The 140,006-nt window shown below is 43.2% G+C and overlaps 4 protein-coding genes, 1 long non-coding RNA gene and 3 other non-coding genes across 18 annotated transcripts; 7 read left to right on the top strand and 1 right to left on the bottom strand.

Annotated features, from left to right (window-relative positions):
* Positions 1–6,563: 6,563 nt before the first annotated feature.
* On the top strand, positions 6,564–63,373 carry LOC121532221 (casein kinase I). 8 transcript variants are annotated; one of them, XM_041838025.1, is made up of 14 exons: positions 6,564–6,725; positions 18,239–18,584; positions 25,805–25,845; positions 27,305–27,374; positions 47,192–47,343; positions 47,486–47,720; positions 50,392–50,477; positions 50,831–50,915; positions 51,981–52,129; positions 52,456–52,563; positions 55,152–55,265; positions 57,258–57,364; positions 62,147–62,170; positions 62,809–63,373. In XM_041838025.1, exons 2-14 carry the CDS (start codon positions 18,407–18,409, stop codon positions 62,861–62,863), a joined length of 1,404 nt encoding a protein of 467 aa, XP_041693959.1. In that variant the 5' UTR covers positions 6,564–6,725; positions 18,239–18,406; the 3' UTR covers positions 62,864–63,373. The 8 variants fall into 8 exon arrangements, with proteins under 8 accessions (XP_041693959.1, XP_041693960.1, XP_041693961.1 ...); XM_041838026.1 differs by having other exon boundaries at positions 51,984–52,129; XM_041838027.1 differs by lacking the exon at positions 62,147–62,170.
* Positions 63,374–77,446: 14,073 nt separating this feature from the next.
* LOC121532222 (40S ribosomal protein S17) lies at positions 77,447–87,824 on the top strand. Its single transcript, XM_041838034.2, has 5 exons — positions 77,447–77,535; positions 78,589–78,740; positions 79,999–80,104; positions 80,908–80,973; positions 87,697–87,824. Exons 1-5 carry the CDS (start codon positions 77,533–77,535, stop codon positions 87,772–87,774), a joined length of 405 nt encoding a protein of 134 aa, XP_041693968.1. The 5' UTR covers positions 77,447–77,532; the 3' UTR covers positions 87,775–87,824.
* On the top strand, positions 78,372–78,502 carry LOC121532376. The gene has a single exon (XR_005994281.1). It is a non-coding gene; the product is annotated as a small nucleolar RNA SNORA71 (small nucleolar RNA).
* On the top strand, positions 80,608–80,736 carry LOC121532374. The gene has a single exon (XR_005994279.1). It is a non-coding gene; the product is annotated as a small nucleolar RNA SNORA71 (small nucleolar RNA).
* LOC121532375 lies at positions 87,413–87,541 on the top strand. The gene has a single exon (XR_005994280.1). It is a non-coding gene; the product is annotated as a small nucleolar RNA SNORA71 (small nucleolar RNA).
* A 2,913-nt stretch (positions 87,825–90,737) lies between the features above and the next one.
* On the bottom strand, positions 90,738–92,016 carry cart2 (cocaine- and amphetamine-regulated transcript 2). Its single transcript, XM_041836665.2, has 3 exons — positions 91,723–92,016; positions 91,350–91,433; positions 90,738–91,086 (listed from the first exon to the last, which is right to left on the bottom strand). Exons 1-3 carry the CDS (start codon positions 91,885–91,887, stop codon positions 90,979–90,981), a joined length of 357 nt encoding a protein of 118 aa, XP_041692599.1. The 5' UTR covers positions 91,888–92,016; the 3' UTR covers positions 90,738–90,978.
* A 13,568-nt stretch (positions 92,017–105,584) lies between these two features.
* Positions 105,585–107,851, top strand: LOC121531423. Of its 4 annotated transcripts, XR_005994152.1 has the most exons (5): positions 105,585–106,125; positions 106,308–106,582; positions 106,895–106,962; positions 107,167–107,240; positions 107,439–107,851. It is a non-coding gene; the product is annotated as an uncharacterized LOC121531423 (long non-coding RNA). The 4 variants fall into 4 exon arrangements; XR_005994149.1 differs by having other exon boundaries at positions 106,308–106,962; XR_005994151.1 differs by lacking the exon at positions 106,895–106,962 and having other exon boundaries at positions 107,033–107,240.
* Positions 107,852–114,620: 6,769 nt separating this feature from the next.
* On the top strand, positions 114,621–123,177 carry LOC121531424. Its single transcript, XM_041836666.1, has 5 exons — positions 114,621–114,861; positions 115,750–115,879; positions 115,988–116,161; positions 117,889–118,059; positions 122,384–123,177. The coding sequence occupies exons 1-5, from the start codon at positions 114,709–114,711 to the stop codon at positions 122,932–122,934; spliced, it is 1,179 nt and encodes a 392-aa protein (XP_041692600.1). The 5' UTR covers positions 114,621–114,708; the 3' UTR covers positions 122,935–123,177.
* Positions 123,178–140,006: the final 16,829 nt, after the last annotated feature.

Here is a 140,006-nt window from a genome sequence, read left to right on the forward strand (position 1 = left end):
TCGACATGTAAGACAGCGTGTTCCAGTTCCCGCCAATATCCAGCAACTTCACTCAGCTTTTGAAGAGGAGTGGGACAACATTCCACAGGCCACAATCAATCAATCAATCAAATTGTATTTATAAAGCCCTTTTTACATCAGCAGATGTCACAAAGTGCTATACAGAAACCCAGCCTAAAACCCCAAACAGCAAGCAATGTAGATGTAGAAGCATGGTGGCTAGGAAAAACTCCCTAGAAAGGCAGAAACCTAGAGAGGAACCAGGCTCTGAGGGGTGGCCAGTCCCCTTCTGGCTGTGCCGGGTGGAGATTATAACAGCACATGGCCATTATGGCCAGATTGTTCTCCAAGATGTTCAAACGTTCATAGATGACCAGCAGGGTCAAATAATAATCACAGTGGTTGTAGAGGTTGCAACCGGTCAGTACATCAGGAGTAAACGTCACTTGGCTTTTCATAGCCGGGCATTTAGAGGTTGAATTAACAGGTGCGTTAGAGAGAGAGAGTTTAAAACAGCAGGTCTGGGACAAGGTAGCACGTCCGGTGAACAGGTCAGGGTACCACAGCAGCAAGAGTGGAAACTGGAGCAGCAGCACGACCAGGTGGTCTGGGGACAGCAAGGCGTCATCAGGTAAGGTAGTCCCGAGGCATGGTCCTAGGGCTCAGGTCCTCTGGGATAGGAGGGAGAGAGGGAGAGAGAGAGAATTAGAGGGAGCATACTTAAATTCACACAGGACACCGGATAAGACAGGAGAATAACACCAGATATAACAGACTGACCCTAGCCCCCCGGCACATAGGCTATTGCATATTATATTATTATATTTATATTATATTAGATACTTGAGGCTGAGACAGCGGGGGTCGGGAGACACTGTGGCCCCGTCAGACGATACCCCCAGACAGGACCAACCAGGCAGGATATAACCCCACCCACTTTGCCAAAGCACAGCCCCCACACCACCAGAGGGATATCAACAGACCACCAACCTACTACCCTGAGACAAGGCTGAGTATAGCCCACGAAGATCTCCTCCACTGCACGAGCCCGAGGGGGCGACAAACTGGAGGAAGATCACGTCAGTGACTCAACCCACTCAAGTGATGCACCCCTCCTAGGGACGGCATGGAAAGCACCAGTAAGCCAGTGACTCATCCCCCGTAATAGGGTCAGAGGCAGAGAATCCCAAAGGAGAGATAGGAACTGGCCAGGCAGAGACAGCAAGGGCGGTTTGTCGCTCCACCTTCGCAACCCTGGGCCAGACTACACTCAATCATAGGACCTACTGAAGAGATGAGTCTTCAGTAAAGACTTAAAGGTCGAGACCGAGTCTGCGTCTCTCACATGGATAGGCAGACCATTCCATAAAAATAGAGCTCTATAGGAGAAAGCCATGCCTCCAGCTGTTGCTTAGAAATTCTAGGGACAATAAGGAGGCCTGCGTCTTGTGACCGTAGCGTACGTGTAGGTATGTACGGCAGGACCAAATCGGAGAGATAGGTAGGAGCAAGCCCATGTAATGCTTTGTAGGTTAGCAGTAAAACCTTGAAATCAGCCCTAGCCTTAACAGGAAGTCAGAGGCTAGCACTGGAGTAATATGATACATTTATTTGGTTCTAGTCAAGATTCTAGTAGTCATGTTTAGCACTAACTGAAGTTTATTTAGTGCTTTATCCGGGTAGCCGGAGAGTAGAGCATTGCAGTAGTCTAATCTAGAAGTGACAAAAGCATGGACTAGCTTTTCTGCATCATTTTTGGACAAAATGTTTCAGATTTTTGCAATGTTACGAATTTGGAAAAAAGCTGTCCTTGAAATATTCTTGATAAGATCGTCAAAAGAGAGATCAGGGTCCTGAGTAATGCCGAGGTCCTTCACAGTTTTTTTTTTGACGACTGTACAACCATCAAGATTAATTGTCAGATCCAACAGAAGATCTCTTTGTTTCTTGGGACCTAGAACTAGCATCTCTGTTTTGACCGAGTTTAAAAGTAAAAAATGTGCCGCCATCCACTTCCTTATGTCTGAAACACATGCTTCCAGGGTAGGCAATTTTGGGGCTTCACCATGTTTCATCGAAATGTAGAGCTGTGTGTCGTCCGCATAGCAATGAAAGTTAACATTGTGTTTCCGAATGACACCACCAAGAGATAATATATATAGTGAAAACAATAGTGGTCCTAAAACGGAACCTTGAGGAACACCGAAACTTACAATTGATTTGTCAGAGGACAAACCATCCACAGAGACAAATTGATATCTTTCCGACAGATAAGATCTAAACCAGGCAAGAACTTGTCCGTGTAGACCAATTAAGGTTTCCAATCTCTCCAAAAGAATGTGGTGATCGATGGTGTCAAAAGCAGCACTAAGGTCTAGGAGCACGAGGACAGATGCAGAGCCTTGGTCTGATGCCATTAAAAGGTAATTTACCATCTTCACGAGTGCTATGATTGGGTCTAAAACCAGACTGAAGCGTTTTGTATACATTTTTTGTCTTCAGGAAGGCAGTGAGTTGCTGCACAACAACTTTTTCTAAAAATGTTGAGAGGAATGGGAGGCTTTATTACTGCCACTTTTAGTGAGTTTGTTACACATCCAGTGGATAGGGAGCCATTTATTATGTTCAACATAGGAGGACCAAGCACAGAAAGTAGCTCTTTCAGTAGTTTAGTTGGAATAGGGTCCAGTATGCAGCTTGAAGGTTTAGAGGCCATGACTATTTTCATGAATGTGTGAAGAGATATAGGATTAAAAAACTTGAGTGTCTCCATTGATCCTAGGTCCTGGCAGTTTTCCGCAGACTCAGTACAGCCTGATCAACTCTATGAGAAGGAGATGTGTTGCGCTGCATGAGGCAAATGGTAGTCACACCAGATCCACGCCACTACTGTTTTTTAATGGTATCTGTGACCAACAGATGCGTATCTGTATTCCCAGTCATGTGAAATCCATAGATTAGGGCCTAACCATTTATTTAAATTCACTGATTTCCTTATATGAACCGTAACTCAGTAAAATCTTGGAAATTGTTGCATGTTGCGTTTAGATTTTTGTTCAGTATAAAAAGACAAGCTTTGGAGCAGCTGAGGCATAATCAAACAGAGGTGGACAGCAAATGGTGCTGAAAGTAATTAATTTCAACAATTGTCTTCATTTTTTTTCGACTTCACTAACATCAAGGTAGGCCTACTTGTTTGACAGACGCAATTATGCTATCCATAGATTTGTCTGGTAAGCCAAATAGTCCAAAACTGTCACCATGCACTCCTTAATTACCTCCATGCCTGGGAAGGGCTTGGTGTGTTTGGTTAAAACCAGGGCTCAAATTGAGTGAGTGTATGCCATACCTTTTGTTAAAGAAAAGGGCAAAAAGGATACCTGTTGTTAGCTTTATATTTTGAAATAAATGAAAAGTATCCAGATAATATAAAGCGTTATAACAATGCTTAACTCTGTGATTCATTATGCTAGAAACAAGCTTTAAAATTCCCACAAAAGACGTGACTCATGCATATGATTCCTCACTATGACATTCTGAAGCTGAGCTGCAGCCTTCAATATTGGAGGAGACAAAAAAATTGACTTTGCTATCCCTATTAATTTAGCTTTTCACTTTCTGAAAAGAGAAGATGTTTAAATCCAGACAGTTTATAGGGAAGCACTTCTGTTGTTGGATTAAACAACGGACGAGTAGCCAGCAGTTGAAGCTTAAATTGTTCTGCCTCAGTCGAACCTCTGACTGGGTGTAAATGTAACTTTTGAAAGTGCCATGCTAAGATTTATAAGGATGTCTAATATTTAATTATTTGCAAACAGCAACCATTTGGTTGCAAACAAGACACTGGTTTGACATTGGAGAAATATGGTAAGAATGCCTATTTCTCTGTCCATTCTTTCCTGAAACTTTTATTTTCATTATCCACCTTTCTTTTGAGACTTTTTCAGAGGGCATTTTCTCTTGATTGCAAGCTGTTTTTCCCCAATCAATGCACAAAGAAATATAAAACTAATTTAATAGAGACATTGGTGATTTTACCAGTGTAATCAATTCGAAAATATTAGGATATGTTATTGACATTGACCTGATTATATAGCCTACTAACCAGATGTGTAAAAAAAGTGTTTAATTTGCCTATGAATTGGGCCACTATTACAGTGGGGAGAACAAGTATTTGATACACTGCAGATTTTGCAGGTTTTCCTACTTACAAAGCATGTAGAGGTCTGTAATTTTTATCATAGGTACACTTCAACTGTGAGAGACGGAATCTAAAACAAAAATCCAGAAAATCACATTGTATGATTTTTAAGTAATTCATTTGCATTTTATTGCATGACATAAGTATTTGATACATCAGAAAAGCAGAACTTAATATTTGGTACAGAAACCATTGTTTGCCATTACAGAGATCATACGTTTCCTGTAGGTCTTGACCAGGTTTGCACACACTGCAGCAGAGATTTTGGCCCACTTCTCCATACAGACCTTCTCCAGATCCTTCAGGTTTCGGGGCTGTCGCTGGGCAATACGGACTTTCAGCTCCCTCCAAAGATTTTCTATTGGGTTCAGGTCTGGAGACTGGCTAGGCCACTCCAGGACCTTGAGATGCTTATTATGGAGCCACTCCTTAGTTGCCCTGGCTGTGTGTTTTGGGTCGTTGTCATGCTGGATACCCAGCCACGACACATCTTCAATGCTTTTACTGAGGGAAGGAGGTTGTTGGCCAAGATCTCGCGATACATGGCCCCATCCATCCTCCCCTCAATACGGTGCAGTCGTCCTGTCCCCTTTGCAGAAAAGCATCCCCAAAGAATGATGTTTCCACCTCCATGCTTCACGGTTGGGATGGTGTTCTTGGGGTTGTACTCATCCTTCTTCTTCCTCCAAACACGGCGAGTGGAGTTTAGACCAAAAAGCTATATTTTTGTCTCATCAGACCACATGACTTTCTCCCATTCCTACTCTGGATCATCCAGATGGTCATTGGCAAACTTCAGACGGGCCTGGACATGCGCTGGCTTGAGCAGGGGGACCTTGCGTGCGCTGCAGGATTTTAATCCATGACGGCGTAGTGTGTTACTAATGGTTTTCTTTAAGACTGTGGTCCCAGCTCTCTTCAGGTCATTGACCAGGTCCTGCCGTGTAGTTCTGGGCTGATCCCTCACCTTCCTCATGATCATTGATGCCCCACGAGGCGAGATCTTGCATGGAGCCCCAGACCGAGGGTGATTGACCGTCATCTTGAACTTCTTTCATTTTCTAATAATTGCGCCAACAGTTGTTGCCTTCTCACCAAGCTGCTTGCCTATTGTCCTGTAGCCCATCCCAGCCTTGTGCACGTCTACAATTTTATCCCTGATGTCCTTACACAGCTCTCTGGTCTTGGCCATTGTGGAGAGGTTGGAGTCTGTTTTTGATTGAGTGTGTGGACAGGTGTCTTTTATACAGGTAATGAGTTCAAACAGGTGCAGTTAATACAGGTAATGAGTGGAGAACAGGAGGGCTTCTTAAAGAAAAACTAACAGGTCTGTGAGAGCCGGAATTCTTACTGGTTTGTAGGTGATCAAATACTTATGTCATGCAATAAAATGCAAATGAATTACTTAAAAATCATACAATGTGATTTTCTGGATTTTTGTTTTAGATTCCGTCTCTCACAGTTGAAGTGTACCTATGATAAAAATTACAGACCTCTACATGCTTTGTAAGTAGGAAAACCTGCGAAATCGGCAGTGTATCAAATACTTGTTCTCCCCACTGTATATTCTGTTCTGCCGACTATTAGCTGAGAAAAAAATTGGCCCAAAGCCAAACCTATAGGGGACCGCTGCTGTACACTAGCCTATTCTTTTTTAGCGAGGGTAGGAGGGGGTGGCCATTTTTTGCCTCGCCTATGAGGCGGCAGAACGTCCAGGGCACATACATTTTTTGGTGCACTTGCGTGGGAGGTCGCATACGGGGAAGAAATTAAATCTACTTCACCCCTGGTTACAACTGGGTTTGAAGCGAAAACCTTCAGGAGGGTAGCTGTCCAGGAACAGGATTGGAGAGCCCTGGGACATTATGAGATTATTATGGATAAAATCATATTTTGTATTTGTCAAATGGCAGTCAAGCATCGATCATCATATCACCAGAATAAGACCTTCGGCATTTATTGGAAAGGAGCATCAAGCTCATACGTGCACTTTCACCACCCTGTGAAGTTCATCCAAATTTACTTAGTCTGTAGCCTAATAAACTACATGGTTTCCCTAATCGTAGTAGGCGGACCACACAACATGTCATCGTGTGACAGACTCCCAAGTTTACTTCGATATGATTGTTATTATAGGCTATCAATAATTGCGCATAAAGGCGTTTCCACCGCCATTTCTCGCATAATTAATTTGACCGATGCAAAAAGATCCCACCATGTCGAACCAACAAATGATTGGTTAGCATTTATAAAATTGTACCAAACCGCCATACAAAAAATCCGCATTTCGGGGGTTTCTTTTCGTAGACAGATTATGGGCGGAGTAAAATCTCTCGCTTCGACTGTTACTCAATGGTTTGGATCAACACTTCCGGAACATTTTCATATCAGTGGAGGCGAACTGAACAGGGTTCTGGGAGGCATAGCTTGACATAACCTTAGCCAAATTGACATCGCGTCCTAGTTTCTGGCGTAATTGTCACTACACAAACGGAAAATAAATGCATCCAGGATCACATTGAAAGTAAGTTTTTATTTCCACAAACCTCGCAAGCTAACATTGACTAATAGCTAATGCTAATCCATTAACGTAAGCTAACCGCTGCATTTTCTGAACGCCGCCGGCTAGGCTAGGTTTAGCTTGGTAGCAGCTAGCTAGCTAACAACTTGCTGGCCTGAACTGAACTGAAGACACTGTCTGGAGAATTAGCTACCTTTAGCCAGCTAGCTAACGAACTACCTAGACAAGAACATTTTGACCACACAAGGAATGCATCTTGGTTTCACTGTTTTGTTTATGTGTGGTGCAGACAGTGCATGGAATTGGGAGTGGTTAGTGTTTGTTGCCAGTCAAGTGCGAGTTTCCGTCATTAGTTAGCTAGCTATCTAGTTTATGGGCTAATAGCTAACATTAGTGATTCGTTTTATTTGATCTAATAAGTAAAACGGGGAGTCGCTAGTTTATCATAAGTAACGTTAGTTAATGTAAGCTAGCTACAGTAACTAGTTAGATCCAGTATCTGGCTCTTTACTCAAAACCTTGTCAGAATCCAAACTAGCCAGGTGTCTGAGTTGAGCATTTCAGCTAAGCAATATTCGTCTTTCCAGCTAACGAATCCAACCCTTCCTGATGTAGCTTGCAACCTACGTTAGCTAACTGGCTATTCTATCTAGATCATATTAACGTTATGGTCATTGATCCTGTCCAGGAAGTTAGGGGTCCAAGCAGTTGAGGCTCGTCATAAAATGTACAATAACTTTTCAATGGCTTGTCCAGGTGGCCTAACCACATCCTCCTCCAAGATGGCAAACTTACCATAGGGGCTTGTCCAGGTGTCCTAGCCATAGTATCCTTCAATATGGAACGTTTATAATAGAGGCTGTCTCGGGAAATAACTTTTCAAGTCAGAATGTTGTAAAAATAATAATCCTAGTTTAATCTGCTCTGCTGGTTCGTTGAGGTGTGGATCCTGTTCGGGTTGGAATTCAAGACAATGTTCACAGGAAAATATTAGGCTATAAAGAGTTGATGATCTATGGAACACAGGACTCCCTTGAAAACAGTGGCTGAATTGTTACTGAGTGGGCTATCCTGGCTAAATAAAATGAAATTATGAAATGAGCCGAAAAAAGTAAGTCCCATCGCCTGCAGTACCTGCGGTGTTTTACAGGGACCACCTGCCAGCAGTCTTTCCCATTTCAACATGTAGAATTGTGGACGGCCGTCGTCAATAGTGTCACACCCTTCAGCGTGCCAATCCAAAAACGAAACTAAAGCTTGGGCAATATGTTCCAATGAGTCTAAAATATGCAGACAATCCAGTCCTACCCGATCAGATCGAATCTCCAGCAGCATAGCTAACTAGCTTGCACTGGAGGTCGATCCGATGGTCCATTCAAAGCATGGAACTTTTTATTTTCTAACAACCTTTAATTGACGATTCTCGACTTGGAAGGCACTGGTGTCTTATAAATGCCTATTTCCAGTTGCAGGTGGATACAAAAAGTGGATTTAATATTTTTCGGAATATTCTCTGGTTATCAGAGTTCCACCAACAACTGGAAACAGACATTTATAAGACACCGGTTGCCTTCCAAATCGAGAATGTAGAAAGTATCGGCAAGTAGGCTAAAGGTTGGTTGAAAATAAATGTACCATGCTTTGAATGTACCATCTAATCTACCTTCAGTACACCGCACGCTAATTAACTATGCTGCTGGAGGTTCGAACTGATCGGCTAATCAGAGACCATCGGTGGCAGTCCTGTATCTTTCTGTAGCTTTGAAGAGATTATTTAACATTGGCAGTTTTTTTACTATTAGCCTAGGCCTGTGGCCAGGTTGTTATATCCAGACAAAATGACTGCTGCCTATATTTAAATTAACTCTTGTGGATTTCCCATAAACTTTCTGCCTGTGTGTTTCCAGGGCATTAAACTCAGCGAGCAGGTGTTCATTTTTTGTTTTTCTTCACTGCATGTTCTTGACTCCATGATAACACAGTGCTGTCCATGTTACATCGGTGTGTAGAGGGGTTTATTGTAGCTGAAATGTTGTTCGAAACGCTCTTTGTAAGCCATAATGCTCTTTAGGCCTAACCTATATTCCAGAGCATACAGTAAGGTTTAAAATGACACCAAAACTTGCACTACAGTGAGGGAAAAAAGTATTTGATCCCATGCTGATTTTTTACATTTACATTTTACATTTACGCTCTTATCCAGAGCGACTTACAAATTGGTGCATTCACCTTATAGCCAGTGGGATAACCACTTTACAATGTTTTTTTTTGGGGGTGTAGAAGGATTACTTTATCCTATCCCAGGTATTCCTTCCGTTTGCCCACTGACGAAGACATGATCAGTCTATAATTCTAATGGTAGGTTTATTTGAACAGTGAGAAACAGAATAACAACAAAAAAATCCAGAAAAATGCATGTCAAAAATGTTATGAATTGATTTTCATTTTAATGAGGGAAATAAGTATTTGACCCCTCTGTAAGACATGATTTAGTACTTGGTGGCAAAACCCTTGTTGGCAATCAGAGGTCAGACGTTTCTTGTAGTTGGCCACCAGGTTTGCACACATCTCAGGAGGGATTTTGTCCCACTCCTCTTTGCAGATCTTCTCCAAGTCATTAAGGTTTCGAGGCTGAAGTTTGGCAACTCGAACCTTCAGCTCCCTCCACAGATTTTCTATGGGATTAAGGTGTGGAGACTGGCTAAGCCACTCCAGGACCTTAATGTGCTTCTTCTTGAGCCACTCCTTTATTGCCTTGGCCGTGTGTTTTGGGTCATTGTCATGCTGGAATACCCATCCACGACCCATTTTCAATGCCCTGGCTGAGGGAAGGAGGTTCTCACCCAAGATTTGACGGTACATGGCCCCGTCCATCGTCCCTTTGATGCAGTGAAGTTGTCCTGTCCCCGTAGCAGAAAAACACCCCCAAAGCATAATGTTTCCACCTCCATGTTTGACGGTGGGGATGGTGTTCTTGGGGTCATAGGCAGCATTCCTCCTCCTCCAAACACGGCGAGTTAAGTTGATGGCAAAGAGCTCGATTTTGGTCTCATCTGACCACAACACTTCATCACCCAGTTCTCCTCTGAATCATTCAGATGTTCATTTGCAAACATCAGACGGGCCTGTATATGGGCTTTCTTGAGCAGGGGGACCTTGCGGGCGCTGCAGGATTTCAGTCCTTCACGGTGTAGTGTGTTACCAATTGTTTTCTTGGTGACTATGGTCCCAGCTGCCTTGAGATCATTGACAAGATCCTCCCGTGTAGTTCTGGGCTGATTCCTCACCATTCTCATGATCATTGCAACTCCACGAGGTGAGATCTTGCATGGAGCCCCAGGCCGAGGGAGATTGACAGTTATTTTGTGTTTCTTCCACTTCCAACTGTTGTCACCTTCTCACCAAGCTGCTTGGCGATGGTCTTGTAGCCCATTCCAGCCTTGTGTAGGTCTACAATCTTGTCCCTGACATCCTTGGAGAGCTCTTTGGCCTTGGCCATGGTGTAGAGTTTGGAATCTGATTGATTGATTGCTTCTGTGGACAGGTGTCTTTTATACAGGTAACAAGATGAGATTCGGAGCACTCCCTTTAAGAGTGTGCTCCTAATCTCAGCTCGTTACCTGTATAAAAGACACCTGGGAGCTAGAAATCTTTCTGATTGAGAGGGGTCAAATACTTATTTCCCTCATTTAAAATGCAAATCAATTTATAACGTTGCGTTTTTCTGGATTTTTTTGTCATTCTGTCTCTCACTGTTCAAATAAACCTACCATTAAAATTATAGACTGATCATGTCTTTGTCAGTGGGCAAACGTACAAAATCAGCAGGGGATCAAATACTTTTTTCCCTCACTGTATACCATCAGATACTGTGTAAAATGAGGCCCGTGAAGGCCCAAATTGAACAGGACATTTCCATCTGTTAAAGGTATGAATTACCTGTTTTTATTTTGTATTTATTCATTTGTCATAGTTTGAGCTGTCCGTTGTGTAACATGTTTGGCAACATAAGAACTTCACTCCATGACTGTGTGACATTGTTTCATTTGATTAAACACCGCTAATGGGAAAGAGAATACACAGTTCGCTATACAAAATAAAGTTATTAGCTATTCAGGCAGAGAGATAATGCATTTCAAACACACACCAAACAATGACCAGTGTTCTAAGCAGTGTAGTGGCTGTGTCACCCCTGTCATTCCACACACTATAGAGTACCACAGTATGATTCAAAATACCCATAAAACCTAGCAGTCAAACAGGGAAATGATTCCAATCGTTTTTCCACCATTCATGTTTCCCATAGGGGATTTTGGAAACACTTAAAATAAGGGCTGTGTTTTGTGTAGGCTTACCCTGGCATGATGTTTTGATAACTGTGTAAATCTATCTTGGACAAGGTGACTTCTATCAATATATTTGCCTGTATTTACCCGCAAAAATATGAAACGCTAATTAGCTGCTAATCTGGCTATCATAAAGGACTACAAATGCCATGATGATCTGGACGAGACTGCCGAATCGAGGCAAAGGTAAGAATTTCTGGATTAACTATCTAATATTAGCTAAATTAAGTAATGAATAAATTGGCTACATCTCATGAAATTGACAATTCTGTAAACTGTCTTGTGCAAGTTTTAAATTGACAATACCTTTTCGCAAAGGTGTCTGCTAGAGATGACGTGCAGGATCTTGCAGGGATTTGTAGTCTTGCATGATGTCTACGTTAATGCCAATGATAATTTTTGAATCTGAGAGTAAATAAGTTGAATACATTGATAAAAGTCACCATGTCCGAGAGAGATTAACATGGTTATGAAAATGTCACGCCAGGGTAAGCCTACACAAAACACAGCCCTTATTTTAAGTGTTTGTAAAATCCCATATGGGAAAAATAAATGTTGATTGGAACCATTTCCCTGTTTGACCTCTAAGTTTTATGGGTATTATGACACCTACACTGTGGGGCTCTATAGTAGGCTTAGCCATGAAGTGGGCGAGGTGCACAGAGCTGGACTTTGCATAACAGGAGCTCTGCAGAGCCGCTACAAAAATGAAGAGAGGAGGAGGGAGCGTTCCACGAGTTCTGAAGTGGGAATATGTGAGGGTGGTGTGACTGAGTCACCACAGGCGAGAGACACACACACATTCTCTATTGAAACACCAGCCTTTATTGTCCAAGGCATGTAAAAGACCTGCCCCTGTACCTTTTTGATTAGTCCTGCCTTGAGAAATCATTGGGCTGTAACTGGATTGAAGTGTATAATCCCCCCCATCCCCAATCCACAGCCTTGTCACTCCAAAGAACTAGTAAGGCATCAGTGAACCTGAAAAATAGCAATGAAATCCTAGAATGTCTAGAATTAGTGCACACGGAACATGACCACTCTGAAAACAATGCTTAAAGAAATAGGCCAGTCGAACATGCTATAGGTCTACATTTTTTATTCCTGATAATTTCCTCTAGTATTAGACTGTGTTTCTGGCACTGCCTTTTTGCTAAAGTTTTCCTCCACATTACCGGCATTTCTTGTAGTGTAAATGGCCTGAATGGTCTTAAGTGTAGTAAACTGGAAGGAGAGGAGATATAATTGCATCTTGTTCATCTCATGTGTTTAACGGTATGAATCCGCCACCCCTCCCCCAGTTGACTGGTCAATCCCAACTCAAACTTTTACAGGTTTCAATTATTGATGAATTCCCTCTATGCCGAGTGCCTTTGTGTCTGATATTACGTCCATTCTCTGTGACCCCAGGTCTGATTGGATGCTGCAAGTCAAGGGTTATTTGCACTGGTTTGATCGATGTGCCTGGCTAACTCGTTTCCATCAATACTCTTCATGGACAATGGAGGGAAAATGCTTTGCTGGGCGGTCACTGTCAGATGCAATCCGAGCACGCGGATTGGTTTAGCTTGAGAAGGGTCTCTAAGCCAGCCTTGTAACAAACTATGGCCCTAGTGAAACAGTCAAAGGTTTGTAGGTCTTGCATCTAGGGTGCAGGAAGCACAGAAAACTATCTGTCTTTTGATAGCCATCTCACAGCGTCTGCTTTTTTCCTCTCGATCACTTCTCCTCTGCGAATAGAAACTCTTTGATTCAAGCGCAGGATATCTCTCATAGGAAGCCGGCCTAATTTGTGACATCCCATGCCACTCAGCTGAATAACAAAACCATATTGTGGAGTACATTGACAGATCCCTATACTCCAGCACCAAGGCCCTCTCCTGCCATTGTCAGAGGGAAATGGAGCAGACAATTGTGGGAAATGAAGGGGGATCTGAAGACATTGACTTTCTTCCATTACTTTCTTTCATGAATTATTAACCAAGTGCTTAATGTTTTCTGCAGGTTGGTGAGACCTGTCCTGCTATGTTTCATTTGGGTCTAGTTGTGGCAAACAACATATACAGTGGGGGAAAAAAGTATTTAGTCAGCCACCAATTGTGCAAGTTCTCCCACTTAAAAAGATGAGAGAGGCCTGTAATTTTCATCATAGGTACACGTCAACTATGACAGACAAATGAAAATGAGAAAAAAAAATCCAGAAAATCACATTGTAGGATTTTTAATGAATTTATTTGCAAATTATGGTGGAAAATAAGTATTTGGTCAATAACAAACGTTTCTCAATACTTTGTTATATACCCTTTGTTGGCAATGACACAGGTCAAACGTTTTCTGTAAGTCTTCACACTCTGTTGCTGGTATTTTGGCCCATTCCTCCATGCAGATCTCCTCTAGAGCAGTGATGTTTTGGGGCTGTCGCTGGGCAACACAGACTTTCAACTCCCTCCAAAGACTTTCTATGGGGTTGAGATCTGGAGACTGGCTAGGCCACTCCAGGACCTTGAAATGCTTCTTACGAAGCCACTCCTTCGTTGCCTGGGTGGTGTGTTTGGGATCATTGTCATGCTGAAAGACCCAGCCACGTTTCATCTTCAATGCCCTTGCTGATGGAAGGAGGTTTTCACTCAAAATCTCACGATACATGGCCCCATTCATTCTTTCCTTTACACGGATCAGTCGTCCTGGTCCCTTTGCAGAAAAACAGCCCCAAAGCATGATGTTTCCACCCCCATGCTTCACAGTAGGTATGTGTTCTTTGGATGCAACTCAGCATTCTTTGTCCTCCAAACACGACGAGTTGAGTTTTTACCAAAAAGTTATATTTTGGTTTCATCTGACCATATGACATTCTCCCCAATCCTCTTCTGGATCATCCAAATGCACTCTAGCAAACTTCAGACGGGCCTGGACATGTACTGGCTTAAGCAGGGGGACACGTCTGGCACTGCAGGATTTGAGTCCCTGGCGGCGTAGTGTGTTACTGATGGTAGGCTTTGTTACTTTGGTCCCAGCTCTCTGCAGGTAATTCACTAGGTCCCCCCGTGTGGTTCTGGGATTTTTGCTCACCGTTCTTGTGATCATTTTGACCCCACGGGGTGAGATCTTGCGTGGAGCCCCAGATGGAGGGAGATTATCAGTGGTCTTGTATGTCTTCCATTTCCTAATAATTGCTCCCACAGTTGATTTCTTCAAACCAAGCTGCTTACCTATTGCAGATTCAGTCTTCCCAGCCTGGTGCAGGTCTACAATTTTGTTTCTGGTGTCCTTTGACAGCTCTTTGGTCTTGGCCATAGTGGAGTTTGGAGTGTGACTGTTTGAGGTTGTGGACAGGTGTCTTTTATACTGATAACAAGTTCAAACAGGTGCCATTAATACAGGTAACGAGTGGAGGACAGAGGAGCCTCTTAAAGAAGAAGTTACAGGTCTGTGAGAGCCAGAAATCTTGCTTGTTTGTAGGTGACCAAATACTTATTTTCCACCATAATTTGCAAATAAATTCATTAAAAATCCTACAATGTGATTTTCTGGAATTCAATTTGTCTGTCATAGTTGACGTGTACCTATGATGAAAATTACAGGCCTCTCTCATCTTTTTAAGTGGGAGAACTTGCACAATTGGTGGCTGACTAAATACTTTTTTCCCCCACTGTACCATCATGATTACTGAGGCTAGGTCAATTCCCCAAAATGTGTGATGTAGGCTAATTCATTAATGTATGGGAAATAATTTATTAACCTAGTATGTAGGCCTATCCACTATAATGGCTGTAGACAATAACCTAAACTCTCACTGTAGGTAGTACAGTATATAGGTAGCCTACATAGGCCTATTAGTTACAAATATGCTTTATTTTCTAAAAGGTCACATTTGAATAATGTTTCAGTGACTATCTTCATGGCAGTAATACCCTCCACATTAGTGCCAAGGTCCTGTAAGTTTGCCTCCACAGACCAAAAAAACACAGGGTCTGTGTCACTTTGACAAGGTCACTAGTGGATATATTTAGAACACAGTTCCTGGTTTGTAGTTGTAGCTTGTGTTGTCAAGGTGCACGATCTACAGTTGAATGTTAAGGCTAATGTTGACAGCATAATTAATAGGATTCCTTTAATATGTGCAGTTTGAAACTTTGCACTTATCTCTGGACAAACAAGACTTAAATGGAAAACGAATAGGAACAGGAAACACAAAAATGTCAAGGCCCTGATTCGTAACAAATGTGAGGTTTTCAGCTTAAAAATATTTACACTCTTCAGATGTGCACCTTTTGGCTGTGTTGTAATTGGCAATGACCACTGTTCTTAATCGTGTTGCTGTTGCACAGTACCTCACCTCCCTGTCACTTATGGCCAGTGTGTTACTGACATACCAATTTCACTGCTGCTAAATCAGTTTAGGTTTAATCATTGAATTTCTAAGGGAGAATCCCCAGGGACAGGTAGCTATTCATAAGGCCTGCTCTGCTGCGTTTGTGGTTCCCTGTGTTGCCATACACCAACAGAGTCCCAAGCCACAGCCTTTGCATTGAATAGGGAGGTTAAGGGGACTGGCGACTAATGCTGCCACATCTCTCTCATTCCTCTTCGTGACCTTGGCAGGTGGACTTTGAAAATTCTCTCGCCTATCTGCACTGCCTCTGTACTTCTGAGGTGGAATAAGATCAATTAAGCAAATACTAGCTTGGAGGTTGTTCCCGTAATAGCCACTACCAGCAATCTCCTGGGGGGGGGGCTGATAAAGTAGCCCCTGCTTGTAATCTGAGATTTATGGGACGTCATATCGCGTCTTTTCTGCAGAGACTGTTTGTGTTTGGGTGGCCTGATTTTGAATTTGGTGATATTTGTCTTGCGAATTACACCATTCATCTTGAGATGGCAGTCAAACCTGTTGTGAAGACAGTTGAGACTGGGAGTCATGAAATATTTATGGAGCAACTGCTTGAAATGAGGAAAAATGACATTTTAAAATATTATATCACAGATTTGCTAAATAAAGTGTTCGACTTTTGTGTGTGCAGAAAACATAGGATAATAATATGCAAACGTAGCCCTAGGATGGGGCTAAGTGTTAGGCCTATGTGAATAACTTGTGAATAGTGCAGAATGGCACACACATCTGAACTGTCCAGCAGGTTTGTCAAACTGGGGATTATCATGGGGTTCTGGGAATTTTTTTTCTGAAAGTATAAATGAAGGACTCCCCGGTAAATATAAATAATATAGTCGAAGTGGTCAGAATATACACTACTGGTCAAAAGTTTTAGAACACCTACTCGTTCAAAGGTTTTTCTTAATTTTTTACTATTTTCTACATTGTAGAATAGAATAATAGTGAAGACATCAAAACTATGAAAAACACATGGAATCATGTAGTAACCAAAAAAGTGTTAAACAAATCAGAATATATTTTATATTTGAGATTCTTCAAAGTAGCCACCCTTTGCCTTGATGACAGCTTTGCACACGCTTGGCATTCTCTCAACTAGCTTCATGAGGTAGTCACCTGGAATGCATTTCAATTAACAGGTGTGCCTTGTTAAAAGTTCATTTGTGGAATTTCTTTCCTTCTTAATGCGTTTGAGCCAATCAGTTGTGTTGTGACAAGGTAGGGGTGGTATACAGAAGATAGCCCTATGTGGTAAAAGACCAAGTCCATATTATGGCAAGAACAGCTCAAATAAGCAAAAAGAAACAACAGTCCATCATTACTTTAAGACATGAAGGTCAGTCAATATGGAACATTTCAAGAACTTGTCTTCAAGTGCAGTCGCAAAAACCATGAAGCGCTATGATGGAACTGGCTCTCATGAAGACCCAGAGTTACCTCTGCTGCAGAGGATACGTTCATTAGAGTTACCAGCCTCAGAAATTGCAGCCCAAATAAATGCTTCACAGAGTTCAAGTAACACACACATCTCAACATCAATTGTTCAGAGGAGACTGTGTGAATCAGGCCTTCATGGTCAAATTGCTACAAAGAAACCATTACTAAAGGACTCCAATAAGAAGAAGAGACTTGCTTGGGCCAAGAGACACGAGCAATGGACATTTGACCGGTGGAAATTTGTCCTTTGGTCTGGAGTCCAAATTGGCGATTTTTGGTTCCAACCGCCGTGTCTTTGTGAGACGCGGTGTGGGTGAACGGATGATCTCCGCATGTGTATTTCCCACCGTAAAGCATTGAGGAGGTGGTGTTATGGTGTGGGGGTGCTTCGCTGGTGACACTGTCTGTGATTTTATTTAGAATTCAATGCACACTTAACCAGCATGGCTACCACAGCATTCTGCAGCAATACGCCATCCCATCTGGTTTGGGCTTAGTTGGACTATCATTTGTTTTTCAACAGGACAATTACCCAACACACCTCCAGGCTGTGTAAGGGCTATTTGACCAAGAAGGAGCGTGATGGAGTGCTGCATCAGATGACCTGGCCTCCACAATCCCCCGACCTCAACCAAATTGAGATGGTTTGGAATGAGTCAGACCGCAGAGTGAAGGAAAAGCAGCCAACAAGTGCTCCGCGTATGTGGGAACTCCTTCAAGACTGTTGGAAAAGCATTCCAGGTGACGCTGGTTGAGAGAATGCCAAGAGTGTGCAAAACTGTCATAAAGGGTGGCTATTTGAAGAATCTCAAATATTACATTACATTACATTTTGATTTGTTTAACTCTTTTTTTTTTTTGGTTACTACATGATTCCATATGTGTTATTTCATAGTTTTGATGTCTTCACTATTATTCTACAATGTAGAAAATAGTTAAAATAAAGAAAAACCCTTGAATGAGTAGGTGTTCTAAAACTTTTGACCGGTTGTGTGTGTGTGTGTGTGTGTGTGTGTGTGTGTGTGTGTGTGTGTGTGTGTGTGTGTGTGTGTGTGTGTGTGTGTGTGTGTGTGTGTGTGTGTGTGTGTGTGTGTGTGTGTGTGTGTGTGTGTGTGTGTGTGTGTGTGTGTGTGTGTGTGTGTGTGTGTGTGTGTGTGTGTGTGTGTGTGTGTGTGTGTGTGTGTGTGTGTGTGTGTGTGTATATATATTATATTTTTTTGTAGAGTTATTTTATCCTGCAGTGGGGTTGTCATGGGTTCTCAATACCTAGTCACTGCATGGCTCATCTCAGCAGGACACTTAAATTAGACTATTTCTGACATTTCCTTTCCCCTCGTTTCCAGGATACCTGTGAAAGCTCTCGCTTCCCACCCCAATGTCAAGGTCACAGTGACAGGGGCGGGCAGAGGCAGAGCCCGGTGCCCCGGCTCCTTTGCCCAGCTGCAAAGCAGCCCCTGTCAGGTAGCACACCCTCCCATTCCCTCTCCGGTCCTCTGGGGGCACCTTGAGCCATGGAGCACCCAGGGGAGAAAGAGGGTGAGCGACCGGCGCGCAGCAGCAAGGCGGGTCAGGGGCGCAGCGGGCACTCGCGCCCCTCGGGATCAGGCTCCTCCGGAGTGCTCATGGTGGGGCCCAACTTCCGTGTGGGCAAGAAGATCGGCTGTGGTAACTTTGGAGAGCTGAAGCTAGGTAAGAACAGCCTCACCCTGTAAATAATACGCTTGTTTTTTTGTTGTTGGGTGTTTGGAAATGACGATACAGTATATACTGTATGTATGAACATTAGTTTAAAACTGAAAATATTGGGCCTCAACTATGTTCTACTCCTCTTGGAAATATAAAACCTTGTTCATTGATATATTCCTAATGACAGTGCCCTCTTTTCACCCTCACTATCAAATTGTACATGGGGCTTAACTGTGTACACTTTGTTAAACACACTGTTAATCTTGTCATATCTCAACTTGATGAATAAAGTTGGATGCAATGACTGCATCATAAAGAGTTCAGACCCCAGCTACTCTGCAAAGGCTGTAGACACCTGAATTGACACCCAGATTACATTGGCGGCAAATATGTATTTCATTTTCATTATGGATAATAACTTTGAGAGCTGAATGTCTATCCCCCTGCACCTCCTTCTAAGATATCTGGATTGTCTAATGACTATCTACTCCAGGCAGGATAGTGAGGCGCATGAAGCCATATGAAATGACTGAGCTATAGCCAGAAAGCTAATGCTTTACTGTTTGTACTGAAATGGCTCAGTTCTGAAACTGGTTGAGAGACTAAGATTCTCCTCCCCTCTGCTCTGCTGCCGCCCACGTGGAAAATAGTCCGGGAGGGGGTGGGTGAGAGAATGGATTTTCTTTGGTATGCTCCATGCATGCACTGCTGAAGTTCTCTGAGGCCTATTGTTTGCCTTTGGCATTGTCACTCAGCATGAGTGTGGCTGGGTTCCATAGGCTCATCTACTAACTTATGAGGGATTTAAGAATGTCCTTAATTGTCCTGACATTTTAAAAGCTGGACTGCTAGTGATAGAAGTTGAGAGGAGGTAAGCCTACAGGGTGCAAGACATCTTAACATCTTATGTGAATACTGAATGACTTAGGAGGGTTGTTATTCAGTCCTGTGTTCTCTTCTGACTAGATTGAATCAAATGTTACTTTGTTATAGAGCTGGGTGATATAGACATATATCCATATCGTGCTAAATTGCCTGAATTGATGTGATAACGTTAAATAGAACGGTACGTTTTATAACATTAATGTGCACCAGTTATTATTTGTTATGATCCTTTAAACTACTACTAAACTCAGCAAAAAAAAGAAACTTCCCTTTTTCAGGACACTGTCTTTCAAAGATAATTAGTAAAAATCCAAATAACTTCACAGATCTTAATTGTAAAGGGTTTAAACACTGTTTCCCATGCTTGTTCAATGAACCATAAACAATTAATGAACATGCACCTGTGGAGCGGTCGTTAAAACACTAACAGCTTACAGGCGGTAGGCAATTAAGGTCACAGTTATGAAAACTTAGGACACTAAAGAGGCCTTTCTACTGACTCTGAAAAACACCAAAAGAAAGATGCCCAGGGTCCCTGCTCATCTGCGTGAACGTGCCTTACGCATGCTGCAAGGAGGCATGAGGACTGCAGATGTGGCCAGGGCAATACATTGCAATGTCCGTACTGTGAGACGCCTAAGACAGCGCTACAGGGAGACAGGACGGACAGCTGATCGTCCTCGCAGTGGCAGACCACGTGTAACAACACCTGCACAGGATCGGTATATCCGAACATCACACCTGCGGGACAGGTACAGGATGGCAACAACAACTGCCCGAGTTACACCAGGAACGCACAATCCCTCCTTCAGTGCTCAGACTGTCCGCAATAGGCTGAGAGAGGCTGGACTGAGGGCTTGTAGGCCTGTTGTAAGGCAGGTCCTCACCAGACATCACCGGCAACAACGTCGCCAATGGGCACAAACCCACCGTCGCTGGACCAGACAGGACTGGCAAAAAGTGCTCTTCACTGACGAGTCACGGTTTTGTCTCACCAGGGGTAATGGTCGGATTCGCGTTTAACGTAGAAGGAATGAGCGTTACACCGAGGCCTGTACTCTGGAGTGGGATCAATTTTGGAGGTGGAGGGTCCGTCATGGTCTGGGGCGGTGTGTCACAGTATCATCGGACTGAGCTTGTTGTCATTGCAGGCAATCTCAACGCTGTGCGTTACAGGGAAGACATCCTCCTCCCTCATGTGGTACCCTTCCTGCAGGCTCATCCTGACAAGACCCTCCAGCATAACAATGCCACCAGCCATACTGCTCGTTCTGTGCTGCCATGGCCAGCGACAAGCCCGGATCTCAATCCCATTGAGCACGTCTGGGACCTGTTGGATCGGAGGGTGAGGGCTAGGGCCATTCCCCCCAGAAATGTCTGGGATCTTGCAGGTGCCTTGGTGGGAGAGTGGGGTAACATCTCACAGCAAGAACTGGCAAATCTGGTTCAGTCCATGAGGAGGAGATGCACTGCAGTACTTAATGCAGCTGTTAGCCACACCAGATACTGACTGTTACTTTAGATTTTGACCCCCCCCTTTGTTCAGGGACACATTATTCAATTTCTGTTAGTCACATGTCTGTGGAACTTGTTCAGTTTATGTCTCAGTTGTTGAATCTTGTTATGTTCATACAAATATTTACACATGTTAAGATTGCTGAAAATAAACGCAGTTGACAGTGAGAGGACGTTTCTTTTTTTGCTGAGTTTAGTAGTTTGATGGTTGTAGCAATCAATTGTCCCATTTAACAATCACCCTTATTAGAAAACTCATTTCAAACTTTGCATTTCTCTAGTATAGGCTACTTATGAACGATATCAGCAAAATTCCTGCGATAAGTGATCAGTATGGTCGGTGTCGATATACATTTTTGGTTTATCGTCCTAACTTTGTTTTGTTAATCAAGGGACCTCATGACAAATCGTTGTAATTTCAACATTGCACAATCTCAATGGTCAAACGTAGAGGATTGTATTTGTTATAAATAGAACATGTCAGAAGGTGTCTTCATTGAGTCTGTGCTAACCAGAAAATAAGCCTCCATGATGTTGACACTAAACCTTGTGCCCACTTTGACATTTTAAGTCTGGAATCTCAAGACATTGATGGTCCATTTCAAAAGGCATAATCGTTTCACTCTATGTAGTATTTTAAGTACAGTACTTGAATTCTACAATGAACCATATTCTCCCACTGCCCTACGTATTCCCCCACACTTATACAAACAACATTGCACTGCTCTGCGCAGGATCATTGCATCAAAACACCAGCCTTGTTCTCACTTTCCTACCTATTGTCACACTGTTGGCGTCAGCACTTTCATTCTCAGCTTGCCCCGCAAAGGTGCTGAATTTCACATGCCTGCTAGGGGATTTATGCCGCACTTCACTTCTCTCAGATGACACCTTTTGTATTGCGATATCACTTATAGCAGGGGTCGGCAACAGGCGGCCCGGGGGATTTTTTCGGGGGTCCACCCCAAAGTAAAAATTATAATTTAATAATAGGAGGGATTTTTTTGTTTTTACTCAAAATACAAAAATCACCAGGAATTTATCTAAAAATGAGTTTCATTTAGGAAATCTGTTCACCAAGTATTCCCACAAATAAAAGAGACATACAGTGCCTTCAGAAAGTATGCACCCGTTGACTTTTTCTACATTTTGTTGTTACAGCCTGAATTAAAAATGGATTACATTGAGATGTTTTGTCACTGGCCTACACACAATACCCCATAATGTCAGTGGAATTATGTTTTATTTTTATTAACAATGAAGACCTTAAATGTCTTGTCAAGTATTCAACCCCTTTGTTATGGCAAGCCTAAATAAGTTCAGGAGTAAACATTTGCTTAACAATTCACATAAATTGCATGGACTCACTCTGTTTGCAACAATAGGGTTGAACATGGTTTTCATCTCTGTACCCCACACATACAATTATCTGTAAGGTCCCTCAGTCGAGCAGTACATTTCAAACACAGATTCAACTACAAAGACCAGGGAGGTTTTCCAGTGCCTCGCAAAGAAGGGCACCTATTGGTAGATGGGTAAAAAAAAAAAAGCAGACTTTGAAAATATCCCTTTAAGCATGGTGAAGTTATTAATTACACTTTGGATGGTGAATCAATACACCCAGTCACTACAAATATACAGGCGTCCTTCCTAACTCAGTTGCTGGAGAGGAAGGAAACCGCTCAGGGATTTTCCAATGAGGCCAATGGTGACTTTTAAACAGAGTTTAATGGCTGTGATGGGAGAACTGAGGATGGCTCAACAACATTGTAGTTACTCCACAATACTAACCTAATTGACAGTGAAAAGAAAGAAGCCTGTACAGAATAACTATTATAAAACATGCATCCTGTTTGCAATAAGGCAGTCAAGTAAAACTGCAAAGAAATGTGCCAAAGAAATGAACTTGAATACAAAGTGTCTTGAATAAAAAGTGTTATCTTTGGGGCAAATCCAATACAACACATTACGGAGTACCACACCCCATATTTTCAAGCATAGTGGTGGCTGCATCATGTTATGGGAATGCTTGTAATCATTAAGGACTGGGGAGTTTTTCAGGATAAAAAAGAAATGGAATGGAGTTAAGCACAGGCAAAATCCTAGAAGAACCTGGTTCAGTCTGCTTTCCACCAGACACTGGGAGATGAATTCACCTTTCGGCAGGACTGAAGCTGAAGAATTTTGAAAAGAATAATGGGCAAATGTTGCACAGTCCAGGTGTCCAAAGCTCTTAGAGACTAACCCAGAAAGACTTACAGCTGTATTCGCTGCCAAAGGTGCTTCTACAATTATTGACTCGGGTGTGAATACTTATGTAAATTTACATTTACATTTACATTTACGTCATTTAGCAGACGCTCTTATCCAGAGCGACTTACAAATTGGTGCATTCACCCTATAGCTAGTGGGATAACCACTTTACAAATTTTTTATAATTTTTATTTTATTTATTTATTTATTATTATTTTTTTTGGGGGGGGTAGAAGGATTACTTTATCCTATCCCAGGTATTCCTTAAAGAGGTGGGGTTTCAAATGTCTCCGGAAGGTGGTGAGTGACTCCGCTGTCCTGGCGTCGTGAGGGAGCTTGTTCCACCATTGGGGTGCCAGAGCAGCGAACAGTTTTGACTGGGCTGAGCGGGAACTATGCTTCCGCAGAGGAAGGGGAGCCAGCAGGCCAGAGGTGGATGAACGCAATGCCCTCGTCTGGGTGTAGGGACTGATCAGAGCCTGAAGGTACGGAGGTGCCGTTCCCCTCACTGCTCCATAGGCAAGCACCATGGTCTTGTAACGGATGCGAGCTTCAACTGGAAGCCAGTGGAGTGTGCGGAGGAGCGGGGTGACGTGAGAGAACTTGGGAAGGTTGAACACCAGACGGGCTGCGGCATTCTGGATGAGTTGTAGGGGTTTAATGGCACAGGCAGGGAGCCCAGCCAACAGCGAGTTGCAGTAATCCAGACGGGAGATGACAAGTGCCTGGATTAGGACCTGTGCCGCTTCCTGTGTAAGGCAGGGTCGTACTCTCCGAATGTTGTAGAGTATGAACCTGCAGGATCGTGTCACCGCCTTGATGTTAGCTGAGAACGACAGGGTGTTGTCCAGGGTCACGCCAAGGCTCTTCGCACTCTGGGAGGAGGACACAACGGAGTTGTCAACCGTGATGGCGAGATCATGGAATGGGCAGTCCTTCCCCGGGAGGAAGAGCAGCTCCGTCTTGCCAAGGTTCAGCTTGAGGTGGTGATCCGTTATCCATACTGATATGTCTGCCAGACATGCAGAGATGCGATTCGCCACCTGGTTATCAGAAGGGGGAAAGGAGAAGATTAGTTGTGTATCGTCAGTGTAGCAATGATAGGAGAGGCCATGTGAGGATATGACAGAGCCAAGTGACTTGGTGTATAGCGAGAATAGGAGAGGGCCTAGAACTGAGCCCTGGGGGACACCAGTGGTGAGAGCACGTGGTGCGGAGACAGCTTCTCGCCACGCCACTTGGTAGGAGCGACCGGTCAGGTAGGACGCAATCCAAGAGTGAGCCGCGCCGGAGATGCCCAGCTCGGAGAGGGTGGAGAGGAGGATCTGATGGTTCACAGTATCAAAGGCAGCAGACAGGTCTAGAAGGACAAGAGCAGAGGAGAGAGAGTTAGCTTTAGCAGTGCGGAGAGCCTCCGTGACACAGAGAAGAGCAGTCTCAGTTGAATGACCAGTCCTGAAACCTGACTGGTTTGGATCAAGAAGGTCATTCTGAGAGAGATAGCAAGAGAGTTGGCTAAAGACGGCACGCTCAATAGTTTTGGAAAGAAAAGAAAGAAGGGATACTGGTCTGTAGTTGTTGACATCAGAGGGATCGAGTGTTGGTTTTTTGAGAAGGGGTGCAACTCTCGCTCTCTTGAAGACGGAAGGGACATAGCCAGCGGTCAAGGATGAGTTGATCAGCGAGGTGAGGTAGGGGAGAAGGTCACCGGAGATGGTCTGGAGAAGAGAGAAGGGGATGGGGTCAAGCGAGCAGGTTGTTGGGATCTGTATTTCATTTTCAGTAAATGTGAAAACATTTCTAAAAACAGGTTTTCACTTTGTCATTATGGGGTATTGTGTGTAGATGGGTGAGATTTAAAAAATATATATAATCCATTTTGAATCCAGGCTATAACACCACAATGTGGAATAAGTATGAATACTTTCTGAAGGCACTGTATGTGATCGTGTCTCAAGGTATAAAATGATTATTTTGAAATGCAATCTCTTTTTGGGCTTAGTTGTCGTCAATTTGCAGTGTGTAAATTATTATAATTATGTTCCGGCCCCCATGACCATCCCCTCCGACAAAAATCGGCCCGCGGCTGAGTCTAGTTGCCTTCCCCTGACTTAGAGTGATCGAGGCATACATTCTCTCCTATTACAATCAAAGACAGATCATTCGAGGAAAATGGAGGACAAAATTACTTTTGCTTTGTTCATTCATTTGAAATTGGTAGTTTTATGCAGGACATGCACCCAGTGATGGGGTTCACAGAAAACTGCAATACATGGCATTGCACAATAGCCATATGCAGATGCGTAATGGTGCATTAGAGGCCCCTGGTTATTGTCCTCCTCACCTCAAAACTGTCCAATGCGAACCTTACACACCACTGACTTTCCAGATGCTTTGTTCAGTCATCACTGTTATTTGTGAAGCATGTGTCTTCGAGACCTATGGGAGTTTAAATGGTTCCTTAAGACTCCTAAAATATTCCTTGGTGGCTGCACTGGATGTGCCATCTCATCTGTTAGAAATAAGTTGTTTACCCAACCTTCTAATAACCTTTTTTTTATGTTATCCAGGGAAAAACCTCTACACCAACGAGTATGTTGCAATAAAATTGGTAAGTATGGAGCCTTATTAGGGTTGGGCACTATTTTCATATCGTCATACTGTCCTTCTCTCACAATGGGATGTACGGTATTACCGGCTTAGTACACAAGGGGTGCCATAAACATAAAAAAGCCTATTGGGCGTCTCTTACTAGAATGCTAACAAAATAAGCACAAGTAAGAGCGAATTTCCATGGGGGCTGCTAGCTACATATGCTAACGAGCGCAACCAAAAATAAACGAATTGCAAAGACAGGCAATCCAGCTCATAAAGTTATACATGTATAGGTAGTAGCTACCGAATGTCGTTTTTGGTGACTGGACATTTGCAAGCCGATTTGAACGAGAGACATTGCAAATGGACAAAGTTTTGCTCGTCTGAAGGAAGAACAGTACTGCCTCTGGAGCAGCATGTCTACACGCTGTGTCTGTGTGGAGTCTAGGGCAATGGGTCTGCCTGCTCTGCTCGGAAAAGAGGGGGCAGGAGCAGACGGACCGAGAATGGACAGGAGAAAAAACTCAAGGAAATCAAGATAACAGTGGCAGCTGTACAAATAACTTATCCAAAGGGCTTTGACTTCTTAAACACGGCAGAAAGCTAACACAATATGATGCCCCGTCACCTTATTAATTCAGCCACTTACTTTAGATAACATTCTTGCTAACGCAGAATTCTATGTTTTTCGTGCAGGAAAAAAATATAAAACGCATAAGAAATATCTTGCTGCGTTTTCTAAACGCAGATCTAAAATGCTTCTTATTGTAATTTCTGCTCGGCATCAGACTAATTTTGTGCTTCAGTTGCACTTCTAAACTCGGATGAGAATTCAGGAAAAGGGCATTCTATCAGCAGACAACGCTCTGACTGGTGTGTAGCTACTTTTCTCCTGTACCTTTCTCGTTTTTTTCTCAGGTAAAATGCAAGATTAACTAATTTAAGAACTGATTAATTAAGCAAAACATTGGGCAATGTAGCTGACTACATTTTTTCTATGGGGGGCCTAAAAATTAGAAATAGTGCATTCGGAAAGTATTCAGACCCCTTCACTTTTTCCACATTTTGTTACGTTATAGCCTTATTCTAAAATGGATTAAATAAATAAATAATCCTCATCAATCTACACACAATACCACATAATGACAAAGGTTCTAATTTTTTGGACAAATGTATTTAAAACAAAAAACAGACCTTATTTACATAAGTATTCAGACCCATTGATCATCCTTGAGATGTTTCTACAACTTGATTGGAGTCCACCTGTGGTAAATTCAATTGATTTGACATGATTTGGAATGGCACACACAAAAAACAAGTTTTAAATAGTCAATTACATGCTAATTATAGAATTTCTTAACCTTTAATTTGAAAGTTGTTTGTTTGAATGATAATTCATTTCAATTTTCATATTTAGTGTAGGTGTAATTCTTATTGTTGAAGTGTAGTGAATTCCTTTTGTATTATTCTTCCAGGAACCAATAAAGTCAAGGGCACCACAGCTGCATTTGGAGTACCGGTTTTACAAAACATTAGGCAGCACAGGTAAGACCCTCCACTCTTCTACCCACACATTTATCTCCATCCTCTCTCTTCCTCTTTTCTGTCTCACTGATCACTCCTACTGACTTGAGGTCACCTCAGAATGGTGAGGTTCAGTTTGAAGAAAGACTGGGCCCGTTCTTAAAGGGTAGGTAGCATAAACGTAACCACGTGTAACATATCGATTTGCATTAGTATACGCATCAGAAGTCCCAATGCAAAGTTACACCTCACTTTTCTATTTTTCAAGTTATTACATAAAATCGATCAGAATGCTTGAGTCATCCCGGAAAATATTTTTGCGGGGTGTGATGCAATATGGAGGACCCGGCAAGCCAGCCTATTCCCTATATATTGTAAACTCCAATAGAAGTAACTTCAAATGTATAATTTCAAATTAAACCAAATCATTTGCACTCATGACTACTGGTTTCAATTGAATTTTCAGCCAACTTACAAGCAAATACTTTACGAATGTATTGTTACAAATCAGCTTGTTAGGTTGCTAGCCAACTAGCCTGCTAACATTAGCCCTACTAGCCTGCGATCGGAGGAAGACACCAGGCAGATGGAAATGATCACAACAGCACAGTCAGTCAGCTGCTGTAGCCTGCTAGTACTAAGCCAAGGTTGAAAAACTCTGGTAGCCTACTTCACGGAGATCATGTGGCCCACACTTGTGGGGAATCTGATTGGTTGTTTAGATCACAACTCTTCGTGATTGGTGGATTGTAGCACACCACTGCCAACACTGTCTGCATGGCTAGTGGCTAACGTTAATCAGCTCGAGCTAGCTAACACAGAGTAGATTCTCCATATGACGTTGTGAAATATTGCATTGTGGTTATTTTAGAAGATATTCGGAAATAAGTTAAATATTGTGATGTCACGAGAGGCTACACAGCTTTCAGCGGGATTGCTCAAGTAGTGCAAGGAGACCAGGTTCAACCAAAACAAGGATTTTATTAAAGGTCTTGGGAAACTAACGAAAGTATAACACAATTCTGTACTCTGGTGGCTCTTTCAGGGTTAACAGTTCAGGGATGTCTCTTCCACATCCAAAATCATAACTCTCCCTCGCTCAAATAACTTTTCCCCAGTCTTACTATATTCCACGTTGCAGCTAGTGGCCAACCCAGCAAAACGTCCTTCCAAATGTCCCACACGTATTTCCACAGGTGCATATATCCAAAGGTGAGTATTTCCCAAAGGTAAGTATCTCCACATCCTTATATTCCTCATGGAAGTGGACGTGCAGCACTCTTGTCCTCCAGAGAGCCCCGGTTGGAGACTGTGTGTCTTCCCTTCCCAAACCTTCAGCTCATCAGCTCCTGATTGGTTTCAGCTGCGTGGGAAGATTGGCCATAGAGGGTTGGAGTTCCCGACCATACCAGCAGATGGAGCCATAGCTGTCTGGGTTTGCAGCCATCTCAGGGGGATGTAACGTCCCTCCAGGACACAGCCTCTCGTGACATCACACATCCCCCTCCTCGGGACCGACGTCCTCGTCGGGGTAAAGGCAGCGAAGAAGGCATCACGCCGGGAGAGGGCGTCCGCATTGCCGTGGTGCTTGCCAGCCTGAACGCATCAGCCTTGGTTTTAGCAGAGTTTAGCTTCTGTTGAGCAGCTTTCAGTTCCTTCTCTCTCTCTGCCTCCGCATTCTTCATCTTGTTCTCCAACACCTTGTACTTCTCCTCTGCCTTCTTCTGGACCTCCTTACTACTGCGCAGGGTCTCCTCACACTCCTCGATGGTCCTGCGCAGCCTCTCCAGCTCCTCCTGTTGCTTAGGGAAGGAGCTCTGTTGGAGTTTAGCCTGGAGGATATCTAACTCTTCTGTCTTCATGTCTAACTGTTGCTTTAACAAACGATACCTCTCAGCGGTCCCCTTCAGACCAGACAGTTCTTTGTCCAGATTCTGTAGCTCCGTCTCTGTGTCGGTCTGGGCACCTGCCATCCCTATCAGAGCCCGGGCGGGAGTGAGTAATTCGGAGGATTGCACCGGAGCCTTCCCAGGATGAGTTTTGCCTCTCCGTTTCCGAGGTACTCGGGTTATCCTCTCCTGAGACTCTCTCCAGAGTGGGTAAAAGGCTGGGCAGTCTCGTCCAATTAGGACAGGGACGGGGAGGGAATCAACCACCCCCGCCGTCGTGTGTATGGTTCCCCGTGTGCTGGTCATTGTAAGTTCAGTAATGGGGTATTCTCTGGTGTCCCCATGGACACAGGAAACTGGGAGGACTTTCCCCGGGGTCAGACACGTTGGGCCCACCAAATCCTTACGCACCAGGGTGGCCCGGCTACCAGAATCCAGTAAGGCCTCCACATCATGGTGATTCACAGTTACCGGGCAGGTGGGGGGGTCGATCTGGGCCGCCATCTACGACTCCCAAGAGCGAGGCAAAACGGTGTGTGGGTGCTGAGCTGGAGGACTCCGCAGTGGGCCTAGGTTCATCGGCTGGTTTCCCACACTGCCAGGAGATATGTCCCATCTCCCCACACCGGTAACACTGTCGAAGTTTCCCCCCTCCTGGTGTACTCTTCTTGGACCCGCCTGGTTTCTGGCTCCCCCTGGAGCCGGGATAAGTCCTGACGTGGCTGGGTTCGAGACCTTGGGGTCCTTTGGACGGGTTCTTCCCATTTGTGGTGGGGCCGCCCTCCTGGGGTCTTTTTCGGGAAGCATTCAGCATCTCCGCTGTGGCCTGGTACTTTTCCACAGCTTCCACGGTCAGATCAGCCGTGGTCAAGGCCTGTTGACTGATGAACCGTTTTGCCTCATAAGGCAGGGCGCGTGAGGTAACGATCCACCACAACGGCCTCCACCACCGCCGCTGCTGTATTCCTCTGCGGATCCAGCCATTTCCTTGCGATTCGGACAAGTTCATGCATCTGCGCCCGAGGAGGTTGGTCTGGTTGGAAGGTCCAACTGTGAAAGCGCTGGGCCATACCAAATTTTGTGAGTCCATATCTGCTGAGGATCTCAGACTTCAGGGCATCATAGTCAGTAACCTGGTCAGGGCCCAGGTCCCGGACAGCATTCAGCGCTTCCCCGGTTAGAAAGGGGGCTAACAGACCAACCCACTGTTGCTTGGGCCAGGCTTCCCTAGTGGCCGTGGCCTCAAATGCATGCAGGTATGCCTCAATGTCATCGGTAGCTCCCATCTTAGATATAAAGTCACTTGCCTTTATTGGGCGGGTATTTTGGACCACCCTCTGTCTCTGCAACTGCAATTCCTCTGCCTTCAGAAGGTTGGCTTTCTTTTGCTCCTCCAAGAGAGCCACGTTTGCTTGCATCTGGGCGTGCTGGCCAGCAACAAGGGCTTTCAATAGGTCCTCCATTTCAGTCGGCGGGGAGCCTACGGCCAACTTGGAAAACTGGGTGATCAAACCTTCGGTATCCTCCTCTGCCATGCACTATTAACGCTTGAGCGTGCCCGTATTCTCCACCATCTGTGATGTCACGAGAGGCTACACAGCTTTCAGCGGGATTGCTCAAGTAGTGCAAGGAGACCAGGTTCAACCAAAACAAGGATTTTATTAAAGGTCTTGGGAAACTAACGAAAGTATAACACAATTCTGTACTCTGGTGGCTCTTTCAGGGTTAACAGTTCAGGGATGTCTCTTCCACATCCAAAATCATAACTCTCCCTCGCTCAAATAACTTTTCCCCAGTCTTACTATATTCCACGTTGCAGCTAGTGGCCAACCCAGCAAAACGTCCTTCCAAATGTCCCACACGTATTTCCACAGGTGCATATATCCAAAGGTGAGTATTTCCCAAAGGTAAGTATCTCCACATCCTTATATTCCTCATGGAAGTGGACGTGCAGCACTCTTGTCCTCCAGAGAGCCCCGGTTGGAGACTGTGTGTCTTCCCTTCCCAAACCTTCAGCTCATCAGCTCCTGATTGGTTTCAGCTGCGTGGGAAGATTGGCCATAGAGGGTTGGAGTTCCCGACCATACCAGCAGATGGAGCCATAGCTGTCTGGGTTTGCAGCCATCTCAGGGGGATGTAACGTCCCTCCAGGACACAGCCTCTCGTGACATCACAATATGTAAAACCCCCAAAACATAACTGTTTGTAGTTATAGGTAACCAGATCGTGACTACAACTAAGATACTAAGTATATGACTACACTGTGTTACTTTGGTTAGTAAAAACTCATGATTCCTGCCCTTTAACTGTCGCAAGAAAGAATTACAAAGCTCTGCTGTTATAGCAATTTCACAGTGCCTCCAGTGACTGACAGGTTGAAAGCCCTCAATATTAATCAATGGCACTGCCTGTGTGTTAGGGCTGCACAATTAATCAAATTCAAATCGAAATCGCAATATTGTCGCAAGTGTATTATGGGGGCCCCGAAAAATCATGAGCAAAGGCTCCAAAAACACCCAAATATGTCCTTTTAGTAATAGTGATGCAGGTCTTTAGATGTTGTACACATGAAATTGTCATTCCGAACTTTATCCGCAACGGTATAGTCCATTTTGCTGCAACTCGAGCTATACATCTCCTTCCATTCTACAGGTAACTGCCAAAATAAAGGAAAGTAAATGAGGGATACAAAGTATATTGAAAGCATGGGGTGCTTCCACACAGGAAGTTCCAGACACTTGTAGAATCTATACCAAGGCGCATTGAAACTGTTCTGGCGGCTCGTGGTGGCCCAACGCGCTATTAAGACACTTTATGTTGGTGTTTCCTTTATTTTGGCAGTTACCTGTAGCAGCAGGCTACATGGAGAATGAAAAAGCTGGATAGGGAAAACTGCTGAAGTCGCGCAAAAGGGAATATAACATTGTAGATCAAGTTTGGAATTACACAATTTCATGTTTCTTTGGGGGCCCCATACTACACAACAAGGATGAGGAAGTGATTTGCTGTTTGGGGTAAGTTTCTCAAATGTGAAATCACAAAAAAGGTGTCTGGACCCTTCAATAACATGCTATTTACATTAAAAACAGAGATTTGGTTGTAAAAAAAAAATAGGACTTCTTTATGTTTGCATGCTGTACTGTTAGGTCAAATCCTGTCAGCAGATTGTTCTAAACAACAATGATTTCTATATAAAAAAATAAAGAAAGAATCGCAATTAGATTTTTTGGCCCATATAGTGCAGCCCTAGGGTGTGTGCGTGCATGTGGTCCTCTTTCAGGTTGCTCACGCAGAATACCTGAATCTCAGGCATTATATTGCTCCACAATATTTAGGCTTGCAAGGACATGGTAATGTTTTGCAGGTGTAAAATATTTGTGTGGTTTAATGGTTGGAACGGTATCTTGGGAATGAGCTTGAGATCTCTCTCTCTCTCATACACACACATACATTAGTCTCTCCCTCACACAGATACCTCAGTCAGTGAATTTGCTACACACTTGTGTCGCTCGCCTCGTCTTTGAGTCTCAGGCTCAGATGCAGAAAGTAGCACTGGTCCTGTGGTGTTGATCAGACACCTGCAGTCTCCCTGATTACACTGCTGAGACTGTGCTGTTGTTTCCCTTTAACAGTAAATGCTATCATCAAATTGATCAGAAATACAGTGTAGACACTTAATGTTGTAAATGGCTATTGTAGCTGGAAACGGCAGATTTTTTATAAAATATCTACATAGGCGTACAGAGACCCATTATCAGCAACCATCAGTCCTGTGTTCCAATGGCACTTTGTGTTTGCTAATCCAAGTTTATCATTTTAAAAGGCTAATTGATCATTAGAAAACCCTTTTGCAATTACGAAACAAATAACTTTCTTCTGAAAATCGTCAGTCTATTCTTGTTCTGAGAAATGAAGGCTATTCCATGTGAGAAATTGCCAAGAAACGGAAGATCTCGTACAACGCTGTGTACTACTCCCTTCACAGAACAGCGCAAACTGGCTCTAACCAGAATAGAAAGAGGAATGGGAGGCCCGGTGCACAACTGAGCAAGAGGACAAATACATTAGTGTCTAGTTTGAGAAACAGACGCCTCACAGGTCCTCAACTGGCAGCTTCATTAAATAGTACCCGCAAAACACCAGTCTCAACGTCAACAGTGAAGAGGCGACTCCGGGATGCTGACCTTCTAGGCAGAGTTGCAAAGAAAAAGCCATATCTCAGACTGGCCAATAAAAAGAAAAGATTAAGATGGGCAAAAGAACACTGGACAGAGGAAGATTGGAAAAAAGTGTTATGGACAGACGAATCGAAGTTTGAGGTGTTCGGATCACAAAGAAGAACATTTGTGAGACGCAGACCAAATGAAAAGATGCTGGAGGAGTGCTTGATGCCATCTGTCAAGCATGGTGGAGGCAATGTGATGGTCTGGGGGTGCTTTGGTGGTGGTAAAGTGGGAGATTTGTACAGGGTAAAAGGGATCTTGAAGAAGGAAGGCTATCACTCTATTTTGCAATGCAATGCCATACCCTGTGGACGGCGCTTGATTGGAGCCAATTTCCTCATACAACAGGATAATGACCCAAAGCACAGCTCCAAACTACGCAATAACTATTTAGGGAAGAAGCAGTCAGCTGGTATTCTGTCTAATGGAGTGGCCAGCACAGTCACCGGATCTCAACCCTATTGAGCTGTTGTGGGAGCAGCTTGACCGTATGGTACGTAAGAAGTGCCCATCAAGCCAATCCAACTTGTGGGAGGTGCTTCAGGAAGCATGGGGTGAAATCTCTTCAGATTCAGATTACCTCAACAAATTGACAACTGGAATGCCTGCAAGGCTGTAATTGCTGAAAATTGAGGATTCTTTGACGAAAAGCAAAGTTAAGGACACAATTATTATTTCTATTAAAAATCATTATTTCTAACCTTGTCAATGACTACATGTCCTATGCATTTTGCTATATTTCCTATTCAAACTAATTTAATGTATGTTTTCATGGAAAACAAGGACATTTCTAAGTGACCCCAAACTTTTGAACGGTAGTGTATGTATTTGATATTATCTTTTTATAAGTCTGTGGTGATCACTTTACTATTTTTCTGAATATTAGTCCAGTTCTATATGGGATGACTGCTTTCTGTTTGACACCCCCCACCCTACCCCATTCGGTGAAAACAGTTACAGGAAGGCAGGTTGACGTTTATGGTCATGAATCTTGCCCTGGAGGCAGAACTGAGTGATTTCCGCTAGATGGGCCAGCTGCAAAGTCTAAATTGGCTATATTTTACAAATTCATTGAAACAAAAATGTGCTTTAAGGTTAGGGGTTAGGCATTCGGGTTAGCCGTGTGGTTAGGTTTAAAATCAGATTGTATGACTTTGTGGCTGTGCCAGCTAGTGCTCTGCAGAGCTGCCTTCAGAACAAGATTCATGACGAAAAATGCTAACCTGCTACAGGAAGTGCAGTCCGACTGACACTTGCACAGCTGGTGTGACACAGCTTCCCGTGTTACCTTTGCATGCAAGCCGTTGACAGAACCAGTGTTTACACATAGTGTTACTGTCAGCGCTGGGGGAAGGTAGATTTAGATCTCGAAGATAAGGTCTTTCACAGGTGGGTTGGGGTAATTTCCTCTTGGGTAGTGTTGGCTAAGCAAGTGTCATCAATCAATGAACTGATAAATCCATCAATGGGTACATCATCAGAGTTGTATCAGTCACATTTCTAATACAGAGTCAGCTAAGCAGTCGGGGAGAATTGAAAATTCCTAGGCGCAATATGTAAAATTCTATCATGTTTGCCTAATTTCAGTTTGTGGCCAAACAAGCAGTGTAGAGAATCATTGTACAATCTAAAACGCTGTAAAATATCTTCGCAGCTGTTTGAAGCTGGTGTACAAAACCTAAACTTAATGACGGGAAGCATAGGACGGCTCTACCTCTTATAAGACTTGCTTTCGATGAGTGTCAGATCTATAACTCAAATTTGTATGTGCATTTGGTCGGGTCGCACACAAAGCTTACTGAACCTTTTAATGATATTTAATAAACAATGATTATCTGGCCTTTTGAATCAAATCTGAAACCAGCCCCCTTGACAAATGAGTTGCACCCCTTTAGTAGAGTAATGATTAGTTCCTTGGCATTGTCAAGCACCTCACTTTTGAGGAGAGCGAAAATGGCTGCCTCTGCTAGTTTAATAACTTGTGTTTTGAGGATTGCTCTTGAATTAATTACTTTCATATTCTTAGTGCCTCTCATTCCAGCCTCAACAGAGCACGGTAATTCAAGCTACTTGTTATATTATTATCGACATTTGTTCATAAGCTATCTTCCTTTCACTAGGTTTCTTGCCATTTTAGGTGGTCCATGTAACGAAACAATTCAGAAAATATACCCGTCAATACAGACCGTCACAATCGTGTTGGTGTGTGTCACCTGATGCCCTGCACTCAGCTCCAAGGCCTTTCTGTATGAGATGAATGAGTAGCCTAGTCAGTGGAAAGGTTCCATGGTGTGCCAACCACCATGCTATCTGGGTATGAGCATGGCTGGTTGACACTAGTGATGGGGGGAAAAAATTGATAGTTACATATCTCAATATTATTTTGGATGATATTATATTGATACTTTGACTCCAAGTATCAATTATTTGTTTTTTGGGGGGGGGCTAGGTAGCGTTAGCTAGCGCTAGTTGGCTGTACCGGCGCCAAAACGCTGGTACTTTTATTTCAAAACGTGTTTTCTCATCGCTCTCTGTTGTCACTCTGCAGCAGACATGGTGAGCAATAAGTTTGGAACATTGAATCGCAATACATAGAGATTCGCAATACATATCATATCGGCACCTAAGTATCGTGATAATATCATATCGTGAGGTCCCTGGCAATTGCCAGCCCTAGTTGGCACTGTGTTTTATTAGTGCCTACTACTGCCTACAATAGCATACACTGCAAACACAGCGCCTACATACAGATAACACTGCCTCTACTTTCTTTACTCAATGGTAAAGGTTTTGTGTGTGAGCCTGTGCGGGTATTGTGTCGCTGTAAAAGATGTCAAACTCTTTATTGGTCTGCAGCCCATTCATCCACATAACGTAATTTTTTTTTGCCACAAACTCCATTGATTTCCCTGCCGTATCCCACTGCATGTGAAGTGAAAGTTGCATAACATGTCACTTGTGACTCATCTCCCATCTTAGATCAGTAGCTTCGCCCGGGAGACCCTTACAGTTCCAGTGGAAGTTTTCACAAGTGTTGTTTTCCTCTCTACTGTGCAGCATTATAAATCACAGATTTCCCCAACAAGGCTGGTATTTTTTTACTTGACTTCCTGAATTTAACCATTAGTGTTAAAATTGGTTGAAAACTTTTAGAAGTCCTTCACACTGATGTGCTATTAGTGTGGTGATATCTCTGATAGTCCTACATGTTCTGCTAACAAACTGTAGTTACCAATGGGAAAGTTATTGCTAGCCTAAATCACAGTAAAGCCTCCGCTTTTGAAAGCAATTTTGGAGTGACTAGTACGTGCTTGAGATATTGGTAGAAAGCTTGAGTAGTAGCCTAAAAGTCCCGCTGGGTGTTTTATATGGCTGATACGATACCAGTATTGCAACAACAACAAAAATTATGGCAAAAATGGAAACACGAAGCAGGCCAAACTCTTTGGTCTTTTAAAAATCTGCTGTATGTTAAATATTGTGTGCTATAGTATGGAGCGATTTCAGTGCCAACATAAATTGTATTTGAATTTGTATTAGGATATTACATTTGAATTTAATATTTTTGAATATTTAATGCACAATTGAATAATTGAATTAATAAATTGAACTTGTATTTCATGATTTGAATATGAATTGAATGACTATTGCATTCAGTTTTCAAAGACAATTTATGTAATTTAATATTCAAATTAAATATTTATATATTCAGTTTCAATATGGTAGATATTGTATTCATTGTCTGTTTATCAAGTTTACAAACCATCATTTCAAGGTAATCAAAGTTTCATATATTAAACTTCTCAGATGCATTCCGGTTCAGTTTTCAAATTCTGTTTCTAAATTCAGATTTAAAACCAGAGACAACATCCTGGTGCTTTGTCCCCAGGAAAGGTAGAGGAGAAATGATAGAATCAAATGCTCACTGTGGTAAACTTCTGGCGGTATAATGAGGGGAAAAAATCTATACAGTTACATATCGGGATATTATTTTTCACAATATATCGTATCGTTTTTAAAATATCGCAATATTATTTTTGCGCTAGTTTGCTGTACCTGCACCAAAACGCCAGTATTTTTCCTTCATAGCTTGTTCTCCATCATCTTTTTAAATAGTGAGCCAATTTGTTTCCCGAACTTTTATTTTCATGACTGACCAAAACTCACGGCGCTCTCTTGTCCCTCTGCAGCAGACATATGGTGAGCAATTGTTTGGAACATCGGATCGCAATAAAATCACAGTATCGAATCGCAATACATACAGAATTGTGAAAATCGCAATACATATCGTATCGGCACCTAAGTATTGTGATAATATTGTATCGGGAGGTCCCTGGCAATTCCCAGCCCTAGTGTTTTATGGGTATGGAATAGGATAGAATGTAGGGCTGCACGATATGGGCAAAAAAATCGAATTGCGATTTCTTTGCCAAATATTGTGATTTGACTTGCGATATACACTGAACAAAAATATAAACGCAATTTGTAAAGTGTTGGTCCCATGTTTCATGAGCTGAAATTAAAGATCCCAGATATTTTACATGCATACATAAAGCATATTTTTTTACATCCCTGTCAGTGAGCATTTCTCCTTTGCCAAGATAATCCACCTGACAGGTGTGGCATATTAAACAGCATGATCATTACACAGGTGCACCTTGTGCTGGAGACAATTAAAGGCCACTTTAAAATGTGCAGTGTTGTCACACAACACAATGCCACAGATGGTCCACCAGAGCTGTTGCCAGATAATTGAATATTCATTTCTCTACCATAAGCTGCCTCCAATGTCATTTTAGAGAATTTGGCTGTACGTCCAACTGGCCTCACAACCGCAGACCACGTGAAACCACGCCAGCCCAGGACCTCCCCATCTGGCTTCTTCACCTGCGGGACCGTCTGAGACCAGCCACCCAGACAGCTGTTGAAACTGTCGGTTTGCACAACCGAAGAATTTCTGCACAAGCTGTCAGAAACTGTCTCAGGGAAGCTGACCTGATTGCAGTTTGGCGTCGTAATCGACTTCAGTGGGCAAATGCTGACCTTCGATGGCCACTGGCACGCTGGGGAAGTGTGCTCTTCATGGATGAATCCCGGTTTCAACTGGCAGATGGCAGACAGCGTTTATGGCGTTGTATGGGCGAGCAGTTTGCTGATGTCAACGTTGTGACGCCCAATGGTGGTGATGGTGTTATTATATGGGTAGGCATAAGCTATGGACAGAAAACACAATTGCATTTTATCAATGGCAATTTCAATGTACAGAGATACCGTGACGAGATCCTGAGGCCCATTGTTGTGCCAATCATCCGCCGCCATCATCTCATGTTTCAGCATAATGCACAGCCCCGTGTTGCAAGGATCTATACACTATTCCTGGAATCTGAAAATGTCCCTGTTCTTCCATGGCCTGCATACTCACCAGACATGTCACCCATTGAGTATGTTTGGGATGCTCTGGATTGACGTGTACAACAGCGTGTTCCAGTTCCCACCAATATCCAGCAACTTCGCACAGCCATTGAAGAGGAGTGGGACAACATTCCACAGGCCACAATCAACAGTAATCAACTTCATGCGAAGGAGATGTGTCGTGCTGCATGAGGCAAATGGTGGTCATATCAGATACTGACTGGTTTTCTGATCCACGCCCCTACCTTTTTAAGGTATCAGTGACCAACAGATGCATATCTGTATTCCCAGTCATGTGAAATCCATAGATTAGGGCCTAATGAATGTATTTCAATTGACTTATTTCCTAATAGGAACTCTAACACAGTAAAATCTTTAATTGTTGGATGTTGTAGTTTATATTTTTGTTCAGTGTAGATCAAAACACTTACGTGTGTATGTAAGAGAAGGCGATCTGTCATTCCCAAGCAACCATTTCCAACCATTAAACCACAACACAGAGAACCACAAAAATACTTTACACCTGCAAATCATGACCATGTAATCACACGCTAGGGCTACAAGATATTGGCAAAAAATCTAACAGATTTTTATTTATTTTAAATTTTTAAGATGATCTAATAAAAAAGCAGTGGAAAGCCGCATCGTTCTTGTTTGGAACAATCTCTTGACTGCATTTGGCCTAACAGAACAGCATAAAAACATATATTGAATTTAACAGCAAGGAGGAGGAACTGTGCTACTTGATTGACAGGGGCGGGGCTTGGTGTGTGTGGGAAGCAGCTGCAAGAGGGGAAAAAATGGAGTAAACTATAAAATGGATGTTACGCAGCTGAGTGACGTTAAAAAAATATTGCATATGATATGTTTATGAATCTCTTGCACATCTGTGAATTTGATTAATTGTGCAGCCCTAATCCACCAAATTTTTTTCCTCATCAATCTACAGACAATACCCCATAATGACAAAGCGAAAACAGGTTTTTAGAAATGTTTACAAATGTATTAAAAATAAAAAACAAATACCTTATTTACATAAGTATTCAGACCCTTTATGAGACTCGAAATTGACCTTAGGTGCATCCTGTTTCCATTGATCATCCTTGATGTTTCTACAACTTGGAGTCCACCTGTGTTAAATTCAATTGATTTGACATGGTTTGGAAAGGCACACACCTGCTGATTTTGTACGTTTGCCCACTGACAAAGAAATGATCAGTCTATAATTTTAATGGTAGGTTTATTTGAACAGTGTAACAACAACAAAATCCAGAAAAACGCATGTCAAAAATGTTATAAATTGATTTGCATTTTAATGAGGGAAATAAGTATTTGACCCCCTCTCAATCAGAAAGATTTCTGGCTCCCAGGTGTCTTTTATACAGGTAACGAGCTGAGATTAGGAGCACACTCTTAAAGGGAGTGCTAATCTCAGCTTGTTACCTGTATAAAAGACACCTGTCCACAGAAGCAATCAATCAATCAGATTCCAAACTCTCCACCATGGCCAAGACCAAAGAGCTCTCCAAGGATGTCAGGGACAAGATTGTAGACCTACACAAGGCTGGAATGGGCTACAAGACCATCGCCAAGCAGCTTGGTGAGAAGGTGACAACAGTTGGTGCGATTATTCGCAAATGGAAGAAACACAAAATAACTGTCAATCTCCCTCGGCCTGGGGCTCCATGCAAGATCTCACCTCGTGGAGTTGCAATGATCATGAGAACGGTGAGGAATCAGCCCAGAACTACACGGGAGGAACTTGTCAATGATCTCAAGGCAGCTGGGACCATAGTCACCAAGAAAACAATTGGTAACACACTACGCCGTGAAGGACTGAAACCCTGCAGCGCCCGCAAGGTCCCCCTGCTCAAGAAAGCACATATACAGGGCCGTCTGAAGTTTGCCAATGAACATCTGAATGATTCAGAGGAGAACTGGGTGAAAGTGTTGTGGTCAGATGAGACCAAAATGGAGCTCTTTGGCATCAACTCAACTCGCCGTGTTTGGAGGAGGAGGAATGCTGCCTATGACCCCAAGAACACCATCCCCACCGTCAAACATGGAGGTGGAAACATTATGCTTTGGGGGTGTTTTTCTGCTAAGAGGACAGGACAACTTCACCGCATGAAAGGGACGATGGACGGGGCCATGTACCGTCAAATCTTAAGTGAGAACCTCCTTCCCTCAGCCAGGGCATTGAAAATGGGTCATGGATGGTGTATTCCAGCATGACAATGACCCAAAACACACGGCCAAGGCAACAAAGGAGGGGCTCAAGAAGAAGCACATTAAGGTCCTGGAGTGGCCTAGCCTGTCTCCAGACCTTAATCCCATAGAAAATCTGTGGAGGGAGCTGAAGGTTCGAGTTGCCAAACGTCAGCCTCGAAACCTTAATGACTTGGAGAAGATCTGCAAAGAGTGGAACAACATCCCTCCTGAGATGTGTGCAAACCTGGTGGCCAACTACAAGAAACGTCTGACCTCTGTGATTGCCAAGAAGGGTTTTGCCACCAAGTATTAAGTCATGTTTTGCAGAGGGGTCAAATACTTATTTCCCTCATTAAAATGCAAATCAATTTATAACATTTTTGACATGCGTTTTTCTGGATTTTGTTGTTGTTATTCTGTCTCACTGTTCAAATAAACCTACCATTAAAATTATAGACTGATCATGTCTTTGTCAGTGGGCAAACGTACAAAATCAGCAGGGGATCAAATACTTTTTCGCTCACTCATAAGGTCCCACAGTTGACAGTGCATGTCAGAGCAAAAACCAAGCCATGAGGTCGAAGGAATTTTCCGTAGAGCTCCGAGACAGGATTGTGTCGAGGCACAGATCTGGGGAAGGGTACTAAAACATTTCTGCAGCATTGAAGACCTTGAAGAACACAGTGGCCTCCATCATTCTTAAATTGAAGAAGTTTGGAACCACCAAGACTCTTCCTAGAGCAGGCCGCCCCAGCCAAACTGAGCAATCGGGGGAGAAGGGCCTTGGTCAGAGAGGTGACCATGAACCCGATACGAGGTACTAGTCCCCTGTAGCTCAGTTGGTAGAGCATGGCGCTTGCAACGCCAGGGTTGTGGGTTCGTTTCCCACGGGGGGCCAGTATGAAAAATGTATGCACTCACTAACTGTAAGTCGCTCTGGATAAGAGCGTCTGCTAAATGACTAAAATGTAAAATGTATATAATTTTTTGTTAGGCCTACATGTACATTGAAGTATTATTTGCAGTTGTCACTGTGACAAAGAACACCCGGAAAGCACTGAATGGTCTGAACCAGTATCTGTGCGTTAGAGACCTCATGAATCGTCTTGTGTTACCACCTTATTAGTATGTAGCTGTGCAGTAGGATGCGTTGATCAGTTGATTGACAGGTGTAGACCTGTAAAACGATCAACTTTCCTCTAGTGTGGATACTCACCAACGTTTTATAGTTATGTAGCCTATAGTTTATAATGACAGTTATCGTTGTAGTTATTGGCTTGGTGGATAGACAGGGCTTTAACTTTGACACAACACTAACGTTATCAACAGAACTATCCTACTAGTAAGTCTAGCAAACGTTAGCAAACTTGAATGAAATAAATATAGAATTACACTTATACTTGTGTTCTTGACTTTTATACTGTATAAATTGACTCGTTTGCCACCTGCGCGCTGCAGTACGGAAGTAAAGCAGACATCGAATTCATCACTTCCGTTGTTTGGCTGTGCCCATAACAACTTTCGAAAATGAGGTGGATAGAATGCCAACAATTGTGTGTGAAATCTGTTTTTATTTGTCATGTGGGTGAAACCGAAATGCAATGGTTACCTTGAATAGTCCATTTGAAATATGAACATGCTCTCTAGCCACGAGAGGTTCTATATCTCTGACATGCATTGAGCCATGGCGTGTTGTCGTTGGTAACAGTGTATTTTCTGTGTGGGTGTTGAGGATGTTATATGTACAAACCTTTGCTTGAGAGCTAAATTGAGTTTTTATTCAGACATGAGATGCATATAGACAGACCTACCATTATTGATGACAAGCTAGGTGACTGAAGCCTGTCCTTTTTAGTGTGGGGGTGGATTCATGGTTTGAGTGGTTGCGTGTCTCTGGGGAAGCCAACATTTGCTCCTGTGTGACTGAATTTATTTAACCCGAACATTTCAAAAGATGAAGAACTCATGGCATTAACAGATTTTTATCCGGCCTCTGCTTAAAGTTAATGGACTCCGAGTCCTGTTGCCGTTTTCACCATTTCAACTTGGTGAAAACATGGTTCAAATACGAATTGGTTTAGGGATAGGAAGGTGTAAGGTAAAATCACACTTGTGTTAATAGTGTGTAGAGTGGAACTGCCTTTAGCCTATGCTTTGACATGTAGAAGACAGGAGAACATGTGGCCATTTGCTAGGTGAAAAATCTGTCGACGTGCCCTTGAGCAAGGCACTTAACCCTAATTTCTCCTGTAAGTCGCTCTGGATAAGAGCATCTGCTAAATGACAAAAATGTAAACGTTAAAAATGCAGTACTTTTTCTCTTGCACACTCACCCCATTAAAGTAATTGATGCACCCGGCACTGTATCATTCCCCGAACCCCAATGTCTAGGATAGTGTTGCACTACTGTAGTCAGTCCAGAATAACATAGTTGTGCTGTACAGATGGGAGTTCGCTATCCTCCTGAGACCCAGCAATTAATTTTGTCCTCTCTTGAACATCAGTTCTTGGTCCGTATCTCTGAGGCCATACAAGCCACTGTATTATGTCCTGTTGTCACTTTGAGAGGACATTCTGGGCTTTTCAATTATATCATGTGTGGGGGTGTGACCTTGACAATTTTATCTTCCTGGTTCTTTAAAGAATTGCTGCCTTAAAAATTTGCACATTTTATGGACATTTGAAAAAGGGTTTGTGTAATTATTAGTTATAATTTTTGTGAGTTTGATATTCAAATTATTACTAGTAAATTAATATCTCAGGAATAGTTAAGTGAGTTGTCACCTGCTGTACCCATTGGTTGTAATGTATTGTTTTTTCATTTATGGCCTGATGACCACTATGTAGAACCATTTTGCACTTACAATAAAATATAAATTACTATTTTACATTTTTACATTTTAGTCATTTAGCAGACACTCTTATCCAGAGCGACTTAATAATATAATAATAATAATAATATGCCATTTAGCAGACGCTTTTATCCAAAGCGATTTACAGTCATGTGTGCATACATTTTTACATATGGGTGGTCCCGGCGATCGAACCCACTACCCTGGCGTTAAGCGCCATGCACTACCAATTGAGCTACAGAGGACCACACAGTTAGTGAGTGCATACATTTTCATACTGGCCCCCCGTTGGAAATGAACCCACAACCCTGGCGTTGCAAGCGCCATGCTCTACCAACTGAGCTACATTGGACTATATCTTGGTACTGTATATATACATATAGTACCTTTTATTTTTTACTATTTTCTACATTGTAGAATAATAGTGAAGACATCAAAACTATGAAATAACACATATGGAATCATGTAGTAACCAAAAAAGTGTTAAACAAATCAAAATATTTTATATTTGAGATTCTTCAAATAGCCACCCTTTGCCTTGATGACAGCTTTGCACACTCTTGTCATTCACTCAACCAGCTTCATGAGGTAGTCACCTGGAATGCATTTCAATTAACAGGTGTGCCTTCTTAAAAGTTCATTTGTGGAATTAAAAGACCAAGTCCATATTATGGCAAGAACAGCTCAAATAAGCAAAGAGAAATGACAGTCCATCATTACTTTAAGACATGAAGATCAGTCAATATGGAAAATTTCAAAAACGTTTATTCAAGTGCAGTCACAAAAAACATCAAGCGCTATGATGAAACTGGCTCTCATGAGGACCGCCACAGGAATGGAAGACCCAGAGTTACCTCTGCTGCAGAGGATAAGTTCATTAGTTACCAGCCTCAGAAATTGCAGCCCAAATAAATGCTTCACAGAGTTCAAGTAGCAGACACATCTCAATATCAACTGTTCAGAGGGGACTGTGTGAATCAGGCCTTCATGGTCGAATTGCTGCAAAGAAACCACTACTAAAGGACACCAATAAGAAGAAGAGACCTGATTGGACCAAGAAACACGAGCAATGGACATTAGACCGGTGGAAATGTGTCCTTTGGTCTGGAGTCCAAATTTGAGATTTTTGGTTCCATCCGCCGTGTCTTTGTGAGACACGGTGTAGGTGAACGGATGATCTCTGCATGTATGGTTCCCACCGTGAAGCATGGAGGAGGAGGTGTGATGGTGCTTTGCTGGTAACACTGTCTGTGATTTATATATAATTCAAGGCAAACTTAACCAGCATGGCTACCACAGCATTCTTTAGCGATATGTCATCCCATCTGGTTTGGGCTTAGTGGGACTATCATTTGTTTTTCAACAGGACAATGACCCAACACACCTCCAGGCTGTGTAAGGGTTGTTTTACCAAGAAGGAGAGTGATGGAGTGCCGCATCAGATGACCTGGCCTCCACAATCACCCGACCTCTAACCAATTGAGATGGTTTGGGATGAGTTGGACCGCAGAGTGAAGGAATACAGCCAACAAGTGCTCAGCATATGTGGGAACTCCTTCAAGACTGTTGGAAAAGCATTCCAGGTGAAGCTGGTTGAGAGAATGCCAAGAGTGTGCAAAGCTGTCAAGGCAAAGGGTGGATATTTGAAGAATCTCAAATATAAAATATATTTTGATTTGTTTAACACTTTTTTGGTTACTACATGATTCCATATGTGTTATTTCATAGTTTTGATGTCTTCACTATTATTCTACAATGTAGAAAATAGTAAAAAAATAAAGAAAAACCCTTGAATGAGTAGGTGTTCTAAAACTTTTGACTGGTAGTGTATATATTTGTTATTTTATACTTGGTAACATGTTTTATTTTTTCACCAAATTGTTTTGGGTCTCAGGAGGCTATGGGGTCTTTTTGGTGCTCTCATGCTATTTATTTAGTTAGCTAGCCTCTATTGTCCCAAAACACTTTCCAATCTTCTTTTCAACCAGGATGCAAAATAGGCTAACAATGGCGGTCATTTAGTTTGCTCGATCAACCTAAGCCCAGTGTCAACAGAGCTGGCATGTTTTTTTTCCAAATGGGTGACCTCACCTTGAAGTGTATCATAATTCACAACCCAATGAGGCATCATTCATTTTCCTGGCGTTTGAAGCATTTCAGTGATCTTCTCTAAAGCACGCTTTTAAGTAACATTTAAGTATGGAGCAGGTTGTAATCCCAACGGATTTATCCACTCTAGAATTCCCAAATTGTATCCCTCCACCCCACGCATTTATCAGCTTGCCGCAAGCTTCTCTGTTATTAATTGGTTTAATTAATCCCTGTTAGTGAGCATTTTTCCTTTGCAAAGATAATCCATCCACCTGACAGGTGTGGCATATCAAGAAGCTGATTAAACAGCATCATCATTACACAGGTGCACCTTGTGCTGGGGGACAATAAAAGGCCACATGTGCAGTTTTGTCACATAACACAATGCCACAGATGTCTCAAATTTTGAGAGCGCGTGCAATTGGCATGCTGACTGCAGGTATGTCCACCAGAGCTGTTGCTAGAGAATGTAACGTTCATTTATCTACCATTATCCGCCTCCAATGTCATTTTAGAGGATTTGTCAGTACATCCAACCGGCCTCACAACCGCAGACCATGTGTATGGCTTCGTGTGGGCAAGCGGTTTGCTGATGTCAACATTGTGAACAGAGTGCCCCATGGTGGCAGTGGGGTTGTGGTATGGGCAGGCATAAGCTACGAACAACGAACACAATTGCATTTTATCTATGGCAATTTGAATGCGCAAAAATACCATGACGAGATCCTGAGTCACATTGTGAGGCTCTTTTTTTTTTTTATGGTATCTTTCACCAACAGATGCATATCTGTATTCCCAGTCATGTGAAAACCATAGATTAGGGCCTAATGAATTTATTTCATTTGACGGATTTCCTCATATGAACTGTAACTCAGTAAAATCTTTGAAATTGTTGCATGTTACGTTTTATATTTTTGTTCCGTATAGTTCCAAAAAGCCTAATGAGGAAACAATACCCATCCGTGCGGTCTTGCAGGTAGAGCGTCAAATGGACATGTGAAGTGCACTGCCACGCCCTCACGCATATAAAAAAAAAATGGAACACCCTGCATAATCCAAACTCAAAATTATGCTTATCATATGATTGTATCAACTGATGTGGTTTCAGTTTAAATGGACTTTTCCCTCTCTCTCTCCATTCCTCTATCTTTCTCTCTCAGAGGAGGGTCTTCCTCAGGTCTTCTACTTTGGGCCCTGTGGGAAATACAATGCCATGGTGTTGGAGCTGCTGGGTCCCAGTCTAGAAGACCTCTTTGACCTCTGTGACAGGACCTTCTCTCTCAAGACCGTTTTGATGATGGCTATTCAGCTGGTAAGTTCAGTTAGCATCCAAATGACAAAGAATCTTGTTTTCATGAATTATGCCTGTGAGTCTGTTCTGATTTCTATTTGCCAGTGTGTCCACTTGTGCATCCGTTTGACCGTCACACACTTCCCCACTCTCCGCTCCTCAGCTCTCCCGGATGGAGTACGTCCACTCCAAGAACCTCATCTACCGAGACGTGAAGCCAGAGAACTTCCTCATCGGGCGGCAGGGGCACAAGCATGAGCACATCATCCACATAATCGACTTTGGCCTGGCCAAAGAGTACATCGACCCCGAGACCAAAAAACACATCCCCTACAGGGAACACAAGAGCCTCACAGGGACCGCCCGCTACATGTCTATCAACACCCACTTAGGAAAAGGTAGGGCTACAGTACTGCTCCCCTCTACTACACAACTTAACTTGTCTCCTCAAATTCCCTGAGTGGTAATTACATGGGAACAGTATAGGCAGCTCTCTCATATTTGATTGGCTGAACTCTACAATTTGAAGGGCATTGCCTTGGCGATATTTTTTTAATCTGTGTACATACAATGCATTCGGAAAGTATTCAGACCCCTTGACTTTTCCCACATTTTGTTATAAAAATTGATTAAATACTTTTTTTCTCTCATCAGTCTACATACCATAGCCCATAATGACGAAGCGAAAGTAGGTTTTTAGAAATGTGTGCAAATTTATTACAAATAAACAGAAATACATTTACATAAGTATTCAGACCCTTTGCTATGAGACTCGAAATTAAGCTCAGGTGCATCCTGTTTCCATTGATCATCCTTGATGTTTCTATAACTTGATTGGAGTCCACTTGTGGTAAATTCCATTGATAACATGATTTGGAAAGGCACACACCTGTCTAAATAAGGTCCCACAGTTGACAGTGCATGTCAGAGCAAAAACCAAGCCATGAGGTTGAAGGAATTGTCCGTAGAACTCCGAGACAGGATTGGGTCGAGGCACAGTTCTGGGGAAGGGTACCAAAACATTTCTGCAGCATTGAAGGTCCCCAAGAACACAGTGGCCTCGGTCATTCCTAAATGGAAGAAGTTTGGAACCACCAAGACTCTTCCTAGACCTAGCCGCCCGGCCAAACTGAGCAATCAGGGGAGAAGGCCCTTGGTCAGGGAGGTGGGGAGAACAAGTATTTGATACACTGCCAATTTTGCAGGTTTTCCTACTTACAAAGCATGTAGAGGTCTGTCATTTTTATCATAGGTACACTTCAACTGTGAGAGACGGAATCTAAAACAAAAATCCGGAAAATCACATTGTATGATTTTTAAGTAATTAATTTGCATTTTATTGCGAGTGGCGCAGTGGTCTAAGGCACTGCATCACAGTGCTAGCTGTGCCACTAGAGATCCTGGTTCGAATCCAGGCTCTGTCGTAGCCGGCCGCAACCGGGAGACCCATGGGGCGGCGCACAATTGGCCCAGCGTCGTCCAGGGTAAGGGAGGGAATGGCCGGCAGGGATGTAGCTCAGTTGGTAGAGCATGGTGTTTGCAACGCCAGGGTTGTGGGTTCGATTCCCACGGGGGGCCAGTATGAAAAATAAAAATAACATTATAATGTAAGAGCGTCTGCTAAATGACTAAAATGTAAATGTAAATAAGTATTTGATACATCAGAAAAGCAGAACTTAATATTTGGTACATAAACCTTTGTTTGCAATTACAGAGATCATACGTTTCCTGTAGGTCTTGACCAGGTTTGCACACACTGCAGCAGGGATTTTGGCCCACTCGGGTTCAGGTCTGGAGACTGGCTAGGCCACTCCAGGACCTTGAGATGCTTCTTACGGAGCCACTCCTTAGTTGCCCTGGCTGTGCGTTTCGGGTCGTTGTCATGCTGGAAGACCCAGCCACGACCCATCTTCAATGCTCTTACTGAGGGAAGGAGGTTGTTGGCCAAGATCTCACGATACATGGCCTCATCCATCCTCCCCTCAATACGGTGCAGTCGTCCTGTCCCCTTTGCAGAAAAGCATCCCCAAAGAATGATGTTTCCACCTCCATGCTTCACGGTTGGGATGGTGTTCTTGGGGTTGTACTCATCCTTCTTCTTCCTCCAAACACGGCGAGTGGAGTTTAGACCAAAAAGCTCTATTTTTGTCTCATCAGACCACATGACCTTCTCCCATTCCTCCTCTGGATCATCCAGATGGTCATTGGCAAACTTCAGACAGGCCTGGACATGCGCTGGCTTGAGCAGGGGGACCTTGCGTGCGCTGCAGGATTTTAATCCATGACGGCGTAGTGTGTTACTAATGGTTTTCTTTGAGACTGTGGTCCCAGCTCTCTTCAGGTCATTGACCAGGTCCTGCCGTGTAGTTCTGGGCTGATCCCTCACCTTCCTCATGATCATTGATGCCCCACGAGGTGAGATCTTGCATGGAGCCCCAGACCGAGGGTGATTGACCGTCATCTTGAACTTCTTTCATTTTCTAATAATTGCGCCAACAGTTGTTGCCTTCTCACCAGGCTGCTTGCCTATTGTCCTGTAGCCCATCCCAACCTTGTGCAGATCTATAATTTTATCCCTGATGTCCTTACACAGCTCTCTGGTCTTGTCCATTGTGGAGAGGTTGGAGTCTGTTTGATTGAGTGTGTGGACAGGTGTCTTTTTATACAGGTAACGAGTTCAAACAGGTGCAGTTAATACAGGTAATGAGTGGAGAACAGGAGGGCTTCTTAAAGAAAAACTAACAGGTCTGTGAGAGCCGGAATTCTTACTGGTTGGTAGGTGATCAAATACTTATGTCATGCAATAAAATGCAAATTAATTACTTAAAAATCATACAATGTGATTTTCTGGATTTTTGTTTTAGATTCCGTCTCTCACAGTTGAAGTGTACCTATGATAAAAATGACAGACCTCTACATGCTTTGTAAGTAGGAAAACCTGCAAAATCGGCAGTGTATCAAATACTTGTTCTCCCCACTGTGTGTATATAAGCCCCCAACACTCGAGTATGGTAGGTAGGCTATACATCGGTCACAGCTGAAAACAGACACCCCTCTCTTTTGTTTCAGAGCAAAGTCGACGGGATGACCTGGAAGCCCTGGGCCACATGTTCATGTATTTCTTACGAGGGAGTCTGCCGTGGCAAGGACTCAAGGTAGGGGGGAGCTAGGCATGATATCTGCTGGGTCATGTTTAGTAGGCACAAAATGGGGAGGTACTCTCTGAACTTGTTTTTGTTTTCCTTTGCAAAACATTTAGCTATGATGTGCCCTTATAATGAACATGACCCAGATGTTAGTTGAGTGTGATGCACAACTAGTCGTGATTCAAAGAGGGAGAGCGAAGGAATGGTCACCTAAAGGAAGCAGAGGAGCGAAAAAGAGCGTGATTGAAAGACGGGCGTGGAGGAGGGAAGGTGAAATGTAACATTTAGGGTGAAGGGAAGGAAAGTAGGGAGAAAATATGGCAAAAGTGTGTTTGGACTCAATTTCTGCCTTCTACCTACAGGCTGACACCCTGAAAGAGCGATACCAGAAGATTGGCGACACCAAGCGCAACACTCCCATCGAGGTCCTCTGTGAAAGCTTTCCAGGTACTGTGCCAATTTTCCACCCTGACACTAGTGCATGGCTTTGTGAAATGGTTACATTTCCTAGAACACACGCTCTGCACTGCATATTAAAATGGCAGTTAATAATCGCAATAGAATGATCAAGAGCGAGCTGTACTTAAAAATGGGCATAAGTGAGCAGAAGATGCTTCTTGAAGGACAGGCGCGTCGGAGAGTGAATGAAAGGGCATGTATTTGCAAGACACTAACCACGTTTCCATCCAACCATTTCATGCGGATGAATTAGCTGACACATGATAAAAGTCAGGACCGGGCTGATGGAAACATGAACTGCCGGTACAATTTTATAAATGCCGACAGACAATTTGTTCGTTTGACATGGTGGGATCTTTTTGGGTCGGTAAACATTTATTATGTGAGAGATGGCAGTGGAAACTCCTTTGTGTGCAAATGTTGATATAATAACCATCATATCGAAGTAGTCAAGCAATATGTTGTGTGGTCCTCCCACTACGACTCGGGAAAACATGCAGTTTATTAGCCTACAGATTAAATAAGTTATGCAGCTGTAGAACTTTTTGAGGATCTGAGGACCCATGCCAAATCTTTTCTGTCTCCTGAGGGGGAATAGGCTTTGTCGTGCCCTCTTCACGACTGTCTTGGTATGTTTGGACCATGATAGTTTGTTGGTGATGTGGACACCAAGGAACTTGAAGCTCTCAACCTGCTCCACTACAGCCCCGTCGATGAGAATGGGGGCGTGCTCGGTCCTCTTTTTCCTGTAGTCCACAATAATTTCCTTTGTCTTGATCACATTGAGGGAGAGGTTGTTATCCTGGCACCACACGTCCAGGCTGTCTCATGGTTGTCGGTGATCAGGCCTACCACTGTTGTGTCGTCGGCAAACTTAATGATGGTGTTGGAACATCTGTTGGAATGGATTAATTGTGTTACACAAAAAACGTATTCTACTTTGATAAATAAGGACCTGCAATTCCATGCTCCTTGGTGCAATCTATTGTCAGGTATGACTAGATGGGCCTCTTGTTTTGCCTGAACCATGTTGACCGTGTTGTCCCCTTATAGAAGAGATGGCCACCTACCTGCGCTACGTGCGGCGGTTGGACTTCTTCGAGAAGCCCGACTACGAGTATTTGAGGACTCTGTTCACCGAGCTGCTTGAGCGCAAAGGATACACCTTTGACTACACCTACGACTGGGACGGCAGACCGATTGTGAGTAGCTAGAGTTCACATGCTAAATAGCATAAGTGTAGTCTCACGTACAATAGTCATATAGCAGCTGTTGAAAGACACTAGAGTAAATGTGCTGATTAGCGGCAGCTTGCTAACTGTTCAGTCCTGTATGTTTTGGTATAATAACTTTTTGTATACCGTTCATAGCTGGAAAGTTGGGAAATCAAAAGTATAATATACATTTAAAACACAAGTGAAAGGCATACATAATGTAAAAATGTTTCCTTGAGCAGATCTCGAGTTTCCACCCTTGAGCCTTTTGGTTTATCTGTCAGTCTCTCTCGCTCTCACTCTCTTTCTCTCAGCCTACTCCAGTGGGGTCTGTCAACGTGGACTCGGGTGCATCTGCCATCACGAGAGAGAGCAACGCTAACAGAGACAGACCCTCTCAGCAACAACCCCTACGGAACCAGGTAAACACAGTAGTCTCACTCAGCAGTTCACTTCAGCCCTGCCTGTTCATCTGAAAAAGCCAATCATTTCAAGAAAATCAACTGGAATCAACAAATTCATGAATATACAAATCCTCATGAATTGTTTTTGCATGGTTCTAGTCAATTCAATTTCCACTCCTGTCAGTTGATTTAGACATGGAATTTCTCAATGGGAGAGCCAATTCCTAAATTGAAGGAGATTGAAATGGAGTTGGTCCCCACCTTGCCAGCAACAAGGAAAACAAATAAGTATTGCTTGCAGCAAGGCCAGGCGGACTGAGAGACCTGAGCCCTAGGACCATACGTCGGGACTACCGGCCGTGGTGACTCCTTGCTGTCCCCAGTCCGCCTGGCCTTGCTGCTATTCCAGTTTCAACTGTTCTGCCTGCGGTTATGGAACCCCTACCTGTCCCAGACCTGCTGTTTTCAACTCTTAATGATCGGCTATGAAAAGCCAACTGAGATTTATTCCTGATTATTATTTGACCATGCTTGTCACTTATGAACATTTTTGAACATCTTGGCATGGTTCTGTTATAATCTCCACCCGGCACAGCCAGAAGAGGACTGGCCACCCCTCATAGCCTGGTTCCTCTCTAGGTTTCTTCCTAGGTTTTGGCCTTTCTAGGGAGTTTTTCCTAGCCACCGTGCTTCTACACCTGCATTACTAGCTGTTTGGGGTTTTAGGCTGGGTTTCTGTAAAGCACTTCGAGATATTAGCTGATGTAAGAAGGGCTATATAAAATAAAATTGATTGATTGATTGATTGAACACCTTATGATTTTATAAGTGACCTAGAATTAGTTTCAATGCTATGGAGTTGCATGACTTATGATTATGGGTTTGGGATTGTCTAAATATATCACCTTTGATCTCAATATGCTTTACGGTTTACATTACAGTAAATCCAACACCATTTACATTTGTACAATTTGGAGGAGAAAGAGTAGTCCATATAGTTATTTTTCCAACTGGGTGGCTTTGCTTATGGTCCACGCAATTCAAGCTTTCCTCTCAAATCATTTTTCAGTTGGGTTGGTGCTATATGGCTTGATATCCTAACAGTTTAGTAAAAAATTATATTTCTCAGCATATCCGCTTTTGGAAAAAGACCGAAGCAAAGGAGCTTTCAGGTCGAAATGAGCACCTAACAGTCTCAGATGATCTTTTAGATGAGTTGCTGTTGGCACCAAAATACCTTGTCCATGTCTGCCTCTGCCTGGCTGTGTTCGACCCGGAAAGAGGCATGGAGAGACGCAAAATGAATTTCTCAGCTGGAAGTCCTCCAGCTATTGCTCCCAACAGGCAGGGAAGCTTGTCTCAAATCCGATTGGCTGCAGCTAGAGTGGTGCTACTTGATTGTGTGTTGCGCTGCACCTAGGAGTCCCAGACTAATCTATAATCAGCGCTTCAGCACTGAACAACAGCCCACCTGTGCCTCCATTGGTGCTACAGTATGTGCCAGAAAGGGATTGTAAGAGCGAGATGGAGAGACGGAGGAAGGAATTGAGATAAAGAGGGGATTTAGGTACATGAAGAAAGAGGAAAGCAATGGAAGGTGAATAAGGCAGAGTGGACTTAAAGAAGAGAACTAGTGGTAGAAAAGAGGAGAGAAATGAGAGTGGGTGATGAAGGAAACGTCCTTGGTTTTGAATAAGTCGACCCATATCACCCCATCAGTCTCTCCAAGCACGAGTCGTTTTATTGAGCCAGGACTTCAGACCCGCAATACAGGACAGGACATGACAACCAATCTGAAATGAACTCGCAGTAAGTCCCAGTTGAAAGCTCCCAGACTGCATAAGTCCCCTGCCAAAGCCCCCTGCAACAACTTTATTAGCAGCTAATCCCTCAATGTCCTGTCACGTGCAACCTGTCCTGTCCAGGGGAATAGTGATGAACGAGATACAGGAGGGGATAAAGTGGCGCTTGCTGGCCCACACTACTCAATCAATGCAGCCAGGACAAAGAAACAATGCAAGTCTCTTAGGAAAGCCACCAGGGTTATAAAATATGGTAATACAAAAAAAGATGATGGCAAACATACATACAGGGTTTCTTATAACTGTCTAAAAATGTTTTGCTTTAAAATCACAAATACAATTGTAAAGGTAGACTCAGCCATATGAAGTAGATAGTGGGTCAATTTCTGCAACAACTAAGAGTGTTGAAACGTGAGGCTCTACTTCTCTGCTGTTTTGGTCCCGTGGCTACCACGCGGTAACCGCGTGAAGCGAACCCGTGCACATGCGCAGATACTGTGTGAGAGCGAAGTGTTGCATCTCGCTCATCTCGATCTCGGCGATGCTGCTCGTGGCAATGTCATTTTGCTGAGTCTACCTTTACATTTATAATGTTAAAGCTATTGATTTTGCAATACTTTTTTTTGTTTTGACCTGGTTGTTTTCAGTTACTTACATGTATTGCCGGCTTCGCCACGCCTCTCACCTCTGTTTTTCTTTGTTTTGTTTTCCTGCGTTGCATGGCCTGTCGGCGCCTGCCGCTCTCACTCACTTGCCCCACCCACCCACATCTCGCTCTGCCCATCCGCCTCCCCAACCAACCAGACGGCAGTATCAGACCGCAGAGGGGCATGGGATGCACAGCCCCACCAGCAGACAAACTCCTCCTACCTGAGCAGCTCCCACCTGGCCGCAGACAGGCATGGGGGCTCTGTGCAGGTATACACCAACCAACCACTGAGATACCCAACTACTACTTAGTGGCTGGCTTCCAAACCAAAAAACCTGCTTCGTTGCCTATGTCCTTGATAGCCCTCTAGCCCACAGATCCAAAGGGACAGAAAATATTAAAGCAATATGGCAGAAACTCTTCATAGGTGGGACCCTCGCCACATTGCTTTCACCCGCTCTTTGCCCTTAAGATATAAGATGTTGTACTGTGTATGCGAAGCTGTTCAACATGCTGTTATGATGATCAACAGCTGAGGCTGTTCAACATGTTGTGTTTCTGTGTTCAGCAGCAAGGAAACACTACGTCTGAGATGCAAGACAGGGAGGGACCAGCTTATACACAGCAGCATGTAGACATTTAGTCTGAGAAAGAGGCAGACAGGGAGAGACAGGTTCACAAGGCCCACCAGACACACGTTCACTCACACTCGAACAAGATCCTTTCCCATTAAGGGAGACAGGGCGTAAAGGAGTAGAGGTAAAGGCTAATGCGCCGCATAAATGACGCCGCACATGGATGTCTGGAAATGGCTTAGCTGTATGGAGGGAGATCGGTAACTTCACTTTAGTTGATGTTTCTGTCATGAGGGCCTACATATTACTGTCATGTTTGTGACCGAATGGGAGAGATGCCATAAGCAGTCATTACAGATCTGATGTCATCATAACCGCTTATGAAAACTGGCATTATGCTAACTTGAAACTATTTGTTGTAGTTAAGATGGCTAGGATAGCTTTTCAGAATTAACCGATAAATTAGTCCACATGGAAAAACTAAAGGCATAGAAACCGTAAATGATTTGGTAACAGGACATTTATTCCAATGACAGAATTAAAAAGTAATTTTGGACTGACCAATTTGAAATACATTCAACTTAAGTTACATATCACAAAATGTCGATTTTAAATATTTTGGACATCAGAGCAACCTTGAGGGAATCTTATTTGAGTCAGAAAATGATTTTCATATGATAGGTAAGACATACAAAACCTTGCAGAGAGCATATCCAACTGACAATCTCTTAGAAAAAAATATAAACTATTTGAACCAAGACTTAAAAGGAACTGATATTGCCACAAGATGGAGGGAAAGTTGGTGCATAACTAATGAAATTACAGTTAATGAAAATGTATGCTTAATCCAGTATAAACTAATGTATAGAATGTATTATACAAGTGAATAAATTCACAAATTCTACAGCACAACGGCAGAGTCATGTCTGAAGTGTAAAACTAACAATGATTCAATAATCCATGCTTTCTGGGAATGTTATGAAGTCCAAAATGTATGGGTGGAGCTAGAAAGTTGGCTGTCAGAAGTATTACAATGTAAACTTAATTTTAATCCATCTGTCTGCATATTGAAAGACATGGCATATTGGAGTGTAGTGAGACCCAATGGACTGGACGATTCTCTTCTCATCATTCATCTTGAGAAAATGTATAAAAACGTGGAAATCAATTAATCCGCCATCAATAACACAATGGAAAAATCAAATAATTTATTATTGAAATATTGAATAGCATGGGCGACCGAGGAAAACCAAATTGGTACAATTTAAGGCCAAGTGGCAAACAATAATGCAGGCACTAGGGATGGAGGTGTGAGCATGCAGGTCTGGGCAGAGGAGATGTAGTTGTTGTTTGTGTGCGTCTGTAAGTTGTTCGTATGTGTATGTTTGTATTTTGTGTGGGGGAGAAAAATTTGGAAAATAATATTTAAAAAAATGAACTAATACAAAATTGAGTTAGCTAGCTGTAGACCTAGCCAACATGCATACGTGAGTAACAGTTTTATGTGACAGTGTTAAGTCGGTTGTCACAAGACACTTTGGGCTATAGTATGATCATGACAGTGTTTTGTTAACCTTGCGATGCAGATGTCAACGTTGGCATTTTGTATTTTTCTGTTTTAGTCATCCTAACAGAATTATCTGTATTTTTGCATGACTGATATGACCTTTTTCCCATGTGCCTCAGGTGGTCAGCTCCACCAATGGGGAGCTGAACGCCGATGACCCAATGACGGCCCACTCCAACGCACCTATCACAGCGCAGGCCGAAGTGGAGGTGGTGGAAGAGGCCAAGTACGTTTCTGGCGCTTTTTCTTCTGTCGTAGCTAGCTCTCTCGCTCTCTGTCTCTCTCTCTCCATCTTTGCTTGGTCATCTCTACCATATCAACTCTACCTACATGTACATATTACCTCAATTACCTCGACTAACCTGTGCCCCCGCACATTGACTCTGTACCGGTACCCCCTGTATATAGCCTCGCTACTGTTATTTTACTGCTGCTCTTTAATTATTTGTTATTTCTTTTTATTTGATATTTTATTTTTTACTTAACACTTATTTTTCTTAAAACTGCATTGTTGGTTAAGGGCTTGTAAGTAAGCATTTCACTGTAAGGTCTACACACCTGTTGTATTCTGCGCATGTGACAAATACAGTTGGATTTGATTTGATCTGTCCCTTTCAATAGCGCTTAGTTTTTTAGTTGTATTCAAATCAAATCACATTTTATTTGTCACATGCTTCGTAAAGAACAGGTGTGGACTAACAGTGAAATGCTTACTTAAGGGCCGTTCCCAACAATGCAGAGAGAAATAAAATATAAATAATAGAAAAGTAAAACACAGAATAATATGCTGAACAAAAATATAAATGCAACATGCAACAATTTCTACGATTTTACTGAGTTACAGTTCATATAAGGAAAACAGTCAATTGAAGTAAATTCATTCGGCCCTAATCTATGGATTTCACATGACTGGGAATACAGGTATGCATCTGTTGGTCACAGATACCTTTTTTAAAAGTAGGGGCATGGATCAGAAAAGTAGTCACTATCTGGTATGACCACCATTTACCTCATGCAGCGCGACACATCTCTTTCGCATAGAGTTGATCAGGCTGTTGATTGTGGAATGTTGTCCCACTCCTCTTCAATGGCTGTGTAAAGTTGCTGGATATTGGCAGGAACTGGAACACGCTGTCTGTCGTACACGTCGATCCAGAGCATCCCAAACATGCTCAATGGGTGACATGTCTGGTGAGTATGCAGGCCATGGAAGAACTGGGACATTTTCAGCTTCCAGGAATTGTATACAGGTCCTTGCGACATGGGGCCGTGCATTATCATGCTGAAACATGAGGTGATGGCGGTGGATGAATGGGACGACAACGGGCCTCAGGATCTTGTCACAGTTTCTCTATGCATTCAAATTGCCATCGATAAAATGCAATTGTGTTCGTTGTCCGTAGCTTATGCCTGCCCATACCATAACCCCACCGCCACCATGGGTCCCTCTGTTCACAACTTTGACATCAGCAAACTGCTCACCCACACGACGCCATACACGTGGTCTGCAGTTGAGGCCGGTTGGACGTACTGCCAAATTCTCTAAAAAGACGACGGAGGTGGATTATGGTAGAGAAATTAACATTAACTTATCTGGCAACAGCTCTGGTGGACATTCCTGCAGTTAGCATGTCATTTGCACGCTCTCGCAACTTGAAACATTTGTGGCATTTTGTTGTGACAAAACTGCACACAAACAAATTTGTGCACAACATTTTAGAGATACTTTTTTGTGTGTATGGAACATTTCTGGGATGTTTTATTTCGGCTTTACATGTTGCGTTTATATTTTTGGTCGATGTAGATACACAATGAGTAACGATAACGTGGCTATATACAAGGGGTACCCGTACCGGGTCGATGTGCACGGGTACGAGGTAATTGAGGTAGAAATGTACATATAACTAGGACAGATATTAATCGATAGCAGCAGCATATGTGATGAGTGAAAAAAAGTTTGTGCCAAAAGTGTCAATGCTGATAGTCTGGTTAGCTATTTGGTTAACTATTTAACTAACTCTAGCAGTCTTATGGCTTGGGGTAAAAGCTGTTGAGGGTGCTGTTGGTTCCAGACTTGGTGCATCGGTACCGCTTACCGTGCCAAATCTTTTCAGCCTCCTGAGGGGGAGGAGGTGTTGTCGTGCACTCTTCACGACTGCGTTGGTGTGTTTGGACCATGATAGATCCTTAGTGATGTGGACACCAAGGAACGTGAAGCTCTCAACTCGCTCCATTTCAGCCCTGTCGATGTGAATGGGGGCATGCTCTGCCCTCCTTTTCCTGTAGTCCACAATCAGCTCCTTTGTCTTGCTGACGTTGAGGAAGAGGTTGTTGTCCTGGCACCACACTGCCAGGTCTCTGACATTCCTATAGGCTGTCTTATCGTCGGTGGTGATCAGGCCTACCACCGTCGTGTCATCGGCAAACTTAATGATGGTAATGGAGTCGTGCGTGGCCACGCAGTCGTGGGTGAACAGGGAGTACAGGAAGGGACTAAGCACGCACCCTTGAGGGGCCCCTGTGTTGAGGGTCAGCATGGCGGATGTGTTGTTGCCTACCCTCACCACCTGGGTGCGTCCCGTCATGCAGTCTAGGATCCAGTTTCAGATGAAAGCCATGACCAGGCTTTCAAAGCATTTAATGGCTACAGATATGAGTCCTACGGGGCAATAGTCATTTAGACAGGTTACCTTGGTGTTCTTGGGCACAGGGACTATATGGTCTGCTTGAAACGTGTAGGTATTACAGACTGGGTCAGGGAGTGGTTCAACATTTCAGTGAAGACATTGAAGAAATGTATTGGAAGACCATTTATGACAGCAAGTGGTATTTTGGGTAATTTCTTTACTAATACTCTTGCTCAGTCCATGAGACTGACTAACTGTCCAATCCCAACCAGTTTGAAGCACCGTGAAGCGTATTAGATACAAGAAATCAAACTGCTTGAGCTGGGATAAAATCATGTCCAAGCAAAGTTGTCTCTTGTGGATGGAACCAGTTGGGACTGGGTGGTAAACTGATAATCTGCAACAAATCCATATTTTGGTTCAGTTAGTTTCAATGATGATATGTGGGGCAAAGTTATTAAGATTATCTGAAAATATACCATCTAGCTAAAACAAAAAAAGAACAAACTTTCCCTCCTTGTATACTGTAGGTGCTCTCTCATTCACCTTTCTACAGTGAGGGAAAAAAGTATTTGATCCCCTGCTGATTTTGTACGTTTGCCCACTGACAAAGACATGATCAGTCTATAATTTTAATGGTAGGTTTATTTGAACAGTGAGAGACAGAATAACAATTAAAAAATCCAGAAAAACGCATGTCAAAAATGTTATAAATTGATTTGCATTTTAATGAGGGAAATAAGTATTTGACCCCTCTGCAAAACATGACTTAGTACTTGGTGGCAAAACCCTTGTTGGCAATCACAGAGGTCAGACGTTTCTTGTAGTTGGCCACCAGGTTTGTACACATCTCAGGAGGGATTTTGTCCCACTCCTCTTTGCAGATCTTCTCCAAGTCATTAAGGTTTCGAGCCTGACGTTTGGCAACTCGAACCTTCAGCTCCCTCCACAGATTTTCTATGGGATTAACGTCTGGAGACTGGCTAGGCCACTCCAGGACCTTAATGTGTTTCTTCTTGAGCCACTCTCCTTTGTTGCCTTGGCCGTGTGTTTTGGGGTCATTGTCATGCTGGAATACCCATCCACGACCCATTTTCAATGCCCTGGCTGAGGGAAGGAGGTTCTCACCCAAGATTTGATGGTACATGACCCTGTCCATCGTCCCATTGATGCGGTGAAGTTGTCCTGTCCCCTTAGCAGAAAAACACCCCCAAAGCATAATGTTTCCACCTCCATGTTTGACGGTGGGGATGGTGTTCTTGGAGTCATAGGCAGCATTCCTCCTCCTCCAAACACGGCGAGTTGAGTTGATGCCAAAGAGCTCGATTTTGGTCTCATCTGACCACAACACTTTCACCCAGTTCTCCTCTGAATCATTCAGATGTTCATTGGCAAACTTGAGACGGCCCTGTATATGTGCTTTCTTGAGCAGGGGGACCTTGCGGGCGCTGCAGGATTTCAGTCCTTCACGGCGTAGTGTGTTACCAATTGTTTTCTTGGTGACTATGGTCCAAGCTGCTTTGAGATCATTGACAAGATCCTCCCGTGTAGTTCTGGGCTGATTCCTCACCGTTCTCATGATCATTGCAACTCCACGAGGTGAATTCTTGCATGGAGCCCCAGGCCGAGGGAGATTGACAGTTCTTTTGTGTTTCTTCCATTTGCGAATAATCGCACCAACTGTTGTCACCTTCTCACCAAGCTGCTTGGCTATGGTCTTGTAGCCCATTCCAGCCTTGTGTAGGTCTACAATCTTGTCCCTGACATCCTTGGAGAGCTCTTTGGTCTTGGCCATGGTGGAGAGTTTGGAATCTGATTGATTGATTGCTTCTGTGGACAGGTGTCTTTTATACAGGTAACAAGCTGAGATTAGGAGCACTCCCTTTAAGAGTGTGCTCCTAATCTCAGCTCGTTACCTGTATAAAAGACACCTGGGAGCCAGAAATCTTTCTGATTGAGAGGGGGTCAAATACTTATTTCCCTCATTAAAATGCAAATCAATTTATAACATTTTTGACATGCGTTTTTCTGGATTTTTTTGTTGTTATTCTGTCTCTCACTGTTCAAATAAACCTACCATTAAAATTATAGACTGATAATTTCTTTGTCAGTGGGCAAACATACAAAATCAGCAGGGGATCAAATACTTTTTTCCCTCACTGTATCTTTCTTTTATTTGTTTCCCTTGTATGAACTGCGATAATTGTCCTTTCCCCCACTTTGCCCAGACAAAGTTTTGTCTTCTCTTACCTGTGTGTGTTAGTGTATCTGTGTGTGCATGTGTGCGTGCGGTTCTACTTTGCACAGGACTATCCTGTGTCCTTGTCTCTATCTCTGTACAGTATTAATATACGTCTTTTCTCCTCACACTCTCTCTGTAGCTGCGTGAAAATGCTCAACCTGTGGTGAGTCCCACTCCCATGCACATCAGCCATTCAAAGGGAGTGGACCAGACTAGCACTAAACTAATACCACCAGACTAGCACCAGACAACATATCCAGCACTGTGTTGGTTTCTTGGCTTCACCCTTGAAATTCCATTAAACAAATAACAATGTTACTTTCATATTGAATTTGAGGCTTCCCACATGGAGTGACTAATATCCTTTTCACACTACTAAGAGGAGCTGAAGTATGATTATGTAGCTCAACTGGAAAGACTAAGGCCAAGACCACACAGTGCTTGTATCCGTCAAGAACGGATTTGTGTGATGGCATTTGTATGGGATTCACAAAGACCTGCAACGTTGGTTCTACAGTTACCAGTCTGCAACCTTGTTCAATCTAATTGCAGAACATTACATAAATGTTTTGAGCCAGCTGGGTAGCATACAGTCTGAGTTTATTCCCTCCCCATCACATGCTCGCTCTCTTCTCACCGTCACTCTCGCACTCATTTTTATAACTGTTAAATGTTCACATGCATTTTGTATTAATTATATATTTGAAGTTGTGAGTGAGTTTGGAGTGATTGCAGCATAATAGTGAGAGAAATAGATTGCCAAGGAACTTTCCTTTTCTATCTCTTATCCTTTCTCTTCAGGTGCTGTTGCTTCTTCAAGCGAAAACGGAAGAAGAACACTCCACGGCAGAAATGAGCTCCTGCTACCCTGTCCGGTGTCGCTGAGCGGGTTTGGTTTTAAGGAAACTAATGAAAGGACATTTCTGGGAGGGAGTTGTGAGAGAGACTTGTTATTAAAAGACCTGGAACTACTATACACATGAAGACCTTTCTTTTCTTTCCCTCTTGGTGACTGAATGGATGAATGACTAAATTTGACCTTGGACCTTTCCTCTGGATACCAGACGATGCCTGAGGACATCTCTTCATCTGCCCCAGTTTTTTTCTTTCTTTTGCTCAAGTGTAGATCAAAAGTCAAGTCTTCCTCCCTCCCTTTCTCTTTGCGGGCGTGAGGAGACCAGTCTATAGACCCCAACCAACTTTTTCTTTCTTTCTCGCGTCTCTCTTCTCTTTCTCTCTCACCAAACCCACTCCCATCCACAGTAAAAGCCGGTCTTAAGCTGTCCCTTTCTTTGCTTTTTGTCCATGCATATTTATGTCTGTACATACATACAGTACCAGTCAAAAGTTTGGACACACCTACTCATTCAAGGGTTTTTTCTTTATTTTCACTATTTTCTACATTGTAGAATAATAGTGAAGACATCAAAACTATGAAATAACACATATGGAATCATGTAGTAACCAAAACATATATTTTATATTTAAGATTCTTCAAAGTAGCCACCCTTGGCCTTGATGACAGCTTTGCACACTCTTGGCATTCTCTCAACCAGCTTCACCTGGAATGCTTTTCCAACAGTCTTGAAGGAGTTCCCACATATGATGAGCACTTGTTGGCTGCGTTTCCTTCACGCTGCGGTCCAACTCATCTCAATTGAGTTGGTCAAATAGCCCTTACACAGCCTGGAGATGTGTTGTGTCATTGTCCTGTTGAAAAACAAAAGATAGTCCCACTAAGCGCAAACCAGATGGGATGGCGTATCACTGCAGAATGCTGTGGTAGCCATGCTGGTTAAGTGTGCTTTGAATTCTAAATAAATCACTGACAGTTTCACCAGCAAAGCACCATCACACCTCCTCCATGCTTCACGGTGGGAACCATACATGCAGAGATAATCCGTTCACCTACTCTGCGTCTCACAAAGACACGGCGGTTGAAACCAAAAATCTCAAATTTGGACTTATCATACCAAAGGACAGATATCAACCGGTCTAATGTCCATTGTTTCTTGGCCCAAGCAAGTCTCTTCTTCTTATTGGTGTCCTTTAGTAGTGATTTCTTTGCAGCAATTTGACCATGAAGGCCTGATTCACTCACTCCTCTGAACAGTTGATGTTGAGATGTGTCTGTTACTTGGACTCTGTGAAGCATTTATTTGGGCTGCAATTTCTGAGGCTGGTAACTCTAATGAACTTATCCTCTGCAGCAGAGGTAACTCTGGATCTTCCTTTCCTGTGGCGGTCCTCATGAGAGCCAGTTTCATCATAGCGCTTGATGGGTTTTGCGACTGCACTTGAAGAAACGTTCAACGTTTTTGAAATAATCCGGATTGACTGACCTTCATGTTTTAAAGTAATGATGGACTGTCATTTCACTTTGCTTATTTGAGCTATTCTTGCCATAATATGGACTGGGTCTTTTACCAAATAGGGCTATCTTCTGTATACCACCTCTACCTTGTCACAACACAACTGATTGGCTCAAACGCATTAAGAAGGAAAGAAATTCCACAAATGAACTTTTAACAAGGCACACCTGTTAATTGAAATGCATTCCAGGTGACTACCTCATGAAGCTGGTTGAGAGAATGTCAAGAGTGTGCAAAGCTGTCATCAAGGCAAAGGGTGAAGAATCTTAAATATAAAATATATTTTTATTTGTTTAACACTTTCTTTTGGTTACTACATGATGTCTTCACTATTATTCTACAATGTAGAAAATAGTAAAATTGAGAAAAACCCTTGAATGAGTAGGTGTGTCCAAACTTTTGACTGGTACTGTAGGTGTGGATGTTTGTTTGAATGTGTGAATGTATCCTAATGGCTAATTGGTTCATATTCCAGCAAGCCCCTCCCACTCAGCCGTGTTTGACTGTCTTACAAGTGAAGGAGTCATTATAGATAATGCTACCTAGTCCTAAAGTAACCTCTTGCTCCAACCCTAGACACCTCTCCATGGCCCCTTGTAGATCTGCAAAGATGCCACAGGTGTAAGCAATAGGTTAATAGTCCCACCTTTTGCTTCTGGTTAGCTAGGTGGAGTGTCCAGTTCAACATGCATCCAGTTCTTTCAAATCTATAAGGGTCCATCAAGAAGGGTCTGCAGGTTGATTTGGGATTGGGCATAAGTAGTCAAAGCAAAAAGAAACGGTAGAAAAGGAGGGAACACCGAAAGAGAAGCACTTTCCTAATGCATCCTTGCCAGAAAGAAACCTGATGAGTACCAAATCACCTCACAACAGTCACTAAATTTGCCTGCTGCCTCCATATTTGTGTTAAACAATTAATGTACTAATTAAAATTATATGCAAGAAAAATGTTACACAGCGGTTAGTGAGTGACAGAGGACCTATTATGTTACCAAATTGAGATTTAACTCTGAAAATGATTTGTATTCTATATCCCTGTGTTTGACACACTGGTCGTTATTACCCACTCAATCCTTTTCAGCTTTTCAATTTCAGGCCAATTGTATCGCCAATAGATCCGTTATGAGTTGCATTTCGCATTGCTTTTGGTAACATTGCACGTACCGGTAAACTGGGCCCTCTTATCCACAAACACCTAGCTTTGTTTCTGTGTCTGTGTGGATGAAGGAAAAGTTGCTTCCAAATGCTGATCCAAGGTCAGTTTTAGCTTTTTTACCTCCCAATGTTTAAAGCTAGGATTGGCATAGAGTGAACTGATCCCAGATGTACACTTTAGGGCGGCTTCTACTTCCAGTCTGTCTGTTTGTGTACTGAATCTGGGACAAGGAGAACAGACTTTGCTCTCATATTGACTTAGATGCTACTGCTCCCCCTGCTGGCCTTACCATGTAATGCCTTAATCAGACCACCTCTCTGCAGGGCCTATCAGGATAGGCATCTGTTCACTGCAACAACATAACAGCCAATAAGAAGACATGCTGACAAGTCTGGTTCCTATAGAGCAGTGTTTCTCAACTGTATTCCTGGGGTACCATCTGGTGTTGCATATTTTTGTTCTAGCCCAGCCCGAACACACCTGAATCAACTAATTACAGGCTTAATGATTAGTTGAGTATTATTTTTGAATCAGGTGTGTTTGCTGGGCTAGAATAAAAAATGGAGCTGTGCTGCGGTGTGGACGTTCAAGACCTGGACTTAAGAAATGGAAGCTGAAGAGACGGAGACTATACAGCTGCCTCAATGCCCCTTAGAGGTCATCATTATTTAGCCTGTGGAAATGGTTGCATTTTAGGAGATGATACTGTGGTCTCTCTCACTTTTTAAATCAATTTTAGCGCAGACAAGGTTGAGAAAGCAGAATTTGAAGATTTCAAATATAGGAACCTCATTTGTTTCCTCTGTAATGTCATCAGAGTGAAAGGAAGTGAGGGGCCTTTTTTTATCCTTCAGATATGCTTATTTGTGTTCCTCTGCACTCAAAACATTTGAGGTTGTGAAATGCTACATTTTACAATAATATTCTACTCTCTTGGTAAACCTCAGTGTTTACTCCTGAACGGTTATCTTGTCTGTTATCGATTTATTTTGTTTTGTGAACCGAAAATGTATGATGTCCTGTAATTTGTCTTTTTTTAATCATTGAATGACCTTGCTTTTTCATGGGGCAAAGCATTTAAACAGTGATTGAGTGCACTACTTATTTTGTACCTACTGTTGACTGCAGTTAGAATGCCAGTCTCGCGCTCTACCATCTAGATACCTCCACGGTTTCACTTGTGTATTATGGAAACGGTGGAAAGAACTCAGTGGCTTTGAGGCAAGGCTGGAGGAATTGTCACTTTCCTTATGCTTCTATTGAATAACTCCCTTGTACACAGACCGACACACAGGCTTGTTCCCGAAGCACAGTGTGTTTAGTTATTTTCACTATATTTTCTTTTGGTAGGCTGCCAAGTTAAAAACACAAATGTTTGAGTGATGCCACCTGGTGTGTGAGAGGACTTTGGTCTTTGCTATGATATGTTTTTATCTTTGGAGTCAGCTCCCTAGCTGCCTTTTATAGGGATGGACAAACAAAAGCTATGTATATTTTTGAGTAACAAAGCAGTGTTTTTTGTGCTGTGTGCAGATGTCGTATTCTTCCTTGAAAGTGTATGTCTTGAGTAAGTATCTCAGCAGTTTAAATTATTTCTAATGTACTTGAATTGAAAGATGTGGGACGAGTCTTATTCAAATAGTGGAATGTCAGGATTTACTCATGCCATTGTCGGACTAAATTATGTGCGTGTGACTGATCTTCTTTATTCATGGATTGGTCAGTTGATTCCACCCACCTGTCATTTAGACTTTTAGACATCACTGCTGACCACACCAGGATAATTGTGAAGTGGGTAAAAGGCTTAGGCTGTTCTGTCATGTGATATCTCTCCTTCTCTCGCTCTCTCCCTTTCTTCCTCCTTCACCTCGTTGTTTTTGGTGGCTTCCTCCCTTCTTTTAAGTAATTACTGATCTAACGTGACAGTTGAAAGAAATGGCTTTTCCCTTATGGCTTTCACCTGTCTAAGCAGTTATTACTTGATGGAAGAGAGAAAGGACAGTATTCATCCCGGGCCTTTTGACTTTCTATGACACTGGTACAGCATGGAGGTGCTGACCCCAGGGTTTCTTCAGAGGACGTATTTTACACTAGTTACCACAGCCATATTGTAAAAATGCATGAAAATAAAAAGTGCTTTTGGTCTTCATTTAAGGTTAGTGTTAGGCATAAGATTAGCAGTGTGGTTACGTTAAAAATTACATTTTAAGAAGATAAATTGTAGAAGTAGGGGTGTTTATGACTTTGTGGCTAGGGTAACTAGTGAAGACCAGGGGACTTTCACTGGCTTATTCACTGGAGTCCCACACGCCCCCTGATGGCAGTATATATTTCTATATTTGCCCATGCAGCCTTCTGATCCCACTGTGGGTCATTTTGACGCTGTACATACCTATTGCTCCATGATATGTCAACACAACCCCCTCCGATGGCAGGGTTTGTTTGAGATGTCACTCACTGTATCAGGATGCGCTGACTATGAATATGTATACCTCAAAGAAAAGCCATTACTGTCTCTAACACACACACACACACACACACACACACTTTTTGTTCTCTCACCTCAGTCTTTGCTCCCCAGTGCCAGCTTTTTGACCTCTAACCTTCCTCTGGTGCCAAGGGTGCTGAAATGTTATCGTGTTGTAGACATGAGGCCTATTCTCTGCTCTTAAGGTGGTGCCATTTTAGACACTGGCATTTGGTGGGTTAGCTGGATCATTGCAAGTGCTTTTGGAGAAACTATTCAGAAATATTGTTTGTTTTTGTTTTTTGCCGTGTTATTGCTTACCTGCAATCTTCCCAGGCCGTGCTTGTGTAACAACCATACCATCTCAGAATTGTTATGGTTACATATTTCTGACATTCCATTAAAATATGTGTTATTTTGCTTTAGAGCATTTAGGTGACTAAGAATTCATGAGGCTTCTACTATAGTAATATTGTTTATGATTACAGATGATCGTTTCTTTCATCAAGTATTCTTGACCTGCTTGTCTTGCTTGATTCCAACAACCAAAGTTATTGTTTTGGCATCCTTGTTTTCTTGTCATTGTTCTTCCTTTTTATTAATGGAACCACTTACTTTAATACATACTTGAAATGATTTGCCACAGTTTGTGCAACATGTACACATGTACAGTCACCTCTAAATGATCTAGATGCTACAGGGGGGGCTTTGTACCCTCTCCATCAGCAACTAGAAGACGACACTGAGTCAGATGGCTTTGACCAGTTGTGTCCTCGTCATGCCTTCTGCATCTAGGGGTAGATTAATTCAACCTGAGGTTTCTCATTAGCTTTAAGCACAATGTTATTGTACTGATATGCTTTGTATATTTAAAGAATACTATCTTGCTTGAATGAAACAGGTCCATCAGGGCCTTAATGTCCATTTTCATCGTTGCTGGTTTCTTTTTCATTTTCACTGTCATTCCAGACAATCTCCACTTCCTCAGTGTTGGAGAGACCATTTATCGACGGTTGCTTGCATTTGTCCACAGAAATGTGTAGGCCACAAGCTGCAAAGACTGCTCAAGTGAGGTAAATACTTTTTCCGACATTACGGTCAGAGTTGCTTATATACTGTAGACCTCCAGTGGTTAGAGACAAGACTGCAATATTGTACTGATTATTTTCAGTTGTAAATTATGTAAAGTTGATGATTTGTTTTTATGTTCAAATGGGAGTCTATTTTCTCAAACCATTTTTATTTTCTCCCTCTTCAAAGCTGTTCTGGTAATAGTTTCAAAGCTATGAATATAAGAGTCAAGTCTTGAAATTGTATTATGAATATTATTGTGTTGAAATATGAATGTTACTTCAAAATGTATTTGAATCCTTTAACCTGGTTAAGGGCTCCAATCATGAAGAACCCCTTTATTTATTTTTCAGGTTATTGAATTCCTTTTTTTTAAGTTACAGAAAGAAACAAGGTCTAGGCTCTTTCTGTCTTAAAATGCATACTCCCCCTCCCCTACCCCCAGAGGCCTCAAGTGAAATGTGTCATGGGACCTTTCAGAAATCTGACTTTTTATTCCCTCCAAACTTAAAGGGAAAATCAAGTTTGCACCCTTTTTTATGTAAAATAAAAATCTCTCTTAACCTTTACTCTTGGCCCTTTGTTTCTTTCTGTCCTTGCCAGCTGACTTCTTCATGTCCTAGAAATACACAATATTGTGTCTGATTCAATTTATAAAGTTTTGATGTCTATTCGGATGCTTAAATAAACTTTGTAGTTTCATTTGATGAGCACACAATGTGTTAAGAAATTTCATATTTTGCCTTGGCAGCAGCTAATGGGGATTCTTAATAAATACAAATTTCCTGACGGGCCGCCCCCAGGTGGTGAGGTTAGGCAACAACGCCTCCGCCACGCTGATTCTCCACAAAGGTGCCCCCCAGGGGTGTGTGCTCAGCCCCCTCCTATACTCCCTGTTCACCCATGACTGCGTGGCCACACATGACTCCAACGCAATCATCAAGTTTGCTGACGACACGACAGTGGTAGGCCTGATTACAAACAACGACGAGACGGCCTACAGGCAGGAGGTTAGAGCCCTTGCGGAGTGGTGCCAGGAAAATAACCTCTCCCTCAACGTCAACAAAACAAAGAAGCTTATCATGGACTACAGGAGACTGAGGGAGCGCCATCCTCATCGACGGGGCCGCAGTGGATAGGGTCAAAAGCTTCAAGTTCCTAGGCCTGCACATCACTAAGGACCTGAAATGGTCTCACCACACCGACACTGTGGTGAAGGCGCAACAGTGCCTCTGCAACCTCAGGCGGCTGAAGAAATTCTGCATGGCTCTCAAGACCCTCACAAACTACTACAGATGCACCTGTCGGGCTGCATAACCGCCTGGTACGGCGGTTATGCAGCTCCGACTGGGAAAATACGTTTTGAACGGTCATCCAACTCAGAATTCCAAGTCGGGAACTCTGACCACTTTCTAGAGCTCCGACCTGAAGATCACCAACGTCATGATTCGACCTTGTTTGTCTTGAAAGCACCATAAATCCCATAGAATGACATACTTTGTTGACAAACTTTGCCCACAAGAAGGACCGCCATGCCACCTTCCTGTTCAAGTGAGCACAGCACAACAACGGTGAGTCCAAAATTGTCTTGCATGCTGCTGCATAAATGATGTAATACGCTAGGAGATATATATATATATATATATATATATATATATATATATATATATATATATATATATATATATATATATATATATTTCTGTAGCTAAGAAAGTAATACTAAGTGTGTGTTGTGTAGTAAGCTGTTAGTAGCCCATGTGCCTCACCCTAATAATTTGGTCCCTTTCCCCCTCAGAACTTAGCCTACTGTTCTGACTTGGTGGGGCACATGTAGCCTACAGCCTGTTTTAGAGAAATGTCATAGAATATTGTAAGAACTTTCATTGTCTGCTTATATGCACCCTTTATTTATCCTACGGTTCTGACTTGGTATACAGGGAGAATACTGTAAGAATGGCCCATGTTCTGAATTCTGTCGCTGTACATTTCAAAAGTGCTGAACAAATAGTTAACGTTATAATGACTACGTCCATCTTAGCTCGCTCATTAATGTTTTAATCGAAATTACGAATGGCCTCTTATCCGCTCATCGTTCCCTTTGTACATATCAATTGTTATAGGACTATTGCTTATATAGGTCTCTCTCATTAGTATCTTATTCATCATTTTAGACAATGTTGGAATGATTTCATTGTTTTGCTTACTTTGTGTATTATAATTAGCTCATGTACATTTCTTCACGAGGAGATACCATATAATGTTGTTCGGTCTATAACCATGTTTGCCAGTGACAGTCTCTTCCTGTTCAAATATCTGAATTTAACAAAAAGTTCAGTAATAGACCCATGTAATTCCAGTTGATATTGCAAGGGTTGTTTTGTTTTGTGCAAGGCGCTGTCTGTGCGTCGGTATATTGTATATAAAAGTGGATCCTCATGATTGTATTTTCCTTCCTTTTTAGACCACATAGGCCTAATAAAATACTTCAAATGGTAGGCTAACTGAGTCTCTCTCTCTCTCTCTCTGTGTGTGGTGACTTAAAGAAGAGTAAAGTTAAGGCCTCAACATCTTGCTGAATTTATCTGAACTAAGGTCTGTCTGAATTTCTGTCGGTGTCCATTTTGAAAGTGCTGAACGAATAGGCCTAACTTGTCACAGCTCGTTTGCTTGCACTTGCTTATACTTAGAGCTAAGTGTTAATGATATAAGAACAAACATTATGAATTTACTGAACATAAATTCAAGAATGTTCGTGTATGGTTTAAAAGTCAAAACTCATTTTGGCTTTCGTTACTATTGAAGGAGAATGCGGTTCTTATCGATTTCCACAAATCCACAAGGAGTCAGTAGTAACCACATTTGTTTAAGCAAGTCAGCCATATCAGCTATGGTTTTTAAAAAGGCAGTAAAAGAGGCTGAATGAACTAATTTGCTGCCAGACAAGGCTCCGCTGATAGCCAGGTGTAGCGGTGGTAAGGATTCACTCCATGGCGCTGAAAGGAAAGCTCTGCTGTTGGGACAGCTTTATGTAGGCCCTGACAGTTTGTGGGCACCGTTTGTCACCGTTATAGTGCAATTAATGTATTGTTTAGTGTTGTGTAGTGTAGTGGCTTTGCTAGCATGCATCCACATTTGTTTGTTGTTGAGTTTGCGCCCCCAAGATTTACATGCTAAAATCGCCACTGCTCAAGAGGGTGGTGCGTTCCGTCCAATGCATCACCGATGGCACGTTGCCTGCCCTCCAGGACATTTTACAGCACTCTGTTTCAAAGGAAGGCCAAGAAGACTATTAAGGACCTCAGTCACCCGAGCCACGGACTGTTCACTCCGCTACCTTCTGACAGACGGAGACCGTACAGGTGCATCAGAGCCAAGACCGAGAGACGAAAAAACAGCTTCTATTACCAGGACATCAGACTGTTGAACAGCCATCACTAGCCGTCTACCAGATGATGCACACTCACTCACACAAAACACACACACAAGCTATCACACACCTCATACTCACAAACACGCACACACACACTCACACACAGACAATGCTGCTGTCACATGTTATAGAGACATTAAACCACTGGACACTTCCCGTTTCACACTATGTATTTAAATACTGTATTCGACATAGCTCATTCTAATACTTCATTTTAGTTACAGTTTATACACCCCACATTTATTTATGTACTGGATTCTTGGCATAGCTCACTAATATATATATTGCTGTACATACCATTCTTGTGTAAATTAATCTGGTGTACATTGGTATAGATTGCATTTGGATTACTGTTAGTGCTATTTGGGTTATTAGATTTGTTCCCATGTTTCTTGATTTCTTGACTTTAATTTGTATTATCATTATTTGTGTACTTAATTGACATTATACAGCATTATGAGGAGCCCGTAACATAAGCATTTCGCTACACCCGCTATAGAGTACCACAGTATCAGTCATAATACAGGGAAAAGGTTCCAATCGTTTTTCCACCATTCATTTTTCCCATTGGGAATTTTAGAAACACTTAAACTAAGGGCTGGTTTCGCGTAGGCTTACCCTGGAGTGACGTTTGATAACCATGTAAATCTCTTTAGGACAAGGTGAATAAAAAAAAAAGAAATATTACAATTACTTGATTTATTTTAATTGTATTTTTTACCCCCCTTTACGCCCCAATTTCGTGATTACGATCTTGTCTCATCGCTGCAACTCCCCAACGGGCTCGGGAGAGGCGAAGGTCAAGTCATGCGTCCTCCGAAACATGACCCGCCAAACCGCGCTTCTTAACATCCGCCCGCTTAATCCGGAGGAAACACCGTTCAACTGATGACCGAAGTCAGCCTGCAGGTGCCCGACCCGCCACAAGGAGTCGCTAGAGCGCGATGAGCCAAGTAAAGCCCCCCCGGCTAAACCCTTCCCTAACCCGGAAGGCGCTGGGCCAATTGTGCGCCGCCTATGGGACTCCCAGTCACAGCCGGTAATGACACAGCCTGGGATCAAACCCCAGTGACGCCGCAACACTGCGATGCAGTGCCTTATACCGCTGCGCCACTCGGGAGGCAGGACAAGGTGACTTTTATCAATATATTTGCCTGTATTTACCCGCAAAAAAATTAAATGCTAATTAGCTGCTAATGTGGCTATCATAAAGAACTACAAATACTATGGTGATCTGGTCGAGACTGCCAAATCAAGGCAAATGTAAGAATCTCTGGATTAACTATCTAATATTAGCTAAATGTAGGAATGAATAAATTGGCAACATTTATTTAAATCTACAATTCTGTGAACTGTCTTGTGCAAATTTTAAATTGACAATACCTGTTTAGCAAAGGTTTCAGCTAGAGATTATGTGCAGGAGCTAGCAGGTATTTGTAGTCGTGCATGTCTATTTTGATGCTAATGAGCTTTTTCGAATATGAGAATAAATAGAGCCGAATATATGAATAAAAGGCACCTTGTCCGAGAGATATTTACATTGTTATCAAAACGTCACGCCAGGGTAAGCCTATACAAAACACAGCCCTTATTTGAAGTGTTTCTAAAATCCCTTATGGGAAAAATGAATGGTGTAAAAAAGATTGGAAGTATTTCCCTGATTGACCACTAGGTTTTATGGGTATTATGACACCTCCACTGTTGGGTTCTATAACATCTGCTAAACTGTGTAACTATGCCACCAATAAACTTTGATTTGATTTGCATTGTGTAAAATGTGCAACCCTTTTTAAGCATATTCCCCAAAACATGTTAATGAACTGGAGGTGTAAAAAATTGACTGAGAATATGAACATTGGAATACTGCATATCCCGGGTATTTCACTAATATATAATGATGAATTGGATTATCATGTTATTACTCAGACTGTCAATGTAACATGAAACAATTTCAAAGATTTTACTGAGTTACAGTTCATAGAAGGAAATCAGCCAATTGAAATAAATTATTTAGGCCGTAATCTATGGATTTCACAAGACTGGGCAGGCCCACCCACTTGAGAGCCAGGTCCACCCACTGGGGAGCCAGGCCCAGCCAATCAGAATGAGTTTTTCCCCACAAAAGGGCTTTATTACAGACAGAAATACTCCTGATCACCCCCCCCTCCACATCCTCAGATGATCAGGTGAATGTGGAGGTCCTGGGCTGGCGTGGCTACACGTGGTCTGCGGTTGTGTGGCCATTTGGATGTACTGCTGCCAGATTCTCTAAAATGACATTGGAGGCGGCTTATGGTAGAGAAATGAACATTAAATTCTCTGGCAACAGCTCTGTTGGACATTCCTGCAGTCATCTTGCCAATTGCACACTCCCTCAAAACTTGAGACATCTGTTGCATTGTTGTGTGTCAAAACTGCACATTTTAGAGTGGCCTTTTATTGTCCCCAGCACAAGGTGCACCTGTGTAATGATCATGCTGTTTAATCAGCTTCTTGATATGCCACACCTGTCAGGTGGATGGATTATCTTGGAAAATGAGAAATGCTCACTAACAGGGATATAAACAAATTTGTGCACAACATTTGAGAGAAATTAGCTTTTTGTGCCTTTTTACTTCAGCAGTGATGAATTCTTCGACGAAAATATCATGATCATTAAAAAGAAAATGACGGACTCCTCTTTGAAGCTGTGTATTTCTCCAAAGCTCAGCTGTCCTGAGTCTGCACAAAACTGCCAGGACCAAGGATCAATGAAGACACTCAAGTTTTTAAATCCTATATCTCTTGACACATTGATGAAAATAGTTACGTCCTCTAAACCTTCAAGCTGCATACTGGACCCTATTCCAAGTAAACTACTGAAAGAGCTACTTCCTGTGCTTGGCCCTCCTACATTGAACATAATAAATGTAGGAGGGCTCTCTCTCTCTACCGCACCTGCTATTTCAACCTCTAAATGCCCGGCTATGAAAAGCCAAGTGACATTTACTCCTGATGTACTGACCTGTTGCAACCTCTACAACCACTGTGATTATTATTTGACCCTGCTGGTCATCTATGAACGTTTGAACATCTTGGAGAAAAATCTGGCCTTAATGGCCATGTACTGTTATAATCTCCAACCGGCACAGCCAGAAGGGGACTGGCCACCCATTTACATTTACATTTACGTCATTTAGCAGACGCTCTTATCCAGAGCGACTTACAAATTGGTGCATTCACCTTATAGCCAGTGGGATAACCACTTTACAATGTTATTATTATTTATTAAAAAGAAAAAATTGGGGAGGGGGGGGTAGAAGGATGACTTTATCCTATCCCAGGTATTCCTTAAAGAGGTGGGGTTTCAAGTGTCTCCGGAAGGTGGTGAGTGACTCCGCTGTCCTGGCGTCGTGAGGGAGCTTGTTCCACCATTGGGGTGCCAGAGCAGCGAACAGTTTTGACTGGGCTGAGCGGGAACTGTGCTTCCGCAGAGGTAGGGGGGCCAGCAGGCCAGAGGTGGATGAACGCAATGCCCTCGTTTGGGTGTAGGGACTGATCAGAGCCTGAAGGTACGGAGGTGCCGTTCCCCTCACAGCTCCGTAGGCAAGCACCATGGTCTTGTAGCAGATGCAAGCTTCAACTGGAAGCCAGTGGAGTGTGCGGAGGAGTGGGGTGACGTGAGAGAACTTGGGAAGGTTGAACACCAGACGGGCTGCAGCGTTCTGGATAAGTTGTAGGGGTTTAATGGCACAGGCAGGGAGCCCAGCCAACAGCGAGTTGCAGTAATCCAGACGGGAGATGACAAGTGCCTGGATTAGGACCTGTGCCGCTTCCTGTGTAAGGCAGGGTCGTACTCTCCGAATGTTGTAGAGCATGAACCTACAGGATCGGGTCACCGCCTTGATGTTAGCGGAGAACGACAGGGTGTTGTCCAGGGTCACGCCAAGGCTCTTCGCACTCTGGGAGGAGGACACAACGGAGTTGTCAACCGTGATGGCGAGATCATGGAACGGGCAGTCCTTCCCCGGGAGGAAGAGCAGCTCCGTCTTGCCAAGGTTCAGCTTGAGGTGGTGATCCGTCATCCACACTGATATGTCTGCCAGACATGCAGAGATGCGATTCGCCACCTGGTTATCAGAAGGGGAAAGGAGAAGATTAGTTGTGTGTCGTCTGCGTAGCAATGATAGGAGAGGCCATGTGAGGATATGACATTGCCAAGTTACTTGGTGTATAGCGAGAATAGGAGAGGGCCTAGAACTGAGCCCTGGGGGACACCAGTGGTGAGAGCACCCCTCAGAGCCTGGTTCCTCTCTAGGTTTCTGCCTTTCTATGGAGTTTTTCCGAGCCACCGTGCTTCTACATCTGCATTGCTTGCTGTTTGGGGTTTTAGGCTGGGTTTCAGTTTAGCACTTTGTGACATCTGCTGATGTAAAAAGGGCTATATAAATACATTTGACTGATTGATTGATTGTGCATATGGAACATTTCTGGGATATTTTATTTCAGCTCATGAAAAATGGGACCAACACTTGAAATGTTGCATTTATGTTTTTATTCAGTATAGATAGTAATTAGGTGCTTACAGTTGTCTTATTTCACACGTAGGCTACATGTGTTTATTGGACGTGTTTTGCATATGCCACTCCCCCTGAGAGTGGGGTTATGGCCAGGGATCATTCATTATTGACAGCGACCCTGGACCAATTAGGGTTAAGTGGCAGGCTGAAGGGCACATCGACAGATTCTTCACCTAGTTAGCTGGGGGATAGAACCAGCGACCTTTCGGTTACTGGCCCTAGCTCTGAACCGCTAGGCAAACTGCCGCACGTATGTGCAATATTTTCACTCAACAGGGGAAACCAAATGTACAGTACTATATCTGTAATGAACTGCAAGTTTGATTAGATCTTTTTTTTTTTTTTTACCAATCCTCTACCACAAGGGGGCGGCACCCTTTGACCCTTGATTTCCCACATCCGCGTGCCCTCTTATTATACTTCCGCTGAAACGCTTGTATAGTCCTCTTCTACCAGCCCGATTCAACATGGTGGGTACTTGAACATTTACAACCCCTCTAAATCTATCGTAATCCTCTCTTTTTTACCAGCCATAATGGTATTTATGTCTAGAATAGTGAAATGTTGGATGTATTACTCAATCGCAATGACATATTGCGTTAGGATGCCCTTCCTGGCTGATTTTATGAACAATATGAGGAGTGTTCTCCGAGATGCTAACGGAAGAAGCAGTATGCTAGCATTTGGCTGCACATGAACAACCACGTTTTCATTTTACATTTTAGTCATTTAGCAGACGCTCTTATCCAGAGCGACTTACAGTTAGTGAGTGCATACATTTTCATACTGCCCCCCCGTGGGAAACGAACCCACAACCCTGGCGTTGCAAGCGCCATGCTCTACCAACTGAGCTACAGGGGGCCATGTCTTGATTTGATTACAATCAGTAGAGAACTGGCCGTGCCTTTAATATTGGACACTCATTATCCGCAGTGTGGTTAGTGGTGTTGCACCTTGTTTTCAGATGTATGTAGGAAATCAATTTTGTTCGGGATACTGATTAGCATAGTTAACTAGCTGATTGCGAAATCATACTAGCTAGTTAACCACAGGTGGTCTGTTTTCCCAATGTAGGGAACCCATTGTTACTGGCTTACTCACCGGTGTAGTTAGTCGTGAGATCTATTTACTAGCCATGTAGGTAGATGGCTAGGTAGCCAGTCTGCTCAAAGTTCCTAGCTCGTTAGTAGTAGGTACGACCTTGTAAGTCAGTAGATCCAAATGTAGGTTGCATGGGCATGCCAGCCGTGGGCATGCTGATACCTCCTAAAATGTCAACAGCTTTTGAAATGTCATTTACATTGAACCCTGTATCGAAAGTGGCTATGGCATTGATTGAAGTGGCCAGGTCATTGATAGTACAGGAAAAGTGAATTGAGAGACTTTCCCGTGTTCGATGGGTCCTTCGTCCCTCTCGAACCCTGGTTCTCTCAGACATTTTAAATTCAGAAAATGTAGGCCCATTCTGATCATTCAGGAGACGAGGATAACCTAGTCATTTGCACAACGCCTTTGTTCCACAGGGACGAGTCAGGACTAAGACGGTGAAAAAGGCCGCCCGGGTCATCATTGAGAAGTACTACACCCGGCTGGGAAATGACTTCCACACCAACAAGAGGGTGTGCGAGGAGATTGCCATCATCCCCAGCAAGAAGCTGCGCAACAAGATCGCTGGGTGAGTCTGGTTTCTTAATCCTTATTGTCTCTAATAGTAAAGCGGACTCTAACCTCAGCGACATATCTAAAGCTTGTGTCTGAGTTCGAGCAGCAGATGGTCCATAGACGACGTAGTACAGCAACGTTCAACCAACCGTGGCTATATTTTCTTCATTCTCAATTTGGAAGGCACCGTTGTCTTTACTCCTGTTTCAGGTGTAGCCAGCAGATCAGACACTACGCTTGCTTACAGCTACACTACAGGGTCGGACAGGCCGTTGGCTTAAATTAAGTCACCACGGAGCCGGCACAAGATATGGCTCGGAAAACGTACCTCAATCCAGGGATGAGAAATGCGTTGTACTCTGAATTGTCCCAACTGTTATACAGAGAAGATGGAATGACAGCTAGTTTTTCTGGAAAACTGTCGTCCTCATGCTAGGTAGCAGAAGCCACAGCAGAAGCCACAGCTCTTTTGTTGTCCAACGCGATGCACCATTCCATAATGGCTGCTGTTGCTGCTGGTGCCTAGCATGAGGAAGAAAAGGGCAGTTAAAAACGAGCAGTCGTTCAATCTGTGACAATTGGGATAATGGGACAACTGAATATATGAAGATGTTGAAGGTGGTTCTGTAATTAGATGGATTGTTTAGGGGTGTCCCCATTTTGCGGGGATCTCTATGGATGCTATGGGCGGCAGCACTGTCCCTATGGACACGATGTATACCCCATTCTGTCATCTGGAGACACCGACATTGTCCTGCGTTGCTAAACATGACATCAAATTGTTTTAGTGCTCTTCTCCTTTCAGTTTGTTGTGCTGATAGACTCATGTTTAGGCAGTGTTTTTTGGCAGGTGTTTCCTATGGATTGAATGAGCAAAAAGGGTAGTTCTACTTCCAAGAGTCAGATGAACTTGTAGATACCATTTTTGTCTCTGCGTCCTTGGAGGGAGTTATTCATTCTATCATATCCCTGACCTAGCTGATTATTGATAGTTTGCCACCTAAAACCCTGTATCAAAAGTGACTGGCACAGCTGTTGCCGTAGTCATTGATGGTACAGGAATTGTGACTTTGAAAGCGTTTCCTGTGTTTGTTGGAATACCTTTTCCTGTCAAACATCTTCCTCGTCCCCAACACCCTAAACTTGAGTGAAACCTCATTCTCATGTTAGATTAGTTTTCAGTGATCTAGCATAAATATTTTAGCTTGAATCCATGGTGTGATCTAATTGCTGTGACAATTGTGATGTATGTGAATGGATTGTGCTCTTAGGTATGTGACCCATCTGATGAAGCGTATCCAGAGGGGTCCGGTCAGAGGCATCTCCATCAAGCTGCAAGAGGAGGAGAGGGAGAGGAGGGACAACTACGTCCCAGAGGTAAGTGTCACCAACCCACCCACACTTCTGAGCATCAGAGCACAGTGCATCTATACTTGCTGGCAACGCAAAGGTCATGGGTTCAATTCCCACAGGCATCACATAAAATATATGCATTAACTGAGCTATAAGTTGGTTTGGTTAATCAGTGGCATATGTTTCTTGATGGCAATGGACTAACCAAATTCTTTCTTGATGCTTGTGATGTATAGCTGGGTGGTGTCCTTCTCAAATGAATGGACTCTATAGGCATGCCTTGCTGATGTATGCATGTTTGATTTGCTGTCCAGTAGGGAGTTGTATTGCTGTGTCCCTACCTCTCGAACAGTTATGATTATAGCTATGCATGTTTCTACTTTGCCTAGGCACGTAAAGATGCATTCATAAACTGCTTTTGGTCATCAATTATCTCCTTTCTTTGCTGCCATTGGTTATCTTCAGTGTATGGTTGAGATGGGATGTGAAATACCTTTTTGTCAGTCAAATTCTCATTCTTTGATTTGCCCTGTATCGAAAGTGACTATGGCATGACTGTTGCCATAGTCATTGATAGTACAGGAATAGTGGTCTTGAAAGCTTTTCCCGTGTTTGTTGGAATACTGGTTCCTGTCAAACCCTGTATCTTTCAAACAATGTGTTAACAGCTTAAACCTTGCCCCAGGCAGCCAGTAAATGCTGTACGCTCTGTTGAGTTGTATTTAACTGTCAGTGTTGTCTGTTTACTATGCACACTATTACTAATGTGTTTGGACAGTGTTGACATGATGCATTAGCACAGTAACTTCACTTTTCTCTGTTTCCAGGTTTCTGCTCTCGACCAGGAGATCATAGAGGTGGACCCCGACACCAAGGAGATGCTCAAGCTACTGGTAAGTCTCTCACAGGCAGCTACAATTTGGTGTCTTAATGAAGAATATACACTACCTGATCCAAAGTATGTGGACACCTGCTCGTCGAACATCTCAATCCAAAATCATGGGCATTAATATGGAGTTGGTTGAGATCTGTGCAGTCAAGTTCATCCACACCAATGTCGACAAACCATTTTGTGTATGGAACTCGCTTTGTGCACGGAGGCATTGTCATGCTGAAACAGGAAGGGGCCTTCCCCAAACTGTTGCCACAAAGTTGGAAGCACAGAATCGTCTAGAATGTCATTGTTTGCTGTAGCTTTAAGATTTATCTTCACTGGAACTAAGGGGCCTAGCACAAACCATGAAAAACAGCACTAGACCATTCCTCCCCCACCAAACCTTACAGTTGGCACTATGCATTCGGGCAGTTAGCGTTCTCCTGGCATCTACCAAACCCAGATTTGTCTGTCGGACTACCATTTACATGCAGACTCCTGAGTGGCGCAGTGGTCTAAGGCACTGCATCGCAGTGCTAACTGTGTCACTAGAGATCCTGGTTCGAATCCAGGCTCTGTCGCAGCCGGCCGCGACCGGGAGACTCATGGGCGGCGCACAATTGGCCCAGCGTCGTCCAGGGTAGGGGAGGGAATGGCCGGCCGGGATGTAGCTCAGTTGATAGAGCATGGCGTTTGCAACGCCAGGGTTGTGGGTTCGATTCCCACGGGGGGCCAGTATAAAAAAATATGTATTCACTAACTGTAAGTCGCTCTGGATAAGAGCGTCTACCAGAGGGTGAAGCGTGATTCATCACTCCAGAGAAGGCGTTTCCAGAGTCCAATGGCGGCAAGCTTTACACCACTCTAGCCGACACTTGGCATTACGCATGGTGATCTTATACTTGTGTGCGGCTGCTCGGCCATGGAAACCCATTTCATGAAGCTCCCGACGAACAGTTCTTGTGCTGACGTTGCTTCCAGAGGCAGTTTGGAACTATGTTGTGAGTGTTGCAACCGAGGACAGACCCAAAAAAAATGGACGTGCTTCGGCTCTCGGCAGGCCTGTTCTGTGAGCTTGTGTGGCCAACCACTTAGCGGCTGAGCCATTGTTGCTCCTAGACGTTTCCACTTCACAATAACAGCACTTAGTTGACTGGGGCAGCTCTAGCAGGGCAGACATTTGACAAACTGACTTGCTGGAGAGGTGGCATCCTATGATGGTGCCACGTTGAAAGTCACAGCTCTTCAGTAAGGCCATTCTACTGCAAATGTTTGTCTATGGAGATTGCATGGCAGTGTACTCGATTTTATACACCAGTCAGCAATGGGTGTGGCTGAAATAGCCAAATCAACTATTTTGAAATGGTATCCACAAACGTTTGTGTGTGTATATATAAATGTATGTATATATGTATATAAACTCATCAAAAAAATAAACGTCCTCTCACTCTCAACTGCGTTTATTTTCAGCAAACTTAACATGTGTAAATATTTGAATGAACATAAGATTCAACAACTGATACATAAACTGAACAAGTTCCACAGACATGTGACTAACAGAAATGGAATGATGTGTCCCTGAACATAGGGGGGGTCAAAATCTAAAGTAACATTCAGTATCTGGTGTGGCCCCCAGCTGCATTAAGTACTGCAGTGCATCTCCTGCTCATGGACTGCACCAGATTTGCCAGTTCTTGCTGTGAGATGTTACCCCACTCTTCCACCAAGGCATCTGCAAGTTCCCTGACATTTCTGGGGGGAATGGCCCTAGCTCTCACCCTCCGATCCAACCGGTCCCAGACGTGCTCAATGGGATTGAAGAGCACTTTTTGTCAGTCCTGTCTGGTCCAGCGACGGTGGGTTTGTGCCCATAGGCGACGTTGTTGCCGGTGATGTCTGGTGAGGCCTATTGCGGACAGTCTGAGCACTGATGGAGGGATTGTGCGTTCCTGGTGTAACTCGGGCAGTTGTTGTTGCCATCCTGTACCTGTCCCGCAGGTGTGATGTTTGGATGTACCGATCCTGTGCCGGTGTTGTTACACGTGGTCTGCCACTGCGAGGACGATCAGCTGTCCGTCCTGTCTCCCTGTAGCGCTGTCTTAGGCGTCTCACAGTACGGACATTGCAATTTATTGCCCTGGCCACATCTGCTTGCCTCTTGTCAGTAGAAAGGCCTCTAGTGTCCTAAGTTTTCATAACTGTGACCTTAATTGCCTACCGTATTTTAACGACCGTTCCACAGGTGCATGTTCATTAATTGTTTATGGTTCATTGAACAAGCATGGGAAACGGTGTTTAAACCCTTTACAATGAAGATCTGTGAAGTTATTTGGATTTTTACGAATTATTTTTGAAAGACAAGGTAAGTAATGAGTGTACAGCTTGTATAACAGTGTAAATTTGCTGTCCCCTCAAAATAACACAACACACAGCCATCAAAATAACACAACACACAGCCATTGTCTAAACCGCTGGCAACAAAAGTGAGTACACCCCTAAGTGAAAATGTCCAAAAATATGGCCCAAAGTGTCTATTTTGTGTGGCCACCATCACTTTCCAGCACTGCCTTAACCCTCTTGGGCATGGAGTTTACCAGAGCTTCACAGGTTGCCACTGGAGTCCTCTTCCACTCCTCCATGACGACATCACGGAGCTGGTGGATGTTAGAGACCTTGCACTCCTCCACCTTCCGTTTGAGGATGCCCCACAGATGCTCAATAGGGTTTAGGTCTGGAGACATGCTTGGCCAGTCCATCACCTTTACCCTCAGCTTCTTTAGCAAGGCAGTGGTCGTCTTGGAGGTGTGTTTGGGGTCGTTATCATGTTGGAATACTGCCCTGCGGCCCAATCTCGGAAGGGAGGGGATCATGCTCTGCTTCAGTATGTCACAGTACATTGGCATTCATGGTTCCCTCAATGAACTGTAGCTCCCCAGTGCCGGAGGCACTCATGCAGCCCCAGACCATGACACTCCCACCACCATGCTTGACTGTAGGCAAGACACACTTGTCTTTGTACTCCTCACCTGGTTGCCGCCACACATGCTTGACACCATCTGAACCAAATAAGTTTATCTTGGTCTCATCAGACCACAGGACATGGTTCCAGTAATCCATGTCCTTAGTCTGCTTGTCTTCAGCAAACTGTTTGCGGGCTTTCTTGTGCATCATCTTTAGAAGAGGCTTCCTTCTGGGACGACAGCCATGACCAATTTGATGCAGTGTGCGGCGTATGGTCTGAGCACTGACAGGCTGACCCCCCCACCCCTTCAACCACTGCAGCAATGCTGCCAGGACTCATACGTCTATTTCCCAAAGACAACCTCTGGATATGACGCTGAGCACGTGCACTCAACTTCTTTGGTCGACCATGACGAAGCCTGTTCTGAGTTGAACCTGTCCTGTTAAACCGCTGTATGGTCTTGGCCACCGTGCTGCAGCTCAGTTTCAGGGTCTTGGCAATCTTCTTATAGCCCAGGCCATCTTTATGTAGAGCAACAATTCTTTTTTTCAGATCCTCAGAGTTCTGTGCCATGAGGTGCAATGTTGAACTTCTAGTGACCAGTATGAGGGAGTGTGAGAGCGATGACACCAAATTTAACACACCTGCTCCCCATTCAAACCTGAGACCTTGTAACACTAACGAGTCACATGACACCAGGGAGGGAAAATGGCTAATTGGGCCCAATTTGGACATTTTCACTTAGGGGTGTACTCACTCTTGTTGCCAGCGGTTTAGACATTAATGGCTGTGTGTTGTGTTATTTTGAGGGGACAGCAAATTTACACTGTTATACAAGCTGTACACTCACTACTTTACATTGTAGCAAAGTGTCATTTCTTCAGTGTTGTCACATGAAAAGATATACTCAAATATTTACATAAATGTGAGGGGTGTACTCACTTTTGTGAGATACTGTGTGTGTGTGTGTGTGTGTGTGTGTGTGTATATACATACACACACACACACACGTTCAAAAGTTTGGGGTCGCTTTGAAATGTCCTTGCTCTCGAAAGAAAAGCAATTTTTTTGTCCATTAAAATAACATCAAGGTCAGCATCCCGGTGTCGCCTCTTCACTGTTGACGTTGAGAATGGTGTTTTGCGGGTACTATTTAATGAAGCTGCCAGTTGAGGACCTGTGACGCGTCTGTTTCTCAAACTAGACACTAATGTATTTGTCGTCTTGCTCAGTTGTGCACCGTGGCCTCCCACTCCTCTTTCTATTTTGGTTGGAGCCAGTTTGCGCTGTTCTGTGAAGGGAGTAGTACACAGCGTTGTACGAGATCTTCAGTTTCTTGGCAATTTCTCGCATGGAATATCCTTAATTTCTCAGAACAAGAATAGACTGACTAGTTTCAGAAGAAAGTTATTTGTTTCTGGCAATTTTGATCCTGTAATTGAACCCACAATTGCTGATGCTCCAGATACTCAACTATTCTCAAGAAGGCCAGTTTTATTGCTTCTTTAAATCAGCACAACAGTTTTCAGCTGTGCTAACATAATTGCAAAAGGGTTTTCTAATGCTCAATTAGCCTTTTTAAAATGATAAACTTGGATTAGCAAACACAACGTGCCATTGGAACACAGGACTGATGGTTGCTGATAATGGGCCTCTGCGCATATGTATATAGTCCATTAAAAACCAGCCGTTCCAGCTAAAATAGCCATTTACAACATTAACAATGTCTACACTGTATTTCTGATCAATTTGATGTTATTTTAATGGACCAAAATGTTTTACTTTCTTTCAAAAACAAGGACATTTCTAAGTGACCCCAAACTTTAGAATGGTTGTGTGTGTGTATACAGCTGTGGAAAAAAATTAAGAGACCACTGCACATTTCTTAAATCAGCATCTCTACATGTATGACAGCCATTCCAGTGTCTGTTGAATTTCAACATAGGCACACTTCATTCTACTGAATTAGGTTCTGATTAGGTGATCACATGAACCAAATCTTATTTAACGAGGAAAAGTATAAAAACCACTGCTGTGGTCATCACTATCCTCTTGCAATAGTACCAGCTGGATGGCAAAAACAGTGCTAATAGTACCTCAAAAGTAATATTAATCAAAAAATAACTATTGGCCATGCCAAAAGAGTTGAAAAGGAAAGTTTTGAGTGAGGAAAAGAAGGGTTCAATGCTGGCTTTACTGGCAGAGGGATACAGTGGCAGAGGGATACAGTGAGCGTCAGGTTGCTACTATCCTTACAATTTCGAAGACGGCGGTTCATAAGAACTAGGTCAAGCAGCAGACATTGGAGACAACAAAGCTACAGACCGGCAGAGGGTGAAAACGACTCTACTGACAGGGATGACCGCCAACCCATTCGAATGTCACTCAACAACCGTAGGGTGACATCAAGTGACCTAAAAAAAGAATGGCAAACGGCAGCTGGGGTGAAGTGCACGGCGAGGACTGTTCGAAACAGGCTCCTAGGGGCAGGGCTGAAGTTGTGCAAAGCTAGAAAAAAGCCCTTCATCAATGAGAAGCAAAGAAGAGCCAGGCTGAGGTTTGCAAAAGACTATAAGGATTGGACCGTAGAGGACTGGAGTAAGGTCATCTTCTCTGATGAGTCCAATTTTCAGCTTTGCCCAACACCTGGTCGTCTAATGGTTAGACGGAGACCTGGAGAGGCCTACAAGCCACAGTGTCTCGCACCCACTGTGAAATTTGGTGGAGGATCGGTGATGATCTGGGGGTGCTTCAGCAAGGCTGGAATCGGGCAGATTTGTCTTTGTGAAGGACGCATGAATCAAGCCATGTACAAGGTTGTCCTGGAAGGAAACTTGCTTCCTTTTGCTCTGACATTATTCCCCAACTCTGAGGATTGGTTTTTCCAGCAGGACAATGCGCCATGCCACACAGCCAGGTCAATCAAGGTGTGGATGGAGGACCACCAGATCAAGACCCTGTCATGGCCAGCCCAATCTCCAGACCTGAACCCCATGTGATCAAGAGGAAGATGGATGGTCACAAGCCATCAAACAAAGCTGAGCTGCTTGAATTTTTGCGCCAGGAGTGGCATGAAGTCACCCAACATCAATGTGAAAGACTGGTGGAGAGCATGCCAAGACGCATGAAAGCTGTGATTTGAAAATCAGCTATATTGATTCATGAACTCTTCCTAAGTTAAAACATTACTTATTGTGTTGTTTAAAAGTGAACATTAACTTATTTTCTTTGCATTATTCGAGGTCTGACAACACTGCATCTTTTTTGTTATTTTGACCAGTTGTCATTTTCTGCAAATAAATGCTCTAAATGACTATTTTTATTTGGAATTTGGGAGAAATGTTGTCAGTAGTTTATAGAATAAAACAAACAAAAAATATTTTTACCCAAACACATACCTATAAATAGTAAAACCAGAGAAACTGATAATTTTACTGACTTTTTCCCCCAGCTGTATATGTGTATGTTTAGCCTTAAGATAACAGCTTGGCTTAAACCCTGTATCGAAAGTGACTATGACATGACTGTTGCCATAGTCATTGATAGTACAGGAACAGTGACATTGAAAGATTTTCCCGTGTTTGTTGGAATATCGCTTCCTGTCAAACCCTGTATCTTTCAAACATATTCCACATCCTCCACAATCTTAACTTCAGGGTGAAACTGTACTCACGGCTATGAGACCAGGCTTCTGTGATTTACATCGTCATCATGAACCTGTGGTGTATTCTGGTGGTTACTTGATGGTGGAATTTAATTTAATTTTCCCCTTTCCTCCAGGACTTCGGCAGTCTGTCCAACCTGCAGGTCACCCAGCCAACTGTCGGAATGAACTTCAAGACACCAAGAGGAGTCTAGGCATTTGTAATATATCTCTTTAATAAATAAAAAAGGTACAAAAAAAGCAATGAGTCTCCTAGTTGTCTTGCTGTTTAGATATGCATGAGTGATTCTTAATTGTGTATGCCATTTTTTTATTTTTGTCTTTTTAATTATGTTCTCTATTTTTGTATTCTTATTTTTCGTACCCCTTTTTCTCCCCAATTTCGTGGTATCCAATTGGTAGTTAGTCTTGTCCCATCGCTGCAACTCCCGTATGGACACGATGGTTGAGAGCCGTGCGTCCTCCGAAACACAACCCAACCGAGCCGCACTGCTTCTTGACACAATGCCCGCTTAACCCGGAAGCCAGCTGCACCAATGTGTTGGAGGAAACGCTGTACACCTGGCGACCGTGTCAGTGTGCACTGCGCCCGGCCTGCCACAGGAGTCGCTAGTGCGTGATGGGACAATAACATCCCTGACTGCCAAACCTCCTAACCTGGACGACGCTGGGCCATTTGTGCGCTGCCCCATGGGTCTCACGGTCGCGGCCGGCTGAGACAGAGCCTGGACTCGAACCAGGATCTCTAGTGGCACAGCTAACACTGCGATGCAGTGCCTTAGACCACTGTGCCACTCGGGAGGCCCCTGGGTATGCTAGGTTGATGGACATTTTTATTGGATAAGCACTTGGTCATCATTCATGTCCTTGACTCAATTTAACTGTAATTTCAGGCTTTGCAATAAAGTTTGGTTCCTTATACGTACAGTGCATTTGGAAAGTATTCAGACCCCTCAACTTTTCCCACATTTTGTTACATTACAGCCTTATTCTAAAGTGGATTAAATAGTTTTTTCCCTCTTCAATCTACGCACAATACCCCATAATGACAAAGCAAAAACCAGGTTTTAGAAATCTTTGCAAATTTATCACAAATAAAACCCAGAAATATTACATTTCCATAATTATTCAGACCGTTTACTCAGTACTTTAAAGTACCTTTGGCAGTGATTACAGTCTCGAGTCCTCTTTGGTATGACGCTACAAGCTTGGCACACCTGTTTTTGGGGAGTTTCTCGCATTCTCTGCAGATCCTCTCAAGCTCTGTCAGGTTGGATGGGGAATGTCGCTGCACAGCTATTTTCAGGTCTCTCCAGAGATGTTCGATCAGGTTCAAGTCCGGGCTCTGGCTGGGCCACTCAAGGACATTCAGAGACTTGTCTCGAAGTCACTCCTCCGTTGTCTTGGCTATGTGTTTAGGGTAGTTGTACTGTTGGAAGGTGAACCTTCGTCCCAGTCTGAGGTCCTGAGCACTCTGGAGCAGGTTTTCATCAAGGATCTCACTGTACTTTGCTCTGTTCATCTTTCCCTCGATCCTGACTAGTCTCCCAGTGCCTGCCACTGAAAAACATCTCCACAGCATGATGCTGCCACCAACATGCTTCACCGTAGGGATGGTGCCAGGTTTCCTCCAGACGTGACGCTTGGCATTCAGGCCAAAGAATTCAATCTTGGTTTCATCAGACGAGAGAGTCATGTTTCTCATGGTCTGAGTCCTTTAGGTGCCTTTTGGCAAACTCCAAGCGGGCTGTCAAGTGCCTTTTACTGAGGAGTGGCTTCCGTCTGGCCACTCTACCATAAAGGCCTGATTGGTAGAGTGCTGCAGAGATGGTTCTCTCATCTCCACAGGAAATCTGGAGCAAGGTCAGTGACCATCGGGTTCTTGGTCACCTCCCTGACCAAGGCCCTTCTCCCCCGATTGCTCAGTTTGGCCGGGCTGCCAGCTCTAGGAAGAGTCTTTGTGGTTCCAAACTTCTTCCATTTAAGAATGATGGAGGCCACTGTGTTCTTGGGGACCTTCAATGCTGCAGAAATGTTTTGGTACACTTCCCCGATCTGTGCCTCGACACAATCCTGTCTCAGAGCTCTACGGACAATTCCTCATGGCTTGGTTTTTGCTCTGACATGCACTGTCAACTGTGGGACCTTATATAGACAAGGGTGTGCCTTTCCAAATCATGTCCAATCAATTGAATTTACCACATTTGGACTCCAATCAAGTTGTAGAAACATCTCAAGGATGATAAATGGAAACAGGATGCACCTAAGCTCAATTTCAAGTCTCATAGCAAAGGGTCTGAATACTTATGTAAATGAGGTATTTCCGTTTTATTTTTATTACATTTGCCAATTTCTAAAAACCTGTTTTCGCTTTGTCATTGAGGTATTGTGTGTAGATTGATGAGAGATATATTTAATCAATTTTAGAATAAGGCTAACGTAACAAAATGTGAAAAATGTCGAGGTCTGAATACTTTCCGAATGCACTGTACTAGTATTACACACTCACTTCTGCGGTATGCGATTTACATTACTTAACTTTTTAGAGATCTTGAGTTTTGATTGAGTCTATTTGAACGAACATTCCATTTGACCAATTCAGTCAAATTTGAAACTGTCAGTTCCCTCAAATGACATCTTTACATTTTGTTTTCCTACTTATGTGAAGATTAAGAACTGTTTGGAACAAGTTAAATTAGTAATATAGTTTATGGAAAAATATGACTAATTAAAGTAGGTAGTTGAAGTACAGTTTTCGATCCAACCAGGTTTGTGTACCCGAGTAATTTTCACAAAATTAGTTCTCCAGCATGCACCCAGGCTGAAGACTTAGCTTTAATACATCTTACTTCCCCTAATTCCCTACCTCCTAACGTACGTTTTTGTTATACCATGAAAGGAAACGTGTCATGAAATTCAAGTTCCAGTGGTTTTGAGGTACAGTTATTGAAATGCTCAATAGGATCTTTGTATCATGAGAACAGCATATACACACATTTACTAATCCTAACTTACCTTTTTACAAGAGCCTTCATGATGCATTTATTAATAAATTACCTTCTATTTAACAAATATATTTAGCGTTTTCATGAGAAATGTCCAGGATTGTGAGAACTAGAAACGGAGAATTCAGAGACCAAAAATACTGATTACGAAATACGTTGTGACACACTTTAATGGACAATATGGAGAGTTCAGTAACACTTAGGTGACACGTTTCTTCAAACTCCAGGAAACGATAGCATGTACCATTATCTAATTTGTGGTCCCACTATAACATTGACAATTATAGTCAGCCTGTATTTGAAAAATATTCATAAAAATAATGACATATGTTACATTATTATCCCTCGCTTAAATAACACGATGAAAGTGGGTTGAATCCACACAACCTACATTCACAAGCACTTCAACAGAAAGAAGTTGCAGAAAGCTCCCCGTGGACAGTCGCACATTTTGCCGATTCGAGCGCCTTTCCTCACCGCGCAATGCTCCCCCACGTCGCACTGAAAAAGGTTAATGTCACATTGTTAAATTAAAACAATGAGGATAGTGTAGGTTACAATATCATCCTGTAAATCGTTTCGAAACACCCCGCATTTATGAAATAATCCAATGACATGTTAGGAACTTCCAATAGCATAAGTCTACTTACATTAAGGACACTTGACCATAATAAAATAAAAACAATCTTGTCATTCTGCATTTAGTAATTATTCGTCATATACAAAATTAATACATTCTCTGAACAAAGAGGGTAAAATCTTACCGTGGGAACTTGTCCAAATTTCTTTTCCCATGGATTAATTCTTTTGGTCTGCAGTTTTTTGAGAACTTCGTGTAGAGCTCCAAGCTGTGGAAACAGTAGGAAATACACAATTAAAATATTACATCACTTCAAGCTCTGACCGTTATGTCTTGTCATTGTGTAGCATTACTACAATTCCTTGAGCTTATATTCATATTTTGACCCAAAAATCTAAAACACCATTCATGGTCTCTCGAACAATGTGCTTTTTATTTTGTATTTAGCATAATTTAGCCTACTCTATTTCTCGAGGTAGTGGAATCTAAATTCCAAAAGCTGCTCGCGGACTTAAGTATTCATGCATACAGTTTACAGACAATATAGCTAGACTTACAAGACGTTTTTCGTTCGTTAGATTCGGATTTCTTGGATAGAAGTCGTGAATGTTTCTCGTTTCCAAATCCACTTCCATTTCTGAGTCGCTCGTTTCAGCACCACATAGGATGGACAGCAGCGCTGTGCAAACTACCGCTCTCGTCCAAAGCTTAGAGCTCTCCATGGTCCTGAAGTGCTTTACGAACCCAAGCGCACCAAGTTGTTTCCTATTTCAACTCAATTGACCAATCCCTGCAGTTTTGCCTCCTTTTGTTTGCTCTTCAGTGTTTGTATTCTCATTGATATTGAATTGCTCCGCCTTGAGCATTGATCTCCTTATATACGTAAGAGAAATGAACCTACGTAAGAAGCACATTACGCTGTCCAAATTTGTCTCAGCAAGTGCCCTTCAGAATTATTTTTGCTGTTGTGGTCTTTACTAGTGCACAGAGTACAGACATGGGCAGTTTAATATTTGATTATAATATCTGATAATTTTTATTAGAATTAACAAAACGTAATCTGATGATTTAGAAAGTTAGTTATATTTTCAGAGCTTCTTCAGTAAATAGCCTACCATGGACAGTAAGTTGTGCTACATTTTGTATGGAATTTGGAACTTCAGAATTTGGGGCTGGTTTGCCAGACACAGATTAAGCCTAGTCCTAGACTAAAATGCTTGTTCAATGGATATTCTCCATTAAAAGTGCTTCTTAGTCCATTACTAGGCTTAATCTGTGTGTGGGAAACAGCCCCTTTTGAGTTTAAAACAAGTTCTCACTGGCTTCTTTTTGAATTAATCTCTTTATGAGGAGATGGGTTCTGAATGATAAAAGGAGGATCATCCAATGATGATCCCCTCACCCTGAAGCTCGGAGATGAGCTTGATTATGGATATTTGTTTGTGACGCACTTCTATACCCAGGAGAACAGTGCACAGATAAGGTCATGTTTTCAGTTTAAATAAACCATACACCTTTTTATAGTAGTATAGCCTATATACAGTTATACGCCTACACATCATATTTTGCATCAAATTAAAGTTTTTTTAGTTTGTGACATGACTAATGTGAATAATATTTCTGACAAATCCTTGCAGAAGGCATAATATATAATACACCACAGGTTCAAAAAGTCACGCCATGTATCAAGAAATCTGAAGTTACCAAGGCCTTGTAAACAAACAGTGTTTGTGTGCGTCAGACTCAGCAGGCACATAATAGGAGCAAACTCCTGTTGCTATGTTAATTGGGCATAGTGACACCTCTTTTGCCAAAGACCCCAAATCAATATTTTCATGAATACTCTTCTTTGCATGAGCCTTTCTTCTTCTAATCTCATGTTGAACATATTATTTTGAGAAGTGTATTAGGTTTGCAACATAATATGTTATTATTATGTTGTGACGTGAAATAAGATGTGCATTGAACTTCTAAAAGTAGGACTGGATTATCATCTCATAACTTTACCAAATTGAGGTCAACAGTGTGTGCCCTCTGGAAATTTTGCAGCCTTAGATGGTATCAACACTGAGTCTAATATTGTGGCACCCCATTTTGCCCTCAGAACAGCCTCAATTCATCGGGGCATGGACTCTACAAGGTGTCAACCGTTCCACAGGGATGCTGGCACATGTTGACTCCATTGCTTCCCACTGTTGTGTCAAATTGGCTGGATGTCCTTTGGTCCATCACCCGTTCTTGATACACACAGGAAACTGTTGTATGTGGAAAAACCCAGCAGCATGCAGTTCTTGAAACACACAAACCGGTGTGCCTGGCACCTACAACCTTTATTCCGTTCAAAGGCACTTAAAACTTTTGTCTTGCCCTTTCACGTTCTGAATGGCACACATACACAATCCATGTCTGAATTGTCTCAAGGCTTAAAAATCCTTATTTAACCTGTCTCCTTCCATTCATCTACACTGATTGAAGTGGATTTAACAAGTGACATCAATAAGGGATCATAGCCTTCACCTGGTCAGTCTGTAATGGAAAGAGCAGGTGTTCCTAATGTTTTGTACACTCAGTGTGTTCCTAATGTTTTGTACACTCAGTTAATACCCCCCCTCAAACAGAGACAACACAATAGAAATATTGAAATTGCCATGACATATCGCCGATACAGAAAAAGTGCGAACTCCTGCTTTATGCTGATGATTCCGCCTTACTGGTATCTGGGAAGGATACAGTTTACATAGAGGAGACCCTGAGTAAGGAATTGTATTCTGTTAGAGATTGGTTGACTGACAACAAATTGTCGCTACATTTGGAAAAACTGAATCGCTTTCGTTTGGAACAAAACGTAGTTTGCTTAGGGCTGACAAGATAAAGGTAAACTGTGCAGGCAAGGAGATCGAATCTAAGACAAGTGAAACTTATCTTGGTGTATCCTGAGATCAATCCCTTTCTGGAGACCTGATCGCTGCTAAAATTCTTTCTAAAATGGTAAACAAATGTAAATATGTTTATATAAACTGCTTGTCTCAACCTTGATTCTGTGTCATTTTGATTATGCCTGCTCTGCTTGGTGTAGTGGGCTATCAAAAAAGCTGAAAAAGAAAATGCAGGTCATGCAAAATAATGTTATCAGGTACAGTTGAAGTTGGAAGTTTACATACTCCTTAGCCAAATACATTTAAACTCAGTTTTTCACAATTCCTGACATTTAATCCTAGTACAAATTCCCTGTTTTAGGTCAGTTAGGATCACCACTTTATTTTAAGAATGTGAAATGTCAGAATAATAGTAGAGAGAATTATTTATTTCAGCTTTTATTTCTTTCATCACATTCCCAGTGGGTCAGAAGTTTACATACACTCAATTAGTATTTGGTAGCATTTCCTTAAAATTGTTTAACTTGGGTCAAACATTTCGGGTAGCCTTCCACAAGCTTCCCACAATAAGTTGGGTGAATTTTGGCCCATTCCTCCTGACATAGCTGGTGTAACTGTGTCAGGTTTGTAGGCCTCCTTGCTCGCACACGCTTTTTCAGTTCTGCCCACAAATATTATATAGGATTGAGGTCAAGGCTTTGTGATGGCCACTCCAATACCTTGACTTTGTTGTCCTTAAGCCATTTTGCCACAACTTTGGAAGTATGCTTGGGGTCATTGCCCATTTGGAAGACCCATTTGCGACCAAGCTTTAACTTCCTGACTGATGTCTTGATGTTGCTTCAATATATCCACATAATTTTCCTTCCTCATGATGCCATCTATTTTGTGAAGTGCACCAGTCCCTCCTGCAGCAAAGCACCCCCACAGCATGATGCTGCCACCCCTGTGCTTCACGGTTGGGATGGTGTTCTTCGGCTTGCAAGCGCCCCCCTTTTTCCTCCAAACATAACGATGGTCATTATGGCCAAACCATTCTATTTTTGTTTCATCAGACCAGAGGACATTTCTCCAAAAAGTATGATCTTTGTCCCCATGTGCAGTTGTAAACCGTAGTCTGGCTTTTTTATGGCAGTTTTGGAGCAGTGGCTTCTTCCTTGCTGAGTGGCCTTTCAGGTTATGTCAATATAGGACTTGTTTTACTGTGGATATAGATACTTTTGTACCTGTTTCCTCCAGCATCTTCACAAGGTCGTTTTCTGTTGTTCTGGGATTGATTTGCACTTTTCGCACCAAAGTACATTAATCTCTAGGAGACAGAACGCGTCTCCTTCCTGAGCGGTATGACGGCTGCGCGGTCCCATGGTGTTTATACTTGCGTACTATTGTTTGTACAGATGAACGTGGTACCTTCAGGCGTTTGGAAATTGCTCCCAAGGATGAACCAGACTTGTGGAGGTCTACAATCTTTTTTCTGAGGTCTTGGCTGATTTCTTTGGATTTTCCCATGATGTCAAGCAAAGAGGCACTGAGTTTGAAGGTAGGCCTTGAAATACATCCACAGGTACACCTCCATTTGACTCAAATGATGTCAATTAGCCAATCAGAAGCTTCTAAAGCCATGACATCATTTTCTGGAATTTTCCAAGCTGTTTAAAGGCAAAGTCAACTTAGCGTATGTAAACTTCTGACCCACTAGAATTGTGATACAGTGAATTATAAGTGAAATAATCTGTCTGTAAACAATTGTTGGAAAAATTCCTTGTGTCATGCACAAAGTAGATGTCCTAACCGACTTGCCAAAACTATAGTTTGTTAAGAAGAAATTTGTGGAGTGGTTGAAAAACAAGTTTTAATGACTCCAACCTAAGTGTATGTAAACTTCCGACTTCAACTGTATATGCTGAATGTCCCCCCTAGGTCCCACAAAGGTGTACAGGAGTTCCGGGAGGTGGGCATGTTGCCTTTGGAGTCCAGAGTGGACCAACTTAAACGTAATCATATGTTTGACATCTTAAATGATCGTGCCCCAGGTTATATGAAAAACCACATTGATATGGTCTATAACCAGCCCAGTTACAGTACCAGAGCTAGTGTTATGTCTTGTAAAATCCCAAGAGTAAACAGTTCTGTAAGGAGCACGTTTTCTTTATACAGGCATTTGTCCATGGAATAGTCTTCCCTTGGAGAAATACCTTTAAAAAGCAGGCAAATTTTTTCATTTGGACAAGGTTGTCTAAGTAAGAGACACCACTCCACTGCCCCCTACTGCTGGTCAGGTGTATTTATTTGAATGATTGTTTTTTTAAGGTCGAAATGTGAAATGAATATGGTCGATTTTTAAGGTTAGGGAAAAGTGCAGTGAGTAGTGCCATTTTCTAGGACGTAAATGAATGTATTTATGGTTGTTTGTAATTTTGTCTTGCCTTTAAATCATTATACGTGTTAGATTTTTACCATCGAGGACCACTTTGTTTACAAGTGTTTTAATATCATTTTAAGTGATATCCTCGTGGTCCACATTGTACATTTTGTTGTATATGTCTGATAAATCAATTGATTTCAATCAAGTGACAACTATGCATCTGTATTTGGAGGATAACATTTTGGTTTGGTTAATATGTCATAGCTCCTGCTTTGGCCAATCAACATTTAATGTTATATTCAGAATCATTGTTCGGCAGCGAGAGCAGCGTGCTAGACAAATCACAAAATAACCACACAAACACATCAGCCTGGGTTAGTTTGGTTTTCAATTTCCAATCTGGAAAAATCTATTAAACTGAGCCAAATGGGAAGCACACTTCAAGCGGCACCCAAGGAGTTCATTCATATTGCTTGGCGGGAGCACACGCCACACAGACAGAGAGGTATAATTGTTCCAGGCTCTGACGCAAGCAGAGGCAAGTCAGCTCTCCACATGAGTTCCAGCCAGCTCACTCCAGCTCACTTTAATTGATTTTAAAATTCTCAGATTGATTCAGCCTTTACGGTATCAACATTAAATGTGTGGCACGGAATCGTGGCATTTGCAATAAAAATGTGATGTCTTCCATGAAGACATGGTAGGTCAGGAGTTGTGGCATCTGTCAGGCCACAAAATGATTCAGCCCCTCTGCATTTTATTCAATGTTGATACCACAGAGGCCAGGGGAAACTGTGATTCAGATCTGTGCCCTTCCCAAAACGAGTCAAAACCATTACTCTTAACCTAACTATAAAGAAGACCTATTGTAAACCCACTCTAGAATTCAATGACCCCTGAAGATAAGGCTAGGTAAACATATTGCACTCAGCAAACAGCATAATGGGAAATTAGGGTGACATCTGCACACTTCAATCTGGAGAAAATCACACAGAAAAACATGTCTATTAATACTTGAGAAGATACACAACAACAAATTAGCAGCCATACCACCTTGCATCCTACTGCTGTTGGGATGAGTTGGGATTGATCAATAATTGGATGAGAGATCAGACGCTGGATGTGGTTTATTTTTCCAGACACTTCTATATGACAGTCTTCAAGTTCACAAATAAAAGGCACCAATTCATGCTACATCTCTTTGTTTTATGGGCTGTGGCTGTGATGAATAGCACATGCTGGTGTCCAGTGACAGGTTATGGGTCTGGTTAAGTGAGGTGGATTTGAAAGGAGGGCCCCAGGCCAATCAGTAGAGATTGAGATGGGGGGGGTTACTGTGAGATTCTGGCAACTAAGCCGTTTCTACTTACCCAGAGTCAGAAGAAGTTGTGGATACCATTTTTATGGCTCTGAGTGCAGTATGAAGGAAGTTAGAGGTAGTTTGGCAAGCCAATGCTAACAAGCGTTACCCAAGACTAGCTGTACCTGTAGACTTCCAGTCATTGGCTCGCAAAACTACCTCTAACTTCCTTCATACTGCATGGCTTAAAACCCCCTAAGGTCGATGCACCCCAGCTAAAATAAATTAGCATAATACAAAATTCCCCATAAAAATCTGTCAGTTTAAGCTAGAGATATCTGTTTTTTGGCATTGGATACGTCTCAATCCACCAAATCTGCATCTGCAGTGAAAGGTGACAGAGCTAGAGCGGTGTTTGTCAGACCATGAGACATCCCAAAAATCGGTCTTCCCACAAAATCATCTGTAGCGCCCGAATGGTTTGGCCTACAAACTATTATGACCCCTCTATGGAAGAATGACACTGTACCACATGCATCTTGGGACTGTCTGAAGTCGGTACAGCCATTCTGACAACTTCTGTCTGTAGTGTCTGAACCGTTTGGGTTCAGTCACTAATATGACCCATCTGTGCAAAGGTGAGACTCTCACAAACATGTACATGTCAGATATTTTGCTCTAGGCCACCCACAGACCTCACAAGACTCGTCTGAAGGTCCTCCAGTACCAGTTGAAAAAATGAATGGAAGTACAGTACCAGTCAAACGTTTAAACACACCTACTCATTCCAGGGTTTTTCTTTATTTTTACTATTTTCTACATTGTAGAATAATAGTGAAGACATCAAAACTATGAAATAACACATATGGAATCATGTAGTAACCAAAAAAGTGTTAAACAAATCAAAATAGATTTTAGATTTTAGATTCTTCAAAGCAGCCACCCTTTGCCTTGACAGCTTTGCACACTCTTGGCATTCTCTCAACCAGCTTTATGAGGAATGCTTTTCCAACAGCCTTGAAGGAGTTCCCACATATGCTGAGCACTTGTTGGCTGCTTTTCCTTCACTCTGCGGTCCAACTCATCCCAAAACATCTCAATTGGGTTGAGGTCGGGTGATTGTGGAGGCCAGGTCATCTGATGCAGCACTCCATCACTCTCCTTGGTCAAATAGCCCTTACACAGCCTGGGGGTGTGTTTTGGGTCATTGTCCTGTTGAGAAACAAATGATAGTCCCACTAAGCGCAAACCAGATGGGATGGCGAATCGCTGCAGAATGCTGTGGTAGCCATGCTGGTTAAGTGTGCCTTGAATTCTAAATAAATCACCAACAGTGTCACCAGCAAAGCACACCCACACCATTACACCTCCTCCTCCATGCTTCATGCTGGGAACCACACATGTGGAGATCATCCATTCACCTACTCTGCGTCTCACAAAGACACGGCGGTTGGAACCAAAAATCTCAAATTTGGACTCATCAGACCAAAGGACAGATTTCTACCAGTCTAATGTCCATTGCTCGTGTTTCTTGGCCCAAGCAAGTCTCTTCTTATTATTGGTGTCCTTTAGTAGTGGTTTCTTTGATGCAATTCGACCATGAAGGCCTGATTCACGCAGTCTCCTCTGAACAATTGATGTTGTGATGTGTCTGTTACTTGAACTCTGTGAAGCATTTATTTGGGCCGCAATCTGAGGTGCAGTTAACTCTAATGAACTTATCCTCTGCAGCAGAGGTCATTATTGGTCTTCCTTTCCTGTGGTGGTCCTCATGAGAGCCAGTTCCATCATAACGCTTGATGGTTTTTGCGACTGCACTTGAAGAAACTTTCAAAGTTCTTGAAATATTCCGGATTGACTGACCTTCATGTCTTAAAGTAATGATGGACTGTCATTTCTCTTTGCTTATTTCAGCTGTTCTTGCCATAATATGGACTTGGTCTTTTACCAAATAGGGCTATCTTCTGTATACCACCCCTACCTTGTCACAACCCAACTGATTGGCTCAAACGCATTAAGAAGGAAATACATTCCACAAATGAACTTTTAACAATGCATACCTGTTAATTGAAATGCATTCTAGGTGACTACCTCATGAAGCTGGTTTAGAGAATGCCAAGAGCGTGCAAAGCTGTCATCAAGGCAAAGGGAGGCTACTTCGAAGAATTTCAAATATAAAATATACTTTGATTTGTTTAACACTTATTTTGGTTACTACATGACTCCATATGTGTTATTTCATAGTTTTGATGTCTTCACTATTATTCTAAAATGTAGAAAATAAAGAATAAAGAAAAACCCTGGAATGAGTAGGTGTGTCCAAACCTTTGACTGGTACTGTATATATGGAGACTGTTTAGTGCCAAAAAATAACAAAGGTTTCCTAATCTGTCTTATATCTCACAGACATTTCTCCCATTCTTCTCTGCAGATCCTCTCAAGCTCTGTCAGGTTGGATGGGGAGCGTCGCTGCACAGCTATTTTCAGGTCTCTCCAGTGATGTTAGATCGGGTTTAAGGCCGGAATCTGACTGGGCCACTCAAGGACATTCAGAGACTTGTCTCAAAGCCACTCCTGTGTTGTCTTGGCTGTGTGCTTAGGGTTGTTGTCCTGTTGGAAAGGGAACCTTGGCCCCAGTCTAAGGTCCTGAGCGCTCTGGAGCAGGTTTTCATCAAGGATCTCTCTGTACTTTGCTCCGTTCATCTTTCCCTCAATCCTGACTAGTCTCCCAGTACCTGCCGCTGAAAAACATCCCCAAAGCATGATGCTGCCACCACCATGCTTTACCGTAGGGATGGTGCCAGGTTTCCTCCAGATGTAACGCTTGGCATTCAGGCCAAAGAGTTCAATCTTGGTTTCATCAGACCAGAGAATTTTGTTTCTCATGGTCTGAGTCTTTTAGGTGCCTTTTTGGTAAACTCCAAGCGGGCTGTCATGTGCCTTTTACTGAGGAGTGGCTTCTGTCTGGCCACTCTACCATAAAGGCCTGATTGGTGGAGTACTGCAGAGATGGTTGTCCTTCTGGAAGGTTCTCCCATCTCCACAGATGAACTCTGGAGCCCTGTCAGAGTGACCATTGGGTTCTTGGTCATCTCCCTGACCAAGGCCCTTCGCCCCCGATTGCTCAATTTGGCCGGGCGGCCAACTCTAGGAAGTGTCTTGGTGGTTACAAACTTCTACCATTTAAGAATGATGGAGGCCACTGTGTTCTTGGGGACCTTCAATGCTGCAGAAATATTTTGGTACCCTTCCCCAGATCTGTGCCTCAACACAATCCTGTCTCGGAGCTCTACGGACAATTCCTTCGACCTCATGGCTTGGTTTTTGCTCTGACATGCATTGTCAACTGTGGGACCTTATATAGACAGGTTCGTGCTTTTCCAAATCATGTCCAATCAATTGAATGAACCACAGGTGGACTCCAATCATGTTGTAGAAACATTTCAAGGATGATAAATGGAAACAGGATGCACCTGAGCTCAATTTCGAGTCTCATAGCAAAGGGTCTGAATACTGATGTAAATAAGGTATTTCTGTTTTTTATTTTTAATACATTTGCAGAAATTTCTAAAAACCAGTTTTTGCTTTGTCATTATGGGGTATTGTGTTTAGATTGATGAGGATTTTTTTTATGTAATCCATTTTAGAATGAGACTAACGTAACAAAATGTGGAAAAAGTAAAGGGGTCTGAATACTTTCTGAATGCACTGTATGTGTTTGTAGCCTATTTTTCATCATTAGATAGGGCAGATTACCAACTTGAGTCACAAGTACGTCATTCAAACTTTCTGTGAAATCTGGCGTTGATATTCACAGTTTTTCCCAAAAAATATGAGTTTATTTCAATCAGGATTCGGCATCATGTACTCTCGTCTTAAGCAAAAGCAGCAAGGATGAAAGCCAAATCTTATTTGCCATTTCCATGTGCCAGGGGCACAATAAAAATGGCTTTTACACTATTCAGTGCTGTAAAACCTGCTATAAATAACCATCCAGAGACGGGTGAGTAAAGGGGTTTAAAATCCTCCCCTTGTTCCTCTGCCACTTTCCGCCTGGCTATGGGGCACGATTTGGTTCCCCACGATCGGCTTAGCTCTGCCCTCATAGCCCGTCTTCAAAACTCACTGAGCTGATATCCCATCACCGCATCCATCCCTCCACCCCTTTCTCCAACAAACCCACAACCTTCCGACAGCTTCCCTCTTCAATCCCTTATGCGACAAAAAACTATTTAAAATGAGCAAGATTACCAGGGAAATCTCATAGAGATCAGTTTACCTATTTTGAATTAGTTCTGCATTCCTCCCAGTGAAGGTCAAGTAGTAGTGATGGAATAGGACCAACGTCACTACGAGATGAGAGGACTGAAAAAACACAGACTGATGCAATCCATCTTAATTCATCCCCAGACACAGAAATAGTAATTCACCTCCGTAACACCTAAATCAATCACATTGACTTCCTCCATTGATCAAAGGGAAAGTTCACAGACCAACCTGTTTCATGAACAAAACAGGGTCTCATCAGTTAACACACTCATTCAGTGTTTCACTCCTAAAAGCTTTTTGGTATTGCTTTTACTTTGCTATAGAGTTTTCTACAAAGTTTACCTCACCTCACCCGTCCTAATTAAATTGTTGACGTGTCTCATGAACACTTGTCTGTTCCACTGCATGTTGAACATCATTCTTTGGCAGTTGAAAATAGCAGCGTCATTGTAATGTTCTAGGCCCTGAGGAGGCTCTCTGACAGGATCTGTCACTGTAATTGAGAGGTTTGTGAAATTGTGCCAGATGAAAACTCACTAACAAGAAAAACACACAATTAAACATGTTAAAACTGTCAGTGGAACATGTAAGCTGTCAGGTCACATCAATGTTCATCTAAACTTACTCTGTTCAATTGAGATGATGACTCAGGTCAAAGGCCACACAGTCCTCAGAAGGCCCAGAGGGACATTTTGTTTAGTCTTTCTTCCCCAGACAGGCCTGTCTACATGGCTGAAACTGTCACGTCTCTTTATCCACTTGTCCATATTGACTGTTTATTGGACACAAGAGAGGTGCTTTTTATGTCTAAAATATTTCCCCAGACACCACAGAGAAGATGCCGGGCACAGAACAGGATCCTGAAATGTAAAGTCCATGTCACTCGCAGCTCTTCACGGTGTCTGCACTATCCCTCATACTGACAAGCAGCTCAAGGCCAAAGGCAGGGGCCACCAAAGAAACAGTTAACACAGCCACCCGAGGGAGACACCAGTTATTTTATGTGTCATTCTTTGCAGCTTTAGTGGAACATTATGTGGAAAGTACACTGAACAAAAATATAAACGCAACATGCAACAATTCCAAAGATTTTACTGAGTTACAGTTCATATAAGGAAATCAGTCCTTGAAATTGAAATTAATTGAATCTATCAATTTCACATGACTGGGAATACAGATATGCATTTGTTGGTCACAGATATCTTTTTTTTTAAAGTAGGGGCGTGGATCAGAAAACCAGTCACTATCTGGTGTGACCACCATTTGCCTCATGCAGAGCGACACATCTCCTTCGCATAGAGTTGATCAGGCTGTTGATTGTGGCCTGTGGAATGTTGTCCCACTCCTCTTCAATGGCTGTGCGAAGTTGCTGGATATTGGTGGGAACTGGAACACGCTGTCGAACACGTCGATCCAGAGCATCCCAGAAATGCTCAGTGGGTGACATGTCTGGCCATGGAAGAACTGGGACATTTTCAGCTTCCAGGAATTGTGTAAAGATCCTTGCGAAATGGGGCTGTGAATTATCATGCTGAAACATGAGGTGATGGCAGCAGATGAATGGCACGACAATGAGCCTCAGGATCTCGTCACGGTATCTCTGTGCATTCAAATTGCCATCGATAAAATGCAATTTTGTTCGTTGTCCGTAGATTATGCCTGCCCATACCATAACCCCACCGCCACCCTGGGGCACTCTGTTCACAACGTTGACATCAGCAAACTGCTCGCCCACACAACGCCATACACTCTATGCTGTCTGCCATCTGCCCGGCACAGTTGAAACCGGGATTCATCCATGAAAAGCACATTTCTCCAGCGTGCCAGTGGCAATCGAAGGTGAGCATTTGCCCACTGAAGTCCGTTACAACGCCAAACTGCAGTCAGGTCAAGACCCTGGTGAGGAGGACGAGCACACAGATTAGCTTCCCTGAGACGTTTTCTGACAGTTTGTACAGAAATTATTCGGTTGTGCAAACCCACAATTTCATCAGCTGTCCGGGTGGCTGGTCTCAGACGATCCCGCAGGTGAAGCCGGATGTGGAGGTCCTGGGCTGGCGTGATTACACGTGTTCTGCGGTTGTGAGGCCGGTTGGATGTACTGCCAAATTCTCTAAAACGACATTGGAGGTGGCTTATGGTAGAGAAATTAACATTAAATTCTCTGGCAACAGTTCTGGTGGACATTCTTGCAGTCAGCATGCCAATTGCATGCTCCCTCAAAACTTGAGACATCTGTGGCATTGTGTTGTGTGACAAAATTGCACATTTTAGAGTGGACTTTTATTGTCCCCAGCACAAGGTGCACCTGTGTAATGATCATGCTGTTTAATCAGCTTTTTGATATGCCACACCTGTTAGGTGGATGGATTATCTTGGCAAATTAGAAATGCTCACTAAGATGGATGTAAACAAACTTGCGCAAACTCTGAGAGAAATAAGCTTTTTGTGCGTATGGAACCATCCATAATATCACAATTATAGTTTTAACCATGTTTTGAGGCTTTACAGCGTTTGTTTACATTTACTTTGTTTACAAACATTGGAGTAAAACAAGCTTATATTTTAGGTTCTGATGGGGAACGACAGTTGAACTAACTAAGCTCATGAGGTATTTATAAGTTATTTTCTTCAAGAATCAATGGGGACATACAATTAATTTATAAGTCCAAAAATTGATGCAGCAACTGCTAATTGCCCCTTCAATAGTTGAAGCACCTTGTAGAGAAGTCTCCTTCTTTCCAAAGTTGTCAGAGTTTTATCTGATGTCCCAGTTCTTTCTAAGTTGAGGGTCAGGCAAGCAGTTTGACGTTCCTTCCGGTCATACAGAACTGCAAAGTAGTCTGCATGGAGACCAAATAAAATCTATCTCTGCTGTGCTTTCATCAAATCGTCGGTCTTCATTCCACTAGTGTGTGCTTAGCCCTTTGAAGCGAGATCCCAGTTGAAACCACTTTCTCTCTGAGTGGGAGACTTGCCTCATTATTTCCTCACTGATTCGTTAGCTTCTGCTTGATCTTACAGATATTTTTTTTATCTTCGACTTTCTGAGTCCCCTTTCGTTATGCAGAACCCTCACACCACGCCCTCTACACCCACACGCTAACTCTCATATCCTGCACGTGTAGCCCCATGGGAAGTCTTGTTCAACGTGCTGAGCTGCCCTAATACCACCATTGATTTTGCGAGGGCGTTAGATTTAAACAATGACGTCCCATTTGATATTTACATATAGACATATATATTTACATATAATCCTCCAAGTGGGTGAAAATATCATACAACAGTACACAAAGACAGAGTTTCATGTGAGGCTAATGCCCCGTGTACACTAGCAAGCGGTAAATTGCCGCGTCCCGCTTCAGCCGCCCAGAGTGGCTCGCTTGTGGGTTTACTGGCAGCATATGGCCGCACATTTGATTGTGCGTCAAGAATTCAGCATAGCAAGTTTGTGTGGTGTTCACAGGTAAATAGTAATATGTAATATGCTCTAAACCGATCTGGTAACAACCAAACTCTGCTGCCTGGTTCCCAAACCTCCACATGGCTGGGAGAACCTATTCAAGTAAGTCAGTACTTTTTTACATTTCGAAAATGTAAAAATAACGATGTATTATTAGCTAACTAGCTACAGTGCAGGCTAACTCAAATGAGCTGCAAACGTAACTAGCTAGTTATCTAGCCAACTACTGTATAGATAGCTAGCTAAGTGAATTACATTTAACCAGCTACCTAACTTCATATTAGATGGCTATCTTAATATATATATTACTGTAAAAAACCAACTCCAAATGCATTTGTAGATAGCTAGCTAACAACCATGGAGGAGGGTGAAAGGATAGCAGCCCCATCTGTCAAAGTGAGAGAGTAGGCTATTCTGGATAGGGCAGGTACTTTTGTGTATTTCCAGTCCCTAGAAGTAGGGACAGAGAACATAATTCAGTGCTGTCTAATTTGAGTATAATTTAGTCTGTTTCTTGTGTGGTTTTCTGTCCTCAGGCTGTGAAAACATGTCTGCAGATGAAGAGGTCCCAATGAAAAGCAGTGGTTCTCAGTCCTGGTCTGGGGACTCAAAGGGGTGCACATTTTTGTTTTTGATTAGCAGTACACAGCTGATTCAAATGATCAAGTCATCATCAAGCTTCAAGTGGTACTTATATATTAATTTGTGGCGCTATCCTTGATATGATCCTGCTATTGTCACATGCTACACATGCACATATCTGTCCAATGTTATCATGATTTGTTGTAAGGAATATTATACTTTAGTAATCCACAATGACCTGGTGATGTAAAATTATAATAATGACATTACCTTCCATATTCCTACAGATACCTTGTAACTGGAGATTCCTTAAAAACGATTGCCTACAGTTACCGTGTAGGGCACTGCAAGGTTGGGTGACCAGGGCCATCTGGGACTGCCTCCTGGGGGAATTCAGGCATGTGAAGGCTACCTGTGTCCTGCATAAGTTCATGAGGATGGACACGAGGACCAGGAGGGGATCTGCAGCTCGCCGCCGTTTGCCAGAGGAGAGGTCTGCTGCTCTGCAGGATGTTTCAAGGATGGGGGCCAACAACGCAGCACGGGAGGCAATCCATGTGCGGTAAATCTTCACCTCCTACTTCTTCGAAGAGGGTGCTGTTCCCTGGCAACACCATAGACTACACTATGCACAACCAAATGCTATTTTATGAGCCATCCACATGGCAACTGCAGTTATTCAATTCCCAGTTTCTCTCCTTTTGATTTCTACGTCTCAGGTGAGGGTGTAAGGGTGATGTCTGTACCAAAACAAAACAGGCTCTTTTAAGAGTCACACATATTGAACAAATGTAGAACAATTAGACACCCTATAGCCCACACCTACACACTTGTGTATCAATCTAATTGATGGATTGTGTTGTGCATTAAGCAGGCTCAGGTGTATAACTGTGGCTCCTTCCACGTTCAAAGAATAGGCAAGAGGACCAACCATTGAGAATAGTAAGACACTTCATTATTTATATAACTACATTATAATGTTGGTCCTCGTGTATCTGTGCATGTTTTTCAGCATAAAGTACTCTGCAGCCACTTAGTGTGGACACCAGGTGAGGCCATACACACAGATTCCTGTTGAACACTGTCTCTTTAACTACCTTATTTTCTCAATAACAGTCTCTCTCCTTTACTCCCTAAATCCTCTAGGTTATATCAGTTGTGTCGGTGAACCCTTCCTGGATCTGAACTGCTGACACATAGAGGGCACAGCATGATCAGAGGTGAGAGGTCACTTGGTCGGGTCAACAGGAAGTATTATTAAAGAGATGCTTTACATTGAAATACAGATAGAGATGTAGTAGTCCCAGAGTTAATGATCCAAGGTCAGTTTTGCATTTCACCTCCTGATGATTAAGATGACTGACAGTGTTAGCATGATTAAGCCTTGTGTTTTTTAAAATTATATCTCTCATCTGCAGGTATGTTTTGATGTGAGAGGACCCCAAGTCCCGTCATCGCCACCTCACCTGCTCTTAAGATAATCTTCGGGCCAACTGGGGGCCCAAGGCCTGTTAGGAGACACCGCTAGAGACACTATTATGGAATTGTGATGAACTGAGAGAATATAAAGTTTAGTAGCGCTGTAATTCATTAATCATATGCTGTCTTCCCTGCTCCTCTGTTCTTAACTCTTTCCCTTTCTGTCTTTTACACTCTCTCACTCCTCTCTCCCAGTCCTCTCTTTCTTCCTCTGTTTTTATAATGGACACCAGATGTGCATTGATGTACAGATTGAATTTGTAATTATAATATTACAACTATAATATTTATAATGCATTTATTTATAACACTTGGATAATTAACTTCTTTAAATAAAGCATTTCACATTCTCTACTGGTTGAAATGAAGTCTCTCATTTGATTAAATACTACACCTATCCTGTGTCCTCAGATCAATGCAGATGAAGGAAATTAGATATTGAGATGAACCGGTTTTAGAGTATTTACATGATGCATAGGAAGTGTAGTTAAATCATGTTTCTAGTCTATTGCATAGTTACAATGTGTAACTATTGATGTCCCAGGACCAGGATTGGTAAACACTGTTGAAGTGTATAATTGTAATACATACATGCAGACACAGCATCATTCAAAGACTGGAATTTGATACTCCTGGTATTGGATATGACTGAAAAAGAATCTCACAGACATTCATACCTGAACTGGACCTTTATTTGCCAAGGTAGAGTACATGATCAATTAATATATTATATGTACAGGCTACAATGTGGGGATCTCATGCATGGTAATAACTATATGTATATACGACTTGCATCCATGGCACAAAGTTATATTATATTCTAGTCAATCCATAGGCTTCATTAATGTCATTCAGACTGTTTTTTTAGTTGATACAACCGGCTATGTTAGCTGATGTTCATAGCTAGGTTCTGAACTAATAAATATACCAAACGTTTTAGGGTCCATACACAGATCGGCTACATAGCTAGCTACACATCCATAGACGTACAGGTATTTTTATCCTCCACTGCACAATAAGCAAGAAAATAGTTAGCTTGCTACGTTACTTCAGCTGCATTGCATGGCAAATATCAGCAAGGCAAGCTTACAAAATTGTACAAGTTCAATTTGCAGTAAATGCTTTAGCTAGCTAGCGTAGATTCTTTACATCCACTGTTTCACAAGACAACAGCCTGGTTTGCTGGTTGTTTCAGGAAGACCTAAAACAACCAGAATGACAATGTCATACTCATGACACGTCACAACGCCCATAAAACTAGCCAGCTAGCTGGCTAATGTTATCTAGTCAGCTAGCTTGCTAAATAGCGATTTTCGTAAATTAACTTTATGACAATAAAATATGCGTAATCGTTTGTCTCTACATTAACTAACATATTCCCCTCAACTGTAAATGTTTTGCATGATTCGTTATGACTGTGCTAGTGTACACGGGGCACTCGTTGCATGATGTAACATATCTCCCCACATGAAGAACTTTAAAAAAGTTCCAGCACATGATTTTAGGACTAAAATAGGAAATACATCTCACCAAATGTCCATCTCTCTCTTCCACTCACCTAGCTCTCCTCTCTCCAGTCATGCATTAGTCATGTTACATTTGCTTTGATCTCTGTCTGGACGGTAGGCCCATCGTTTGTAAAACAGACCTTTGCATTGGCTTTATTAATCCTGATTCCTGTGACTGATCAAATGGCTATTTAACCTCTGAATATCAGCTATCCATCTTTATCAGAAGGAGTTATCCTGAACCTATTTGCAATGTGTTTACACAGCGGGAAATGCAGAAGTATTTTCTTTTTCGCTATGATCAATTTGTCAAAAATGTATGGATGCAAACAGCCCATGGGATGAAACTCCTGGACAGCAGTTGTGAGTAGCTTGATTGTCCATTCCATATTGTTCCATTTACTTTGACCTGTACTGCTTTAAGGATATGTTGTTTGTTAACATGTCAGCGCATTTCTTTTTGATTGGGCGCCATTTAGGTTAGGCTATTTGATCGGAGAAACGAGCATGATGTAGAAAGTTATATTGTCGTACATTTTATCTCCAGCATGTAGGCTACAGAAAATACCACATACTCTTTCAACCATATGCTATATCTGCTACATGATTTATGTTAGATTTTTTTTTTAACGGAATGTTGGTTGAGCGCCGCATATTTTGCATCCGTTTGACAAAATGGGCACTGCTTATCACAGGGCAGCATCAGCGCTCACCTACAGTGCCTTCGTAAAGTTTTCAGACCCCTCTACTTTTTCCACATTTTGTTATGTTACAGCCTAAAATAGATTAAATAGCTCCGAGACATGATGCGGAAGGGTAGCAAAAAATGTCTGCGGCATTGAAGGTCCCCAAGAACACAGTGGTCTCCATCATTCTTAAATGGAAGAAGTTTGGAACCAACAAGACTCTTCCTAGAGCTGGCCGCCTGGCAAACTGAGCTCTGTGGAGATGGGAGAACCTTCCAGAAGGACAACCATCTCTGCAGCACTCCACCAATCAGGCCTTTATGGTAGAGTGGCCAGATGGAAGCCACTCCTCAGTAAAAGGCACATGACAGCCCGCTTGGAGTTTGCCAAAAGGCACCTAAAGAACTCTCAGACCATGAGAAACAAGATTCTCTGGTCTGATGAAACCAAGATTGAAGTCTTTGGCCTGAATGCCAAGCGTCACGTCTGGAGGAAACCTGGCACCATCCCTACGGTGAAGCATGGGGATGTTTTTCAGCGACAGGGACTGGGAGACTAGTCAGGATCGAGGGAAAGATGAACAGAGCAAAGTACAGAGAGATCCTTGATGAAAACCTGCTCCAGCGTGCTCAGGACCTCAGACTAGGGCAAAGGTTCACCTTCCAACAGCACAACGACCCTAACCACACAGCCAAGACAACGCAGGAGTCGTTTTGGGACAAGTCTCTGAATGTCCTTGAGTGACCCAGCCAGAGCCCGGACATGAACCCGATCGAATATCTCTGGAGAGAACTGAAAATAGCTGTGCAGCGACGCTCCCCATCCAACCTGACAGAGCTTGAGAGGATCTGCAGAGAAGAATAGGAGAAATTCCCCAAATACAGGTGTGCCAAGCTTGTAGCGTCATACCCAAGAATACTCGAGGCTGTAGTCGCTGACAAAGGTGCTTCAACAAAGTACTGAGTAAAGGGTCTGAATACTTATGCAAATGTGATATTTCCGGTTTTTATTTGTAATTCATTTGCAAAAATGTCTAAAAACCTGTTTTTGCTTTGTCATTATGGAAAAACAATTTAATCCATTTTAGAATAAGGCTGTAACTTAACAAAATGTGGAAAAAGTCAAGGGGTCTGAATACTTTCCGAAGGCACTGTATACTTTTATTGTATCCAGTAGCCTTCAAATAACTAATTGCACTGTTATGCCATTGCCATTGTTATTCAACTATTATTTTATTGCCAATGGTTGATAATCATTAGATTTATTGCCAAGTAGCAGCAATAAATAACAAATAGCGCAAAATAATTTGGCTACTTTTGCTGCTACTTAGTAGTCCAGGTGCAAAATATACATGGCCACTTTGATGATAGACACTTTTTATAGATTTTATAGTTCCTCTAAGAGTGCCTGAATACAGTGCCTTCAGAAAGTATTCAGACCCCTTGACTTTTTCCTAATTATGTTGTGTTTCAGCCTGACTTTAAAATGGATTACATTTAGGTTTTTGGTCACTGACTACACACAGTACCCAATAATGTCAAAGTGGAATTATGTTTTCAATTCTAAATTAAAAGCTGAAATGTCTTGAGTCAATAAGTATTCAACCCTTTTGTAATGGCAAGCCTAAATAAATGCAGGATTAAAAATGTGATTAACAAGTCACATAATAAGTTGCATGGACTCTCTTTGTTCGCTATAATAGTGTTGAACATGTTTTTTGAATGACTACCTCATCTCTGTACCCCACACATATAATTATCTGTAAGGTCCCTCAGTCGAGCAGTGAATTTCAAAGACAGGTTCAACTACAAAGACCAGGGAGGTTGTATAATGCCTAGCAAAGAAGGGCACCTATTGGTAGATGGGTAAAAATAAAAAAGCAGACATTGAATATCCCTGTGAGCATGGTGAAGTTATGTTTGGGGCAATACTCCACAATACTAACCTAATTGACAGAGTGAAAAGAAGGAAGACTGTACAGAATAAAATTATTCCAAAACATGCATCCTGTTTGCAACAAGGCACTTAAGTAATACTGCAAAAATCCAATAAAACACATTACTGAGTACCACTCTCCATATTTTCATCATGTTATGGGTATGCTTGTAATCGTGAAGAACTGGGGAGTTATTCAGGATAAAAAAGAAACGGAATGGAGCTAAGCACAGGCAAAAACCCGAGAGGAAAACGTGGTTCAGTCTGCTTTCCACCAGACACTGGGAGATGAATTCAACTTTCAGCAGGACAACAACCTAAAACACAAGGCCAAATTGTCAGGGTTGAGTGTAGAGGTAGCGTAGAATCACACGCAGGACACACAGAGGTTTCGAACAGACGTCTTTAGTGAAGTCCAAAGAACAAGTCAACCACGGCAACAGGCAACAGGCGAACTTTACGCACAATGGTAAAGTACAAAATAAAGGCGCACAAAGTGCGGGACTCTCTCTAACAAAAATATACAGAGAGAACAGGACAACGAACTAACACAACACGTGACATCGAACAATTACACACAACACCTGACCAAACTCAAGAGAACTAAATAGGACGCATAATGAACACTAACAAGGAACAGGTGTAACAAAACAGACAAAACCAATCAAACATAGAAACATAGAACGGTGGCAGCTAGTACTCCGGAGACGACGACCGCCGAAGCCTGCCCGAACAAGGAGAAGGAGCAGCCTCGGCCGAAACCGTGACACAAATCTACACTGGAGTTGCTTACCAAGAAGACAGTGAATGTTCCTGAGTGGCCGAGTTACAGCTTTGACTTAAATCCACTTGAAAATCTATGGCAAGACCTGAAAATGGTTGTCTAGCAATGATCAACAACCAATTTGACAGAAGAGTTTTGAAAAGAATAATGGTCAAATGTTGCACAATCCAGGTGTGGAAGGCTCTTAGAGACTTACTCAGAAAGACAGCTATAATCGCTGCAAAAGGTGCTTCTTCAAAGTAGGGTGTGAATACCTATGTAAATGAGATATATACGGTACAGTGGGGAAAAAAAGTATTTAGTCAGCCACCAATTGTGCAAGTTCTCCCACTTAAAAAGATGAGAGAGGCCTGTAATTTTCATCATAGGTACACGTAAACTGACAGACAAAATGAGAAAAGAAAATCCAGAAAATCACATTGTAGGATTTTTAATTTATTTATTTGCAAATTATGGTGGAAAATAAGTATTTGGTCAATAACAAAAGTTTCTCAATACTTTGTTATATACCCTTTGTTGGCAATGACACAGGTCAAACGTTTTCTGTAAGTCTTCACAAGGTTTTCACACACTGTTGCTGGTATTTTGGCCCATTCCTCCATGCAGATCTCCTCTAGAGCAGTGATGTTTTGGGGCTGTCGCTGGGCAACACGGACTTTCAACTCCCTCCAAAGATTTTCTATGGGGTTGAGATCTGGAGACTGGCTAGGCCACTCCAGGACCTTGAAATGCTTCTTACGAAGCCACTCCTTCGTTGCCCGGGCGGTGTGTTTGGGATCATTGTCATGCTGAAAAGGTCAAACGTTTTCTTTAAGTCTTCACAAGGTTTTCACACACTGTTCCCAGCCACGTTTCATCTTCAATGCCCTTGCTAATGGAAGGAGGTTTTCACTCAAAATCTCACGATACATGGCCCCATTCATTCTTTCCTTTACACGGATCAGTCGTCCTGGTCCCTTTGCAGAAAAACAGCCCCAAAGCATGATGTTTCCACCCCCATGCTTCACAGTAGGTATGGTGTTCTTTGGATGCAACTCAGCATTCTTTGTCCTCCAAACACGACGAGTTGAGTTTTTACCAAAAAGTTCTATTTTGGTTTCATCTGACCATATGACATTCTCCCAATCCTCTTCTGGATCATCCAAATGCACTCTAGCAAACTTCAGACGGGCCTGGACATGTACTGGCTTAAGCAGGGGGACACGTCTGGCACTGTAGGATTTGAGTCCCTGGCGGCGTAGTGTGTTACTGATGGTAGGCTTTGTTACTTTGGTCCCAGCTCTCTGCAGGTCATTCACTAGGTCCCCCGTGTGGTTCTGGGATTTTTGCTCACCGTTCTTGTGATCATTTTGACCCCACGGGGTGAGATCTTGCGTGGAGCCCCAGATCGAGGGAGATTATCAGTGGTCTTGTATGTCTTCCATTTCCTAATAATTGCTCCCACAGTTGATTTCTTCAAACCAAGCTGCTTACCTAATGCAGATTCAGTCTTCCCAGCCTGGTGCAGGTCTACAATTTTGTTTCTGGTGTCCTTTGACAGCTCTTTGGTCTTGGCCATAGTGGAGTTTGGAGTGTGACTGTTTGAGGTTGTGGACAGGTGTCTTTTATACTGATAACAAGTTCAAACAGGTGCCATTAATACAGGTAACGAGTGGAGGACAGAGGAGCCTCTTAAAGAAGAAGTTACAGGTCTGTGAGAGCCATAAATCTTGCTTGTTTGTAGGTGACCAAATACTTATTTTCCACCATAATTTGCAAATAAATTCATAAAAAATCCTACAATGTGATTTTCTGGACAAAAAATTCTCAACTTGTCTGTCATAGTTGACGTGTACCTATGATGAAAATTACAGGCCTCTCTCATCTTTGTAAGTGGGAGAACTTGCACAATTGGTGGCTGACTAAATACTTTTTTCCCCCACTGTATATATATTATTTTTGCAAACTTTTCTAAAAACATGTTTTTACTTTTTCATTATGGGGAATTGTGTGTAGATGGGTGAGAAAATAAATATATTTAATTAATTTTGAATTCAGGCTGTAACACAACAAAATGTGGAATAAGTCAAGGGGTATGAATACTTTCTGAAGGCACTGTGTGCCTTGTAGATACCATTACAGAGTGACAAAGCATTGGTGAGTGTGTTGTTTATCTACAGTGCAGGGCTACACAGGCATTTAACGTTTCAAAGGTTACAAGGAAATGGGGCTGGGAAAGCTGTTGTCGCTTAATCATTTGTTAACCTTCCTGAACATTCCACTTCCTCCAATTTGTTTTCGTCCAGTAAATGCAAAAATGGTCATGGACGCTAGCAAACTACACTGGGGACATCAAGAATACAATCTTGGAGAGTTTGCTGAAAAATTCAAGGACTCCTTTCCTAAGATCATCAATGTAACGGAGGGCTTTCTTGGACAACAGGAACTGGACAGTATCAGCTCAAGCACAGTGAGTGTGATTTATTTCCTTTGATACTTAGTGATATTATCAACTGCCTGAAGCTATTTTAGCACAGTGGTTCGGGGTTCAAATAATTAATGTCTCTAATTACTTGATCTTTCTAAAAATGGACTGTATTGTAATACTGTACTGTAGGTTTGTAAACTTTGCAAAGACCTGTCTTTTATCGACCGAATCAGTCTTTTTCAAGTGTTCTGATTTGCAATGCCTTTTCTTATAAGAGTATATGAAAGAATCTCTCCACTCACTCAGTCACATATTTTGTATTTGTATTTGTATTTATTATGGATCCCCATTAGCTGCTGCCAAGGCAGCAGCTACTCTTCCTGGGGTCCGGCAAAATTAAGGCAGTTATAACATTTAAAAACATTACAATACATTCATTACATAATTCACAACACACTAAGTGTGTCCTCTCAGGCCCATACTCCACTACCACATATCTACAACACAACATCCATGTGTACGTGTGTGTATAGTGCGTATGTTATCATGTGTGTGTATGCATGTGTCTGTGCCTATGTTTGTGTTGCTTCACAGTCCCTGCTGTTCCATAAGGTTTATTTTTATCTGTTTTTTAAAATCTGATTCTACTGCTTTCATCAGTTAACTGATGTGGAATAGAGTTCCATGTAGTCATGACTCTGTGTAGTACTGTGCGCCTCCCGTAGTCTGTTCTGGACTTGGGGACTGTGAAGAGACCTCTGGTGGCATGTCTTGTGGGGTATGCATGGGTGTCTGAGCTGTGTGCTAGTCGTTTAAACAGACAGCTCGGTGCTTTCAACATGTCACGTATTAATACCACTTGAAATGTTGTGCAGCTCTTATGTAGTTCATGTTTATGTTTTTACCACCTCCCACCCCAACGTTCCAAAGAACATCCTGGTCCACTCCCTGCTCTGCCAGCAGAGAGCAGTGTTTGAGAGTAAACATGGGAAGGTCCTGTCCATACCTGTCACCATCTCCACTATAGGGTTCTACATAATCAGAAATGATAGACGAGAAGGTGAGTTGCACAGTTAAGTGAGGTGAATCTACAACCTCTTACCGACCACTCTGAGGATGATAGCTTAGGCACCATTCCAAACTGGGTCTTTTTGGCATTTACTCATAGGAACACCAATCAGTCTTCAGGCTATTTTGGAGTCCAACCCACTGCCAGTCATCATCCAACCACTAACGCCACTCGTCCTGCCGTGGATGTCAGGAGGCCATAGGCTGGACACACTGACAATCACACGCACCTATGAGGAGCAGCTCTTACTGGGCTTTCCTTTCAGCAGCAAAGGTATTCGTGGCTTGCATTATTTTTAAAGAAATCTGATATATCATTAGTTGAAACCTGTTCTGAATGTTACAGCAGGTCATTTGTATGGTGACCTCAAATATGTATATGTTTGTCATATACAGTGGGGGAAAAAAGTATTTAGTCAGCCACCAATTGTGCAAGTTCTCCCACTTAAAAAGATGAGAGAGGCCTGTAATTTTCATCATAGGTACACGTCAACTATGACAGACAAATTGAGATGATTTTTTCCAGAAAATCACATTGTAGGATTTTTAATGAATTTATTTGCAAATGGTGGAAAATAAGTATTTGGTCACCTACAAACAAGCAAGATTTCTGGCTCTCACAGACCTGTAACTTCTTCTTTAAGAGGCTCCTCTGTCCTCCACTCGTTACCTGTATTAATGGAACCTGTTTGAACTTGTTATCAGTATAAAAGACACCTGTCCACAACCTCAAACAGTCACACTCCAAACTCCACTATGGCCAAGACCAAAGAGCTGTCAAAGGACACCAGAAACAAAATTGTAGACCTGCACCAGGCTGGGAAGACTGAATCTGCAATAGGTAAGCAGCTTGGTTTGAAGAAATCAACTGTGGGAGCAATTATTAGGAAATGGAAGATATACAAGACCACTGATAATCTCCCTCGATCTGGGGCTCGACGCAAGATGTCACCCCGTGGGGTCAAAATGATCACAAGAACGGTGAGCAAAAATCCCAGAACCACACGGGGGGACCTAGTGAATGACCTGCAGAGAGCTGGGACCAAAGTAACAAAGCCTACCATCAGTAACACACTACGCCGCCAGGGACTCAAATCCTACAGTGCCAGACGTGTCCCCCTGCTTAAGCCAGTACATGTCCAGGCCCGTCTGAAGTTTGCTAGAGTGCATTTGGATGATCCAGAAGAGGATTGGGAGAATGTCATATGGTCAGATGAAACCAAAATAGAACTTTTTGGTAAAAACTCAACTCGTCGTGTTTGGAGGACAAAGAATGCTGAGTTGCATCCAAAGAACATCATACCTACTGTGAAGCATGGGGGTGGAAACATCATGCTTTGGGGCTGTTTTTCTGCAAAGGGACTAGGACGACTGATCCGTGTAAAAGAAAGAATGAATGGGGCCATGTATCGTGAGATTTTGAGTGAAAATAGGAGATCTGCATGGAGGAATGGGCCAAAATACCAGCAACAGTGTGTGAAAACCTTGTGAAGACTTACAGAAAACGTTTGACCTGTGTCATTGCCAACAAAGGGTATATAACAAAGTATTGAGAAACTTTTGTTATTGACCAAATACTTATTTTCCACCATAATTTGCAAATAAATTCATTAAAAATCCTACAATGTGATTTTCTGGATTTTTTTTTCTCATTTTGTCTGTCATAGTTGACGTGTACCTATGATGAAAATTACAGTCCTCTCTCATCTTTTTAAGTGGGAGAACTTGCACAATTGGTGGCTGACTAAATACTTTTTTTCCCCACTGTATATGCATGATATTTTCAGGTGGTTGTAATAGTCTTCTCAGAAAGGCTACTCCTCTCTTTACCCCATTCTTGGCTAAATACTTTTTTTGCCCACTGTAGCCTTTTACCACAAATAGTGAGAACTTTGCATTTGAAAATATGTAACCTATACATCTATTCTGTTTAGCATGGAGTTCAAGAGAATGCAGATTTGGTATCCGAGAACTTATTAATTATGTGTTGTTGTTATTCAGGAATCCTCTCCAGACACACTCCTCTGGTGCTGCCCATGTATATGAAGGAGGTGCGTATTGCACTGGCAGAGGGGTTGGAGGGACTCGATCAGGGCCAGTTTGAGGACGCCTGTGCAACATTGGGGGGGCAGATCGATGAGCTGGGCCACACAAACCTTTTCATCTTTCAAGGTACACAGCAGCCCTCTGCATGAAAAAAGTATTGTTACATTACACCTCCCTTTGGTGAGTGATGATGAACGGTATGGTGGGTGACAGATTAGTAAGTGTGGATCAGCAATAGCATCACTACACCACACTACAGAAGACCCAGAGGAGTCCCACAGGGATTTGTACTCGGTCCTCTTTAATTTTGTTCTGATTTCCCATATAATGTACACTGGCACCGCGACTAGCTCTTAGGAAACTTTGCAGTATTTTGTTTTTTTATGTTTTATTTTTTACATTATTAGCTCAGAAAGTGTTTTGCATCATTACATACAGCCGGGAAAAACTATTGGATATCAGAGCGGCGGTAACTCACCAGCATTACGACCAGGAATACGACTTTCCCGAAGCAGATCCTTTGTTTGCTCTCCCCAGGGCAACTGAACTGATTCCAGCGGCTGACCCAAAACATCGCCGGCGGAGGAGAGGCACTTGGAGCGGCCTGCTGGTCCGACTTAGGAGGCGCGCACACCACCCAGTATTCTACTCGCTAATGTTCAATCTTTGGTTAACAAAGTCGACGAACTAAGGGCAAGGATTTCTTTCCAGAGAGACATCAAGGCCTGTAACATACTCTGTTTCACGGAAACATGGCTCTCTTGGGATATTCTGTCGAAATCGTTTCGGTTCTCAGTTCATCGCGCAGACAGGAATGAATATCTCTCCGGGAAGCAGAAGGGCGGATGTGTGTGTTTCATGATTAACGACTCGTGGTGTAATTATAGTAACATAGAGGAACTCGAGTCCTTCTGTTCACCCGACTTAGAATATCTCACAATCAAATGCCGACCGTATTATCTCCCAAGAGAATTTTCTTCGGTTATAGTCACGGCCATGTATATCCCCCCTCAAGCCAATACCACGACGGCCCTCAAAGAACTTCACTGGACCTTATGCAAACTGGAAACCACATATCCTGAGGCTGCATTTATTGTAGCCGGTGATTTTAACAAAGCAAATTTGAGGACTAGGCTGCCGAAGTTCTATCAACATATCGACTGTTGTACTCGCGCTGCTAAAATCCTCGACCATTGCTATTCAAACTTCCGGGATGGTTATAAGGCTCTCCCCTGCCCTCCTTTTGGCAAATCTGACCACGACTCCATTTTGCTTCTCCCTTCCTATAGGTAGAAACTCAAACAGGAAGTACCCGTGCTAAGGACTATTCAACGCTGGTCTGACCAATCGGAATCCACGCTTCAAGATTGTTTTGATCACGCGGACTGGGATATGTTCCGGGTAGCTTCCGAAAATAATTTAGACATATTCACTGAAACGGTGACTGAGTTTATCAGGAAGTGTATAGGTGATGTTGTGCCCACTGTGACTATTAAAACCTACCCTAACCAGAAACCGTGGATAGACGGCAGCATTCGCGCAAATCTGAAAGCGCGAACCACCGCATTCAACCATGGCAAGGTGACTGGGAATATGGCAGAATACAAACAGTGTAGCTACTCACTCCGCAAGGCAATTAAACTGGCAAAACATCAGTATAGAGACAAAGTGGAGTCGCAATTCAACGGCTCAGACACAAGACGTATGTGGCAGGGTCTACAGACAATCACGGACTACAAAAAGAAAACCAGCCACGTCGCCGACACCGACGTCTCGCTTCCAGACAAGCTAAACACCTTCTTCGCCCGCTTTGAGGATAACACAGTGCCACTGACGAGGCCCACTACCAAGGACTGTGGCCTCTCCTTCTCCATGGCCGACGTGATTAAGACATTTAAGCACGTTAATCCCCGCAAGGCTGCCGGCCCAGACGGCATCCCTAGCCGCGTCCTCAGAGCATGCGCAGACCAGCTGGCTGGTGTGTTCATGGACATTTTCAATCTCTCCCTTTCCCAGTCTGCTGTTCCCACATGCTTCAAGATGGCCACCATTGTTCCTGTACCCAAGAAAGCAAAGGTAACTGAACTAAATGACTATCGCCCTGTAGCACTCACCTCTGTCATCATGAAGTGCTTTGAGAGACAAGTCAAGGATCATATCACCTCTACCTTACCTGTCACCCTAGACCCACTTCAATTTGCTTACCGCCCCAATAGATCCACAGACGATGCAATTGCCATCACACTGCACACTGCCCTATCCCATCTGGACAAGAGGAATACCTATGTAAGAATGCTGTTCATTGACTATAGCTCAGCATTCAACACCATAGTACCCTCCAAGCTCATCATTAAGCTCGAGACCCTGGGTCTGAACCCCGCCCTGTGCAACTGGGTCCTGGACTTCCTGACGGGCCGCCCCCAGGTGGTGAAGGTAGGAAACAACATCTCCACTTCACTGATCCTCAACACAAGGGTGCGTGCTCAGCCCCCTCCTGTACTCCCTGTTCACCCATGACTGCGTGGCCAAGCACGCCTCCAACTCAATCATCAAGTTTGCAGACGACACAACAGTAGTAGGCTTGATTACCAACAATGACGAGACCGCCTACAGGGAGGAGGTGAGGGCTCTGGGAGTGTGGTGCCAGGAAAATAACCTCTCACTCAACATCAACAAAACAAAGGAGATGATCGTGGACTTCAGGAAACAGCAGAGGGTGCACCCCCCTATCCACATCGACGGGACCGCAGTGGAGAAGGTGGAAAGCTTCAAGTTCCTTGGCGTACACATCACCGACAAACTGAAATGGTCCACCCACGCAGACAGTGTGGTGAAGAAGGCGCAACAGAGCCTCTTCAACCTCAGGAGGCTGAAGAAATGTTGCTTATCACCTAAAAACCCTCACAAACGTTTACAGATGCACAATTGAGAGCATCCTGTCGGGCTGGATCACCGCCTGGTACGGCAACTGCACCGCCCACAACCGCAGGGCTCTCCAGAGGGTGGTGCGGTCTGCCGAACGCATTACCGGGGGCAAACTACCCGCCCTCCAAGACACATACAGCACCCGATGTCACAGGAAGGCCAAAAAGATCATCAAGGACATCAACCACCCGAGCCACTGCCTGTTCACCCTGCTATCATCCAGAAGGCGAGATCAGTACAGGTGCATCAAAGCTGGGACCGAGAGAATGAAAAACAGCTTCTATCTCAAGGCCATCAGACTGTTAAATAGCCATCACTAGCACATTAGAGGCTGCTGCTGCCTATTGAAATCACTGGCCACTTTAAGAAATGGAACACTAGTCACTTTAATAATGTTTACATATCTTACACTACTCATCCCATATGTATATACTGCATTCTATTCTATAATATTGTCCATATACAGCTGTGGAAAAAATTGAGAGACCACTGCAAATTATTCTTAAATCAGCATCTCTACATGTATGACAGCCATTCCATTCCAGTGTCTGTTGAATTCCAACACAGGCACACCTCATTCTACTGAATTAGGTACTGATTAGGTGATCACCTGAACCAAATCTTATTTAACGAGGAAAAGTATAAAAACCACTGCTGTGGTCATCACTATCCTCTTGCAATAGGACCTGCTGGATGGCAAAAACAGTGCTAATAGTACCTCAAAAGTAATATTAATCAAAAAATAACTATTGACCATGCCAAAAGAGTTGAAAAGGAAAGTTTTAAGTGAGGAAAAGAAGGGTTCAATTCTGGCTTTACTGGCAGAGGGACACAGTGAGCGTCAGGTTGCTTCCATCCTTAAAATTTCAAAGACGGCGATTCATAAGAACAAGGTCAAGCAGCAGACATTGGGGACAACAAAGCTACAGACCGGCAGAGGGCGAAAACGACTCTCTACTCTATTCGAATGTCACTCAACAACCGTAGGATGACATCAAGTGACCTACAAAAAGAATGGCACACTTTTTTGTGTGTATTGGGTATATGTTGTGAAATTGTTAGATATTACTGCACTGTCGGAGCTAGAAGCGCAAGCATTTCGCTACACCCGCTATAACATCTGCTAAACACGTGTATGTGACAAATAACATTTGATTTGATTTGAATTTGAGGAGACTTCTATGCAGGTTTGGTGTGAGCGTGGCACAGTTGAAGAGGCAGGGACTAAACTGGTTTACTCCGTTTTAGAGAAATTGAGTTTGCCATATAGCCAACATACAGTATCAATGAAGCAAGAATTGATGCAGGATGCTGCATAGGAGTCTGTCTCCTTGAATTTGAGAAATCAGAAATGTAAAATGGACCAAGTACAAATCCCTGTGGGACTCCTGTAGTGTGCTATCAGAACATAAATTGTTTGTGACCTCACTAGTCTTTTTAGTGATATTACAGCACATAAATATCCTAATTGGCAATTGACAGATGTAAATGTTCAAAATAACTAAAACCTAGTTTGCCTCTGCAGATATCACCATTTTGAATAAGCAAGAGTTGATTGACAATGGTCACGAATACATGGAGGTGAAGCCAATCTACATGAGCCTGAAGAACCAGGGTGATGAAATCAACCTCTACCAGCACCTTGACTTTGAGACAACCAAGTCTCCTACTTTACAGAGAAAAGCAGCAAGACCCCCACCTCTACCCCCTAAACCACAAGATTTACAAATAGCTAGACACAAACTTCCACCCCTTCCTCCATCATTGGAGAACAATTCCCAGTCCTACTCTGGCGGCTCACGGCACCCACTCTTCTGCTCCTTAGCAGAGGTGCCCTCTAATCTACAGGACTTGAGTGTGGCACAGGTGTGCTCCTTCCTGCGACTGCTCAATTTGGGCCAGTACTGCCAGGCCTTTGAGAGGGAGCAGATTGACGGGGACCTGTTGTACACAGTTGAGCCCAGCATGATGAGCGAGACCCTGGGTATGGAGAGCCTGCACGTGGGCAAGCTTCTCCGCTTCCGAGAGGGCTGGAGGCCCTTACTTGGGTCCTCTGGAGCTGATCAGGTTGGGTAGTAACGGATTACCTGTAATGGGGATTATAATCAGATTATACTAATTTAATTTGCAATCTGGGATCCAAACAACACTAAAGCGGTCAATCTGACACTTTTTTGGGAACCAGGTGCATGAAAGTAAATAAAAGTGACATTTTGGACTCCTGTACTGGATGGTAAATTAATTACATATTTGATGTTAGGCTAAGTACCATTTACATTAGTAAAGCGTCATTCAAAATAAAGGCTACTTTTGGAGTAATTCCTGCTGGGAAGCAAACATTCATCCACACAGCATGATTAAAAGCATAGGTTTCAGGCTGATAGCCTTGTCCCGCTGTCACACCACAGGGCAGGTGGAGTCACTGAGTCATTGATATTTTCATTTTCACTTTCACTCATTTCATTTACCACAGCTACAGTAATAAGATGCAGAAATAAATACCTACATGAGCTCCAAGAAAATAAACATAACATACATTTTAGGGGCAACAAAAAGCATGCAAAAAGATCTAATATGCACCACATGCCGAAAGTATGTTGACACCCCTTCAAATTAGTGGATTCGGCTATTCATCCACACCCATTGCTGACATGTGTGTAAAATCGAGTACACAGCCATGCAATCTCCATAGACAAACATTGGCAGTAGAATGGCCCGTACTGAATAGCGCAGTGACTTTCAACGTGGCCCCGTTATAGGATGCCACCTTTCCAACAAGTCAGTTCGTCAAATTTCTGCCCTGCTAGATCTGCCCCGGTCAACTGTAAGTGCTGTGAAGTCGAAACGTCTAGGAGCAACAACAGCTCAGCCGCGAAGTGGTAGGCCACACAAGCTCACAGAATGGGACCACAGAGTGCTGAAGCATATAAAAATTGTCTGTCCTCGGTTGCAACACTTACTACTTAGTTCCAAACTGCCTCTGGAAGCAACATCAGCACAATAACTGTTTGTTGGGAGCTTCATGAAATGGGTTTCCATGGCCGAGCAGCCACACACAAGCCTAAAATCACCTTGCGCAATGCCAAGCATCGGCTGGAGTGGTGTAAAGCTCGCCGCCATTGGACTCTGGAACAGTGGAAATGCGTTCTCTGGAGTGATGAATCACGCTTCACCATCTGTCAGTCCGACGGACAAATCTGGGTTTGGGGGATACCAGGAGAACGCTACCTGCCCGAATGCATAGTGCCAACTTTAAAGTTTGGTGGAGGAGGAATAATGGTCTGGGGCTGTTTTTCATGGTTCGGGCTAGGCCCCTTAGTTCCAAAGAATGGGAAATCTTACAGCATACAATAACATTCTAGATGATTCTGTGGTTCCAACTTTGTGGCAACAGTTTGGGGAAGGCCCTTTCCTGTTTCAGCATGACAATGACCCCGTGCACAAAGCAAGGTCCATACAGAAATGGTTTGTCGAGATCGGTGTGGAAGAACTTGACTGGCCTGCACAGAGCCCTGACCTCAACCCCATAGAACACCTTTGGGATGAATTGGAACGCCGACTGCGATCCAGGCCTAATCGGCCCACATCAGTGCCCGACCTCACTAATGCTCTTGTGGCTGAATGGAAGCAAGTCCCCACAGCAATGTTCCAACATCTAGTGGAATGCCTTCCCAGAAGAGTGGAAGCTGTTATAGCAGCAAAGGGAGGACCAACTCCATATTAATGCCCATGATTTTGGAATGAGATGTTCGACAAGCAGGTATCCACATACTTTTGGCCATGTAGTGTATTTGCAAAAATATATACCTCAGACAGATACCTCGGGAGCTGAAGGTAGATGGACTGAAAAGGTGGGAACTTGGGAGAACTTTTTCAGTATGAACATGAAACTTCAATAACAATCAAGACTCATTGGTGATTGATATTTTACTTTTAAAAACAATAACACAGTGCAAAAGATGATAAGACAGCAAATTATTTCTGAGGACAGAGAGGATGGCCTCAGTAAACAAGGGTTCTTTCAACAGTTTGGGGAAAATATAATTTCAGAGCACTACACAGTTCAAAACCTTATAGAATGCTTCACTATAGGGCAGGGGTACTCAACTCTTACCCTACGAGGTCCGGAGCCTGCTGGTTTTCTGTTCTACCTGATAATTGATTCCACACCTGGTGTTCCAGATCAAAATCAGTCCCTGATTAGAGAGGAACAATTCAAATATGCAGTGGAACTGGCTTCGAGGTCACGTTGAGTTTAAGGGCTATAGGGTATGTCACAAATTGTGTATTCATTGGTGTATGAATCAGCTGATGCAAACAAATGTCCCCTTTGGGGATTAATAAAGTAGGCTACTATCTTATCTGAGCTGTTTTCCATAGATGTCTGAAAGTCAACCAATACTGTAAAGGTGCAAATGACCTGAAATAAAAAGTCCTCCATGATGTCATCCAGAAGCCTCTTGCTTTAACCTGTATAACACCTGCTCCGGGATTAGTGACCCAGTCACCTTGACAATCTTCTCTCAGGATCCGGAGCCCTGCAGAGAGACATATGGCCATGATGCAGCATTTTATTTTAAATTCCTGAAACTGTTCTGTAATGGGCAACACAGTATATATAAACAGGATCATGAAACTTCCAGAGATGTCCATACACAGCTCTCAAACCTTGTCCAAAACGACTTTGCTTCTTTTCAACTCTAGCACCTTGGAGCTATACTGCACAAGCTCCGAATTGGCCTCTCCATCTGTTGGCGGTGCGGCAAAAGCGACACCGCTTCCCATTCATTTTCAATGGAAGGAAAGCGGTGGGAAGCAGAGTGGGCGGGGGACTGTTGGGCGGCTCGAACGTGGCGTGGGAGGCGTGAAAAAGTTCAGCATTTCCCAAGTTTATGCAAATCACCAGCGCCGACCGCTGTGCAATGACCAATTATATAGAGTGGTTCCCATGACGAATTTGACGCTAGTTGGGAACGCCAGCCGGTGGGGGATTAAAAAAGACGGAGTGTGTACTGTACGTTCATGGTGGCGATGCGAGAGCGAGAGAGCGCTGAACTTTTCGAACAGGTTAGCCAAGAACAAGATAAGAAAATTGAGAGATAGGCGTTGATGCCAGAGTCCCCTGGTGCGAATCAGGAGTACGGTGGAAGTAACTTTAGACAAAGATTCGACTGGAGAGCCACGTAAATGGCGTCCCTTGAGAAAGCAAGAGCAAGATGTATTTCAGGAGAAGTGCAGTATTATCATAAGGAGACGGAGGAGGAATGGAGGTAAAAAGAGAAGCAGAGGAGGTCTAAGAGAGAGAGGGAGGAAGATTGTGAGCTTGAGTCGGTTAAAAATGGCGGGGAAAAGGGAGAAGGTTTGTTAAAGAAGAATGGTAGAAAATGTAAGCAGAGTTATCTGAAGACAGGAGGAGAAATGGAAGTGAATGAGCGTGAAGTATCGGAGGTGGTAGGTGAGGTGAAGTACTCGGAGCCCGAGGCTTGCACCGAGGGTCAGGATAAAGATGAGTCTGTGACAGTAGGAGTGAAGTTTTTGGAAAAAGTGGACCCTTTCCTTTTGGCTGATCCATTTGTGGTTTCAGGGTGGGTGAAAAAAAGAGTTGGGTATAGTGGAATCGGTGAGGGTAACCAGAAGTGGTTTAGTGATAATTGTTTGTGTTTCTGCTGGCCAGAGGGAGAATGCGCTCGGGGTTAAACAAATGGGGGCAAGAAATGTGAATTGTTTTGCTCTCAAGAAAAGGGCGCCATTGAAAGGAGTGATTACTGGGGTAGCAGTAAATGTAAATGTGAAAGTTGACCAACTGAAGGGGAAGATTCCCGGTGTTTGTGATGCTCGTCGTTTGGTACGACGCAAACAGGGTGGCGAGAGTGGGGAAACATAAGAGTCATTGTCTGTTCTTTTGAGTTTTGAAGTTGAGTCTTTGCCCGACAAAGTGAAGTTAGGATATATAAGTTATCCTGTATGAGCTTATGTGCCGAATACATTACGGTGTTACAGGTGTCAAACTTATGGGCATGTGGCAGCAGTGTGTAGGAGGGAGGTTCCAAGGTGTGAGAAGTCTGCAGAAGGGCATGAGAAAAGGAATGTGTAGCATTGGGGAAAGTAGTGGTATGTGCTAATTGTAGGGGTGCCCATGGGGCTGGGGATCAGAAATGTCCCATGCGAGAGAGGCAGGTTGAGGTTTCCAGGGTAAGAGTAGTGCAGAAGTTGTTATATGCTGAGGCAGTGAAGAAAGTAGAGGAAGATGGGTCAAGGGGGAGAGTAGTAGATCTGTACCAGTACAGAGGGATAGGCCAACAAGTGATATAAAGTACCAGTCAAAAGTTTGGACACACCTACTCATTCAAGGGTTTTTCTTTATTTGTACTATTTTCTACATCGTAGAATAATAGTGAAGACATCAAAACTATGAAATCACACATATGGAATCATGTAGTAACCAAAAAAGTGTTAAACAAATCAAAATATATTTTATATTTGAGATTCTTCAAATTTCCACCCTTTGCCTTGATGACAGCTTTGCACACTCTTGGCATTCTCTCAACCAGCTTCACCTGGAATGCTTTTCCAACAAATCTCAAATGTATTGTGATTGAAAGCACCATAAATCCAGAGAATGCCAGACTTTGACAAAGTTTGATGACAACATTTTCCCACGAAGGACTGCCACTCAATTTCAATTGAGCACAGCACAACAAGGTGAGTCCAAATATGTATTGTATGCTGCTGCATAAATTATGTAATATGCCAGAGAGATGTGTATACTGTAGCTAAGAAAGTAATACTAAGTGTAGCTAGCTACTGTAGCTACGTTAGCAGCTCTTTGAGTTAGCCTGCATTGTAGCTAGTTAGCTAATAATACATCGTTTTTTTCTCACATTTTCGAAATGTATTTACTTACTTGAATAGGTTCTCCCAGCTGTATAAAAGCCCCTTATATATATTAATTTAGAATCCTCTAAATGTAATTAGATCTACAAGGACATTATATTGATCTGCCAGTATTTTCTTATTTATTATGATATACAGTATCTCTTTTTTGTTTTTACAAAATACTAAATTAGTCTTTACTAGCGGAGCTTCTTTTGCCATCAGTTTGGCTCATACAAAAAGTGTGCACCTGTAATCGTGTTCCGTTTAGATCCAGGCTTCGCGTGCACTGAAATTGTCACAACTCTGTCTTGTCTCGAGCTACCGAGAAGTTGGGCTTCTGTAGGCCTACATTTTTATTCTGAGGAAAGGAGAGGGACACAACATGTTTAGAACGTACGGTAGTAGTGTTAGTAAGTAGCCATGGGTCTGCATGACAATTATTTGAGTCAATTAGCGTAACCAAACCTCTGGCTGGCTAGTAAAGCTGTAGCCTACGCGGTGCTTGTTTTAGCACAGCCCAACAGTTTTGTACTTTTTGGGCATTTTATGCTTTCCAGAGTAATTTCTCCAGACTAATGTCCCTCAAACTCATGTGATGATGGGGACAGTCTCCAACAGAAGGTTAGCTAACATTTTATACCTGAAATATTGGTGTCCGTGTTAAACAATGAGAACGGATTTGGGTGAACATCAAGGAATCTCAGTGACTATTAAAAATTATTTGATTAATCTCAGTAACTTCAAGGCACAGTCGGTCAAAAAAGTTAAACACTGCTAACTGTGCTGCGCATGGCAACACTTGTCTCCATCAGTGTTAACTCTGCGCCTTACCTGCGCATGTTTTCAAATCATGAACTGCATCAGCTTGCATTCAAGTTGCTCTTAATTATTTTAGCTTGAGTTGAGTAGTTAATTTCTTGTAATTTCAAGTGAAAACTATCTAAATGGTTTCTTGTTTTTTGTGAAGACATTCTGGAAATTAATTACACAACAATTATCCCACATAACATCTGCTCACTTTTTATGACTAATATACTTCAACATGTTCTGTATCACTTTAGTTGAAGAGCTGCTACATAATAACTTAATTCATAAACCACATAACACATTAATGAGCAGTACACAACACAAGCATTTATGAAATAGGCTACCTATAAACAGCTGCAGTATAATGAAATACTGTGACATAACTTTAACAGAAACTTGCAGGTTCTGAAGTAAGCATTTAGTAAATGATTATGTATTGGTTATGAATGTGTTATGCAGTCCTTATGTGCCCCTAAACTTCAAGGTGTTACAGCATGTTCAAATTCTATAATGTTATCCCATCCCACCCCCCAAAATACCTATGACTGCCTTTCCTTGCAGTTGAGTGGTTCAGAATTCCTACTGTGGGTCCCCTTTAAGTTATTCCTATTCATTCAGAAACTTCAGAGCAAGCAGCATAACACACAGCACACACACTCACACACAGAGCCTGGAGCAGCGAGACTCTCGAAAGTGTTTTAACCCTACATGGGCTACCCTGTTGCATTCATCTCAGAAGTTGACAAAAGACGTTGACAAAATAATTGTGGACCAAGTATCCAGTGAAAGTCTTGTCCCTCAATGGAAATCACTCCAAGCCAAGACACAGAGGAAAATACTTATCTATGGTAAGAACTAATATTTCACCACTTTGGGATTCTATATAGTCAGATGTTAGGAAAAGCAATAGGGTTGTTCAACCAATTCGGTGCCTTTTGAGAAGTGTAACTTGGTCCCCAAAAAAACTTTTGATGTCACCTAATTTTAACATTCTGTCATAAAGAGCACATGTTCAACATCATAAGAAACTTGTTTAACCATCTCAAGATGAAATGTTTAAAAAAATACTATAGTAAGTGCCTACCCACTAGGCACACACTGGTTGAATCAACGTTTTGTCCACGTCATTTGAATGAAATGATGTTGAAACAACGTGGAATAGACGTTGAATTGACGTCTGTGCTCAGTGGGTATTAAGCGTCAAATAAATTAACAGGGTTGACGATTTCATCTTTAAATCAGCCAGCAATCCCCTTGTGACAGGGGGAATGGAAGATTGTTGTGTGAAACAGGGAGTGGCAATTAAATGCAAGCTTCACCAAAAAATGTAATTGTTAAAACATTTCTAGCCTGTCTATCTATGGGTAACAGGGTTGATGTGTTATGCTCGACCCGTTCCGTTTTTCACCACAAAACTCCAGAAAATTGCCAAAAAGAGTAGAACCAGAACCAGTTCACCTGCTTTTACACTATGATTTGACTATTAGATGTTCAATTTTCTTATAAACAAAATATTTTACAAATAAATAGTTTCACCATATTAAAATGAGAATTCAGTTCACTTAACAGGGTTGATCTTAAAATTATGGACAGACGTAAATGAATCACTAATCACATTAAATAAACAACAATCTTCAGAAATGACTTTGTCAAAGCAACCAAATAACTAGGACTTTACAATGATGGTGAAACTTGGGGAAATTTTGGGGTTAAGTGTGTTAAAATCTTCTTACATGTGACACGGTTGACGGAGGGACATGTCAAAATGCTAAATTTACAGATTCTCCATCTGGTCTATATTAAAGGGCACTTAATCTAATATAACAGGCTTTTAAAATTCAATTGGTGCACAATTTCTACTAAAAAAATCAAAGGGAAGCAAAAGACACCCATTTCGTGGAACGACCCAATAGCTTACATATTTGCCAGTTATAAATTTGCCAGTCATAGGAAAACTGGTACATTTTCACGTCTCATCTGAGCGTCTTGTTTGCTGCACGTTCCATTAATGTTAACATGAGGTGTGGCATTGCAGTGGAGTTAACAGAAGGCTAGGCTGCCCACACCAAAGGCAACTTGCAGCCCAGGTGCTGCTTTAAGTGGAGATGCTGATGAAAGATCACCATGTCATAACTCACCTAGAGACGGACATTCCACTTATCCCTCACATCATGACTTGACTAGTCTTAGTGGAGTTCTAAGGGCCTATTGCATTTAGAACAGGGTTAGTCAGGCACAGCATTTGTTTAAAACTTGGTTTTGAACCAAGTCAATGGTTTGATTTGATGTTTATTTTGATCCCCATTAGCTGTTCTGTTAATATCACATCTACTCTTCCTGGTGTCCACAAACTGTGTGCTATTCAAGTGTTTTCTTTGTCCTTCACTTGATCCATTAATGACAAACTATCAATAATTTGCTTGTTTCATTTGGTTGTGACACCTTGTTGTCTTACCTATTGAGAGAGAGAGACCATGTCATTTGGTTGCCAAGATGAACAATCATATTGTTTGACAGAAATATACAAAGTTATATGACCATCTATTCTGAAATCTTTTGTTTTTCCAGTTTCCAGAGAACCCCTTCCCTACGATGCAAATGAAGGAAAAGGTATGGTTTGGATGGCAACAAATTTGAGGTGTTGCCTCAAAGTGCTATAATAAGGAGCTGAGTGGGATCGTGGAACTGAGGAGGATCTACTTTAACCAGACGTCGGTCATTAAAACAGAGCATGTGGACTGTTGTAGGGCCGACAACATGTGAGGGAAAGGAGGCAAAATCAAGTCCAGATGAATTGATGTGCCAGTGGTACTGGTTGTTTATCTGACAAAACAGTGAAATAATTGCCATACAAAAGCCAGTCGAAGTCCATGAGTGTATTTATTATAACTTGTCTTATTAAAGAAATGAACATGCAACAGTGTATTTAACCTTTATATGCATGCATGACAGTGTACGTTTTTTTTTATACAGTGAGGCAAAAAAGTATTTAGTCAGCCACCAATTGTGCAAGTTCTCCCACTTAAAAAGTTGAGAGAGGCCTGTAATTTTCATCATAGGTACACGTCAACTATGACAGACAAATTGAGAAAAAAATCCAGAAAATCACATTGTAGGATTTTTTATGAATTTATTTGCAAATTATGGTGGAAAATAAGTATTTGGTCACCTACAAACAAGCAAGATTTCTGGCTCTCACAGACCTGTAACTTCTTCTTTAAGAGGCTCCTCTGTCCTCCACTCGTTACCTGTATTAATGGCACCTGTTTGAACTTGTTATCAGTATAAAAGACACCTGTCCACAACCTCAAACAGTCACACTCCAAACTCCACTATGGCCAAGACCAAAGATCTGTCAAAGGACACCAGAAACAAAATTGTAGACCTGCACCAGGCTGGGAAGACTGAATCTGCAATAGGTTTGAAGAAATCAACTGTGGGAGCAATTATTAGGAAATGGAAGATATACAAGACCACTGATAATCTCCCTCGATCTGGGGCTCCACGCAAGATCTCACCCCGTGGGGTCAAAATGATCACAAGAACGGTGAGCAAAAATCCCAGAACCACACGGGGGGACCTAGTGAATGACCTGCAGAGAGCTGGGACCAAAGTAACAAAGCCTACCATCAGTAACACACTACGCCGCCAGGGACTCAAATCCTACAGTGCCAGACGTGTCCCCCTGCTTAAGCCAGTACATGTCCAGGCCCGTCTGAAGTTTGCTAGAGTGCATTTGGATGATCCAGAAGAGGATTGGGAGAATGTCATATGGTCAGATGAAACCAAAATAGAACTTTTTGGTAAAAACTCAACTCGTCGTGTTTGGAGGACAAAGAATGCTGAGTTGCATCCAAAGAACACCATACCTACTGTGAAGCATGGGGGTGGAAACATCATGCTTTGGGGCTGTTTTTCTGCAAAGGGACCAGGACGACTGATCCGTGTAAAGGAAAGAATGAATGGGACCATGTATCGTGAGATATTTTGTGAAAACCTCCTTCCATCAGCAAGGGCATTGAAGATGAAACGTGGCTGGGAACAATGTGTGAAAACCTTGTGAAGACTTAAAGAAAACGTTTGACCTGTGTCATTGCCAACAAAGGGTATATAACAAAGTATTGAGAAACTTTTGTTATTGACCAAATACTTATTTTCCACCATAATTTGCAAATAAATTCATTAAAAATCCTACAATGTGATTTTCTGGAAAAAAAATTCTCATTTTGTCTGTCATAGTTGACGTGTACCTATGATGAAAATTACAGTCCTCTCTCATCTTTTTAAGTGGGAGAACTTGCACAATTGGTGGCTGACTAAATACTTTTTTCCCCCACTGTATATGCATGATATTTTCACAACCCATGTGTTATACAGGTGGTTGTAATAGTCTTCTCAGAAAGGCTACTCCTCTCTTTACCCCATTCTTGGGTCAGAGGAAATGCTGTCTGCATTCCTCTGTCTGGAATGTTCCAATCAAACAGTATAGACATCAACTCCAGTAAACAACGTACTGGAGACTCAAGCATTGAAGTACAAAAACTACAAATATGTTTATTCAAAGGTTGTGTGTCGTTTTTATTGCTCACTTTTTGATGAGCATTAGCCAATGTCCAGCCAATGTTCACGAACGCTGTGTTAAGACATGACATTGTACTAGATAGGTCAGAATTGCTGATGTCAAACAGTATACTTGGAAGGGAATGGCATGTATACTGCTCTTGTCTGTGTGGTAACATAATGAGTGTTTCACTTCTCTTCTCAAGAGTGAAAGTTTAAAATAAAACCATTAAACCCTGTACAGATTTACCATGGAATCTACTGGTGTTTGTATGGGGAGTGTGGTTCTGGGTTTTTTGGGGGTGGGTTGAGAGTTATTTCAGAAAGTGACTTGACAGGGATGTGAAATTGTCACGGTTAACTAAGCCAGAACCCAGAAGCAGACCAGGACACGATACGTGAGACAAAGGTGAGTGTTTATTAATTGAGTCCGAGTGAAGCTGAATAATCCAGGGAACAGAGTGGGTGGCGTGGATGGGTTGTTGAGGGTGCAGTGGTTGGTCCGGTACTGGCTCGGCAGCCGCCGACCATCAGGCAGAGGTTGGGTGAAGGTTCCGGGTGAGAGACTGCAGACAGAACAAAACGGAGGTCAGTACACAGCAAGTCAAAAAGGTGCAAAACAACAAAACTAACACTACTGGCTCAGAGACTGATACGCTGACAACATACTGTTCATGGCTAACGATCCGGCAGGAACTGGATGTTGGGCCAGAGCCTAAGAAGGGTGATGATCAGGACCAGGTGTGCAGATTGCTGATGGGATGCAGGTGCGGAAAACCAGAGCGCTCCCCGGAGCGTTCCCGAACCCTCGGGAAACTGGAGAATACGAGCAGGAACACTAGTCACCAGACAGGACCCGACTCAGACAGCCGGGATCGTCACAGAAATATTGTTTTATTTGTTATATTTTCAACTTCTGTGAGCAAGAACTAATAGTGAGTCAGGAAAACGCTGCTGTTTGGATCTAAAAGTGGACTCTGACTGTCAGAATGCGACGTGAATGCGGTAGGCGAAGTCAAACGCAGGACACCGAGCTACTGGAAACGATACTTTACTAACAAAGTAACCAGAATACAAAACAACCTCCAAAGAGGGAGGGAATACCCGCACACTAGCAACTGCCGAAAATGACGAGAACAATCACACACAACACACAATGAACGACAGAGGGTTAAATAGGGAATACAATACAACATAATAGGAAACAGGTGTACACAATCAAGACAAAACAAGTCAAACACAGAAACATAGATCGGTGGCAGCTAGTACTCCGGGGACGACGAATGCCGAAGCCTGCCCGAGCAAGGAGGAGGAGCAGCCTCGGCTGATTCCGTGACAGTACCCCCCCCCCTTGACGCGCGGTACCAGCCGTGCGCCGACCCCGGCCTCGGGGACGGCCAGGAGGACGCGGAGCAGGGCGAGTCGGATGACTCCGGTGGAAGTCCCTCAACATGGAGGGATCTAGGATGTCCCTCCTGGGGACCCAGCACCGTTCCTCCGGACCGTACCCCTCCCACTCCACGAGATACTGCAGGCCCCCCGTCCGACGCCTCGAATCCAAGATGGAACGGACTGAGTACGCCGGAGCCCCCCTCGATGTCCAACGGGGGCAGAGGAGCCTCTCGTACCTCACTCTCCTGGAGTGGACCAGCCACCACCGGCCTGAGGAGAGACACAAGGAACGAGGGGTTAATGCGGTAATTAATGGGCAGTTGTAACCTATAGCATACCTTGTTCAATCTCCTCAGGACTTTAAATGGCCCCACAAACCGCCGACCCAGCTTCCGGCAGGGCAGGCGAAGGGGCAGGTTTCGGGTCGAGAGCCAGACCCGATCTCCCGGTGCATACACCGGAGCCTCATTGCGGTGGCGATCGGCGCTCGCCTTTTTCCGCCTGATAGCCCGCTGCAGATGGACATGCGCAGCGTTCCAAGTTTCTTCTGAGCGACGAAACCACTCGTCCACCGCAGGGGCTTCGGTCTGGCTCTGATGCCAAGGTGCCAGAACCGGCTGATAACCTAGCACACACTGGAAAGGCGTAAGGTTAGTGGACGAATGGCGGAGTGAGTTTTGGGCTATCTCTGCCCAGGGAATATATCCCGACCACTCCTCTTGCCGGTCCTGGCAATACGACCTCAGAAACCTACCCACATCCTGGTTCACTCTCTCCACCTGCCCATTAGTCTCGGGGTGAAAACCTGAGGTAAGGCTAATCGAGACCCCCAGACGTTCCATAAACGCCCTCCAGACTCTAGAGGTGAACTGGGGACCCCGATCAGACACTATATCCTCAGGCACCCCATAGTGCCGGAAGACGTGTGTAAACAGGGCCTCAGCAGTTTGTAGGGCAGTAGGGAGACCTGGCAGGGGAATGAGACGGCAGGCTTTAGAAAACCGATCCACAACGACCAAGATCGTAGTGTTCCCCTGGGAGGGGGGAAGGTCCGTGACAAAATCCACCGATAGGTGAGACCACGGCCGTTGTGGAACGGGTAGGGGTTGTAACTTCCCCCTGGGCAGGTGTCTAGGTGCCTTACACTGGGCACACACCGAGCAGGAGGAAACATAAACCCTCACGTACTTCGCTAAAGTTGGCCACCAGTACTTCCCACTAAGGCAGTGCACTGTCCGACCAATACCCGGATGACCAGAGGAGGGTGACATGTGAGCCCAGTATATCAAACGATCGCGAACCTCGAGCGGCACATACCTCCGACCCTCTGGACACTGTGGAGGAGTAGGATCGGAACGTAACGCCCGCTCAATTTCCGCATCAACCTCCCACACCACCGGTGCCACCAGACAAGACTCCGGGAGTATGGGAGTGGGCTCAATGGACCTCTCCTCTGTGTCATATAGTCGGGACAGGGCGTCTGCCTTAGCGTTTTGGGACCCTGGTCTATAGGTGAGCTTAAATACAAAGCGGGAGAGAAACATAGACCACCTTGCCTTGTGAGGGTTCAGCCTCCTCGCTGCCCGGATGTACTCCAGGTTACAATGGTCAGTCAGAATGAGAAAAGGGTGTTTAGCCCCCTCAAGCCAATGTCTCCACACCTTCAGGGCTTGAACCACAGCTAGCAGCTCCCTGTCCCCCACGTCATAATTGCGCTCCGCCGGACTGAGCTCCTTAGAATAGAAAGCACAGGGGCGGAGTTTAGGTGGCGTACCCGAGCGCTGAGACAGCACAGCGCCGATCCCAGCCTCGGAAGCGTCCACCTCCACCTGGAATGCCAAAGAGGGATCCGGATGCGCCAGCACCGGAGCCGAGGTAAACAGGTCCTTCAGACGTTTAAACGCCCTGTCCGCCTCAGCTGACCACTGCAGGCGCACCGGACCCCCCTTTAGCAGAGAGGTAATGGGAGCTGCTACCTGTCCAAAGCCCCGGATAAACCTCCGGTAGTAATTGGAAAAACCCAAGAAGCGCTGCACCTCCTTTACCGTGGTGGGAGTCTGCCAATTACGCACGGCAGAAACGCGGTCAATCTCCATCTCTACCCCTGACGCGGACAACCGATGTCCCAGGAAGGAGATGGACTCCTGGAAGAACAGACATTTCTCCGCCTTCGCATACAGGTCATGCTCCAACAGTCTACCAAGCACTCAACGCACCAGGGACACATGCTCGGCTCGTGTAGCGGAGTATATTAGAATGTCATCAATATATACCACAACACCCTGTCCATGCAAGTCCCGGAAAATCTCGTCCACAAATGATTGGAAGACTGAAGGAGCATTCATTAAACCGTATGGCATGACGAGGTACTCATAGTGACCCGAGGTGGTACTGAATGCTGTCTTCCACTCATCTCCCTCCCTAATGCGCACCAGGTTGTACGCGCTCCTGAGATCCAATTTTGTGAAGAATCGCGCCCCGTGTAATGACTCCGTCATACTAGCAATCAGAGGGAGAGGATAGCTGTTTTTGATTGTGATCTGATTTAGACCACGGTAATCAATACACGGGCGTAAACCCCCATCCTTCTTCTTCACAAAAAAGAACCTTGAGGACGCAGGGGAAGTGGACGGCCGTATGTAACCCTGTCTCAGAGATTCGGTGACGTAGGTCTCCATAGCGGCCGTCTCCTCCTGAGACAGAGGATACACGTGACTACGTGGAAGCACAGCGCCTACTTGGAGGTCTATGCACAATCCCCCTGTCGATGAGGTGGTAATTGAGTCGCCTTCTTCTTACTGAAGGCGAGTGCCAAATCGGCATACTCAAGTGGAATGTGCAAGGTGGGAACTTGGTTCGGGCTTTCCACCGTCGTTGCCCCTATGGAAACACCTACACACCGCCCAGTACACTGATCAGACCATCCCTTGAGAGCTCTCTGCTGCCAGGAAATGTTGGGGTCATGAGATGTTAACCAGGGAAGCCCCAACACCACGGGAAACGCAGGAGAATCAATCAAATACAAACGTAATATCTCCTCATGACCCTCCTGCGTTTTCATCCGGAGAGGCGCCGTGACCTCCCTAATCAATCCTGACAACAAAGGGCAGCTATCTAGGGCATGAATAGGGAAGGGCATATCAACAGGTACGATAGGAATCCCTAACTTATAGGTGAACTGGCGATCGATAAAATTCCCAGCTGCGCATGAATCTACTAGCGCCTTATGCTGGGAGTGAGGAGAAACCTCGGGAAACACCACTTTAATACACATATGATCAACAGAGAGCTCTGGGTGAGTTGGGTGCCTACTCACCTGGAATGACTCATCAGTGCGTCGCCCACTTCCTCGATTCCTAGGAGACCCTCCCCAGCACCGACCAGCAGTGTGTCCTCTGCGGCCACAGTTGGTGCAGGGGACGGCCTCCCTCCTGGTCTCCCTAGCACCAGCATCCCCGAGCTCCATAGGGGTCGGCTCGGAAGTGCTGGGGGATGGAATGGACGGCCCCGAATCCGGACGTCCGCGGGTAGCCAACAGGGTATCCAGGCGAATCGACATGTCCACCAGTTGATCAAAGCTGAGGTTGGTGTCCCTGCAGGCCAATTCCCGACGCACGTCCTCCCTCAGGCTACATCTATAGTGGTCGATGAGGGCCCTCTCATTCCATCCCGTGTTGGCAGCCAGCATCCGGAAGTCCAGCGCGAACTCCTGCGTGCTCCTCCTCCCCTGTCTAATGTGGAATAGACGCTCACCCGCCGCTTTACCCTCTGGTGGATGATCGAATACTGCCCGGAAGCGGCGGGTGAACTCCGCATAGCTGACCGTAGCGGCGTCTATCCCACCCCACTCGGCGTTGGCCCACTCCAGCGCCTTGCCGGACAGACAGGAGATGAGGGCGGACACGCTCTCGTATCCCGAGGGCGCCGGGTGAATGGTTGCTAGGTAGAGTTCAACCTGGAGTAGGAATCCCTGGCACCCGGCCGCTGTGCCATCATAAGCCCTCGGGAGCGAGAGCCGAATCCCACTGGACCCCGGAGGTGAAACGATGGGCATCGCTGATGGTGGTGGTATCGTTGGAGGGGGTATAGGTAGACCCCCTCTTTCCCATCGCTCAATGGTGTTCACCACCCGTTCCATGGCGGTGCCGAGAGCCTGGATCATGGCCGCTTGGTGTTCAACGCGTGCCTCCATAGATCCAGCTGACTCCATGAGAGGTGTGTGTGATTCTGTCAGAATGCGACGTGAATGCGGTAGGCGAAGTCAAACGCAGGACACCGAGCTACTGGAAACGATACTTTACTAACAAAGTAACCAGAATACAAAACAACCTCCAAACACTAGCAACTGCCGAAAATGACGAGAACAATCACACACAACACACAATGAACGACAGAGGGTTAAATAGGGAATACAATACAACATAATAGGAAACAGGTGTACACAATCAAGACAAAACAAGTCAAACACAGAAACATAGATCGGTGGCAGCTAGTACTCCGGGGACGACGAACGCCGAAGCCTGCCCGAGCAAGGAGGAGGAGCAGCCTCGGCTGATTCTGTGACACTGACAGTAAACAACTTTATAGTATCAAATGACATTCAGGGCTGTTTGCATGTAGACATTTTACACAATGCACATTTTAATGATAATGTTGGGATACTATTATCATCGTCTTTGTTACAAAAGTCTCCTGAACTCTTGTGATAATAATAGGCTATTCTGAGTTGTGTAAACTATTTTTTTAATACCCTATTAACATGGCTGATGAGACCAACAAATTTAATTTGCAGTCAGAATTTGAAAAGAACACCATTAATGAATTTGAAAAGAACAACATCCATATAAAAATGTAAAGACATGGATTAAACTAAAAAGCCTGGATTTTGTCATTCATGTCCTTTCCTTTGTCATTTGTTTTGCTTTAGAAAATGACGTGATGACGGAGGCCCATGAAGAGAGGAATCCTTCCCCAGTGAAAGGTGCTGAGAGCCAGGTACGTGCTGTCCTGCCTGAATCTGACACACAAACAACATGCCAATATCACTCTCTCACACAACATACCCCTGCGTCACCCCAACACACCCACCTCACTAGATCAAAGTGGGGGAGTTACCTGCACTTTTGTCAAGAAAGCCAAAGCAGCAAGATTTCTGCGTTGTCAGGGTCTTATTGGAAGGTGGCCAGCTAAGGCATGAAAAAATCCAAGCAGAGGTTATTCCAAATCAGATTACAGTCTTTCATCTGAGCTGTAAAATAAAGGGAGGATGAAAGTGCCGCTTTCATGAAAAGGAGGACAGTAGATGGTTGTCTTTTCAGCTTCTAAACAGAGCCAATTTAAGAGCTGCGCAGAGCATGACGGTGCAGAAGCAGAGGCCATTTAGAAAACCCAGTAGTAGTAAAAAGTTATCCCTCCATGCTTTGTCACTGCTGATGTAAAATGGAAGCCCCCACGTTGCCTTGTAAAGATAACAATTAAACTGTACTTCACTAAAGAGCACCTGTGATTACTGA

This window comes from Coregonus clupeaformis, chromosome 19 (assembly GCF_020615455.1).
Source record: "Coregonus clupeaformis isolate EN_2021a chromosome 19, ASM2061545v1, whole genome shotgun sequence".
Classification (NCBI taxonomy): Eukaryota; Metazoa; Chordata; class Actinopteri; order Salmoniformes; family Salmonidae; genus Coregonus; species Coregonus clupeaformis.

What these genes read in the sequence shown, in the direction of transcription:
- LOC121531424 (XM_041836666.1), top strand. Translation starts at nt 114,709, where the DNA reads ATGGTCATGGACGCTAGCAAACTACACTGGGGACATCAAGAATACAAT. An exon ending in CAGAAATGATAGACGAGAAG is followed by an intron (nt 115,880 to 115,987) that starts GTGAGTTGCACA and finishes ATTTACTCATAG; the next exon opens with GAACACCAATCAGTCTTCAG. An exon ending in AAACCTTTTCATCTTTCAAG is followed by an intron (nt 118,060 to 122,383) that starts GTACACAGCAGC and finishes TTGCCTCTGCAG; the next exon opens with ATATCACCATTTTGAATAAG.
- LOC121532222 (XM_041838034.2), top strand. An exon ending in CTGCGCAACAAGATCGCTGG is followed by an intron (nt 78,741 to 79,998) that starts GTGAGTCTGGTT and finishes TTGTGCTCTTAG; the next exon opens with GTATGTGACCCATCTGATGA. An exon ending in GGGACAACTACGTCCCAGAG is followed by an intron (nt 80,105 to 80,907) that starts GTAAGTGTCACC and finishes CTCTGTTTCCAG; the next exon opens with GTTTCTGCTCTCGACCAGGA.
- LOC121532221 (XM_041838025.1), top strand. Translation starts at nt 18,407, where the DNA reads ATGGAGCACCCAGGGGAGAAAGAGGGTGAGCGACCGGCGCGCAGCAGC. An exon ending in AGTATGTTGCAATAAAATTG is followed by an intron (nt 25,846 to 27,304) that starts GTAAGTATGGAG and finishes TTATTCTTCCAG; the next exon opens with GAACCAATAAAGTCAAGGGC. An exon ending in AACAACCCCTACGGAACCAG is followed by an intron (nt 52,564 to 55,151) that starts GTAAACACAGTA and finishes CCAACCAACCAG; the next exon opens with ACGGCAGTATCAGACCGCAG.
- cart2 (XM_041836665.2), bottom strand. Translation starts at nt 91,887, where the DNA reads ATGGAGAGCTCTAAGCTTTGGACGAGAGCGGTAGTTTGCACAGCGCTG. An exon ending in TAACGAACGAAAAACGTCTT is followed by an intron (nt 91,434 to 91,722) that starts GTAAGTCTAGCT and finishes CTGTTTCCACAG; the next exon opens with CTTGGAGCTCTACACGAAGT. An exon ending in AATTTGGACAAGTTCCCACG is followed by an intron (nt 91,087 to 91,349) that starts GTAAGATTTTAC and finishes AACCTTTTTCAG; the next exon opens with TGCGACGTGGGGGAGCATTG.